The 144,179-nt window shown below is 35.1% G+C and overlaps 1 protein-coding gene across 1 annotated transcript; it reads right to left on the bottom strand.

Annotated features, from left to right (window-relative positions):
* Window positions 1–135,233: 135,233 nt before the first annotated feature.
* On the bottom strand, window positions 135,234–138,160 carry LOC149542184 (heat shock factor protein HSF24-like). The gene is made up of 3 exons (XM_089797207.1): window positions 137,417–138,160; window positions 136,396–137,290; window positions 135,234–136,223 (listed from the first exon to the last, which is right to left on the bottom strand). The coding sequence occupies exons 2-3, from the start codon at window positions 136,645–136,647 to the stop codon at window positions 135,507–135,509; spliced, it is 969 nt and encodes a 322-aa protein (XP_089653333.1). The 5' UTR covers window positions 136,648–137,290; window positions 137,417–138,160; the 3' UTR covers window positions 135,234–135,506.
* Window positions 138,161–144,179: the final 6,019 nt, after the last annotated feature.

Below are 144,179 nucleotides of genomic sequence, written 5' to 3'. Positions count from 1 at the left end.
AAAAGAGTATTGCTATCAAATACTAGAAGGAAGCTATCAGTACTACAGTTCATACCTTGAACTGAGTATAGCTAAAGAAAGACTCATTTAAAACCCCATATGAGTTATGGTATGGGTACAAACCCAATGTAGATTACCTAAAAGTATTTGGAAGAAAATGTTACATTTTGAAAGAATCTAGAAAAGGTAAATTTGATGTGAAGGGTGATGAAGGAATATTTTTGGGATATTCTTTTAAAAGTAAAGCATATAGATGTTTGAATTTTTCTACTCACAAAGTCGTAGAAAGGGCATATGTAAAAGTTGATGAGTTTGCAAAAAGAACTGAAGAAGAAAGCAAAAGAGAACCTAAAGACTACATGAGATTTGTTTTCATTGAACTTGATACAGTGCTAGGTACACCTATCAGTTAGAAATATTCTACTCCAGAGTCTTTGGTAACCAAGTTGTAGGAAGTTCAAATCGAGTCAATACCTACCAAGCTGCAAGGACTGAGTTTACAAACAGAAGCTAACGAATTAATAGCTACTGAACCTGAGCAACCAAAACTAGATGTTGAAACATAGAAGGATAAAAATACAATTCATTCAAAAGGCAAGGAGCCTGTGCTAGCCAAGTATGTAAGGAAGCATCATGCACCAGATTAGATCATTGGAAATAAATCTAAAAGAACAATGACAAAAAGTAAGTTGAAAGGCACTTGTTTACTTACTGATTTTGAACTTAGAAATGTCAAAGATGAATTAGAAAATGAAAGTTGGATTGAAGCTATGAATGAAGAGATAGATCAGATAGAGAAAAAAAAAAAATGGACTCTTGTACGTAGGCCTAAAGACAAAAATGTGATTGGAACTAAGTGGGTATTCAGAAACAAGTTAAATGGAGATGGTAAGGTGTCAAGAAACAAAGCTAGATTGTTATGCAAAGGATACTCTCAAGAAGAAGGTGTAGACTATGGAGAAACTTTTGCTCCTATTGCAAGATTGGAAGGTGTCAAAACCTTACTTTCATATGATGTATACAAGGGATTCAAAGTTTATCAGATGGATGTCAAGTCAAGATTTCTCAATGGTATACTAGATGAAGAGGTTTACATTGAATAGCCTGAAGGTTTTGTTGATCTAGATAGGAAGGACATGGTCTGTATGGTTTGAAACAAGCCCCTAGAGCATGGTATGAAAGATTGCATAACTATTTTATTCACATTGGTTTTCAAAGAACTAATGATAACAATATCTTGTACATCAAGGAAGGAGTAGATAATAAGATTGTTTTGGTAGAAATATTTGTATATGATACTTTATTCACAAGAAATGATGATCTTTGCAAAGAATTTTTAGAACAAATGAACAAGGAATTTGATATGTCAATGTTTGGTGAGATCAAATTCTTTGTTGGTCTTCAAATTCAATAGAATAAGAATGGCATCTACATCACTCAATCTAAATACATCAAGGAGATACTAAAAAAGTTTGGTATGGAAGATTGCAGACCAGTTGGGACTCCTATGTGTACTAGATTGAAACTTACTAAGGATGATGAATTAAAAGAAGTGGATCAGACATTGTATAGATCTATGATTGGAAAGTTGCAGTATGTAGTGCACACAAGACTAGGCATTGCTCTTGTAGTTGGTAATGTAGCAAGATTCTCAGCAAAACCAAAAGAAAATCACATGATGCAAATCAAAAGGATCATGAGATACTTGAAAGGAACTAAAGATTATGGATTATGGTATAAATTTGGAGGAAATATAGATTTAAAAGTGTTTACTAATGTAGATTGGGTAGGGAACATTGATGACAGAAAGAGTACAAGTGGAGGAGCTTTCTTTCTTGGAAAGAGGTTAGTTTCTTAGACAAGTAAAAAGAAAAATTGTACATAGCAATCCACAACAGAGGCAAAATGTGTTGTAGTAGTACTAAACTGTTCAAACATTGTTTGGTTTAAATAGTTATTGGAAGGTATGAAGCAAGAAATCAAAGAACCTATTGTTATGTTTTGTGACAATACAAGTGCAATTAATATATCCAAGAATCCAATGATGCATTTAAAAATCAAGTATATTGCTAAAAATCAAGAATATGTCCATACAAAGGAAAAAATTGCTGACATATTCACAAAACCTTTACCTAAGGATGCATTCTTGTATCTAAGAGGTTAGTTAGGGGTCATTCCCCTATCTAAAGCTCACTAAAATACAATTTTAGTGATGCATCAACAGGAACAGAATTGAAGATCTATCAATTGATGCAGCAAAGTAATGAAGAAATTGCATATGAATTAGTACTTGAGGTACATTGAATTTCACTTGAAGTTGTGTTGTATTTGGCATGTGTTGTCAAAGAGGGAGAGTTTACTATCATATCTTTTTGAAATTTGCAAGAAAAAGAGAGTTTATGTAAGAGGGAGAGATTTCTATGAAAGAGGGAGATTGTTGTATTTGAGGAGTTTTGTGGAATGAAATATAAGAGGTAGAAGCATTCTTTCAGAGAAGACCTGTTCTCAAATTTCATTCTACTATGACATGTTGTGTTGCCATCAATCCTAAAAAGGGAGATTGTTGGATACAACTGTTCAATTATGTGTTGTCTTTGATGTTACACAAATGTAATATTAGTTATCAGATAGAGTCTACCGAGCTTAGTTGGTTACCAAGACAAAAGATAGAGTCTATCAAGCTTAGAAGGTTAGCAAAGAAGGTTTACAGTGTCTATCAAGCATTCTCAAGCTTTACCTTGTGTAGATAGTTGTTACTGAGCTTTCAAGGTTAGCAAAGAAAATTCAATTGTTATGGAGCTCACTCGGTCATCAAAGGAAAATACTGCAAAAAATAGTTCTTACCAAGCTCTCATGGTCAACGAAGGAAATTCAATTCTTACCGAGTTCATTCAGTAGCCAAAAGATTTTGCAAATTTTTTAGTGTTAACCGAGTTGAGATGGTTAACTTAGGAAATTATTTTTTTGAGCAATATTTATCAAGAAGGGTTGGCCAATGAAGGATTTCTTTTTTTTGTGAAATAAAGTTTATTTGTTTAATGTAATATTTGTAGCCAACTAATGTATGGTTTATTGGTAAATGTGACTTTTGAATGAGCCAACTTGATAATCTAAATGTTATGTATAAGAGGTCAAGTTTTGAATTCTAAGTGTGTGATGGATTTGATGTGATATGAATGTGAAGGAGGATTGATTATTGTGAGAGAAAATTTTGAAGGATGATCAGAGATCTTTAATGAGCAACAAAACTATATTTGATCAAGGAGGATCTAATGGTGTAGAATAGAGATCTATAATTAGAAAATTTAGTTGCATCATATTTAGGTCAATTCATTGTTACTTTCTAACCATTGTAGCAGTGATTTCAAAATCTCTTAACAGAGTTGGTTTGACAGTCATTTTGTAAATCCTATAACAAGGTGACAGTTCAGTTCAATTGTTCTAAAGACATCTAGCAAGGCCACTCTTAACAGGGTGATTAAATCCTCTAGCAAGGTCACACCTAATAGTGTGTATTGTAACCTTTAATAGGGTTAGCTCCTAACAAGGTTCACTTCAGAAGAGTTAAAATTGGTAGCTAGTTACTTGGTGGTTTTTCCCATATTGGGTTTCCATGTTAAATTTGGTGTCTCTTGTGTTCATATTATTTACTTTTGCATGCATGCTAATAATTATGAATGCTTAAAGATCAGTAACAAGTTAATCTACCAAGTTACAAAATTTTTATGAAGTATTTACCGAGTGACAACAGTGACTAGTTATTTAAGACATCTAAGGGATCATGATTTATTTCTATAGTAATTGATTCACCCCCCCCTCAGTTACTTCATCTATAATTTTAGTAGTATGTCCTTTCTTACCACAATTATGACAAGTAGGTTTGGAGTTCTTACTTTTTTTGTTCCTTTCTTCTGCATTTTTGGATGATTCTCCTTTTTAGTGCTTGTGTAACCCAGTCTTGCTATATCATTCTTTGATCTAGGGGATCTCAATAATTGCTCAAATTATTTGATGGTTTCATTTGGCTTGTTGAAACTTTCAGCAAATTCCTTTTCCCTCTTTAGGTCACTCCACAATTGTTCATTCTACAACTTTAGTGTAGTTATCTCAATGTTCTTGACATTCAATTCATAGTTGGCATTCATCATTTGACTTAGAGTATTTAATTGCATGTTGAAAATTTTGGTTAGCTTTGATTATTTGTCTTCTAGTATATTGGCTAGAACCTTTTTGTCTTTATCAATCATGGCTTTGTCTTCCATGGCTTTCTTCTTTTGTTCAACCACTTCACATATCAATATAGCTTGTGATTTCTAATTTCCTTAGCTTAGACTCTATTCTTTTCCATTAGATTTGTAACTGTTGTATCAAATTCATTGGAGTCTCCATCCACAAATAGCTTAGTGTTGGGTAAAAGCAAAAACTTGTGTCACCCTTTTATAAAGGAAAAGGCTACCAAAAGTATAACTATTCATCTTCAATTACATAAAATAAATGAAATTTGTAGAAATGGATGAAGTTTAGGATTATAATTTTTAATAATTATTTGGAATAAGAATTGATATATTATCCTATTTTTTATAGACAATTTTTTGCTTGCTGGAAAATGCTAAAAATTAGGGGTCTAGTTCCCCCCACAAAACTCTATTAAAATTAAACTTATTTCCCTTCTATCTTAGATTATGTTATAGATAACATATATAGCTAGAACAATAAAAAATAAAAATTGGCTTTAGATCTCTATTTTATCTTTTATAACAATTCAAATTTCAACTCACTTAAAATTGATAGTTTTCATCTCCTACCATATTTTTCAAACCAAATCCATTCTAACCAAAAGAAAAATTATACATTCTTTAAGAGGACTCTCTCCTCTAGAACATCATGTTATTTTTAAAAAAAAATTAATATGATTTTTTTTTTCCCTTTCTCAAAATTAGCATCTTCTCGAGTGTTAAAATACATACTTGTAGAATTTTTTAATTACAATATACTATATCTAATTAAAACACTATAAACTCTATATGAGAATATTCTTTACTATTAGCTCTATAAAATGGTGCTTATATGTTATTAAAAATATATCATAAAAAATAGTAAAAGTTATTGAAACATCAATTTTTTGAAATAATTTTATTTTTTTAGCATTTGGATACAAACTAGTATAAAACATGCATTTAATAGACATTTACAATTGAAAAAGTGTGAGACCATATATAACTAAGCTAGAATAAATTTTTTTAGATCATATATTTGAATTTTTTTTTTAGATAGAAATACTCAAATTCAATCATTTTGATAAGTCAGCCTGAAAGGTGACACAACTTTGTACCTTTACTCAATATCTATCTCTTTGTATTGTGTGTCATTCTCCACAATTCCAATTTCTTTCCTTCTCTTCAAGGGTTTCTTTAGTTCTTCTCTTGCTTCATTCAGTTGATGTAGAATGAGATGTATTTCAATCTCCTAGTTTTCAATAATCTTTCCCAACTTGTAGACTTCCATCTCAAAAAATTTCCTCATAGCTACAAAGCTTCTCTTTTAGAGAACAAGGCTTTGATACCAATTGTTGGAAATACAATAGGAAAGGTAAACTTCGGAGGGGGAGCTGAACTAATAGTTTAAACTTGGACCCATAAAAATTTCACCACATATCTCATGCATTCAATGAGTAAGCTGAAATAACATGTAAAGCATATACATCTAGATCATGTAAACATGTAAGCATTCACAGACATAACACCAGATATGATTACCTAGAAACCCTCCAAGTGAGAAGGTAAAACTAGGGTGAAGATGACACCCACAAATCTTCACTATTGCAACAATAAAGTGTATCTAAGAAAGGTTAAAATGTTTTGATCATTAGACATGATCTACTGTCTCATAGGTCTACCCTATTAAAGGCTTATAAAGACTATTAGGTCTCACCTTGTTAGAGGATTTCACCTCCCCTCTCAGAAGTTTACCTTTCCTATTGTATTTCCAACATAGAGAACTTGAGAACATTCCATTAGAATGCCACCTTGATCAAAGGATTTACAAATGACTATTAGGTCAATCTTTATTAAAGGATTTCAACTAATATAATAGTTAGAAAGTAACAATAGGTTGATTTGAATAAATACATCTCACTTTGCAAATACATATCATAATTTAATTCAATAGTTGATTCATTGAACAACATCCATTATCATCTTCATCATTGATTCACTTGGAAAGCCTTCAAGAAATCACTCTTCACCTCAACATTTCATTGTTCAGCTTTTTGCTCAAGTTTGTTAATAGAAAGAATCAACAAATACTCCAACCTTGTAAGGTTAGCCCTTATGCCTCCTTAAATAGGTAGCTTGATCTTTTTCTTCTTAAAAACCACTATTGATCTTAGGTTTAGGCTAGATTCATCAAATAATTCCATCATTTTAGTTCCTCCTCCTTCTAGAAACTTCTCAAAACTTCTCTTTGAATCCATGCTTACAAATATTCAAACATGGTTTCTCTTGCATTAAATACAGATTCAACATGCATTACATATTACAAGAATTTAACTATGTTGGCCAAGAATCTCAATTCCTTCACAAAATAGTAGATGTTGACACTCAACCAAAACTATGTTCCTTGGCCTTGGTCATCACTAGATAACTCATTTAATACTAACTTTCTTGCTTAGCTTATACAAACTTCATTCAATCCTTTTACTAGTGCTCAGTACAAATTTTTTGATACACTATCTTTATTGGTGCTTGGTTGACACTATATTTTCTCAACTTCTACTATTCACTCAGTCAACACTAGCACAACTCATCTTTAGTATAAGTTCCTTAATCTTCTTCTTTGAAGCACATTTAAGCCTATGTATTTGTTCTTTATAGATCATCACTTCTAGGCTTCAACTCAACTATCTTCTCCACTTAGTGTTATGATTAAACAACACATAAAAAAGTTCTAATTGTAGTTTCTAACATAGTCACTCTCAATGTGACAATATAGGAGAAGGTTTGAACATGATGATGTTAGGATTAACCTCAAATAGAAATAATAATTACATGCAAATATAAATAATATCAAAAAATAATAGATCAAATAAAAGAGAACACAAGACACCAAGATTAAATGTGGTTCACCCAAACCTTGGGCTACATCCACCAAACAACAAGTCTAATATATTATGATCCAGTGATTACAACTTGATTACAATATGTAATCCCTTACATCTCAATACCACCACAAGAAGAAATTTTTGCATCACACCTTATAGAAAAGTCCATAACCCTAAGCCCTTTTATGCAATTATTTTCACCACTTTAGGTTTATAGTTAATTACAATATAGCGACCCAAAATTACTGATTAAATATTCATGATAAATAGGCCTCAAACCCTAAATAATTATGAAGTATGTATAGTACTTCCCTAATCAGTCACCACAAACTAATAGATGAGACATGTATCAGAGTTGTACGATGGAGTGTAGCTAAAGCTCACATAGTCACAAGTCTAGTTGTAGACATGTAGATGATCAAGATGGCCTATAAACATAGGCATCTATGGATAGGGAGTCATAGGTGTCTTGTGTTTATGCTCATTGTACATTTCAAAATTTAAATTACAATTTGAAAAAGCTAACTATTAGGGTTTTAATTCGTAATCACTAATCATAATTTATAAGGAAAATCTAAAAAAAAGGTGGCATGTGAGAGAAAGAGATATAGAAAGAAGAAGAGAAGAAAAATATTACTATAAAAGTTGTGTGAATGAGTGAATCCAAGAAAGGTAGTTAGTTGTGAATAAAGTGAAACAAGGAAGTAAATGTAGAGTGTGCTAGAGGAACAAAGGAAAAGTGTAGGGGAAGCAAGACTCAAGCCAAAATAGTAGAGGAAGATCAAACCATCTTTAAGGAGCTAAAGAAGAGATCTATTAGGCAAGGTGTGCAAGACACTCAGATCTATTACTATAGTTTTCTTTCTAGTTGTTGCATCTATTATAATCCTTTAACATGGTAGCTAGACTTATAATAAGTTATTCAAATTCTCTAACAAGATATTACTAAAAAAGAGATCTAAATCCTCTACTGAGGTAGTCTTAATAGACTAACTAAAACTCTAATAGGTTACCAATATTCATAACAAGATATGTTCTTAGATGGAACATATGTATGTTCTTAACTAAGAACCCTTTTACTTGAAAGGAAATGCTAGTGGGCAAATTATTCCTACTATGGGTTTCATCCTCACATCTAGGAATTCCATGTATAACTATTTGTGCTATTGACATATACTTTTGTGTGGGATATTGTATGGTTTTACTGCTTAGGTTTCATTATTTTTTTTAATAGTTAAGGAGATAGTAACTAATTGTGTGAAAAGGGTCATTAGACTAATCAGTAAAATCTTAAAAAGTAAAGGTTCTAATTTAATTCCCCTCTTAGTACTTGTTGGGACCAACAATTGATATAAGAGCATAGACCTTGATAGTGATGAGTTTAATGACCTAGGGGAAGATCAAATGACATCACTCAGGAGAAAACTAGAAGAAGATTTGAACACAGTTTAAGTGTTGAAAGATATTTTGAGATAATCCTTATCCAATCAAAAGAAGATGATGAAAAAGCTAGGAGAAAGTCAAGAACTAATAGAGAATATTGAGGAACAAAGTTTCTTTGAGAGAAGCTATATCAAAACTCATGGATGAAAATGACAAGCTAAAGAAAAGGAGCAAGGTCCTAAAAAAAGAACATGAACACTGTACAATAAGATTAAGAACAACTATGGATGATAAAGAAAGTGTCATCCAAGCCAAAGATTAAGTCCATGAAGAACTAAGACTAGCTTAGGAAGCTAGACAATGAGATGAAGATTTGGTAAAAGAAAAATAAATAGCTTTCATGATGCAAGAGCATAGGTATGTAGAGAAATAAAACAACATACTACAAGAGCATGATAATGAAAAGACTAAATATTTTAGGATCTAGAATGAAGAAGAAAAAAAAATAGAAGAGAAAATTAAATTTGACAATTGGTGGGTGAACCAGAAGTGGTGAAAGATGAGTGTTACAAATTTTCTAAGACAAGGAAAACAAATCAAATAAAGAAATGACATGGGACACTCAAGGAGGAGTAACTACCCCAAATGGTTTAGGATTCCAAGGAATCCATACATATGAGAGGAGAAACCTTGAAGACAACTAACTCAAAGACCACAAAGAACAAAGGGAAATATAAAAGAGGTATGTCACATAAAAAATCTACTTTTCTTTATTATGGAAAAATTGGAAATAAGTTAGATAAGTTCTTGCATAAACAAGTGGCAATAGGTAGAACCAATATAGACAAAAAACTATGTAGTAGTTGTTATCGATATGGACACAATGCACATGAATGTAGAGATCTTTTAAATAAAGTGAAAGGAGAGAAATAGTTTTGCTACTATGACATGTATGGTCACAATGAAAGGAACTCTGGATCAAACAATGGATCACATGAGTCATTCCCTTCGAAAAAAGGACAAGTTTGTTTCAACCATGGAAATGATAGGCACATCACATCATAATGCAAGTGGTGGATGAAATAACGAAGCCAAGAAAGACCATGAAACAACACAAGAAATGCATTATATAGATATCATATGGCATGTCATGTAGTCAAATACTCTTGGTTGATATCAAGAAAAAGGAAGGCCATTGATATCAATAAGATGAAAAATACAATAATGGCAGCAACGAAAAAGGGAAGGCCATTGATATCAAGAAATTCAACAAGGACTTCTCCAAGGTGTTGATCAAGAAACAATAAGAAAAAACTTGAATAAAAATTATAGAAGGAAAAAGTTCACTAGTAAGTGGTGAGTCCTCCCAATCAAGTTAAGAAAAAATAAGCTTAACATGCATCACACAAAAAAATTGAATCTTACACCAGTTCCCCATACAAACTAGTAGGTCATGACTAAGTTACTCAAAGGTAAGGGTTGTGTTATACCCAAAAAGTGGAAGATAAGTTTTCATCAAAATATGACTAGTGGATTGATCTTTAGGATGTATTTATTGCACAAAGGGAAGAGGTGGGTAAGAAACAAGGTTACTACTTGGAGTGCAACATCACATATTCTAATGAATCTATAAATAGGTTATATGCTACTAGTGAAAATTGCTATTTCAATATTAAGATAAATAGAGATCTTTCTTGTGAAACCCTAACTATCAATATGTCATTTTATAAAGCAAGTGTGTGCAAGAAGCTAACAATGACTTTGAAATCCTAGTTTTGTCTTAGTGTGAGAAATTGAGAGATAGAGTCAAGAATGAATAGTCTCAATGTCACAGTACAATGATCTATTTGTTGTTGAATTGGTGAATGGATAGGATGATGCAATTCCTATCTATGAGACAATATTGTTAGATGCTAATAGAAGGGACATGAACAAAGCCCTATCCTCACTTCCAAGTAGTATGCTCCTACTAGAAGATGCTAGTGAATATCTAAAGACAAATATAATAGAGATGGGTGATGAAATGATCAAAATCCTATATATGAAGATCTAATAAAAGGAAATAGGTGAAAAGTAAATCAAAGAGCTCAAACCAAAATTGTGACTCATGCCATAGATATCCCATTTTTATTCAAAGTAAAATGGGTGAGATTCCTACTTAGCCAAGTTCACAATGAGTACATGTGGTTGGATAAGCCATACAAAATCACAAAAGAAGTGATCAAAAGGGTAACACAATTTAGCATAACCAGAGAAAAGATAACCATCAGAGCACATACAATAATAGAGGTGGTTAGAGTAACAAGATGCCACATAGGTGGAAGAATTTGTACCATACAAGAAATTCAATTTGAAAAGGTACATTTTGGGGCAAGAGTAATAGCACATAAACTTTATCACTCAAGTCAATCTAACAAAATACCAATAAGATCAGTGTATGGAGTACCTCAAACAACATTAAAAAAAAAGAGAGGTAGATATTAGTGGCTAGCTGCATGGAAAAATGATGGGAAGCCCCAAGAAGGTTAAGAGAGATAGTGCAACTCACACTTTCAAGTTTGGAGATATTGGCATGCATCTTTTTCTATTTCAAGTTTGAGTATCTTGGATACAAGAAATTCTAGTCGATTCAAAGAATATTGTTACTGCATAGATAATGATCATACACAACTAGTCAGCAGACAAAGGCATATATAAATTTGAAGTCTACTTCAAGAAGTTTCAGGAAGACATGTAGAAAATGTTCAAGTTTTAAAACTACTAAGCAATAGAGGGCCTCAATACCAAAATGATAATACTTATGCAACCTAAGGACTAGCCATTTCCTATTTTCAAGTACACATTAACACCATTTTGATCCAACATTAACAAAACCAATAATAGTTTCCTTCTCTTTAGGCTATGCAAGACCAAGGTGGGTATACCTAAGGGATGACTCAATCTAACTATTGTTGTATGGACACTATCTTAGTTTCATTATGATTCTCATCCTCAATCCATAAAAAAATAGCTGATGGTGACATTTAAATAGAATACATCCCATATAACAGATTTGGTCATAAAGTCTTTTGTAGATCTACAAGTATTCTTTGCAACAGTGGCTAACTAAGGCTAGAATATTTCATTCAAAACTTGGCATTGGAGGCTCCTAAGGTTGTCCTTCATTTATTTTTGCTTTTGTAAGCAATAATTCCCCTTGCGATCCCACTACTCAATCTGCACTTCAGTGAGCTGCTCCTCTTCAATTCTCAAGGGGGTCTATGAGGGTGAGTATTCCTCAATATGAGGATCTTCTTCCCTTATTATATTTCTCCTCTTTAGAGAGGGTTCAAAAGGCCTCTCCTCTACAAAAGCACTAGTGGAGGCCATTATTTGTTTTCCTTTGTCTACAGAGGCCCCTTTATTCTAAATAAGAGTGTACCCTGACCTTTTCTAGATAGTTGATTGACCTGCCCCTATATTCGGAGTAAAACCCAATCTTCTCATTGCTTCCCTAGCCTTATCTGGGTAAAATTTAATAAAGAATTATTTCTTTTCATTCATTGCCTCTATTATTTCAGGAAAAGTATTAATAAGTTTTCTTATCTTATCTACATTTGTGACTGCATCATTTAAAGGACTATAATCTGGGTCAAAATAATCAATGAAATCCAAAATTTTAGAGAAGACTCTCCACTTTTCTTTCCTTGTCTCCTGCTCTTGCAAAGAGTACTCATTCCTTATTATATCTTCTAGAAAGTAAAATTCATGTTCAATTTGTCCAAGCTTAATTCTACACCTCGAGGCCATGTTGAAAAATCCCTCTGAATCACAAAAATGTAGGTGAGAAATAGCCATCTTGTAGGGATCCAAAATTTTGTGAAAAGAGTTCCAACCCCCTTTTGTGATTAAAAAATGATGGGCTATTGTGCAAGTGGGGAAAATTGACCCTGTTGATCTTTTTAGAAAAAACGTTTCCTCTACTCCTCCCAATTGCCACAAAAACTTAGGTACTCCTACCTTCAAAGGAACCTAGTAGGGTAATACATGAGGGCTCCCCCTAAAACCATAAATTTTGAAAATAGTAGAAACAGAATAAGGAATAAAATCTCCCCAATAATGTGAAACTTTCAAATTATGGGGGGTATCCATAGGCCTTATGAGATCCATCAGTGCTTTGGGGATTCTAGGATTGTCACTTAATAAGAGGCATCTCAACTTGGAAGCGAAATACCTATCAAACCTGACAAAACTAACATTCTCTACATCCCACATCATATCTGCACTCCACAAATAGACTAGCAATGCTTCCCCATTCTCCTCTCTATTTAATTTAATTTCTTTACCAAAATATGAAACTCCCTTAAACAAAAACATATGCATCAACAATGAGTAATGACCAAAGGTTTTTCGTATCTTGCTCTTGGAAATCCCAATTAACCCATTGTGAATTTCCTCAACCAAATAAGAAGAAAAATAAAAAAATGATGTCCACACCAAAAGATGAGATCTGAACAACCATATACATAAAATCCAGAGGCATAAATTCTTCTTCGTCTCTCCCAAAAACTCTACACAAGGTCCTATATATCTCTATAGCCTTGGAATTGAAATATGCCCTTTTGAAAGGTTCCCTAGAGGTTGTTGTTATCATTGGTAGAGTTCCAATTTTACCTATATGTGCCTTCAATGTACCTTGTCTAATGATGTCCTTTTTGAACATTTACTCCTTTTCTACTCCTTACAAATCAATGGGCACATAATAATTAGTGATAGGGCCTAATCCAAAAACTTCCCTAATCTCATCTGGGCTAACTATAATTAAGACCTAGCCATCAGTTCTTGTTACAACCCTAATGGCTTGGTCATAGTTTTTGGCCACAACTTCAAGAAGATCATAGTCCATGAACACACTAGGAACCACTAGTTTCCCTAGATCAAAGTTTCATATATTGGCATGTGGAGCAAAAAGGTTCCTCTTTGCAAATCATTTTCTAAACAATTCTAGACTAGTTTGAGTGGTACTGGAATCCCTGACCTAATTACCCTTTTCATATAATCCATCTGCTATCCTCAACCTAGGGTTTAATGTTGTAATCTTTTTGACTTGCATAGTTTCAGTGGTGGAATTGGGAAGTAGCTCAAGTAAATCATCATGGACATTCCAGTCCAAGTAATTCACCTAACTAGATAATCCCTTCTTTGGAGGCATTCTAAATTTTAATTTTCATAATTAAAATACTATAGAGACCATAGTGGAAACACTTACCTAACTCTTTCCTTATTTGTCTCTGTAACTCTGCAATGTCTTCGCAAACACTAGGAATTTGCTTACATGTTCTTGTTTAGCTTACAACTTTCTCAGTAATGGATTCTACTCAAAAAACTTTGCAATCTTTGTTTGTGTAGGATGGACCCCTAAAAATCTTCTGTATTATACTCTACTTTCCTTCACACATGAAACCTTCAAGATTCATAAATGCACAGAGTGGAAAACAATAGTGTGGCATCATTTTTCCTTTTGAATTTGTGTCATTGATTTATAAAAAATCCTACAATTCTAGGGATAAAAATGAAGCTGACTCATCTTTCCTCTTAATATGTTGGAAGTCAAACCAATTAAGCATGTCTACCTATATCTTTCCTTCACTGCTAGAGTTTTAGTCTAGACCCATTGAAGATTGGGGACATGTGTCATCAAGTCGCTACCTCACTATACATAACTCTCGAGCATATCACTATAGTGAAGTAGCAACTACCATTGATCTTGTATTGATCATGTGGAAGACATTTCAATACAATACTTAAGAGAAAATAGGTGGGGCACTTTTCTATACATAAACATCATTCAATTCTTCATGATGATTTAGTGACGGTCATAGATTTGAACTTGATCAGATGGCATGGAAACTACATGCACTTCTTTGTATGTGGTGGGTCCCATATTTGCTACATTGCATAGAGTAAAAATTGTGTGTCTTTCCATAGTGAGATAGCGATAGCCATAGATCCCATCTTGATCTAATGATCAGAATACCTCATGTGTTTTATAAATGGGCATGGATCTAGGATATTGATGATGTGATAAATCTTGCATCGCTGGCATAATGAAATCGTACTTTAATCCTAATCACCCTTTCACATTGCTTGAGGTCCCACCATGTGCCATTTCATAGCAACTTGCTATGTTGCTAACAGCAAGATGCCTAGATTTTGCAATAGCGAAGTAGTGAGCTTTGACATCTCAACAAAACTCAGTGCTATAAAATAAAGGCAAGTCAAGTCATCAACACCCTTATTAAATACTTCTAGTAATAATAGTTATTACTCATCATGCCACTTGGAAAATTTTATGTTCACCTAGAAATTTGATTTCTTCTACCCGCCTTCTACTAGGTTCCTACTTGTTCTGACAATACTGACAAAGGGAACGTGCCTAAAAACTTTGGATGCAACATCCTTCCTAACCACCATATCTCCATTTCATGACAACATTTTTTTTTTGTGGCATTTTCTACCTCACTATACATAAGAAGTGCACAACTCACCATGGCAAAGTAACAAACATCATAGATCTCACCAAGATCTAATGGGGAGAGATAATAGCTTGGGGGCGCGTAAATTTTTTATCAAAATAGAATATTTGTGAAAGTTCAAAAAGACTTCACACCCAAGCTTTCAAAAGGATTGAGGCATAGGGTTTGAAAATTTTTCAAAATGGCAAACAAAAATTTGGAAGACTAAACCAAAAGCTCTATTCACTAATGATGGACTCAATCTGATTTTCTCACTGAGGCAAGGGAGATTTCGTTATGCAAAAAATTAGACCAACAGTGGCTCTTCCTAGGGATGATAGAATACCTGTGTCTATGTAAGAAATCAAAATATTTGGGATAGAAAACAACAAAAATAATACACCAATGACAACTTCTTCACAAAACACAAGACAAAACATAGAAAAAAGGAAAAACCACTATACAGGGATATTCACATGGATTTACAATATATACATAATGTACAAGAACACAAGGAAACCTAAAACTAACATTCATGGAAAAATAGATACCTTAAGAAAAGTATCTCTTCAAGAACTATCCATGAACTGATAGTTCTAGAATATTGTCTGATAAATCCTTCATAATATAAGAATCTTCTTCCCAATGAACTTTCAATTAAACAGGGACCTAGTTAGATAGGATCAAAATTACCATGTTTTCCTTTATCCTCTATTCTGGCATTCCACATTAGGACTAAATCTCCATCTTGAAATTTTTTGCTTATTGTCCTTTTTTCATATAGTGCCTTGATTTGTAACTACAACTTTTGGTTTCGGAGTGATGCCTCCTTTCTTGTTTCTGCTAGCCCTACAAGCTCATCAAGCCTTTCTTGCATATCATTTGTAATATCCTCATCATATAACTGGATATAATTGTAGAGTCCCATTAAGTTATTCTAAGGCATCCTTGCCTAAATTCCATATACTAGATCAAAAGGAGCTACTCCAATGGCCTTCTTTACAGTCACTCTTTTAGCCCATATTGCAAGTTGCAACTTAGAGTCCCATGCCTTCTTGTTATCATCCAAGGTCCTCTTAATGACTTTTAACAAGATCTTACGTGTGGACTCAGCCTATCCATTTCCTTGTGGATGATATGGGGATGATGTTGATATTACATGTTTGACACTGAACTTTATAAATTTCTTAGATCTAAAACACATGGCATTATCTATCACAATTCTTTGAGGGCAACCAAATCTAGAAATAACATTACTAAGCAAGAAATTGTTAACAAATTTACTTCTTGCATTTCTTGTGGGGATAGCCTCTACCCATTTTGTAAAGTAGTCAGTAGCAACTAGAATCCAAGAATAGCCAATACTAGATTTAGGAGAAATCTCACCTATGAAATCCATACCCCATTGCTGAAATGGTGCCTGCACCTCAACTGGCTTTAAAGGAGTATTATCTAAATTTTTTAGTTTTCTAGAAAACCTTTGACAAGAATCACACTTCCTAACCATGATTTGAGCATCCTTGAAAAGGGATGGCCACTAGAATCTATCTCTCATTACCTTGTGTGCAGTGGTTTTAGCCATATAATGTCCCCCACACACTCCATTATTCATCTCATTTAGAATTTCTTGAGCTCTTTCTTGATCAACACATTTTAGTAGTTTCCCTTCAAAATTTCTCCACCACAAACTACCTTTCACAATTATGTACCTGATGGCTTGCAATTTTGCACTCCTTCTCTCATTTTTAGTTAAGTGAATTGGAACCTCTAAGTGTTGCAAATAGTGAATAACATTGGTATACCACTCACAATGATTCCTATCACATGAATCTGTTCTAAGGTCAATTCTCACCATATTAATCTAGTTAGCATCCAAATTAGATTGAGTCATGAGTTTGGCTAAACCTTGACCTCTTACCAACTTTGTTATCTATATCTGAATATTAAATTCCTAGATTCTATTGATCCACCTACACCTTCTGCCTGATACTTCTTGTTGAGAAAAAATATCCTTTATAGCAACACTATGCACAAATGCAATGACAATAGCACCTACCAAGTAGCATCGAAAAGCCTTTAAACCTTTCATTAGAGCATATGCTTTCTTTTCATTTATTTCATATTTCAACTCAACTGGCTGCAATGACTTGCTTAAAAATGCAATTGGTTGTTCATATGCCTCCTCATTCTTTTGCAACAAAACTATAGCTACAGTATAAAAAGAAGCAAAAGAAAATATGTGCATGGGCTTAGTGTAGTAAGGAGTTCTTAGCACTAGAGCATTTTTTATTGTAGTTTTAATATCCTGGAATGCTTGTGAAGGCTCACCATTCCAATCTATAATAGCTCCCTTCTTGAGCATCTTTGAAATAGGTCTACTGATTTTAGCAAAGTTAGTAACAAACCTTCTCAAAAAATTAACTTGTCCAAAGGAAGATTGAATTCCTTTTACATTCTTTGGTTTAAGGACCTTATCAATAGTTGCTACTCTCTTAGGATCTATCTTTACTCCATTCTTTGATACTATATGCCCCAATAACTTACATTCAATTACCTTGAATGCACATTTCCTAGGGTTTAATGACACTCCATATTCCAATGCTTTGATGAAAATCTTTTTCAAATTCCCACAATGGTCTTCAATCTTCTTGGAATAAGCTATGAGGTAATCTTGATACACCACCATAAACTTATTTATATATTCATGAAAAGCCACATCCATGGCTCTTTGGAATGTAGCACCGGCATTAATCAATCCAAAAGACATTCTTAAATATACATAAGTCCCCCAAGGAGTTGTAAATGTTGTCTTGAATTGTTCTACTTCTTTTACTAGGACCTGGTTATATCCCAAGAATCCATCCATCATTGACATAAGTTTAGACCTTGTTACTTGCTGTAGCATGGCTTCCATATTTGGCAATCCATAATTATCTTTCAAGGAAGCAATATTCAAATTTTTGAAATCTACATAGAGTCTAATATCTCCATTCCTTTTTCTAACAGGGACTAAGTTTGAAACCTAGGTGGAATGTCTAATAGGCTTGATTATTCCCCCATCCCTTAACTTCACTAATTCCTCTTGCATTTTAGGGGCCAGAGTAGGATTAACTAGTCTCTATTTTTGCCTAAAGGGTTTGACATTATCCTTCAAAGGTATGACATGTTGAAAAAGATCTTCTCTATAGGATTTCAAGTAGTCATATGACTAGGAAAAAACATGTCTATACTTTCTTAATAGGTCAATCAAAGGATTCCTAATTTTAGTTGACAAATTCTTACCAATATAGACCTTCTTTGGGGCCTCACTAGTACCCAGATATATCTCTTTTAACTCTTAATGTTTACAATCCTTAGTTCCATGTCTTACCCTATCCTGGTTATCAAACCTATTCTCCAAGATGACCAGACCTTTAGGTACTTTGTTAGTCTTCAACTGTATAAATTCTTGGCCAAAAATTGTTTCCTTCCCATCTATGGTCTCAACCAAATCACTGCAATCCATCTCCTGACCATGATACTTATCTTCATTTAGTGAGAAATTCACAATTTCTTTGTCATCTTCAAAGACTTGCCAATGTTCAACATTGTCAGGTATTGATGGCCTATTTTGACAATTTGTGATATCGTCGCAAATGATACATCCTAGGGTTTAATTGCTAAATTTTCTAATAATTCAATGATATTATTTTGAGTTCTATCCCTCAATGATATACCAAATGCTTCAAAGAATTCAATTTGATCCTACACAACATTTCTATATTGTTTCAGCCTTCTGTTCTTAAAAGCATATGTTCCCCTTACTTGTGAGATAATCAATTCTAAATCACCTACAACATGTAACTTCTTGATCCCATGATGGGTAGCCACTTTCAATCCTAATAGTAAGACTTCATACTCAGCTATATTGTTGGTGCATGAGAAGATTAAGGTAAAAGAGTCTCTAAAAGTGTTTTTCTCAAGAGAGACTAAAACTACCCCTGCCCTTGCATCTTCCTTAGAACTAGTCCCGTCAAAGAACATTGTCCATAAATTTGGTGAGTTCATACAACACTCAACTTCATGTTCAATTATAGTAGGAAAATTCTCAACTTCTTGGATAATCAATTCATCTCTGAATGCATTCACACCAGTATCTAAAAAGAAAGTAGCATCTTTGTCAATTTCTTCACCCAAGATGTGACTAACCCTTGGCTCTCTATCTACTTTTATAGCCTTATACCTATGTGAAAAGTTGCATAAGTTAAGTCACATTGCAGGCTACCTCCCATAGTAGCACTCCATTTTCTAGAAAACAATATTTCATAGTGTGGAGGTATATCAACTACAAGGACTAACATGGTCAACTCTACCTCAAGATATGTAGCTACTTTAAATGGAAAAGAATTTATAGTACCTATGACTGGGACTTCCCTAGCATCTATACCTCTTCATCTTCCCTACTTAGTGTCTACTTTCAACCCTAAGGCTTCCATTACTTTGAAAGGCATTATGGTGTTAGAGGCTCCTGAGTCTATCATGCGATTTTTTAGGGTCTTCCCTTTTATAATTAGACTGAGAAAGAATGGGTCAATATCTTCTATTTATGCTACTGATGAGTCATCTAAGAAAATTTGGGGAATTTGGGACATGATACCATTATCATCTATTACTAAGGGAGTCTATTGAATAACACTTTGTTCTACATTGTTATTGCTAGTTCCTATCTCCCAACCATGACAAGGCTTTATTCTTATGCTCTTCAATTCTAAAGAGTTCAGACAAAGGTACCTTAACAATGATTTGGGACAACATGGATATCATATCAATTGGCTCAGACATAGTAGGTTTAACAATAATATCTAGAGTAAGAGCATTTTGAGCAGCAGGGATTATAATTTTCTTGGAATTATTAGACCGTGATCTCTTCTCTTGCACAATTGCTTTTGATGTCTCATTGGCTTGGAATTTCACTTTCTTCTTAGGTTCCCACTTCTTAGTTTTAACATCTTTACCCTTGACTATCTTTGTATTAGTCTTCTTATCTTCATCTTTCATCTTATGTGTGATATCTTTTATGAATATAATAGAAGGCTTCCCAACTTCATTGTTAACTATTCTATTCCTCAAATTATAATTGTTGTGTACTTGGGAAATCATTTCTGCAGCGATCCTATAAACTTCTTCTTTGGAAGGCATTCTTAAACTTACATGACCTACTTTAGAAGATGTAACACATACTTGATCTTCATCATAGCCTTCATTATCTGAGAAAACTTGTTGATGATGTAATTGATAAGCAATTTTCTTATTCTCCAAATCACTTTCTATTTCTTCTAAATCAAAATCAACATAGTCACTACACATGCTTACCATGTTACAACTTAAATCATCATGACTCTTTTCTTCTTCATCCTCATTAGCTTGTAAACTATGATCAGAAACAAATGACTGAGCAACTGCACAATACTCTACGAAGTGGGGTGATTGACAAATAATACACCATGGCACATTATCATTCATATTTACTGAACTTCTTTGCAGAGGGTCTGGTGTACCCTTATCCTTTACATTTTGAGTTTGGTTAGGGATTGGCTTGCCATCTTTCCATTGGTTAGTATAAGGGTAATTCTACATTCTAGGTTGTTTATTGAACTTGCTATTATTCATAGGGGTTTTCTTAGCAATATTTGGCTTATTGAAACTAGTGGGATTCATCTTTTTAACAAATTCCAACACCTAGCCTATTGTAGGTTCTTCCGGCTTCTTTCCTATAGGAGTTTTATCAAACTCCCTTTTGTTGTTATTCTTGGGATTAAAAAGCTTTGGATCATCTCTCCTACCTAGTTTGCTAGATGCTTTTCTATTATTCTCAATATTTACTGCAACCTTGTATGCATCCCTTAAAGTTTTAGGATCCTTATCCCTCAATTGATTATCTATTTTTCTATCAAAAAAATAAAAATATGTTGTGAGACAAACATCCTCATTCAATCTCATAACTTGAAACAATTTGTACATACCTTTCTGGAATCGTACATTGAAATCAATGCAAACTCATTAGGATTCTTCTTGATATTGCTGAATTCATTTAACATGAATCCAAAATTAGTTTTGTCTCCATATTGTTCTTTGAATAACTTCTCCAAAACATTCCATGAGCTAATAGTATCATTAGGTAGCCTTTTGAACCAATCCCTTGCATCCTTAATTAGTGAATGTACAAACAACTTCATGACCACATCTTCATGTTCAACTTCATAGTCATTTAACATGTCTATGAAAATTCTCAAATGTTCTTCACTAGTGACAACATTATTTCCAAAAAACTTAGCCACTTTATCTCTTAAATCAAAAGATATGGGATGTGGAGCACCAAGAATACCTACAAATGATATTTGTCTATACTTTTCAATGTATATGGGTTTCTTTTGAAAACTAGGAGCATTTGAGGTGCTTGCTATATTTGCTTGGTTTATAAGAAAACTCTGGGATTGTTGAGGTTGGACAATAGGGCTTGAGTATAAGTGTTGGATTATGAAGCAAGAGTGAATTGAGATATTCCTTCAACTGAAATGACTAGCCCACAATGAGGTACGAAAATTGAAGTTGGGATGGATAAATTTGGCCATGAAGCTAATGCATGATTAGTCTTAATGAACTAAATTTTTCTCCTGGTTTCTATAGCTTGAGCTTCATTTTCCACCTTTTCAAGCTCTTTTGCAAGATCTTCTTTCTCCTTTCTAGCCTTCTCCAGATCTAAATCTAATTTGGACATGAAAGGTTTTAAGGATTTTCTAGGTTGAGCTTGAGGTTCATTTATCTAGACTCCTATAGCTTTACTCTTTCTTTTGTCTACAACTTTCACAATGGGTTCTATAGGATTTACTTATATAGGTTTATAGTCTTGGACTTGAGTAATAACTAGTTCTTGCTTTTGATTTAGGCATTGTTCTTGTTTTTGAACTTTAGCTTTCAAACTATCTATGTCTCCAAAAACATCAATATCGAGAGTCATAATTTTCTCTTCTAACTTTTTGTTTTTCTCTTTCAAGGCAACCATCCTTCTTAGTAAAGCATCTCTTTCTATTATGGCATCCAAGCTGGCTTGTTCCTTCTCTTTTTCAAGATTAATGTGCTTAGCTTCTTCCTCAACAACCCATTTCTTTAGAAATCCTATCTCTAATTGTACTTTTATAGGATCTACATAAGTAGCTTCTAAATCAACAGGGTCATCCAGATCTATAATATTTGGTTTAGAGTATGGGACTATTTTAGGATTATATGGATCCCCAAAAGAACTTTTGAGTCCTAACCTATGATTCATTTCAGCTATAAAATCTAGTCAAGGGGATATATTCCCTACTGGTGACATATCCTTATCTTGATATGCTCTTTCATCTAGTACTGGGGTAGTGAATATCCCTCCTAAGAGTCTTATGGTTTCTGATTCAAAGCTAAGTGAAGATGACTCTCTTCCTATCATTGGTTGATACTGGGAATTGACGGATACACTACCTCTGGGTTTCTAGGTGGGATTTGGATCTGTCCTTTTCTTATTTAGGTTCTTCCCACCACCTTTAGGCAAATTAGTATACATTGGTTCATTAGGATGAGCTCTTATGTAAGATCTTGTGTTTTTTCTTTTGTTAGCCATTTCACTAAATAAGCACTAGCTTCAAAACCTTGACTGAGTCACCACCCTTTTCTTGAGAAAATATACAAATACAATTATTTCTGACTTTAAGAAAAAACAACCACAAATGGAAATGGAAATATCTAACACAGAAGGACCAATTATTGATATTATAAGACTGAAACTCTTGCTTCTTAGATAAGACACCTGGAAAGGCTAGATATGTCAGTGTAGCTTTGTGGTAGTTTGGCTTTTCTTTGTTTTTAAATTCTTAAGGTTTGTCACTAAAAATCCCCTTATAACCATAGGCAAAAACTTGCATAGTCTGACACACGTACATAGTAGGACCAAAGAAACTACTGTATTTTTTAGAAATGTGCTGGACAACTCGCTAATAGAGTCACCATTTTGTTGGAGTTTTAAAACTACTAAGCAATAGAGGGCCTCAATACCATAATGATAATACTTATGCAACCTAAGGACTAGTCATTTCCTATTTTAAGTTACACATGCACACCATTTGGATCCAACATTAACAAAACCAAGAATGGATTCCTTCTCTTTAGGTTCTACAAGACCAAGGTGGGTATACCTAATGGATGACTTAATCTGACTATTGCTATATGGACACTATCTTAGTTTCATTCTGATTATCATCCTCAATCCATAAGCACACAATTGATGGTGACATTTAAATAGAATACATCCCATATAACAAATTTGTTCATAAAATCTTCTGTAGATCTGCAAGTATTCTTTGCAACAGTGGCTAACTAAGGATAGAGTATTTCATGCAAACAAGCATTGACCAACTTTGAAAATCTTTAGGAAATAAAAGTAAAATTGATTGTAAATTTTGAATTTGATACCCATTTATGATCTTCTTCTCTTCCAGCTAAATCATTTGACCAGTGCCTAATCCAATAGGGTTTAGAGTCTACTACAAATCTATAGATCTAATTTGTTGCATTACAAAAATTATTATTAGTAGTTCTTACTAGAATCCATCATTTAAAACATCATTCCTATTACTATAGCAACCTTATAAAATTCATCAAAGAATTTACTCAATTCATTGAATTAATAGTAGCGACGAAAAGATATACAACCTAAAGGATTGCATTCAATTGCACAATTTTTTTACTCATACAACATCAAGATAACTAAGTAACCAAAAGGAGACAAAATTCAAAAAGAATTGATATGAGGATAGCTCATAATTTGTATTAATTTTCTTTGAGAATTGTATACATTTTGTAGTAAACTTAGAATGACCATAGGAAGAAACACAAAGATCATTCTGTATTAATGTATTCCCATAAAATAATAGAGAAAATACATCATAAAGCTTGTTCAAATTACTTGGGCCGAAAAAAAACTAAGTATGACTAACAGCATTAGAAATTAGACCCTTATTCCAGCCTTGGGATCTCACTTAAATATGTGAGATGCAACAAGCTTTAGGCATGGAAAACTTGACACACATCTAGGAAAAAAAAATTCAATGTAATAAAAAGTTAACATAACAATGTGTACTTTAGGTAAGCCTATTTTGTTTATATCAAGATGAGTTACTAGCCTTTTTTATTTGCCACCATTATTTTGAGTCCTCTGAGTATGTTGCCATCAACCTAGCCAATAAAGAGTCTTGTGGAATTTCTATATCAACTTTTACCTTGGATTTTCACTATTTTCACCTTGGATAGACAATATTACTTTTATCCTTGATTGTTTCTATGTCACATCCACATCCTGGGCTTTTGTATCTATTACTAGAGCTAACTAGTCATTCTTGTCTTCTTCTTCCTATTGGCCTTGTGTAATGGTGTCAATTATTTGAACCTTGTCATCCTGCACCTCATTATTTTCAGTTTCAACTTCCTCAAACAGTTCATTAGGAGCTATCTCAGCCATCCATTTGTCAAACATTGTGTCACATGGCCAATCAAACTATAGAATGTCTTGTTGCCTCTTGATAATGTATTATGCCTCCCTATTAATATCAACAAATTCTTGTTTTAAAGAATCAAAGAATATTTGGGCTTTCACTATTTCTTCAGTTGTGGTAGCCAACCATGAATGCCCTATTTCATTTATAATTCTATTCATCCTTAAACAAAATATATCATCAAGTTCTTTTGCCCATTCATCTTTGTTTTTCAAATTATTTCTCTTATCTAGAGCATGAGGAAACAAACTAAATTTTTGGCTCTTGTACTTGTTCAAGTAGCCTACTATTATTCCTTGTAAATGAATCCTCCTATTGTTAAAATTAGAAAGATCAGAAACAATATCAAAGGTCTTCCCAATTTGATCATAAGAATTTTTTATGATAGAGTAACATAAAAATGTCATTTCTTTCTCCCTTCTCACACATTTGTTCACAATAGGCTTTAAAGCCTCATCACAACCTTTTAATTCCTCCTAGATACTAATCACCCTAGCCAACTAATCATAAACTAGTGGCCATTCAATTTTTTCCCCCAAATATGTTAGAGCTTTTCTTAATTTATCTTCATATTTTGCCTCCAACTCCATGTGTAGGGTCCACAGTTTACTCTTTTCTTGTTCAAAATCTTCAGCAGTGTAGTACTATGGACTTTGGGGTGTATCTAGTATTTCTATGAGGGGGGTGGATTTGAAGGGTTCAACTAGGGGGCAAGGGTATGTTTTTCTTGGTGCTATTGACCTCCCTATTTGCTTGTTTTCAAGCTTAATCCTCATTTTAACCTCTTTATTGTGGGCCTCTAGAATTGTTTCATATTTGCTCTGTAATTCAAACATGACCTATTCTTCCTTCTTAGCAAAGACCAAAACAAATTAGAATGAATCCACATTCCATTGTGCTATTTGTACATGAGAAGTCTCAGCCACCCTCCTCATAATGATGTTTCATGTTAGTCTAGATTCATCTGGCTGTGATGAAATAGTCCTAGACCCTCTCCTTAATGACCATATGACTAGAGTAGCTTGATCTTCATGAAATGAATTCCCTACAAAATCCTTTTTATTTGGGTCTTGTAACTCAAATTTATTAGAAATAGAATTAAAAATCAAAGCATCTACAATATCCCAATTAGGCAACAATAATATATTAGAAGCCTTTACCATTTGCCTCCCCTCTTTAGGGGTTATGTTCTAGAAATCTTGCATCATTTGTTCATTTATTTGATTATGTATAGAGGCTTCATCCTTTTTTGGATGTTCTGCTGTCAATTTTTGGCACCTTTCCTAAAAATTGCTCATTTTTTCCCTCCATGCAAATTAATGAAAGGCCCTAGATTTGACAAAACTGTCATCAGACAAAAATTGTCAAATAACTTGTTCTAAAATAGGATCCAATTCCCTTCCTCTGTAATTTACAATTGTTAATTCAAAACTTGGCAATGGAGGCTCCTGAGGTTCTCCTTCATTTATTTCTACTTGTGTAACCAAGACTTCCCCTGGTGATCCCAACTTCTCAATCTACACTTTAGTGAGCTGCTCCTCTTCAATTCTCAAGGGGGTCTGTGAGGGTGAGTATTTCTCAACATGAGGATCCTCTTCCCTTATTATCTTTCTCCTCTTTAAAGAGGGTTCTGAAGGCCTCTCCTCCACAACAGCACTAGTGGAGGCCATTACTTGTTTTCCTTTGTTTACGGAGGTCGCTTGATTTTGAATAAGAGTGTACCCTAGCCTTTTCTAGATAGTTGATTGACCTGCCCCTATATTGGGAGTAAAACCCAATCTTCTCATTACTTCCTTGGCCTTATTTGGGTAAAATCTAATAAAGAATTATTTCTTTTCATTCATTGCCTCTATTATTTCAGGAAAAGTATTAATAAGTTTTCTTATCTTATCTACATTTGTGAATGCATCATCCAAATGACTATAATTTGGGTCAAAATAATGAATGAAATCCAAAATTTTAGAGAAGACTCTCCACTTTTCTTTCCTTGTCTCCTGCTCTTTCAAAGAGTACTCATTCCTTATTATATCTTCTAGAAAGTAAAATTCATGTTCAATTTGTCCAAGCTTAATTCTATGCCTCGAGGCCATGTTGAAAAATCCCTCTGAATTACAAAAATGTGGATGAGAAATAGCCATCTTGTAGGGATCCAAAATTTTGTGCAAAGAGTTCCAACCCCCTTTTGTGATTACAAAATGATGGGCTATTGTGCAAGTGGGAAAAATTGACCCTGTTGATCTTTTTAGAAAAAATGTTTCCTCTACTCCTCCCAATTGCCACAAAAACTCAGCTACTCCTACCTTCAAAGACACCTAGTAGGGTAATACATGAGGGCTATCCATAAAACCATAAATTCTAAAAATAGTAGAAACAAAGGAAGGAATAAAATCTCCCCAATAATGTGAAACTTTCAAATTATTGGGGGTATCCATAGGCCTTATGAGACCCATCAGTGCTTTGGGGATTCTGGGATTGTCACTTAATAAGAGGCATCTCAACTTGGAAGTGAAATACCTATTAAACCTGACAAAAATAACATTCTCTTCATCCCACGTCATATCTACACTCCACAACTGGACTGGAAATGCTTCCCCATTCTCCTCTTTGTTTAATTTTATTTCTTTACCAAAATACAAAACTCCCTTAAACAAAAACATATGCATCAACAATGAGTAATGACCAAAGGTTTTTTCTATCTTGCTCTTAGAAATCCCAATTAACCCATTGTGAATTTCCTCAACCAAATAAGAAGAAAAATAAAAAATGATGTCCACACCAAAAGATGAGATCTGAACAACCATATACATAAAATCCACAAGAATAAATTCTTCTTCATCTCTCCCAAAAACTCTGCACAAGGTCCTATATATCTTTATAGCCCTAGAATTGAAATATGCCCTTTTGAAGGGTTCCTTGGAGGCTATTATTATCACTGGCAGAGTTCCAATTTTACCTATATGTACCTTCAATGCACCTTGTGTAATGATGTCCTCTTTGGACATGTACTCCTTTTCTAGTCCTTCTAAATCAGTAGGCACATGGTAATCAGTGATAGGCCCTAAGCTAAAAACTTCCCTAATCTCATCTGGGCTGACTGTAATTAAGAATTGGCCATCAGTTCTTCTTACAACCATAATGGCTTGGTCATAGTTTTTGGCCATAGCTTCAAGAAGATCATAGTCCATGAACACACTAGGAACCACCAGTTTCCCTAGATCAAAGTTCTAGATATTGGCATGTGGGGTAAAAAGGTTCCTCTCTGAAAAAAAATTTCTAAACAATTCTAGACCAATTTGAGTGGTCCTGGCATCCATGACCCAATTACCCTTGTTGTATAATCCATCTACTATCCTCAACCTAGGGTTTAATGTTGTAATGTTTTTGACTTGCATAGCTTCAGTGGTGGAATTGGGAAGCAGCTCAAGTAAATCATCCCGAACATTCTTGTCTAAGTAATTCACCTAATCAGAGAATCCCTTCTTTGGAGGCATTCTAATGTGTAATTTTTAGAATTAAGATACTACAGAGACTATAGTATAAACACTTACTTGACTCTTTGCTTATTTCTCTTTGTAACTCTACAATGTCTTCATTAACACTAGGAATTTTCTTCCATGTTCTTGTTCAACTCACAACTTTCTCAGTAATGGCTTCTACTCAAAAAAATTTGCAATCTTTGTTCATGTAGGACAGACCTAAGAAAATCTTCTGTATTATACTCTGCTTTCCTTCGCACGTGAAGCCCTCAAGATTCATAAATGCATAGAGTGGCAAACAACAGTGTGGCATCATCTTTCCTTTTGAATTTGCACTATTGTTTTATGAAAAATCCTATGATTTAGGGATAAAAATGAAGTAGACTCATCTTTCCTCTGAACACGCTGGAAGTCAAACCAATGAAGCATGTCCACCTATATCTTTCCCTCACTACTGTTGTTTTAGTCTGGACCCACTGAAGACTAGGGACACATGTCATCAAGTTACTACCTTGCTATACATAACTCTCAAGCATCTCACTGTAGCAAAGTACTGACTACCATTGATCTTGTATTGATTGTGTGCAAGAAATTTCAATACAACACTTAAGAGAAAATAGGTGGGGCCCCCATTTGCTACTTCGCTATACATAAACATCATGCAATTCTTCATCACAATGTAGCGACAACTGTAGATTTGAACTTGGTCAAATGGCATGGAAACTACATGTACTTCTTTGTATGTGGTGGGTCCCATATTCACTATGTCGCATAGAGTAAAAATTGTGTATCTTTCCATAGTGAGATAGCGACTACCGTAGATCACATTTTGATCTAACAATTAGAATACCTCATGTGTTTTATAAATGGGCATGGGTCTAGGATATTGATGATGTGACAAATCTTGCATCACTGGCATAACAAAACCATACTTTAATCCTAATCATCCTTCCATGTTTCTTGAGGTCCCACCATGTACCATTTCATGGTAACTTGCTATGTCGCTAATGGTGAGATGCCTAGATTTTATGATAGTGAAGTAGCAAGCTCTGGTGTCTCAGCAAAACTTAGTGCCATAAAATAAAGGCAATTCAAGTCATCAATGCCCTTATTAAATACTTTTGGCAATAAAATTTATTACTCATCATGCCACTTGGAAAAGTTTATGGTCACCTAGAAATTTGATTTATTCTACCTACCTTCTACTAGGTTCATACTTGTTTTGACAATACTGACAAAGGGCAAGTGACTAAAAACTTTAGATGCAACATACTTCCCAACCACTGTATCTCCATTTCATGGCACCATTTTTTTTTGGGGCATTTGCTACCTCGCTATACATAAGAAGTGTGCAACTCACCATGGAAAAGTAATGAATGTTGTAGATCTCACCAAGATCAGACAGGGAGAGATAACAACTTGGGGGCATGGGAATTTTTAATGAAAATAGAATATTCATAAAAGTTTGAAAAGACTTCATGCCTAAGCTTTCAAAAGGAATGAGGCACAGGGTTTGCAAATTTTTCAAAATCACAATCAAAAATCTTGAAGACTAAACCAGAAGCTCTATTCACCAATGATGGACTCAATCTAATTTTCTCGCCAAGGCAAGGGAGATTTCATTATGTGAAAAATCAGACCAATAGGAAAGAAGAATAATAATAATCAATCTGGTAAATGATCATAGGAATAGCAATTATTTCTTGGAAAATATAGATAACTTCTTTATACAAGTGATTTAACCAAGAGCTCATTGGTTAATTGAACTTCCCTATGAGACAAAGGAAGAATCTAATAGAAAAGTTATCACAAAACTACAAGAGAAAAATGTTGAGAAACACATACAAGGATTTGGAACAATAGATGATGTAAAGAAAAATCTCCCTGAGTAAGAAGTAGTAGAAGAAAGAGAAAGCATGCAAGACAAAAAAGGTCAAGATGAGGACATAAACCAAGAAGGAGAGGGAGAAATAATCAAGAAAAATGAACCAAAATAGGAAATGGGGGATACTCAGCTACCTTCAATGTAATTTCAAATTGATGTAAGAAAACAACAAGAAAAATATATAGATAATGAACAAAGACAAGAATTCCTACAATAAACTTAGATCCAAGACACACCAATAGTTGAGTGATGGGGAGTCCTAACTCTCAATATCTCTCTTTCTCTCCATAAGACCAATCACTAAAACTTGTATTTTACTATCAAATCAACTTGTAGAAATGTAAAGCATGAAACACAATAGATTCATCAACACACTTGACATGCTGATTTATGTGTAAACCCAATTTAGGAAAAATCACCAGTAACATGCTACCCCTTTTCACTGTTCTGAAGTGATGCCCTATGAAAAGCCACCCTATTAAAGCTTACAATACACACTGTTAAATGTGACCCGATTAAGGGATTTCAATCACCCTATTAGAAGTGAGCCTTGTTAGAGGACTTTAGGCCCCTAGTTAAAGGATTTAAAAATGACTCTTAGGTCAACCTTAATCCAAAAAATTTCCCCTAGACTGATACAATTGTTAGAGAGTAGTAGTAGAGCTTTTATATGATAAAACATACAACTTCTCTTGCAGATTACAGATCTCTATTTAGTCCTCAATTCTTGTTGGCCTTCATGCTTTGTAGCTCTCATAGCTTGTTCACCCTTCAAGCTTTCATCTCCTTAAGCCTTCTTACTTAACATGCCATTACAGACTCTTCTCTTGGGGTCACCTGATGAAGCAAAACCCTTAACTCCTCCTCCTTAGGTTCTCACACATTACAACTTTTTCTTCATGACTAGAGATTCCTATAAATAGGAAATTATGATATTTTCCTACTCATTTTCCATCATCTAATCTAGGGTTTTGGATGGATTACTTAGGATACAATGTATCTACCCCATATCTTGTCTTTTATAGAAAATTCTCCTAGAATCCATTTAAATTCACCTCAAAAATGGTTTACAACAAGTTTTGTGCCACCAACTCATTAATACTATCTTTCTCCTAGTTCACAAGTTTCAAGAAAACAAACTTGTCAGATTAGATTCGACGAATCTTTGATTTTTAACATAATGCAATAGCTTGGCATTATCAACCTTTTGATTCTCAACACCTACTACATTTCTTGACATCGATTGTAAAATCACTCAACATCAACTAAAGTTTACTGATGCTTGGCATCAACTAAACTTTACTTCGAATCAACTTTCTTGCTTGACATCCACTAAAATTTTCTTTCACTCAGCTTCAATTAACTTTTTTGCTCATCTTGCATTGACTTTTCTCGATACCTACTATCCACTTGGTCAAGTTTAGTAGACAAACTTTGTCTAACTTGTTCTTTTAAACTTGCTTAGTGTAGCTAACATTTTTAACCTCAAATAGATTATCAATACATCATGTCATCATTGTCTTAACTAATCCTTATACTTCATTACATAATCATAACTCAACCTTTCCTCTAGGTGCTTTTGTTACATCTTATTGATCAAATCCTCTTAATCATTCAACTAAGTGATAGTACTTGAATCTTATAAGTAGTTGTCTTACAAAAAAATGGAAAGTTTGACATCACTAACAAAATAATGATTAAGACACATAGTCTTTTTCAACAATCTCCCTCTTTCAAAAATCTCTCTTAATAATGATTTTTTCAATAAGATTTCTACAATCTCCCTCTTTGGCATTGATGGAAAATCAAACTGATCAACCAAGTCAATCAAATGATGAACATCTTGTTTAAGAAAATTGATTAGGTTAAAACAATAGGACAATACCAAAAAGAAAATTTGTATCAAAACTTCTCTCTCTATCAACAACTTTCATCTTCTGATTAGGTTACAAAACTCTTTCTTATAACTCCCTCTGAGTTGCTTCTTGTATCTCCCTCTTACTAGGTAGAAAAGTATTTCACCCTCTTTCTTACATCATTCATGTGCCCTCTTCTAATCAGCAACATCAGCAACTATATGATCTCCCTCTAAGATCAGTAGCAATCTCTAGCTTCTTTGACAACAATCTCTTGCACTTTCTCCTTCAACATTTATAAGGAATATCTCCCTTTGTGATCAAAATTTTGGCTCTTTGATCAATATCTCCTTTCTCTTATTACACTTTCTCTCTTTGATATACTTTCTCTCTATCTAATCAGTAGAACTCCCTTTTTGATGATGATCAATTTAATGTACTTCATCCCTCTTTGACAATAATGCCAAAGACACATAGCAAAAACTTATCATCTTAAAATATGCAGATATAAGATTTTGTAGTTTCTTTGATTTATCCCTCTATCAACTTGCTTGTGACTAATTTGAAGTTTTAGCTCTGTGATTACTTTAGGTAGCTCCTAAAGTAAGATCCTCTACATCAATTTGTATCATATGAACATTATCTTTTTTGATGTAGGACATTCTTCTTGTTACTTAGATAGCCTTTAATAGGGGTATCAGCCTTAGTTTACCTCTTAGATACTCATGAGCATCCTTGGATAATGGTTTTGTGAAGATAGCAATTTTTTCATTTGAGTTAACATATTCCATCTTCACCTCTTTATCTTGAACTAACTCTCTCAAGTGATGATACTTGATTGCAATGTGCTTTATCTTTGTTTGCATCATTGGATTCTTTGATATATTGATAACACTTGTATTATCACAATAAAGTATCAATGGTTTTGTGATTTATTCCTTCATTCTGTTGAGTAGTTGTTTGATCCATACAATGTTTTGTGCAGTTTACAAGAACATTAATGTATTCAACTGCAGTATTAGATTGTGCAATACAACTTTATTTCTTGCTAGTCCATGTAACTGATCTCTTGCCAAAGAAAAATGCCCCTCCTCTGGTGCTCTTTCTATCATCAGTGTTTCCAGCTCAATCAGCGTCAGTGTAGGCTCTTAATTCAAACTTTTCATTCTTCTTGTATTATAGACCAAACTCTTTTGTTCCTTTTAGATATCTTATTATTCTTTTTACAGCCATTAAATGGTTCTCCCTAAGATTAGTAGAGAATTTTGCAATTATCACTGTAGGTAATACAATATCAGGTCTACTATGCACTACATATTGCAATTTTCCAATCATAGACCTCTATAATGTTTGATTCACCTAAGTAGAATCATCATTCTTTGACAAGTTGTGTCCTATCACCATAGGTGTACTTATTGGTTTGGAATCTTCTAAACCAAAATTCTTCAATATTTCTTTAATATATTTTGACTGAGTGATGCATATACCATACTTCATCTAATATACTTGCAAACCCACAAAATATTTGATTTCTCCAAACATAGACATTTCAAATTCTTGCTTCATCTAATTTGCAAAATCCTTACATAAAGCATCTTATCCTCCAAATATGATATCATCAACAAATATTTCAGATAGCAAAATACCTTTTCCTTTCTTAGTCCTTTTGTACAAATTTTTGTTATCATCAATCCTTTCAAATCAAATCTTCATAAGCTAAGTATGAATTCTCTCATACCATGCTCTTGGCACTTGTTTCAAACCATACAGAGCTTTGTGTAGTCTACATACCATGTTCTTATTGTTATCATCAATAAAACCTTCTAGCTATTCTATGTAAACTTATTCCTCTAGTATGTCATTCAGAAATGTAGATTTAACATCCATCCTTTTTCTTGTGCATATCCCTTGAAAATTAATCTTGCTTTATTTCTTGTGACTTCACCATTTTCATCTAGCTTATTTCTGAATACTTACTTGGTGCCAATCACATTCTCATCTTCTGGTCTAGGAACTAGACTCCACATTTTGTTCTTCCCCATGTATTTAATCTCCTCTTCCATGTTGTGTACCAGTCCACATCTTCTAATACATCTTTCACTATTTTGGGTTCCTTCATGCTCAGCAAACATGATTCACTTCTCAATCTATTTCTTGTCATTGGCCTAGCATTTTTATCTCCAATGATTTGATCAAGAAGATGATGTCTTTTGAAATATTTAGACAATCTTGGTTGAGTACTTGTTTCTTCATTTTTTCTTTCAACTTCAAAATCACTGTGTATATATCTATTAGGCATCTTAGCATCTCCTTCATTTGTACTAATCTTAGAATTAGAACATGTACCCACTTCATTTTATAACTTGGCATCTGAATGCAACTTAGTTCTTGAATGTAACTCAACATTCATAGGATGTGACTTGGTAGTCACTAAAACTTGCTATTGGTTTGTAGCTTGATTTGCAACATCTTCCTCAGTAGGCATTCCTTCATAAAACCATACAAATGATTTTTATTCTTTGTGTTCTTTCATGGGTTCAGCCTCATGTACCTATTTAAATTCATTAAAATTCACATTTGCACTTTCCACAATTTTGTTGGTGTTAGTATTTAAACACTTATAAGCTTTGCTCCTTCTGGAGTATCTAAGGAGTATACCTTCTTCATTTTTTTCATCAAGCTTTCCATTACTAACATCTTTGAGAATGTAACACTCACATCCAAATACCTTAAAAGTATTTTACATTGGGTAGATATCCATACCATAGTTCAAAAGGTGTTGAATAAGTATCTTTATTGATTTGCACATGGTTCAAGGTATATATAGTAGTACTTATAGCTTCTCTCTATTATTTTAGAGTAACATTCTTCTACATCATGAGTGTTCTAGCATAGTCCATTCTAAACCTATTTCTCCTTTCAGCAATCCCATTTTTTAGAGGGGTCCTAGGGGAAGATTTTTATCTTTTGATTCCACTATCATGATAGAACATCTTAAACTCATTTGATGTGAATTATCCTCCTTTGTCTGATCTCAAGAATTTTAGACTTTTATCTATTTCTGTCTCAACTCTTGCCAAGTAACCCTTAAACATTTGAAAAGCATTAGATTTTTGTTTCACAAACATAATTGTCATCATCCTAGAATAATCATCAAAAACTAGCATTATGTACTTATCTCCCTTGTAGCTTTACACCTCAATCATTCCAAACAATTCCATATGAACAATATCTAGTATTTCTTTAGAGGTATAAGAAATACTCTTAAAGCTTGACTTTGTCATTTTGCCTAGCTAACATTGTTTGCACACTACATTATCAAGTTTCTTAAACTTAGGAAAACCTGTAACTTTCTTCATGTTATTGATACTAACCAAGTTATCAAAGTTGACATGACATAATATTTTGTGCCAAAGCCATACATTATCAAAATTTTCAACAAGACAAGTAGCATCCTCTATAACAAGATAGAATAGATTACTTCTAGTTTGATCACCTTTTCCAATCTCTTTCCCATTTGTGTCATATACCTTAGCAGTCTTATTTCCAGATTCAACCTTGCATCCCAAATTGTTCAATTTTGACACACTCAACAAGTTATAGTTTAGTCTTTCAACATAGTAAGCATTATCGCATGAAATTTTGTCTATAAGCTTGATAGAACCTTTTCCTTATATCAAACATGGTGCATCATTACCAAATCTTACACTATTTCCATCATAACAATTCAAGGTAATGAACTTACTTTTGTCTTGAGTCATGTGATGTGAGCATCCACTCAATGATCCATCTATCATTATTTGTTCACATAAGTCACAAGTGTACTTCTTGTAGCAATATGACCAACCTCATTACAATTAAAAAAAATGATGGGTAACTTACATTTGAACTTGCCTTTATCTCATGAAATCTTCTTACCAGTAGTTCTTTTAGTTGTTCAACATCCTCCTCATTTGTATCATTGTCACTAGATACATATTTTATCTTTCTCTTCTTCTTCTTCTTCTACTTCACTTTATCAGAGTCCTTCAATAAAAACTTAGCTTTAAAAGTAGATTCAAGAATCTCAGTTTTGTAATTATCAAATTTAGATAGCTCAAAAGAAGTGAGCCTACCTACCTGACCTTCAAGAGTTAGATCATTTCTTGAAATATATCTCGGTTCTTGAATTGCAAAAAGTATAATAGCATAAATAGGCAATAACGATCTCAAGACATTCCCTAACATAGTATCATCATCTATATGACCAGTATCTCCTCTTATTGCACTAACAAATTCTTTTATTCTAGCAACATATTGAGCAATATTTTCACCTCCTTCCATTCCCATATCATCAAACTTACCTCCGAGACTCAAATTTGGTTCTTTCCACATTTCTGTCTCCTCCATAAATGATGGGTAGGGAATCCCACATTTCCTTTGCATTGTCAAGACCTTTGATATCATCAAACTTGGCATATCATAAGGTAGAGGCAATCTCCAAAATCGTCTGGTTGTGTTCTTTCTTCTTCTTCATATCTTCAGCACTTAAGGCTCCAACTGGATCAACATGTTCCAATGAAATGGTAGATTGTGCATGATCTCTAAGTCCTCTAAGGTGTAGCTTCATCAAACTTTTCCATGCAGAAAAGTTATCTCTATTGAGCTTTGGTACTTCTCTTTTAGACATCTTGATCTTTGTGCTTCCAGTACCTTGAAACTAGTCCTCTTAAGCAGAAGGTTCTAATACTAATTGTTGGAATACTTTAGAATAAATGGGGGGGTTAATGAGTTTTCCAAGGTCCAAATGTATAAATAAAACTTTTCATAGCTTAGTGAACCCATAAAACATTCATACCCATGCATGCAACTTACTGGATTATGTAATCTCTAGAACTTGTATGTTACTATCAAATCAATTTGCAAAAATGTAAAGCATGAAACATAATAGATTCGTCAACACACTTGACACATTGATTTACATGGAAAACCAATTTGGGAAAAACCACCAATAACATGCTACCCCTTTTCACTCTTTTGAAGTGATGCCCTATGAAATGCCAACCCTATTAAAGGTTACAATACACACTATTAAATGTGACCCGATTAAGGGATTTCAATCACGTTATTAGAAGTGAGACTTGTTAGAGGACTTTAGGCCATTCACTTGGAATGTCACCCAATTAGAGTATTTAAAAATAACTATTAGGTCAACCTTAATCCAAAGGATTTACCCTAGATTGATACAATTGTTAGATAGTAACAGTAGAGATTTGATCTGATACAACTTAAAAATTCTCTTGTAAATTATAGATCTCTATTTAGTCCTCAATTCTACTTGGCCTTCATACTTTGTAGCTATGACAGCTTGTTTCACCCTTCAAGCATTCATCTCCTTAAGCTTTCTTTCTTAACATGTCATTATAGACTCTTCTCTTTTGTCACATGATGAAGCAAAACCCTTAACTCCTTCTCCTCCATAGGTTCTTGCACATTACAACTTTTGCTTCATGACTAAAAATTCCTATAAATAGGAAATTATGATATTTTCTTGCTCATTTTCAATCATCCAATTAGGGTTTTGAATGGATTAGGTAGGATACAATGTATCTACCCCATATCTTTTCTTTTCTAGAAACTTCTCCTAGAATCCATTTGAATTCACCACAAAAATGGTTTATATCAAGTTCTATGCCACCAGGTTGTCAACCTTATCTTTCTCTTGGTTCACAAGATTTAAGAAAACAAACTTGTTGGCTTAGATTTGGTGAATCTTTGATTTTTAACATAATGCAAAAGCTTGACATTATCAACCTTCTGATGCTCAGCATTAACTAAACTTTACTTGGCATCAACTGTCTTGCTTAGCATCTACTAAAATTTTCTTTCACTTGGCTCTAACTAACTTTTTCACTTGGCTTGTATTGACTTTTCTCGGTACCTACTATCCACTCGGTCAAGCTTGGCAAACAAACTTTGTGTAACTTTTTCTTCTAAAATTTATTAATTTAGCCAACATTTGTAACCTTAACTAGATTATCAATACATCATGTCATCACTATCTTAACTGATCCTTGTACTTTATTACATAATCATAACTCAACATTTTCCTCTAGGTGATTTTCTTACATCTTATTGATCAAATCCTCTTCATCAATCAACTAAGTGATAGTACTTGAATCTTATAAATAGTTGTCTTACCAACAAATGGTAGGTTTGACACCAATGACAAAACAATGATTGAAACACATAGTCTTTTTCAACAATCTTCCTATTTAAATAATCTATCTTAACAATGATCTTTTCAATCAGATTTCAACATTCTTAGTTTCCCAAGGTGTCCATACGTAAGTCTTTCACCAACTCCCTATTTTCTTGGCTTTTTAGTGCCTTTGAACTAGTCTAAGTTCTTGGCTTCATTTAGATGCTCTATTCAACATGAATACTTCTCTCCTTGTAGTTATTTACCAAGAACACATACCCTTTCTCACTACTACCATTTATTGGCACAAACCAATCATTCTTGCAAGCTTTCTTGCTACTATTCTATACAAACTCCTAGCCAAAATACCTCTACACTTGCCTAGGGCTTGATGGAAAAAGAGCTCCCCTACAAAAATAAAACCCAAAAAAACATATTTACACAATTTACAATGTCCCTTCCTTTATTCCAAGTGGTCATTGAATGTGAACCATGGGAATTCATGTAGGACTCATTTTTACATGACTGACATTGTTCAGGACAACAAACTAGTATAAACTAAAGAATTTGCAAAATACCAAAGAAAATCCCAAATTTTTTTAATTAACTCCACAATACCTAACTAAATAACATGAATCAACTTCACAATGCCTCACAGTAATCCATTCAATCCATTAAAGGCCTGGATGAAGGTGAAAACTACTCCATCAACAAAATTCAATGTCTTTTCTCAATGTCAACCATAAAATGTGACAACTAACTCCTAGATTTAGGGTTTTCCAACCTTAAGTATACCAACCCCTCATATTAAGACCCTAAGGTTAGGGTTAGGTCTCCTTTAGAGCTATTTCCTAGATTTTAGAAAAATGTTGTCATGACAACTTTGCAAAATTGCAAAGTTGTCATGAGCAACTTTACATCTTTTTGCAATTTTGCATCTCTAGTATCCTTTCATGCACAATTTGACCGAAAGAAACATCATATGGTCCTCAAAACACTTTTTTAAAAAAAGTATCATTAGCACTCCATTTTGGAGATTTGGTCAACCTTTGACCCATGTTGATCATGTTGACTTTTCTAGGATTTAGTATTAGGTTTATTAAAACAAACCCCAAACCAAACTTCTAAGAACACCTATCTATAAACACACCTCACACCTATCTTGGGACACTATCCATACTCCTTATTACCCTGGTGGTTGGCTAGAACCACCTACAAGCCAAAAATAAACTAGAATCTAAACAAGACTCTAGGGTGCTCCTACACCATTCTCCCCCTCCAACAAAATGCTAAGGAAATTATGATGTTAAGAACTCTAGACTAATGCCATGCTTCTTGAAGTCACTTTCTTCTATCTAGGTAACCTAAAACTCTAGTTGGTGTTTCCATTTCATAAGGTGCTCCATGTTTGTGTAGTGCATCTGGTGTTTGCAGTTTGTACCTTGTTTATTTTGATCTAAGAGATATTTGTTACTCATCTTTTGTTTACATTTGAGATGACCTGAGGGTCAAATGTTATACCTTGATTTCAATATTGTTGCCCATGAATGGTACACTATTATTTTGCTACATGGTCATACAATAATACATAAGTGTTAAAAAAAAGTAGTGCCTTATAGACTTTCTATTGTGAATATTAATCCTCTCAGTCTTCCTATCTCGAAAGTCCTTTAGTTGAATAGACTGGTGAACTTGAACATTAAACACCTTGTTTAGTGTTCAAGATTCAATACTCCCAGGGTACTCTAGTCTTTCTAAGAAAGTTAGTCATGTTCAGACACTAATTCTCATTGTGAATAACGAACCTAAAAATTGAAAACCCTTGTTGCATGTTCAAGTTCAAAGTTCCCAAGTATGCTTTCATTGCATGTCAAGTCATGAGAATACTTTCCAATATTTTATGACCTTGGACTTGAACATTGAATTGTTTCATAGTTCAATCATTCATGTTCACCCAGTCATAAATATGCATGCCCCCAATGTCAAATGACTTTTGACAGCTTGATAGTAGTATAAGTTGCTAAAACTATAGAAAAGATTTGCATTAATGAGGAGTAAAGGGAAATAATTAAAAGGTATGTGGTGGCATGTGTGGAACTTAAGGGAGTGGGTAATGAATTTAATTCCTATCTTATCAATAGTCTTTTCACCTTTATGTGTCATTTAAATCTAGGCTTCATGTTTTAAAAGAAACTTTCCTTGTTTTCATTCCCTACCTTTTTTCAATTCTGAGTAATCAGTTTGTCTTGTCTAGATGTACATGGCGATAGTTTGAGCTTTACTTTCTTGCACAAATCTGTGTACACTAACCTTGGTGAGTTCCTAGTCCTTCACTTTCAAGGTGTCTTTCCTTATGCATTTTTTTAAGGTTGTGCATTCATTCTTTATCTTTCTTTTCTATTCATTTCCTATCATGGCTACCCCCTTTCATGCAACACTCCTTGACAAGATTAGAGAGTCAGTGATAAGTAGCATCATCCCTAACATATAAAACACCTTCCTCACCAATGAAGATATGGATAGATTACTAGCTATTTTTTCTAATCCATTACCCAACTCTATATCTCAAAACATCATAGATAGTGGTCTATTGAAGGCATCTACATTCCTAGAGGCTTTTCCTTATCCTAAATTAGTCATATCTTGTAGGGATATAGATGATGCTACTGAGAAATGCATTTGTGCTTTCAATGACAAAATCTTGGTATATGTGAGAAAATTTTTTGTTATGGGCACCCTAAAAATTCCTCCATAGTAAGTGTATGAACATTGGACCATCAATTACTCCTATGCTCAATTTTCAAGGAATGTTCTAGAGTTGAGCCACAATATCGCTAAGAGTTGGCTCTTCAAGTCTGAAAGAGGGGGTTCCCATCTTGCAAAACCTTTGACTAGAAAGCATATGATTCCCAAAATTAAGGATGTTATTACATTGCTAAATAGGTTAAAAGGAAAACACAAATTCCTTCTATTTCGAGAACTGGATGTATTTCTTTCTTCAAACTATCCTAGGGGAAGATAAATACATTGATTGGGTAGACGTAATAGTGACTATGTTGTAGGAAGAACTTTCCCAATCCTCTAGAACTACTTGTTTTTACATGATCTCCTATTTTTTCTACATCCTAGCTTGTGCAAAAGAGTTGAAGGGTCTTCCTCACTTAGATTGGAACCCAAGTATGCCCATTTATGAATATTACCCACTCTTGTAAAATAACAAAACTGATGGATTCAAGATAGTCTAGGATACATTCTTAGCCAAGTTGGCATTTGAGTTACAAGGAAGAAAAAACATTAGATTGATAGATGAGGTTGCTTAGTTGATCAACATTTATGGTAGTTACTTCACCTAGTTTCCATGGCTCACATATACAGAATTGGAGGTTACAAAGCTAAACCATTAAGGCTTCCTCGATATTGCCTAGATTGTGTGGTGTTAATTAAGGTGTGTTGATAGTTAGGAGAAGCCAAAAAATGTTGTAAAGAAAGGAAAGGTTTAGTATATAACTTCCCCATTGAGCTTTGACATTACAAATGTAAAATTGTCTAAGATGCTCTCAAACACAAAATAGAGATCAAATCCCTAAACTTACTGATCTATTCTCCTAGGACAAATTTTGATAACCAAGAATTTCCCATGAAGTATTCTGAAATTGCTTCTTTTGATGCACACATACCCCATTTAGAGGGTTTTTGGGCCAATTTTTATACCCACTTTAAACTCAAAAAAAGCCTTGGTCAAGGTAAACCCTGTCGCAAATTAAGGACTTCAATGTTCCATTTGATGCTTCAGGGGTGACCGAGGATGATAAAGAAGAGGTAGTAGATCATGTCTATATTGAGAAAGTTGAGACCTATCCCTTACCATAAATTGATTGGTCAACACTAGAGGAAGATAATTTACACATGAAAACTTCACCCACCTTAACAAAAATAGAGAAATGGCTCAAGAAAAATGCATTAAAAAATAGTAGCTTGTAGTGTTCAAGGGATGGAAGCTTGTTCATGTTGATGTTTGATTGTTTCTAGTTCTAATAAAAATTTTAATTCAGCATCATGTTCAAGGTCCAATTCACCTCCTCATGTTTGTCAAGGGGACATGTTCTTATAGTTGAAAGAAGTAGGAACAGTCTAAGAAATCAAGTGTTCCTCATGATGAGCCCGCAACTATAAAGCTAGGTGTGGTAGGAGATCAAAAAAAAAAATGGGAATCTCTTAGGGGTAGAATGGACTAGGGCTATCAACAAATCATGGAAGATACAACTTCATCAAGTGCAATATCTCTCAATTCTACACCTACACTATAGACTCCTCCCTCTAAGGATAATCATCTAGTACTTAATTAGTTCAAGTTCTTTGTGAGAAAGAAGAGAAGTTTAGTTCCAACAACCCTCATAGTTAAATACTTGGTCAAAAAATGCCTTGGGAAGACCCCTAAAACCAAAAGGCCCAAGATAGAAACTATACAAAACATTGATGATGAAATAGGGTAGTGGGTAGTAGAGGTTATGAAGCCTACAACCAAGAAAACCATATAGGAAATACAACCTAAGGACTATGCAACAAAGAAAAAACATCCTTGGTCTTGCTTCAAAGGCTACTAACATGAAAATATAAAGTGCAAGGAATTCTTAGATCTCTCATTGAATATGGAAAGACTAGAAGGACAAGTAAGAATTAAAAGAATCCATGCAGAGGATGGCTGAGTACATACACAAGCTACAGAGCCCATGCAGAAGCATTGCCTAGTGCTATTATAGTTTTCGATGTGGAATTGCCTTTGAACAAAAGCTTCCTTGAATAGGTCAAGAGAGATCGCTCAATTTCCCAAGCATATAGTGAATGGCTGAGCACTATGCACACTCAAGCAACCCATTAATTTTCACATTTCACTAATACTAGTGGCAGAGAAGATAAGTTAGCTACAACCTTAGACTTAGAAATGAATGATTGGGAGTATGAGAAGATCAAATGGGTAGAGTACATCATTAATATAACTAAATTTCAAGAGTATTATAAATTTTTGAAGGAGAATCTAGAAGCTAAGGTGGATGTTGACATTCTTTTTATTTCCCTTGCCAACTTGGAATGGACAAACATAGTAACAAAGCATGCACTAGATGAATTTTCTAAGCTACTAAACGAGGTGGTCTACCTAAAAGAAATCTTGATGGCTGACATAAAATGCATTGATGTAAAAATCATGGGGAATGAAGATCATGTTGAAAAAATTCCTATGGAGGTAGAGGAAACTTTCTTTATGAGAATCAAGTTGTTGAAAGAAACAAATCGAGGTATCGGTACATGATCTAACCATAGTTGCCAAGGTGGATTCTATGAAGATTATTTACATAATCACCTAGAAGTTCAAGAAAAGAAGTTGGATCATATTGGTCAAATCATGAAGATGTGGAAACTCAAGCTAGAGCAGTTAGGCATTTTGCAACAGCAAGAACTTCTCAGCTTCCTTGTGGCTCATAGGGTATAGAAGGATAATGATGGTGTTGCTCTAGTGATCATGGATCATAGGCTAGGAGTGGCACAACTGGAGCTTGAGAAGAAGAAGAGATTCTTTCTCTTTGTTTTTATTTTTAGTTATTATGATTATGAACTCTGTTGGTATTTTGAAAGAAATGTTTCAACTCCCTGCATGGAGTTATTTTTTGTTGGAAATTGGAAACCTAGAAGTGGCTATATATGTAACATTTTAAGGTACTAAAAAGGGTCAGAACACCAAATATTTTTTTTGGTAGATGGTTCTTGGGTTAAGTAAGATAGCTAGCTACTTTTGTGTTTTATGAACATAAAGTTAATGATAATAGATATTGATCATTTGCATATTTCTATGGTGTCTATTGGATAATTGTGTGGTTATCTTTTTGGTTTATGAAGTTTGTGTGATGTCCATGCCATATAGATGCTATTTCATTGATTCTATTTTTGTTGTTTTTTCTTTTAGTTCATTCAGGTGAGGTTGATCAAATTTGAGATTCCAAATAGTGTGTCATATGACATATGTTTGATTAAAGTTATTCATATCTACAATTTTATTTTATGGTTATAAAAGGATGTTCATATCTTTCCTTAAGTTCTTTCTAGTTAAAAGAATGATGAGAGTGATTCATTTGTAGATGTAAGAATTTGGCTTAGGCCAAAATTCACCCAAGAACTAAAGAACTCAACACAAGCACACAATAGACCAAAATAGACAGAGTATGATTAGAATGATGATATTCATTCAATAACTGCTTGAGAGTACATTAGGAGTGTCTGAATATAAAGGCCTTAGGAGAGCTTCTAGAATGCATAGAAGTCAGCATCGTGATATGTCATACAACCAGGCACATGTCCACCAGATATGGGTTATCCTCCATTGAGCATGGGATTAAGTGTGATGATGTGAGGATAAGCCTACAATGGTGTAGCACACAAATCAGTGGTGTAGACAACATGTGCTAAATGAGGAGTGTGGATAACTGTGTTATCATCATGAAAACTTAGTAAATGATGCATACTCTTGTGTTGTAGACACCATGTGTATAATTAGAGTTGTGTAACTAAATGAGAGTACACAAGCTCCTTAGTGTCTCACCTAAAATAATAATAAAATAATAGAAAATAATTAAATAATGCATTAACCTAAGTAAAACTTAAGTAAGTGTAATAAGTAAATACTTATTTACACCAACACCCCCCCTTAAGTGCAACTTACGGGAATGCCCTTAAGCTTACAAAATCTAGGATGAAATGCAATATGGGTCCTGACTACTAGGCCATGTTAGGTACCCATGTACATAATGATATGAAATCTCTCATAAAGTGGGGAAAGAGGGAAAACCTCATGGGAAAAACCCTCCCCAAAAAAGAGAGATAAATAGGGATGCATGGATGGATGGAGTAATCAAGACCCCCCCATTATGACATACATCTAGTATATACATAAGAGAATGATGAGAAGAGGTAGAGAGACAAGATGGGCTCTCTTCCCCCCCCCCCCCCCCCCCCCAAAAGAAGAATGCCGAATAGCGACTGCTCTGATGAAGAAGCTGATCCAAGACTACAGAATGGTGTTCCTCCCCTTAGGAAGAAACAATGCCAAGGGTACAAATGAGATGATTTCGCTGTCTGTGGAAAGAATCTCATGGATAGGTGATGTCTCTAAAACCTGCTCAATTGGCAGAAGAACCTATCCCAAAGAACTGTTTGACTCTGTAACTGATGAAGAACCTTGCTGCAACTACTGATCATAAGTATCCATAATCACTTCAACCTGTGAGGATCAATCATGTAGAGAATGAACAAGAGAGTCAGATGGAACCCTCGTGACAACTAAAGAAGGTAATTCTGCATCAAGAATAAGAGGATAATCATCAATACTATCTCCCAAATCTATCACTAAACTTGTATTTGGAAGAATAGATATACCTTGTTGTTTTGGACCTATCACTGTGGTGATGTATGCATGTGGATTGAACTAATGAAGTGACCTCTTGCTATAACTGTGGATAGAACTCCACATGTATGAATCTATTGAAGCACTATCATTAAAATCACTTTTAGTATCCACACTGTATGATGTGCGAAGAGGAGTAGAGGACAAGCTGGGAGAACTTTCCTCAAAATGTACATCCTTCTCCACAAATATCTGATGTGTCTTAAGATCTAGAAGTTTGTATGCCTTCACACTATCTTCATAACCAATGAAGGTACAAGACTGAGATGATTGTGCCTTGCATCCCCTGGAAGATTCCTTTGCCCATGCAGGACAATTGAAGACTTTGAAGTGTGTCACAATAGGTTTTCTACCGCACCATGCCTCAAAAGGAGTTTTGTCATCTAAGGCTGCATGAGGAGAATGATTAAGAATGTGAGTGGCACTTGAGATTGCTTTGACTTCTAATGATGGATCGAGAGACTTGGCATGAATCATGCAACTTGCCATAGATTTGAGAGTCCTAATCCTTAGTGCTGCAACATCTTTCTTATGCAGACTAAATGCTGGCAGAGTCTGAAGATCAATTCCCTCATGTCTGCAAAAGTCCTTAAGTCTTCATTCACATCCATGTTTCCATTGTCCATTTAGATTACTTTGATGGCTTTCCTATATTTTTTTTCTACATGAGTCTTGAAGTCTAGAAACTTGTCCAACACTTCATTCTTACTATGAAGAAAATAGACCCAAGCGGAGCTTGAAAAGTCATCAACAAAAGTGAGTATGTAGCGATCCTGGCTGAATGCAAAAGGAACTGCTAATACCATGTGAACCATTTGTAGAACACCTATTGCTCTTGAAGACTTCCATTCCTGTAACACCCCCTCTGGATGCATATCCATTGAATTTTTTGAACACCTACCCTTAGAAAAGTTGATTTGAGGTAAGTTGCTAAAGATAGCAGTAGTCAAGATGACCAAAACACTCATGCCATAATTGCATGTTTGAATTGGATTGATATAACAAGGCCTTTGAAGGAGACTTGGGCACAAAATGAGAGAAAGAGTACAACCTCTTGTTATCATTCACTTTCCCCACTACAACCAAGGAATTGTCTTTAATTCTATGCACTTGAACTGAGTCTGGAAGGAACTCAACTCTATGTCCATCTCTGAGGTGAGTGATTTGGTAGATTGAGAGGAGATTTGAACTTAGGTTTGGAACATAGAGAAACTCTTGAAACTCTCCATTTTCCATCTCCACATTTCCTTTTCCTTCAACTTCCATTTTTCTATCATTCCCCATGAAGATGTGTGATACTTTGGACTACTTCATTGAAGAAAAATCCTCCTTTGAAGAACCCATGTGATATGAGGCACCTAAGTCAAATATCCATTCCTTTGAAGAGTTTGCATTTGCCATGAATGCTTGCCCTTTTCCCTTTGAATCTAAAGATGATCCTTTATTCTTATAAGCATTAGGCAATGGAACATTATGTTTCTTCATGATGTTGGTCAATTCATCAATCCTTTTGAGATAACACTCATGCTCTTTATGACCTAATTTCTTGCAATAAGCACACTTCTTCTTCTCCTTATTGTTGTCCCCTTTCTTGTTAAAATTTGAGGACTTTCCTTGTTGATTGGATTGTGGTGTTATCTTTTTTGCATCCTCAGATTTGTATTTCTTCCACTTCTTCTTACCCTTTCCTTTATTTGAAGACTATCCAGTTGAATGTTGAGAACCCTCATTGGCCACCAATACTTTGGACTGAGGTGATTTGAGAATCCCCATTAATTTCAACTTATTTTCTTCATCATCCAATAGTTTAGCATATTCATCAAATGTGACTTTCTTATAGGTAGACCCTAAGGTAGTCTTAGAGGTGTTAAAAGAAGATACAAATGTGGAATACGCTGATGGTAGCTTGTTATGTATGTGATAGATCAGTTTGTCATCTTTGATAGAACTCCCACAATCAGTAAGCTTCGTCCTTAATTCATTCACCTTGATGATAAAATCCTGGATGGAGTCATATGACTTAGGATCAAAGGAAACAGGCTCATCTTCAATTTTGAACACATCCTCTTCAAACACTTTACCATAAAGGCTTTCGAGGGTATCCCAAGCTTCCTTGGATGTAGTACATTTCTTAATTTGATACATAATATTATCATCTACCCCCAAACATATATCACCTAGGGCTTTTCTATCCATTGCTACCCAAGCTGAAATTTCACTTTCTAATGTCTTATCACCTGCTAGTTTAGGAAGAGTACCATCTACATATTGTGAAACTCCATTATGCATTAAGTGATACAACATTTTGATTGACCACAAAGCATAGTTATGAGGAGTTAATTTAGGAAACTTAAAGTTCCCCATAATGCATAAAATGAAAGAAAATTGTAGAAAAGAGAGAACACAACACCAAAAACACCCCCCCTTTTCACTAAATCAAGAAAACCCCCCTAAAATAGATGCTTTGGGTACTTTATCAGTAGTGCAATTACAATGGGCCACTTGCCAATTTTGGCCTTCATGGACTTTTGATTTTTCTTGTTACAACCTCTTAATGGAGTACAAATGTGAAACTTTACAAAGTGCTACAATTTTGAAACATTACAAAGCAAAGAAAGGCCCTATTGCTGAAAGTGAAAATTTTTCCACAAAACCCTACAATCTAATATCGAATCTAAAAATTAGACAAAAAAATGCACTTTCAAAAAAAACAAAACCTATTTTTGACTTCAAATGTGCCCATACGGAGCATTTGAAGTTGCAAAATGCAGGATTATCCAGGTATAGTCACCAAAAAATGCAAATTTTGAACAATCCTTGCACCAAAACTAGGAACTAGCTACACCACTAATTTTTATTTTTATTTCTACCTAATTTCAAAAAAAATTGCACCTGATTTGGAGTCCAAATGTGCGAGTTATGGCCTCTTGAAGTTAGACTACAAAAACCAAAATGAATCTGGAGAGGGGTTGCATTAGCAAATGACTTGGTTAAATTTGACGGTCATAAAAAAATTGTGATAGTTGTAATTTGGCCTATAATGATGTCTAGACGAGCATCAATTTTACGCTCAGAGGTAGGATGATGTCATTGAAAATAGTCCTCAAATGACATGGCAGTCGATGTGAAATCGTACTATACAGATCCATACGGAAGGTACAAAAAATACCACATAGCCAATGACATGTGTTGACTAGATCTACAAAAGATAATGTGGTAGGAGCTGATTGGATGTGGACTGTGCAATGACTCAGCAATTTGCTGACTAGGATGGGTGGGAGTTGCGCAATGTTAGGTCTCCACATGGGTGTAGGAGATTGGTGCCAACCACACAGGGAAGATGCTTATGCAGCGTCACCAAAATGTCAGAACGTATATTCACCATCAAAAATTTGATATACGATGCAAGTTTTATGGTTTGGGCGCTAGAATGCTAATGCATTTGTCCCACATGCATGGGTCTGAGGCTTTTCACGTATTATAAAAGACAGAGCACAAAACATATAAAACAAAGCCCACATTGGATTTTAGGGCCGTCGGTGGAAGGCAATACTTGTTGTAAAGGTGTTCAACCCACAAACTTTGAAAGGTGCTCAATGTTTAATAAATAACACCTGCAAATAAATAATAATACTCCACCAACAAAATCTATAGAGCCGAGCTGGGATGTCACTACTCAGTTCGTCAAAATTTTTTTCCTCTTGCCTATATGCCCAAATTTGAAAAATAATTTTGAAAAAAATATAGAGAAATAAAAATAATTCAAATCTGTAAAATTAATTAATTAGATCTGAAATTAACCATACCTACACTACAAATCAGGGCCTCTAGGTTTCAATTTGCAAAAAACTTTTCCCTCACGATCAACTTTCACCAAATATGGACAAATTTATAATTAATCTTCACTGAATCGATGCTCTGGACACAATGGTGAGGTCAAATCTAGCTTTAGACACTCCCAATTTCTGCAGATCCTCTAGATTCATGTCGAGGTGCTGAAGCATGAATAGTCTTGAATAGCTATGTGTAGATAATCTCCCCGAGCTCTGATATCATGTAAGAAGTTGGCTTAGGTCAAAATTCACCCAAGAACTAAAGAACTCAACACAAGCACATAGTAGACCAAAATAGATAGAGTATGATCAAAATGACGATATTCATTCAATAACTGCTTGAGAGTACATTAGGAGTGCCTAAATATAAAGGCCTTAGGAGAGCTTCTAGAATGCATAGAAGTCAGCATCATGATATGTCATACAACCAGACACATGTCCACTAGATATGGGTTATCCTCCATTGAGCACGAGATTAAGTGTGATGATGTGAGGATAAGCCTACAATAGTGTAGCATGCAAATCAGTGGTGTAGACAACATGTGCTAAATGAGGAGTGCGGATAACTGTGTTGTCATCATGACAACTCAGTGAATGGTGCATACTCCTGTGTTGTAGAAACCATGTGCATAATTAGAGTTTCATAACTCAATGAGAGTACACAAACTCCTTAGTTTCTCACCTAAAATAATAATAAAATAATGCAAAATAATTAAATAATGCATTAACCTAAGTAAAACTTAAGTAAGTGTAATAAGTAAATACTTATTTACACCAATAGTAGAAAGTTTTATATTGCAAATCATTTTAGAAGGAAGCTATGCCTTTGAAACACAAAGAATCTTGGCAATTATAAAGACTCAATTGTTGTGAAATTATGTTTTTCTTGCAAATAAAGCATAAGTAACTGGAGGGGGAAACCATTTTCTAACAATTTTTGGCAACTTTGTTAGGGTGTCATACACAATATCAATTTAAGATGGTGTTTCCTCATCAATAGATTATCCAAGTTCTCCAACTTGGTTTAGGATTTGATAATACTCAAGAAGACATTATCTCTGACTTGAACACCTTAGCCTAAAATAGTAGGAGTAGCAACAAAAAATACTTGCAAGTCAGTCAAGTCCTTAAAGATGAAGAAGAAAGAGTTGAACTAATTAGGGGAGTATCCATTGCATAAGAAGAAGTGGTCATTGGCAGGTTAGCTCAGCAAGCCCCAAGCCTTAATCCTTCTTTATAAGCCTAGTAGTTGATGTTTTATCTATTAGGCTAGTTGATGGAAAATATAGCTAGGGTGATAGAAACAAAGGCACCATAGACAAATTTTTTGAGTTTGTAATATCCCTAAATTTTGCCCCTGACCTACCCTCAAGAGGAAGAAAAATATTAAGTGTAAGAGTAGCCCTGCCTCTCCCACACAACCTCATCCCATTCCCACATCTTTGCATGCTTTAGTTTCATCTAGTATCCTCATCCCTTCATACTTTAATAGTCAATTGATCAATTTCCAGATACCAGTCATGGCTACCAATCCCTAGGGTACCCAAGTAGGACCTTTAGCCCTAGGAGAAAATATTGATCCATTACCTAAAGGAGCTCAAGAGGTTCTTCCTAAGTTTAATGGAGATGTGAAGAAATTCATTGATGAACATTTGACTACATTCCACACTACCTATGGGGTTATTACTATTAGTACTAAGAATGAGGCAGTCATGTTATTTGTCCAAACTTTGACAGAATGTGTGACAGACTAGTTTCATCAACTCCCTAATGGATCTATCACCAAGTAGGCTACAATGAGAACTACCTTTGAATCCAAGTTCAAAGTGGTTGATGATGAACACACTCTTCTATTACAACTCTCACAATTAAAGAAGGAAGTTCAAGAATCTATGTGGGATTTTATAGACAAATTCAACAAGATTCTTTACAAAATCCTTGTTGCAAAAGAGCCCAATGCAAAAAATTGAAAGGGTTTCTTCATGAATCCTATGCCTCCTAATATCAACTCCCACTTGAGAAGAGATAGAGTGGCAGACATTGACGCAACACAAATATTAGCAGTGGAGTTAGAAGATGAATTCTTAGTTGTAGGGAAGTGGAAACGAGAAATGAAACAACCTCAAAATCATACATCTACCTCTGGCTAAAATGACCCTTTAGTTCAAAAATTGTTATATGAAATTTTGGAAATGAAGATAAAGATACCTAGAATGACTTACAGTGATAGCCCCACAAATAATAACCAGCCAGGAATGCAAGCAAGGGAACCATATATATTTGTTGGAAATCATAGGCTAGCAATTGAAGGAGCTTCTTCAGAAAAGGAAAGCATGAGTATTTTTCATCTAATTGATGAATATGATGGATTCTCCTATCTAGAAATGTTGTGCTATAGAGAAATAGGAATGAACAAGAAATTCATAGAAGAAATCCCTGTTAGTGAGGAATTCCCTAGAGGACCTAGCAACTCTGGAAATTACTGCTTTGAATATGAAATTGATTCAGAATGAGGTGGTGATGTATATACTACTCTAGAGGAACCTTCCTACACAGTGCTCACCAAGAGTAATCATAATGAAAAAGATCTTGTCGCTTCATCTTCATCCATACCTATGAACAAATGGCACGATCAACCTAGAAAATGCAAAGGTGAATTCAAAATCCAAAAGAATCCAACACATGAAGAAAAGACACTAAAGGAAGCTATTACCAAGTCTGGTTTTGATATTGTTGAATTCTGTAAGTCCTCCCAAATCAAGGTTTCCCCTTTTGATTACTTGAGATCCAATCCTGATGAACTAAACAAATTAGTTGAATATGTTAAAAGTTTAGTTCAAATAGGCAAACTAGGAAATAATTCCAAGGCCAATGTTAATGTTGATATTGAACTTAAAATGGAAAAACATATGATCATGTTGAAACCTCTCAAATGTATGTTGATGCTAAGAAACCTTACCCATTCTATGTATCCTTATTTGTTCATGGACATAAACTGAGAAATTACATCATTGATTTGGGAGCCTTTGACAATATTATGCTAGCTATAGAAGCTAAAGCACTAGACCTACCCTTGACTAAAACATTTGGTAAATGATACACCATGCACTCTAAATAGGTTCTCCTCATAGGTTAGATAAAAGATGCCCAAGTAGCTTTGGCCAAGTTTCCTAACAAAAGACTTAAGTTTACTATACTAGTTTCCAATGTCCCTACTAGCTATGGAATGCTCATGAGTAGGACATTTTGTAAAGACTTAGGTGGAGAAGTAAACTTAGATTGGTCATAGGCCACTATCTTGACTGGAAATAAGAAAGTAGTACTCAAGCCCAAATGTAAAGTCAAATACACTATCTTGGCTTCTAAGGACCCTAGATCTCATATCTTATACACAAAGACTAATTTCACTAATTATTTCATTTCATTTGTAGAATTAGTAGGTCTAAGAGAAGCATCTAACAACGGTTTATGGACTTTAGAGTTTGATGGAAGTTGTGTTTCTATTGGCTCAGGTGTAGGGGTAGTTCTCATTTCATCCTTAGTGAAAATCATTCCTAAAGCTTTCAAAATGGAGTTTGAGAAAACCAACAATATGATGGAATATGAAGCTCTACTCCTAGGTTTGGAAGAAGCTAAAAGAAAAGGGATTAAGTTTTTAAGGGCGAAAGGAGATGTTGGTCAAACAAGTACAAAATATTTTCACTATGAAGAACCCTAGATTGAAGCAATACAAAAACAAAATCTAGGACAAGATCAAAGGTTTTGAGGATTTCTCCATAGAGGCCATGCCTAGAGAATTTAATAGTAGACCCAATTCATTAGCTAGGTCCACATCTTTAATGATTCCCTACCCAAATTTTGTATATGATACCTATACAATTGAATTGGTTCATCGACCGAGTGTGCGTGATAATGCAAACTCTTGGTAGATTTTTTATGACGATTCTCACATCAATGCTTTTCTCCAAGGAGCAAGACCTTTTAAATTTTGACAGTCCAAAGGACTTGACTCTAAAGATCCCAAACTCCATATGCAGCCTAAAGTTGAATATGAAAAAGGTATCATTCAATTGAAATATAATCACATCCCTAAAGGCCTAGTTACTTTAGAGTCACTTTTCAATTGAAAATATTGTTGCTTTAGTAAAAATATAGTTAAAATGGAAGAGGTTTCAGTTGAATGCAAGGTGAACATTGGTTCATAGGATAATCCTAAGTGGATCAATTTGGGAAAATGTTATAAAGAATTAGAGAAAGATAGGTTCTTGAAGTTGCTAAAGGAATTTTGAGATGTATTCACATGGTCCTATGAATATTTGAAAGACTTTAGTTAAGGGAAATTTAAACATGAGATCCCTTTAAAACCAAACACTATGCCTTTCCAACAAAAGCTCAGAACTTTTAACCCAAGGGTAGCTGACACAATTTTAGAGAAGTGGATAAGATGCTAAAGGTGTCCATAATTTACCCTATTCATCATTCAACATGGGTGGGAAGCATAGTTCTAGTAAAAAAGAAGAGTGGTGAGATTAGAATTTGTGTCAATTTCAGGGATTCAAATCAAGTGAACCAGAAAGTTAATTTATCCCTCCCTCATATGGATCATATCTTATAGATGGTAGTAGGCTTAGAAATGATGTCTATGCTTGAAATTTTTTCTAGGTATAACTACATTTGTGTATCTCCTGAAGACCAACACAAAGCCACTTTTACCATAGCATGGGAAACCTTCACATACAAAAAAATACATTTTAGTCTCATCAATGTAGGAGCTATGTTTTAAAGGGCAATGAATTCATCATTTAGGCACCTGCTAGACAAGATAATTGTCATCTACCTAGATGACATGATAGTTTTTTCCAAGAGAAAGAAAAAGCACTTGCATGATCTAAGGTTGGTTCTCTAGAGGTGCAAAGAACATGGTATCTCTTTGAATCCCAAAAAGTCTTTATTTTGCATTACCAAAGGAAAAATCTTAGGCCACTTAGTGTCAAGAGATGGAATTTAGATAGACCTAGAGTGAGTTAAAGATATTCAATAGTTTTCTCTCCCTTCTAACAAAAATGGCATTCATTCTTTTTTTGGCCAGATTAACTTCTTGAGGAGGTTCATCCTAGATTTTGTTGAAACAACACAACCCATGACCAATCTCCTCAATGAGAAATTGGTTTTCAAATGGAGTGAAAAGGCCATGAAATCATTTGATGAGGTCAAGATTACCATAGCTAAAGCACTCATCCGTGCTCACCCAGATTATAAGAAAGATTTTGTCATCCACTATTATGCCAGTGAACACACCATGTTTGTGGTCCTGCCATAAGAAGATGCATCAGGCTTCGAGATGCCCATATCCTTTATGAGTATGTCCTTAAAGAACCATGAACTAAGATATTTGTTGGTATAAAAGCAAGCCATCCTAGTCATAAAAGTGGTAAAACACTTCAAGTATTATATCTTACATTCACATTTGACTATGTTTGTTCTAAATTCAGCTACAAAGAGTATCCTTACCAATAGGAGGTGCCGGTTAATAATAGGGCAACTTGGGTATCAAAGGTTCAAGAATTTGATCTTAATATTAGACTTAAAAAACTAGTAAGGTCTATGTAAGTTGATGGCATTAAGAAAAGGAGACATCATAGAGGAAGACTCATGTGCATTATTGGTAGGTCTCAAGCACAATTGGTTCTCAGACATTGAGTATTTTCTCACTTATGGTGAATGTCCTGGTCATCTGACTAGTAAGGAAAAGAGAAACTTGATATTAAAGGCTACTAAATATACCATTTCTGATGATATACTATACAAGAAGGGTCTTGATGGCGTGTTCCTAATGTGTGTAGATAAGGATCAACAAGAGAAATTACTGAACTCTCTACACAATGAAGCTTGCAAAGGACACTTCTAATTCACTGTAACTACCTTTAAGATTTTAAGAAGTGGATTCTATTGGCCTAGAATGTTTATAGATGTGTACAAGTGGGTAGGAAAATGTGAGAAATGTAAATTGTTTTCCAGAAAACCCAAACTAGCAGCACCACCCTTGAGGCCTGTAGTCATCAAAGAACTAGTCAAGTAATAGGGTCTAGATTTTATTGGACCTCTTAACATAGTCTCAAGTGTAGGCCACACTCATATCTTAACTACCACATATTATTTCTCCAAGTGGGTCAAAGAAACACCCATCAAGAAGAATACCTCTAAAGTGGTGAGCAAGTTCTTAATGGAGAATACTCCAGTCAGATTTGGCATTTATGATAAAATGGTGATTGATAATGACCAATATTTTGTCCTCCAAAGAAATATAGTTATTTTTCTACAAAAATGGAATCTGCCTATTCCATTCCTCTGACTATTTTCCCTAGGGAAATGATCAATAAAAATCTTCCAATAAGAACCTAATTTCAATCATGAGAAAATTGGTGAATGACAATGTTGGCACAAAAGGTTATATGAAGCACTCTACGCTGATCTAACTACTCCTAAGAGAGAAATTGGGATGAAACCTTTTGAATTGGTGTATGGAATCAAAGAACAACTATCCTTACTACTAGAACTAGCCACATTCAAGCTATAGAAGGTAATTGAAGATGAATTTATCCAAAATTCACTAGAGAAGAGAATATACTACCTTACAAAGATTGAGGAAGAGAGGGAGAGAACAGTGGATGACATAACTATCCACCAAGCATGAGTTAAGAATTTTTTAAAGAGAAAATCTAGGCCTAGGAATTTTATGGATAATGACAAGTGTTTCTTTGGGACAAAAGAAAGGAGCCTAGAGATGTGCATGGAAAATTTGAATCCCTTTGGAAGGGGTTGCTCGAAAGAAACAAAGTTCTTGGATCAAGTTCCTTTAGGCTTAGGTACATGAATGGTACAGATCTACACTTGTCCTATAATAGGTAGGATGTGAAGTTGTTCTAGCTTTGAGAGAGCTCATCTCTTAGTTTTGTTGTGTGTCTTAGCTTAGTTTGTTATTTCTTGTTGATCTTGTGTAAAACCAGAGAAAGATGAATTCCTTTTTAGTCCTTTACAGTCTGAATCCCTAGTTAGATCCAATTGTTACCCATGAATGGTACACTATTATTTTTCTAAATGTTCATACAATAATACATGAATTTTTAAAAAATTCATTCCTTATATAATTTTTGTTGTCAACATTAATCCTCTTGGTCTTCTTGTCTCAAAAGTCCTTTAGTTGAACAAACCCTTGAACTTGAATACTAAACACCTTATTTGATGTTCAAGGTTTAATGTTCATTGGGTACTTTAATCTTTCTAAGAAAGTTAGACATGTTTGGACACTAATTGTCACCATGAAGAATGAACATGAACACTAAACAACCTTGTTCAATGTTCAAGTTCAAAGTTCCCAAGAACACTTTCATTGTAGGTCAAGTCATGAGAATAGTTTCCAATATTTCACAACCTTGAACTATTTCATAGTTCAATCGTTCATGTTCACTTGGTCATAAATATGCATGCCCCTGGTGTTACATGTCTTTTGACAATATTATAGTAGTATAAGTCACTAATTCTATGGAAAAGATCTACATTAATGAGGAGTTAAGGGAAATAATGAAAAGGTACGTGGTGGTGTGTAGAACTTGGGGGAGTGGGTAAATATTTTAATTCCTATCTTATCACCAATCTTGTCACCTGTATGTGTCATTTAAATCTAGGCTTTACATTTTGAAAGAAACTTGCCTTGTTTTCATTCCACACCTTTTCCACTTGAGTGATCATTTTTTCTTGTTTGGATGTATGTAGTGATAGTTTGAGATTTAATTCTTACAATCTATGTGCACTTAACCTAGTGAGTTCTTAGTCCTTCACTTTCAAGGTGTCTTTCCTTCTACATTTCCTTAATGTTATCCATTTTTTTTGTATCTTTATTTTCCATTTATTTTCTATCATGGCTACCCCCATTTTTCCAAAACTCCCTGACAAGATTAGAGAGTTAATAATAAGTAGCATCCTCCTTGACATGGAAGACACCGTCCTCACCAATGAAGATATGGACAAACTACTAGCTAGGTTTGCTAATCCATCACCTAGCTCCATATCTCAATAAGTCATAGATAGTGGTCTTTTGTAGGTATCTACATTCCCAAAGGCTTTCCCTTGTCTTAAATTAGTCCTCGCTTGTAGGGATAGATATGATGCTATCGAGAAATGCATTCGTGCTTTCAATGGAAAATTCTTGGTATATGTGAGAAAAATTATTGTTATGGGTGCCTTGAGAATTCCCCCATGGGAAGTGTATGAAGAATGGACCATAAATTCCTCCCATTCTCAATTTTCCATGAATGTCATAGAGTTAAGCAATAATATCACTAAGAGTTGGCTCTTCAATTTTGAAAGAGGGGGTTCCTATCTTGCAAAACCTTTGACTAGAGAGCATATGATTCCTGAAATTAAGGATATTATTACATTTCTAAATAGGGTAAAAGGAAAAGAAAATTCTTTCTATTGGAAGAACTAGATGTATTTCTTTGTTTAGACTATCCTAGGGGAAGATGAATACATTGATTGGATGAACATAATAGTGACTAGGTTATTGGAATAACTTTCCAGTCATCTAGAACTACTAGTTTTTACATGGTCTCCTATATTTTCTACATCCTACCTTGTGGAAAAGAGTGAAGGGGCCTTCCTTACTCAAATTGGAACCCAAGTATGTTCATTTATGAATATTACCCACTCTTGCAGAAGAACAAAAGCCTTGATGGATTCAAGACAATCCATGATACATTCTTAGCCATGTTGGTATTTGAGTTACAAGGAAGAGAAAACATTAGATTGACTGAAGAGGTCACTCAGTTGATCAAAATTTATGGTAGTTACTTCACCTAGTTTCCACTATTCACATATCTTAGAATTGGAGGTCATGAAGGTAAACTACTAAGGCTTCTTTGATATTGCCTAGATCATGCGGTGCTAATTGAGGTGTGTAGATAGTTGGAAGAAGTTGAAAAATTTTGTAAAGCAAGGAAAGGTTTAGGATATAACTCTATCATTGAGCTTGGACATTACAAATGCAAAACCATCCAAGATGCTCTCAAACTCACAACAATGATCAAATCCCCAAACATGCTAACCTACTCTCTTCGGCCAAATTTTGATAGCCAAGAATTTTCCATGAAGTATTCTAAAATTTCTTATTTTGATGCACATGTATCCCATTTAGAGGATTTTTGGGCCAAATACCAAAATGACTTTTAAGTTAGGAAAAAACTCTAATTGAGGTTAACTCTATTGAAAATTAAGGACTTCAATCTGCCATTTGATACTTTAGGGGTGAGTGAGGATGATGAAGAAGAGGTAGTAGATCCTATCTATATTGAGAAAGTTGAGGCCTATCCCTTACCAAAAATTGATTGGTCAATGCCAGAGGAAGATGATTTACACATGAGAACTTCACCCATCTTAGCATGAATAGAGCAATGAATCACAAGAAAAAGGCATTAAAAAATAGGAGCTTGTAGTGTTCAAGGGATGGAAGCTTCTTTAGGTTTTCCTTTGATTGTTTCTATTTCTAATAAAATTGTTACTTTAACCAATGCAATTAAGTCAAATCTTTGTGTTGAACTTGAACATCTTGTTTAGCATTTAATTCACCTCCCTATGTCCTTCAAGTAGATGTGTTCTTGTAGCCAAAAGAAGCAAGAATAGTCTAAGAAATTGAACATTCCTCATGACAAGCCTATAACTATAGATCTAGATGTGGCAGGAGATCAAGAAGAAATAAGGGAATCTCTTATCGAAAGAATGGAATAGGGTTGTCAACAAATCATGGAAGGCACCACTTCATCAGGTGTAATATCTCTTAATTCTAAACCTATGCTACATGCTCCTCCCTCTAAGGATAATCATTTGGTGCCTAATTGGTTTGAGTTGTCTATGAGAATGAAGAGAAGTTTAGTACCAACAACCCTCCCAGTTGAAGACTTGGTCAAAAATGCCTTGGGAAGACCCTTAAAACCAAAAGGCCCAACATAGAAAGTATACTAAACATTGATGATGAAACAGGGTAGTGGTTAGCAAAGGTTATGAAGCCTACAACTAGGAAAAACATATTGGAAATACAACTTGAGGACTATGCAATAGAAAAGACCATCCTCAGTCCTGCTTCAAGGGCTACTAAAATGAAAATTTGGAGTGTAGGGGATTCTTGGATCTCTCATCAAATATGGAAAGACCAAAAGGACATGAGCTATAGAGCCCTCATGCAGAAGCATTGATTAGTGTTATTATTGTTATTGATGTGGAATATCCTTTGAACAAAATCTTCCTTGAATAGGTCAAGAGAGATCACCCAATTCTCCAAGCATATAATGAATGACTACGCACTATGCACACTTAAGCAACCCATTTCGTTTCTCATTTCACTAATACTAGTGGGAGAGAAAATAAGTTAACTAGAGCCTTAAAGTTAGAAATGAAGGATTGGGAGTTTGGGAAGATCAAATGGGATGAGCACATCATTAATATCATTAGAGTTCAAGAGTACAATGTCGATAAGTTTGTGAAAGAGAATCCAAAAGCTAAGGTGGATGATGACTTCCTATTCATTTCCCATGCCAACTTGGAATGGAGAAACATAGTAATGGAGTAGGAACTGGATGAATATTTTGAGCTACTAAAGGAGGTGGGTTGTCTGAAAGAAATCTCAAAGGCTGACATAAAATGCATTGATGTCAAAATCATGGGAAATGGAGATCACTTTGACAAACTTCCTAAGGAGGTGGAGACAACCTTCTTTATAAGAATCAAGTTGTTGAAAGAAACAAGTGAGGTATCGGTACGTGATCTGACCAAAGTTTCCAGGGTGGATTCTATGATGATTATTTACATTGATCACCTAGAGGTTTAAGACAAGAAGTTGGATCATATTGGCTGAATCACGAAGATGTGGAAACTTAGGCTAGAATAGTTAGGCATTCCACAATAGCAAGAAATTTTTAGGTTCTTCATGGCTCATAGGGTATGGAAGGAAAATGATGGCAGTGGCTTTAATGACCATGGATCATAGGCTAGGAGTGATACAGCTAGAGCTTGAGAAGAAGAAGAGATGCTTGCTCTCTTTCTTTTTATTTTTAGTTATTATAATTATAAACTCTGCTAGTTTTTTTCAAGAAACATTTCAATTCCCTATGTGGAGTTATTTTGGTTGGAACTCAAAAAGCCGAAAGTGGCTATATATGTAATATTTTAAGCTACTAAAAAGGGGTCAACTCACTAGAGATTTTTTTTTTGGGTAGATGGTTTATGGGTTAAGTAAGATAGTTAGCTACTTTTGTGTTTTGTGAACATCAAGTTAATGCTAATAGATAATGACCATTTGGTTATTTCTATGGTGTCTATTTGATAATTGTGTGATTTTCTTATTGGTTTATGAAGTTGGTGTGAGGTTCATGCCATATAGATACTATTTCATTGATTCTATTGTTTTTGTTTTCTCTTTTAGTTCATTCTAGTGAGCTTAGTCAAATTTGAGATTCCAAATAGTGTGTCATATGGCATATGTTTGATTATAGTTATTCATATCTACAATGCTCTTTTATGGTTATAAAAGGATGCTCACATCTTTCCTTAAGTTCATTCTAGTTAAAATAATGACAATATTGATTCATTTTTAGAAAGCATTTATTGCAAATCATTTTAGAAGGAAGCTATGCATTTGAAACACAGAGAGTCTTGGCAATTATAAAGACTCAATTGTTGTGAAATTGTGTTTTTCTTGCAAATAAAGCATAAGTAATTGAGGGAAAAACCATTCACTAACAAGTATCATAGATGTTAGACTACTATGTTGTTCAATTTATCATATTTGCATGATGATGCCACTTTGAGATGACAATATGTTTTGTGATGATATTTGGTTATCTAGTATATGGACATATCTCTGATTATGTTATGTTTTTGATTTAATACTATGGTAATTTACTTCATTCTTTCTTTATTATGCTTTTGCAAATGTGAGTGATGTAAATGTATTTTTTTGATATAAGTAAATAAATGATTAAATTAGTTTATTTAATATATTTATTTCTTTGGCTATGTTATCATATGCAATTATACTTGATCATGTGTTTTAGTGTACATGATTTATATCCCTAGCAATGGCACATGGAGTTAGTGATTTAGTTGTTCATATTTTACCAATGTCATTCTTGTATGGTTGATGTATCTTGTTTTAATAATAAATTAAACCTTCCTATAATTTCATAAATCCAGACTCATTTTTCTTATGTGACTAGACCTATGAACATGTTTTTGTATTTAGAGGTTTGCATTATCATGAAGGTTGTTAAGGAAATTCTATGATTATTGGGTTTTTGGGCTTTATTTAATTGATTTTTAATTTCTTGTAGCTTTTCCATAGATAAATTCAAATTACTTGGAATAACTTGTTTTTGTTTAGGTTGATTTGAGGTCTAACTAGTTTAATTGGTTATTTACCCTAATCAATTATTCATGTGAAAAGTGAATAAGTATGGAAAGAGGAATTTAATTCCTCACTTCTCACTTTTGGAAATTGAGAATTTGAGAGATTTTTTCAAAATGCTTTTCTAGAGGATTACATTTCTATTCATTGTGAGAGTTGTAGGCGTGGGATCTTCATAAGGTTAGTCTCATTGGATCTAGCTTTGGAAGACCTTACTTTGTCGTGATTTCTAGTAGCTTTTTTGGGTTATTTATTTTATTATGTTGTTTTCCATTTTTGCCTCTTTAGCTGTCAGGTAGGGATCTTCCATTTTTGTGTTTTAGCTCTATTTCTAGTAGTCATTTTTTAGGAGGCTGACAAATAGTGTTCCCCTCCATTTCTAATTGTTGTTTCTTCCTAGTTGGTCAGGTAGGAATGTTTTTCCAATTTTCAAGATGAGGGTTTGGGGTTTCACACCATTATGCTGACCATTTTTGCGTATGGCATCCAAACCCAAATTTTATTGGATTTTTGTGGCTTTTATGCCCTAAGACCAAATGGGTTTTATTTTCAAAGTTTTTGAGTTTTGGGGTTTTTACCTCGATTTGTGTGCTACGTAGTTTTCTCACATTTTCATGGAATGTTTTTTTATTGTGGAATGGAATAATCTATAGTGTGTCAGTCAGATCATTGTTGCACTTTTATGTTTCATTGGTATTTGTGCTGCATCTTTCCTTCTAAGCTTTTTTTTTGGTTGAGTGCTATTTTTCATATGTTCTCATCCAACCCTTGTATTATGATATTTTTGATGCTAGTGCACCGCTCATGAGCACGTGAGCATGCATTTGTCCAATGACTTGTGAGTACCAATCTCTCATTTTTATTTTGGTGGAGTTATATTCATTTGGGATTGGGTTGGGAATCTACATGCCTATAGGCACTCATCATGTAATATGCATGGGTATGTAGGGTAAGGCAGTGGAGAGGTTTCTCTCATGACCCATGTGGTGTACCCAATGTGGTGTATGTGTAGAAGTTTATAATAAGTGATAACTTAATTAATTTATAGAAAATTAAATAAGATAAGAAATTTATGGTCAATCTCCCGAGGGTGGTGCCGAGGGGAATGGCTAGTTATTCTACAATAGATTAGCCTCCTAAGGGTGTTCCAAGGGGAATGATTGTTCATATGTTACAACTTGGGTGATTCCAAGTTACCAACTCTCCACTAGAGTCCCTACATAGTTAGCCATAAAGTGTTTGACCAGGACCTATTCTACTTGCATTGTCTCATGCTCTTGGTTTTAGTCATCTTTACTATTTTGTGTGAGTGTTAGCCATGGACATCTATTTTATGTGTGTTCATGGTTGGATCATTATCTCCATCAACACAATAGAAGTAGACCTATGGGTTCCACATGGTTGGGAGGTGTAGCTAACTTCACCACTCCTAGGGACCAGTGTACAAAGATGGTCTATTGTCCTAGTGTGATTACTGCTGGAGGTTTTCACTTGGTACTTCAAGTTTTAGAGTATTCTTTCTTGTGATTTATGCTTTTATTAGAATGATTGGTTATCATTTTTAGATTATGTTAGTTTATTTGATGCATTCCCTTATTATGATGTTTAGCATATGGTTAAATGATGTTAATTGTTTAGTTGCAGTATCTATTGCTTACTGCTTAGCATGTTAGATTTCCTTTCTCTCATGGTGCTATTATGGTTGGAAGGAACCACACACTTAGTTTTGTTTTTTTATCTCATTGCAATGTTGCTTTCAATTCATATCCTTCACTACTATGTTTAGATGGTTAGATGCAAATTCTATCTTTCAAATATTATATTCGATTGTCTATACCTCAATTGTGGATTTGATAATCCCTAGTGTGGAGGAACTGTCTTTCCTATCTTTTTATTCCTTATTTTCCTACTTTGATGTTCTGGTTCCTCATGTGAGATTTTACTTCCTCTTGTGAGGGTGTGGACTTTTCAGGTGGTTCTTTGCATTTCCTCACAAGGCTTAGTGCACTTTCTTGCTTGAACCTCTATACCAGTGTAGTGCATTTTGGCTACTAGTCTTGGCATTTCCTCACATGGTTTGGTGTACTTTCTCATGCAAAGAGGTACTTCCTTGTGTGAGACTGTTAGTTGTAAATTATCTCAAGAGAAAAATAGGGGTCATCTCCACTATTTTTTGGAGAACACAATTTGGACTTTTGAGTACCCTTTAGGAATGCTAGTGTTTCCTTGCTTTGACAAAATAGAGATTTTGTATTCTGATATCGACTTCATTTTTTTATTCTGCAATTTGTCATGTCAACTTAGTAGTGGCATTTGGAGATCCATTGGTGTTTGGATGTTTGGTTAGTCTTCCATTGCAATCCTTTTGATCATCATATATTGATTTTCATGTACATACCTAATTGTTGAAAAAATAATATCTTGGCTTCTATCGAATCCTTGTTCCAAGGATCTTTGGGCAAGGCAATATATCTAGTATCAGAGCCCATGTTGCAACATTGGGATTTCTATGTTATGTTAGTGTTTTTTGTATTGTATTGTTATCCCATGTTTGTTATTTTTATATCTCATTATGATTCATGCATTTGACTCTATGCTTGGGATGTATGATTTTGACCCTATCTTGTTGCTTCCATAGTGATACCTCTTACACTTAGGTCTAGTGGTCAAGGTGATAGTCAATGAGTTGTTCAAGTAGAACACCATGAGGAGGAACAACAAGATGGTAAGGGAGAACATGGTAACAATAATCAGGGTAGCATTGGGGAATTGATGTTGGTGCTACAAGAGATTCTTTCTTAGTTGGGGCCTTGTGTAGAGTAAAACCAACATGACAATGGTCTTGAAGAGGGATCTCATCATAGAGATTCCCATCAGTCAGAGCATAGAGAGGAGGAGTGAGAATGTAAATATTCTTGTACACCACCTAGTGATAGAGGGAACTGATGGAGGGGCTATGGTTGGAATGATAATGATGACTTCACCCTGATAGTTATGATGTGGGAACTTCAAATTTATAAGCCACCACTATTTGATGACCATGGGAAAGGGCTCAAGGCTAAGACCTAGTTACTGGATAACAAGCATTGCTTCTCCTTACTACCTTATTGAAGCAACATGAAGGTATGTTGTGCTATCACACAGTTGAGAGAACATGGTTCAATTTGGTGGGATATGGAGAGTGAGAAGCTCCATATTGATGTGGTGGATCTCACTTGGGAGATCTTCAAGGAGAGGTTCAGGGAGAAATTTATTTCTCCATAATATTGTGAGGCCCATATTGATGTGTTTCATGAGCTCAAGAAGGTGAATATGATGGTGGTGAAATATGATAAATATTTTCTTGGGTTGAGGCAGTATTTGAGATATTGACATGATGAAGCACTCCTCACCCAATAGTTTGTTAGAGACCTTAGAAACTCTAGCACTTTGTTAGTTTAGTTACCATAGGAGGAAAGGGATGAGACTAGGGCCATGGATAGAAGTCTCAGTAGAACCACCCTCCTCAGAGTAGTCGACAAAAATCTAGTAGGGGTAATGCACCATATTCTAGTACTACTCAAGGTGGTCATGGAATTACTTCCAGCTTTGTGGGAAACTAATTTTCTAGTGGCTAGCCTAAACATAAATAATTTGGTTGTCCTATTTTACCATCTTTAGGACCTAGTAGAGGTGCAACTATATTGGAGCCAACTATGGGAGATGTAGGAAGGAGCCATTGAGTCTTTGTGGTGGTTGAAAACCATTAAGCTAAGTATCAAGGTACTATTGTCAAGGCTATAGGTACATTGCATGGCATTTCATCTTCAATATTATTTGACTCTGGTGCTTTAGATTCTTTTATTTCACTATCTATTGTTCAATGATGTAGGGTAGTGGAAAGATGTCAATTTGATAGGTGGCAAGTTGAATGTTACAGGATCTAAAGTTGTTGTAGAATCCTTGGTCAGAGGTTGTGTTTTGAATTTGGTTACCTTCACCACCATAGTGGATCTTCATATCCTACCTCTAGTACCATATGACATTATGTTGGGCATGGGTTGATTAGCTACCCATCAGGAAAATATAGATTGCTTTTGTAAGTTGGTACAATGTGTTGATGACACAGGTGGGTAGGTGAAACTTTTTAGGGTCCAAAGACTAGTCTCACTTTAGATGATTTCAGCTAATCAAATGAAGTAGAGCATGTAGAAGGGTTGCCAGATGTTTGTTGTTTCTATTAGTGATCTTGAGGAAGTCAAGAACTATATGGTGACACTTGATGATCACCCACTCCTTCATGAGTATGTAGATGTGTTTCTTAATAAGATACCTAGTAATTCCACTAGAGCGTGATATTGGTTTTTAGATTGATCTCATACTAGGAGTAGAGCTAATTTTGTGAGCTCCTTACTGCATGACTAGTTAGGAGTTGAGTGAGTTCAGTTTGTAGTTGCAACAATTGTTGGCCAAGGGACATATTCATCCTAGTGTATCCCCTTAGGTTTCACTAGTCATCTTTTTGAAGAATAATATGGATAATTGCATTTATGCATTGACTACCAGTAGCTAAATAAGGTGACGATGAAGAACTGGTATCCTCTTCCAAGGATAGATGACTTGTTTTATTAGATGAAGGGAGTACGAGTCTTTTGAAAGATTTATTTTAAGTTGAGATACCATTAGCTTTGTATCTAAGAGGCTAACATTCATCAGACAACATTTTGTACACAATATGGGAATTTTGAGTTCATGGTTGTAACCTTTGGGTTAACCAATATGCCATCAGTGTTCATGAGTTTGATGAATGCCACATTTCACATGTACCTTGATCATTGTATCATTGTATTCTTGGATGACATATTGATCTATTCAAAGACTATTAAGGAACATGAGGTCCATTTACACCATGTGTTATAGTACTCATGAGATCATTAGTTGTATGGCAATTGGGTAAATGTGGATTCTTCTAGTCAATGGTAAAATATTCGGTACATATCATCAATATGGATGGTATTGTGGTGGATCTAGAGAAAATATGAGCTATCATGGATTGGCCGATACCCACTAATATCTCAAAGGTTTGTAGTTTCATGGGATAAGTAGGTTATTACCATAATTTAATGAAGGATTTCTTATGTGTGGCTCATCTCATCACTTCTCTTCAGTGGAAAGGGAAGAAGTTTGATTGTTTAGACTAGTGTAAGGCAATATTTGATGCTCTTAAGGAGTGTTTGACTAGTGTACCAATCCTTGCAGTGCCTAATCTTGTAGGTGATTTCATGGTTTGCACAAATTCTTTGTTGGAAGGTGTTGGTGCGATATTGATGTAGGATGTGTTGGGTGTTCATTTTGCACAAGGTCAATGACAAGAATACATTGCATAATTCCTCTCTTGAAAAGAAAATCTTTTTAAGGATCCACTCCAAGGTTCAGTATTTGTCTTGTGACATACCAAAATTCTCTCAGTAGAAGATAAATGTGAGTGTTCACAAGGAGGCCCTTGCTGGTATCTCAGAATCAAAGTAAATCTATTCACTGTCTCAAAATATCACACCAAAAGAGAAAAATATTTTTTGTATTTTTTATTTTTCAATGAATGCAACTCTAACAATGTAACTACTATGAGGTCCTATTCTAATAGGTGGTTAGTAAAGAAAATAATAAAACTAAAAGAAAATAACGTGAAAATTGAAATAACTTGAAATTTGAAATTCCTAAATAGACATAAGTTACAGAACACAACACGCTGCAATTTAAACCTTCGAAGAAATTAGTAGGAAACTAATGAAAATAGTAGGTGCTTCCTAAAATCCACTGATGCAATCATCGGTGAGAATCTTTAACAAATCAAATGATGTTTCACTCTTCATCAAATCGCAAGGCCATGGAAAGTGCGCTCATATGAGACAAAAAGCTATGTAGACACAATTGGGTGATCTCTTCTCAAGCTCATTACATCAGTGGAATTTGTGTATCTATAGAAAACACTAGGACTAAAAGATCACACAACTAGAAAAAACACAATAAACCTTTGGCTCAATCACAATCTCATGAATAAAATTCACAAAAATGTGACACATTCAGGCAAGAATCACTACACTCCAAATGCGAACACCAAAAGCATAAATTTATTGCATAATAACGATAGCCCTTGTTACATTTTACAATGGGGTATTTATAAGAAATTGTCTCCTCAATTTGTGTTGAGAGTGAGAGATATCTTCATGGAATAAAATACTTTTTAAAACATTAAAACAAACTAAATATATACAAACTAACAATCTAATTGGTGCTTAGAGAGACTCCATCCATATTTTATTCATTAATTGGATGCATGAGCCTTTTACATGTCAAAAATAATAAAAGAATGAGAGAGAAAGTAGGAGGAAGCCATAAATTGAAGTGGAAGTGCATGGAGGTGCCAAAAATAGAAGCTAGCCCTTCACTAGGCATGTGTCGGAGTTAACTTGCCATCAAAATGCGTTCCTGATGCATGGAAAGTGCTATTTTTGGAATAGGAAGTTAATTGTTAGTGCACCTCTGAATTGTGGATCTATGGACTTGTAGAGATGCATGAAAATGTAGATCTATGGAGCCATGGAGCTATGAATCTTGACTAGGTCAAAATCTCAAAATTTTACTGTGTCGAAATTGAAATTCTGGCATCTGGGTTTTGTTTATCTTCATCCCAAAACTATGTTTGGATGTTTGCCCTTGAATTTCTCTATCATCTTAGTAATCTTAGCCACATCTAGAAGATCTAAAGCCTCATACTTGTCCTTGACCTTCTATCTGTAGTTGTCCACCTCAATTCACGTCTCTACAAAATCTTTGAGTTTGGTGTCTGACTCTAACAGTGCTTCCTCTGTCTTGAAGGCTTGTCTGATGTCTTCATCATAAAATGCTTCCTCTAAAGTCTTCTTGAAATTCTCCACTACTACCTCAACTGGAAACAACTTCTCTCATTCTTCATCTTCAAAGATGTCCAAGCTTGCATCACTGTACAACTTTTCTGCTTCCAAAATTTTCTCTCAAGCTTGGTCCTTGAGCCTATGTATCTCATCATGAAATGTTTCCATTACTTTATTTCCATTGGAAATCTTCTCTATCCAATCATCTATCATGTCTAAATCTTCTCTGGTATATACAGCAATCAAAATGTGATACATTTTTCCCTTTTATGGCTTGTAGAGCTTGCAAATATTTACTCCATGCCTGTACCTCATCCATGATATTGAAGTCTTGCCTCAAAATTACCACGATCTTAACAAAATTCTCTTGTGTAGCATGCAACAACTTCAAACTTCCTATGATTATAGTGACACCTTTATCCTCGAGGCTGTCTCACCATTCCTGACAAGCTTTCAAAAATGGATTGAGCCATACACCTTCCCCTTCTCTAAGAATGGTATTCGAAGTCTCCTCGAGGTATTTAGGATCAAGAGGACCAATAACTTTGGCTAGATATCCCTTTATGATCTCAAATTGCCTACGAAGTGTTCTAATTTAAATCTCATCTTATTCTATGTGCCTGAGAACCTCTTTGACTCCCATAGTCATCATCTATCGAGATGTATCTTGCGTAGGCTTTCCCAACATAAGATCTTTCACTTCATAGTCCTCAAGACTAGCAGCTTCTACATTTGTACATTTAGGAGGGTGAGCCACTTGTACAAATAAGTCCTGGTTCCATATGGAAGTGACAAATGAAAATGGTGTTGCATCATGTAATGGAGACTCAAGCTTGTCAAGATCTCTGTAATATCATAAATATCATCCTTTGAAGCATGGAAATGATGCTTGGCACTTCTCATTATTTCTTTCCCAAACCATCTTGGGATATGTCTCTCTACAACCTTGGCTCTAGATGATGAAGGGATATGTTAAACTACCTCCTTCCCTTTATCACTCTTTCTTAGAGTGTCTTGCTATGAGGACTCTTCTTCTGTAGTCTCAATCTCTATAGATCCTATAGTTTTATCCTCAACTTCATGAGAAGGTTGTTGCGCATATTCTGCTATTTGTGCCTCTTTTGATGGCTCATCAATAACCCTTGGTTCTAGTTTCTCTTGTAATGATGGTTCCTTTTGAACATGTTCCTCTTTTGAACTCAGAGGTGGAGGAGTTATCAAACCCTTATCTACCATCATGACCTATGGTGGAGATGGAGGAGTGAAATGAGGACCTTGTGTCTCTAGTGGCATCTGCATCTAGTCTTGCTATTGAAGTTCACCTATAGGGGTGTCTCTAATCTTATCCCCAACTAACTCCATACCCATAGGCATGAAATAAAAATTTGGGATGGAGAGAACATCTTCACCTTTCTCCCTTTTCTCATTCACCCATCACTACACTGCATCTTTCGAAGAAGAGAGTTCTATAGGTTCCGCTTGGGTGGGTGGTGGGGTACTCATGGCACTCTTCCTTCTCTCCAATTCTGTGGCTTTTGACAACTGAGTTCTCCTTTATAGAGGCACTTGTTCCTCCTCCTTATTTGATTATGTTTCTTCCCCTAGAATGGTTTTAGGAACAGATGGAATAGGCACTAATCCCCTAGAATGTTTTTAGGAATAGATGGAATAGGCACTAATCTCTTATTGACTCTTTGCCTCTTGTTCATCCTAACCTTGATCCTCTTTTTTCTCTTTAGAGCTATAGGAGAAGAAAACTCTTCTTGCATAGGAGGAATAGAGGTCTTAGGAATTTCTCCCTCTTTTGGTTGTCTTAAAAAAATAGGATGCAACTAAAATTCAACCTAGATTTGGGTAGCTCCACCATCCTGGGGCTCTTGTGGACTTGGCTCTCGTTGCTAGGAATAGACTTGTTCCACAATATGCTCTATCTGAGTCCTCTAAGGAGATTCTCTCTTCCTCTTTCCCTTTCTCTATGAAGGGTGATAATATCCCATTGGGTGGTCAAGCTGGTAGACTATCTCTAGACTAATAGAAGATTGGAGCACAAAGATAGGAATTGTGACTTTCCTTCCCTTTCCCCTTTCTGGGCGAGCATGTACATGAAAGATTATAGTATCAGGAATCAGATCAAGTGGAAAGGATTTCTTAATCTAACTCTTTGTCATTTAAATGACATGTCTCGCTTGATGATTAATATCATCTCCTTCCTTTCTATCAAATTTTGCATTTAGAATGGGTCTCTCACCAACTTTATCTACATTGAATAGGGGATCTAGTAGTTCCTCAGAGTCCTATAGCCTTATCTCATCAGGGATGGTTAAATGGAGAGCCTTTTCTACTAGATACAAAGTCATCCTAGAATAGTCTCTAATACAGACATCTTAGTCATTTGTGGTGTTCATCCAATGATCCTCAATAGCATCCTCATGATAGAAATCTTTTCCTACCAAGTTTTCCACTTTGCCGACATTGTCAAAATATGGTCAAGGAGAGTTGTACTCTTCAAGAGGGTAGTTCACCCATTCCCACTCAAAAGTCAGGATATCCCATTTTCTCTTCACTTGATATGCTCCTACTACAAAAGGCCAATCCCAACAAGGTCTTCATTTTCTTTTGATCCTCTCATAAGCTGATTCAATCTGCCAAGATATTTCCATTAGGACCAACTTGTCACTTGGGTACCTTGGGAGTTTCTTTGGATTGATAGATGCACCACCTACTTGAATGAATGTAAATGTCCTAAACTAGATGAAATATGCTCCAAGAGCTATGATCTATGCCTTGGCTTCCTCAGACAATCTCTTCCCATATTCCCCCTCGATAAATCAAATGATGGCAAAGATGAAGGAATTGTTTACAATCCTATACTCTTTGCTCTGTGGTGAGAGCTTCTTCTTCACCAACTAAAAATAGACTATGTATGGCCAAGCATTGGGGTCCTGCATGCTATCTTTCTTGTACAACTCAGGATAGCTTGTTGCCCTTGCTACAAGAAGGTACACCACATAAGAAGTCATATAGAACTTGTTCTTATCCTTTACTATACTTATCTAATCACACAAGTTTTCACTAAGTGTGGTGGCCCAATCGAGTGGTATCTTTGCATGTCTGATGGTCTTAATGAAGTTGACCATGAATGGAGAAAGATGACCTATTGCAGGTAAGCCCATGACTTTGCTTAAGAGAATAATAGAATATTTGATGTCATCCTTCATGTATCCTCGAGTCATATCCACTTTTTTTATTGTCTTTCCCCGAGGTGGCTTCTCAATGAAGTACAAGGAATGTATGATGTCAATGGATTCTTAGTGATGATCTTTATACCATCTTTTAGTTTCTTCATAGGAAAGTTTGATGAACTAATTAGTTCTAGGCAGATGAAAAACTCTCTTAATGTTGTCAGGTCACAAATCTAAGACCATTTCTTTGGTGACGCTCTTAACTACCCTTTCATCAGGAACAAAATGCCAAGATAGGGTCATGATCAACTCAGCTAACTATACTAACACAAGATGTGATGCTGCATTCACTAATTTAGATCAGATCAATGTGGACACCAAGATTGACCTTTGTGTTGGATTGTTGCATACTATCAAGAATTATCCTAAGTCTATGTGTCCAAGGTCAGTGTCTTTGATTTGAGATTACTCATCATGTAATCTTGATTTTGGGGTCATCCTTTAAAATTTGTAAACAATTGGTTTTGCTACTAACCCAGATGTGGACGCCATCTGATTGTATTACCTGCACATCATTCAAAAAAGAGAAAACATGATCAACCACTAGATAGTGAAAAACAATGTAAGAGAAAAAAAAAATGTCCCCCTTGGGGACTTATTCATTTTGTAAAAAAAAAAATTGGATTTTAAAATTTTTAAAATTTTATTATTATTATTATTTTAAAAAAAATTGTTTATATTTTTTAAAGTCTTTTTTTTTTAAATAATAAAACAAAAAAGAAAAGAAACATAGCGTGCACCCGAGGTTGGTGCGGCTCACGCACCATGTTTCTTTTTTTTTTGTTTTATTTATTTATTTATTTTTTGTGATTTTCTCATTCTTTATTTTTATTTTTATTATTTTTTTTGTATTTTTTCAAATTTTGACACAACTTATAAACAATTTTTCTTCTTTTAACTCTCGAACCGAGAGTTTGGGAGTCAAAAAAAGTAGGGGGTTCCCATTCCTAACTAGGAATGTGGCGTGTGTTGTGGATACCACAATATGATGGTCAAGTGATTGTGTTCGAGTCTAGAAAACTCAAGGATCATGAGCTTAACTACCCCACTCATAATTTAGAACTTGTGGTCATGGTGCATGCTCTTGTTTGTTGGAGACACTTTCTTTTAGGACACAAGTTTGAGTTGCATAGTGATCATAGTAGCGTGCAGTATATCTTTACTCAGCCAAACCTAAATGCACGACAATGTCATTGGATGGAGATCTTGTGTGAATATAAATTGGATGTTCAATACATTAAAGAAAAGGAGAATGTCATCATCGATGCCTTGAATAGGAGGCAACATGTGATATTAGTGATGCCATTAGGAGTGGATTTGTGAGGCCATATCTTGGAGGCTTTTCCCAGTGACACTTGGTATGAAGAGGCGAGAGAAGAGATTGAGTCTGGTTGTACCCTTGAGGGAAGGTTTTTAGGTTATTTTCTTGAGTTTGATGGACTAATATGACACTTGGGGCATATCTATGTACTCGTGTCTGGTGATCTTCATACCTTGGTTTTGTTAGAGGCACATCATGCACTATATTTTGCACATCCCAATGTCAATAAGATGCATGATAATCTTAAATAGTTGTACTTTTGTACAAGGATGAGGCACAATTTTTTTGATTTTGTTGCTTGATGTCTTGAGTGCCAAAGAGTGAATGTATAGAATCAACATCCAGTAGGTCTTTTGTAGCCACATACCATTCTAGAGTAGAAATGGGATACAATATTGTTGCTATGATTTCAGTCCCCTACATTTTTCAAACTTCAAAGATAGGATTGAGTTAATGTGATGTCATTTTTGTGTCTAGAATTCCTTTGAGGGACTTCTCTTCTCATCTATTCCTTTGTGTACACCTAGGTGGGAATTCAAAAGAAAACTAATGCATTTGTTCATATTGGGTGATTAGGGAAGGGAGGATAAGTTTATGCATTTCCTAGATGAGAAGAAAGTTGTTTAGAAACCCTAATTCTATGATTAATTATTTACTTAAAGGCTTCATACATTTGAAGGGGTAGATCACATTACATTCAAAGTAGCTAGTGGCTAAGAGAATTTGGATTGAGGCTCAAGACCAAGGTACAAATCATAGGAACATCATAGAAATCAAATAAGATTAATTGAATGTAGGAGAAGTAGATAAAATCTCAGAAACCATGAAATAACCTAGTCAAAGTTTGTATGAGTCTCCTTGAAATCAAATCAATAGATCATATTTGATCCAACTATCTACATTTCTATGTTGACAAGTCAAATGGCTCAAAGATTAAGTCCAGATTATCAGATGAAGATCATATTGACATATGACATTATAAGTACTCAATGATGCATCTGCTCAGCTATCAAATCTCACAAATATATATGGTTGTTTTTATGTCACTTTATGAAGTTGCATGATTGATAACCATATCAACATAATGATAGATCAACATGTGTCCCTATGGGCCATTTCCTTTTACGGATATTATGGTTGTTAGAAAAAATGAAAAGTGTCTTTAATCAATTGGTTTTATACAAAAAAGAGCCAAATTCTTATGAATTTCTTTTCACCATTGATCTTTATATCATTATACAAAGTTCAAAAATTATTAATCTATGCAAAATAACAACAAAGTAACACATTTTTATCTAGGACCATCATATTCCATGAGATACAGTCAAAACCTAGTCACAAAGGTCCATGAAGAAAAGTAGTCCAATGTCAGTTTCTCTAGGAAATGAAAAAGTGCCACCTATCTGCCACAATGCAAAAAAATAGAAGATGGAACCACATTGCATAGTAGAAAAAACAACTAAGATATTTTACTCCTAGCTATCATATCTTAAAGATCAATGATCATCACATGTTCACTGGTGATTTAAAATAATCCAAAGTTAAGACAATGACAGAGTGAAAGGCATTGATCGCATGGTTGTAGGGTTAAAATATAGAGTAAAGATTCAAGTTGCAAAACTAAGAAAGGAAAACATGTAGTCAAATTTTAATTGGTTGCATGGTCTCTAGCAATTTAGAGAAACCTGAAGTTAATGTTGTGAAGCAGTGATTGCTCTAGTTGTATGATCATAAAGGTTTAAGCTGACTCTTGAATTTGACTTGTGAAGCCATGAAAAGTGATCTAGATAGTTAAGTGTGAGGTGATCACAAATTCACCTATAGTAAAATAGTTAAAATAATAAAAGTGGTGAAATTGCAAAAAATAACCTAAGAGCGATAATTTTATGCAACTTCTCCCTCCATATTTCCAGATACTAAGTCAAAATCAAGAGATTGTATGAAATAAAGGATTTAATTGATATCTACAACTAGGTTTTGTGTGGTCTTAATTCCATTTAGGATCAACATTTCCAATGTTTTGTTTATTGTCTCCTCCAGCTCAACTAACCATGAATAGTAAAGTAGTCTCTATGGGATTATAGGACATATGTATTTGAAGCTAATGATATCTTATTAGATTCTATTTTATGAAGGGTTATCAGTCATGGTGGATTCCATTTGATCTTTCATGTGCATCTCTACTCCCTCCCTAGATTGCATTTTAGTAGGAATAATCTATCTTTAGGTTAGAGTAGGAGTAGTATTAGAAGGGCTTTCAGGTAGCTTGTGATATCCATTCCACTGGGTGTTATAAGTTCCCCAAATCTATTTCTACCTGGGGTGTTTGTAGTTATGAGCATCCTAGTTTGTCCTCTTCTACTCTTAGGTTAAGGGCATACCCCATCCCAATGATCTATTAAAGACACAATTCATTGCATATCTTTCATATAAGGGAGTTGTACCTTATAATTCAAAGGGAAATGATATAACACATACACTAACCCATTTTTTGGTGATATCCTTTTGTTTCCTCACATTTTGGGCATCTAGAGTTAAGGTAAAGCTGAGTTAGCAAGAGGGACAAATTGTTAACCAATAGTTTTGACCACTCTTCTAGGGATCAAGATCTAAGCTTAGTGTTTGGTTTCATATTCTCAAAAAGATAAAGGTGTCTTTCCTAGGTTGAAGATTGCCAACTCTATATGAAGGACCCATTTTCTTTGGTCTAAGAAGGTCCAGTGTAACTCAATGACCATGCCAAATTCAAAGGATGCGAAAAGGCCAAGGCCTAATCCCACTCTTCAAGAACATAATGAGATTAATGACAAGTTGTTGTAGGAGCTTGTGCTTCTATATAAAGAAAGAATCTCCCATGTCATCCAAAAGAATATCAGCATCAAAGATGATCATGTTTCTACCTCCCTATGGAAATGTGTGTGCTCTAGATTATACAACCTAAAAGACATGAAAAGAGAGGAGCTAAGGTTGAAGCAAGCAAGGCTGAAGCTCATTCCTACTCTTGAGGAACTTCATGCCACAAATGACAAGGTGCTTCATGAGATTTTTGATCAATATAAAGAGAGCATCTCTTATGCAACCTGAGAAAACATCAACATAGAAGATGATCATATGTCAAAGATGTTTTGGAATCACATCTATGCCCATTTAGAAAGACTCAAAGACCTAGAAGAAAGTGAAAAAAGGAAGTTGAAAAAAGTATAGATAGTTGAACATAAAAAAACCCTTGGTAAGGTCACCTGACTCTATTGCCTATGGTTTCCAAATGTTTAAAGAGAAAAAAAAACCCTCTACATATACCAAACCAAGCCACAAGTTGGCCACTAGCAAGTTACATTACCCTTAAGCCACAAGTTAGCTTAGCAAGTTACATTAAATAAATCCTCTAGCTACAAGTTACATTTAATAATGCCACCTATTAAATGCCTTTTCCCTCTTTTCTCCATTTTTATTTATTTATTTAGTATTTTTCTTCTAATTTTCATCACTTTCTCTCTCCTCCAAAAATTTTATAAGAAAAAATTCTCTTTAAAAAAAGAAAACCAAAAAAAAATTATTTCTCACTTTATTTTTTGATTCAAGATGCTCTTGCATCAGACTCCCTAGGTAGAGAGAAAAGTGTGTACCACACTTTGACACCAAAAGAAATATCTACAACCATCTTCATCTTCACCAAAGGCTTCCACTCCAACAGAGGCAAGAAAAACAACATGCAAATCATCCACATTTGCATCACTTTATCAAACACCATAATCTCAACTATCCAATCGGCATGCTTATTCCTAGGAAAAAACTTAACATAATGCTTCATCAACAAACCCTCATCCATATTAGCAACTAGTGAATCCACACCAATAGCAAAAAAGTCCATAACAAAAGCAATATGTAGATCTCCATCAACACATGCCAAACTCTCAACACCAACAATCTCATTGCTCACAAAAAGATGCTCTGTAACATACAAGTCACCACCAATAGCAACCAGATCATTCACAATTGAGTGCTTTGCAATCTCCATATCAAACTCAACCAACTAATCATGAAAACCAATCTTCATCCCAACATCAACAAGGTTAGGAATATCCTTAGCAACAACCTCTATTTTCTCTACAAGTTCTATATCAAACTCTACAAGCTGATCAATAAAACCAACCTCTTCCATCTCAACCTTGCCATGTCATCTTCTCTCTCAAACAAGTCTCCTAACTAGCCAAACAACTCTCCTCTAGATTGGTAGACTCTAGCTCCAATAGCATAGAACTTCCTTCTTTTGTTTCTTAACTCTTTTAGAAAAAGCAACATCCACCTAAGCTATTGTCTCATTAATCCTCCTCTCCACTATATCACAAACATTTGCAATCATCCCAAGGTCCAATCCTCTTAGAGCCATATTCCAAGATCCTTGCAAACCCTTTGCAAAAAAATCACCAATAGATCAATCTTCCCAAAAAAGATCAACCTTTTGTCTTTGCAACCATAGATCCATCTGCATGTCCTCCCAAAGTCCTATGCAAACTGCTTAAAAGTTAATGATCTATATACATGCTTAGGAACAACCTTCACTCTGATACAACTTGACATAGTGAAAGGCAGGAGAATCCCCAAAGGAGATGTTCTAACCCCTAGCAAATAACCACATAGTAGAAAAACAATAACAATGCAAAATCTAAAGCCAAGTCACAATAATTTGTTCATAGATATAATTGATTACATGAAATGTACTAGGCTATAAAGCCTTCTTAGTTATGGACAAATAAAAAGGAAGTAATAATTTTGTAAGATCCAATCCAAAGCCTAGCTAGTCCAGATCCATACTCTGGTAGAAACCTGCAAGGAAGATCTCAACTTGTGCTCACAAGCCCACTAAGAAATCTCCTTGTTTTCCAAGCTGTAGCTACTAGCTCTTCTCAAACTTTATCCAAGATTCAAGTGTAAAATACCTCACATTGGGTGCTCTATCCACACACTGTGAAGATCTTCTCTCATTCAGCTACTTCATCTTCTATGCTCTCCTCCAAGCTGGATGATTAATCACAATCCTACTATAAACTACCTCACATTTGGCTCTCTGTTCACAAACTTCAAAAAAAAATTCTCTTCGGCTACTTTCCACACTCACTCCTCATCTAAATGAATGAATTAAAATGATGAGACAAAGACCTCTACTTATACCAAACAAAGCCACATGTTGGCCACTAGCAAGTTACATTACCCTCAAGCCACAAGTTGGCTTAGCAAGTTACATTAAATAAACCCTCTAGTCACAAGTTACATTTAATAATGCCACCTATTACATGTCTTTTCCCTCTTTTCTCCATTTTTATTTATTTATTTAATATTTTTCTTCTAATTTTTGTTACTTTCTCTCTCCTCCACAATTTTTTTTAATAATTTGTTTTCTTTAAAAGAAGCCAAAAACAAAATTATATCCCTCTTTATTTTTTGATGCAAGATGCTCCTGCATCAGTGTTTTTTTTAATAAGGGAAGCATGCAGTCTATTGTTGTATGTGTGTTTTTGCCAAGATTTTGTGAAACTAGGGATTGCTAGGTTCTTTCCTAGGCACTAACATGTCTAGTTCCTTAGTCAAAGCTAGTTGTTGCCATGATTACAGTTCCCATATTTTTTCTCTAGGGTTTTGAGTCAAGTCAAGTGTCAATGTCTTGAGTCTTAGTCTAGATTTCCCATAGGATGGACTTTCTTCTCATCATTCCTTTGTGCATATCCAATGCAGGAAATTATATAAGCAATGCACTAGTCAAATGGCTAGGTGATTAGGTTTTGGAGGGTTTTTTATGTGCTTCCCTGATGAGAAGAAGGTTTTGATATTCTACTAATTCATATATCTTTGTTCCTAATAATGTTGAAGACAAGGATTCATGCTGTGTAATAGTTTTTTTATAAAAGATATTGTATATGATCAAGATAGAATGTAGGAGAAGAAAATAAATCATTAGAAATAGTGAAAGAACCTAGTCAAAGATATTTATCTAAAGGAAGGAGACATTGAAAAGAGATCCTAGGAATATTCAAAGTAAATGATAGTGGAGAACATCAAAGACTAAAGCTAAAAGATGATATGTAGATCATGAGAACCAACTAGAAATAATATCATTTGAATTTGATGTAGAGTGAACATTGAAAGATGTAGAAATGACAAAGAACATGGTTAAAGGTGGCAAGAACTGAGTTAAAATTGAATATATGGTCCAAAACACATCTAAACATCCATGTCATTGAGTTGAATAGTCAAGTAACCTTGGAAATAAGACCTTTTCCATGATCATCAGATCTTAAAATATCTATTCTCATCACTATGTCACTTTCCAAAGTTGCACGAGGAATAATCATGGTGACATAGCAATGAGTTGACATCTATCTATGGGACCCAATTGAAGGTACGATCACTAGAAGAATTATCATTGAAGATCATACTTAAAATCAATGTGTATCATTATATCACTATGGAAAGTTACTCAACTGTTAATTATAGTCAGATAATGACTATTGGACATGTGAAATAGGGGACTTGCATTATAGAGTAAATGAGAAATAAAAGGTTTCATGAATCTGAGCCATCTAATCATGAAGATCAATGATGGAAATATAGTCACACATGCAAGAAAGAAGTTAAATATAACATTGCAAAGCTACAAAAATCATTGATCACATGGTGGTAGGTGGTTAAAAGTAATCCACAATTAAGTCAACAACTGAGCAAAGCAAATGAAACACATTTTTGTAAGAGGTTTAAAGTAACCTGCAATTAAAGATGAAAAGCTATGAGAACTAGTCATCGCATGATCATAGGCTAAAAGACATTCAAGAAGTGTTAAGCTATGACCTAGCAAAAAAGGTTAAATTCAATTGTGTCATCGCATTGAACAAAGACATCAAATCAATGAAGATATAACATAAAAAGGGTTTTCAATCTTAGTCATCAAATTTGAAGAGATCAACGATGCTTGAATTCTTTCCTTCCAGAGATGTGTGAAAGATATCCAAAGTGGGGAAATGAAAGTTTGACGTGTGTACACAAAAGGGACCCCAAGAGGAAAATGCAAAGGAAAAAGAAGAGGTTGTAATGATTTAATCTTGACCATTGATTTGAGATTGATGATTGAAATTCAAAATTGAAGTGGATATTAGAATATGAATTTTATGAACTTCGCACCAAAAAATGAAATATGAAGAGAATATTGATTTCTATAGGATTTCTGAGACTGTATGAAGCTAAACAGTCATCGTATATTTTCATAAGTATCATAGATTTAGAATCATTGATGCAAAAGATGCCATGTATTCCTGCTATACTACAAATAAGATATTTTCCATATTTTATTCTTATTTTCTTTTTGTTATGTGACTATTTCTCTACCATAAATGAGAAATGACAGAAAACTTTAAATGTAATTTCTTTTGATCATACAAAGGTTGGCAAACTTGATGGTCAATTGGTCTGTAATTCTATTTACCTTATTTAATTGTCATTCTTTGCGGCCCATGCATAGAGTAGTTTTGCATTAAGAGTTGAAAGACAATCATGTATGATTCTGTGAATAATTAGATGAATTCTATTTCACTTTTATGTTTGTAGTATAGTGATTCCATTTACTTTCTTCAAATATGGTTTTTTTTTTTCTCTTGTTAGTTTCATAACATGTTAGACAGTTTCATTGGGAAATGAAAGATAAATGTGTATGAATCTATTAGTTATTGGTTGGGTTCCATTTCATTCAAGTCTAATAGTGAAACAAATTCCATTTTCCCTCATGTGCATATCTCTCCATTCCTCTTCTACATCTAGATAGTTAATTTGCATTGAGAATAGAGGTAAGTGTTGGAATATTTTAGAATAACTAAGAGGGGTGGGGTTGAATCAATTATCCAAGGTCTAGATGTATAAATTAAAATTTTCACAGCTTATTGAACCCATAAAATATTCATACCCATGCATGCAACTTACTGGATTATGCAATCACTAAAACTCGTATGTTATTATCAAATCAACTTGCAGAAATGTAAAGCATGAAACACAACATATTCATCAACACACTTGACACACTGATTTATGTGGAAACCCAATTTGGGAAAAACCACTAGTAACATGCTACCCCTTTTCACTCTTTTAAAGTGATGCCCTGTGAAAGGCCAACCTTGTTAAAGGTTACAATACACACTGTTAAATGTGACCCAATTAAGAGATTTCAATCACCTTATTAGAAGTGAACCTTGTTAGAGGACTTTAGGCCATTCACTTGGAATGCCCCTTGGTTAAAGGATTTACAAATGACTAATAGGTCAACCTTAATCCAAAGATTTACCCTAGACTAATACAATTGTTAGAAAGTAACATTAGAGCTTTGATCTAATACTACTTACAACTTCTCTTGTAGATTATAGATCTCTATTTAGTCCTTAATTCTACTTGGCCTTCATACTTTGTAGCTCTGACAACTTGTTCACCCTTCAAGCATTCATCTTCTTAAGCCTACTTGCTTAACATTCCATTGCAAAATCTTCTCTTGGGTCACTTGATGAAGCAAAACCCTTAACTCCTCCTCCTTAGGTTCTCGCACATGTAAACTTTTTCTTCATGACTAGATATTCTTACAAATAGGAAATTAGGATATTTTCTTGCTCATTTTCTATTGTCCAACTTAAGTTTTTGGATAAATTAGGTAGGATACAATGTATGTACCCCATATCTTGTCTTTTATAGAAACTTCTCCTAGAATCCATTTGAATTGGTCTCAAAAATTATTTACATCAAGTTCTATGCCACTAGTTCATCAATGTTATCTTTCTCCTGGTTCATAAGTTTCAAGAAAGAAACCATGTTGGCTTAGATTCGATGAATCTTCAATTTTTAACATAATGTAGTAGCTCGACATTATCAACCTTTTGATGCTCGACAGATACTAAGTTTCTTGACATCAACTATAAAATCACTCAACATCAAATAAATTTTACTGATGCTTGGCATAAAGTAAAATTTACTCAGTATCAACTATCTTGCTCAACTTTGTGATTACTTTAGGAGACTCAAAAAGTAAGATCCTTTGCATCAATTTGTAATATGTGAATATCAACTTGTTTGATGCAAGGTACTCTTCTTGTTACTTAGATAACCTTTGATAGGTGTATCACCCCCAATTTAACTCTTAGATACTCATGAGCATCCTTAGGTAATGGTTTTGTGAAGATAATCGAAATTTGTTCCTTTGAGTTAAAATATTCCATCTTCACCTCTTTATCTTGAACCAACTCTATCAAGTAATGATACTTCATTGCAATGTGCTTTGTCTTTGTGTGCATCACTAGATTATTTGATATATTGATAGCACTTGTATTATCTCAATAAAGTATCATTGGTTTTGTGATTTCTTCCTTCATTCCTTTGAGTAGCTATTTGATCCATACAATGTTTGTGTAGTTTACAGTAGTAGCAACATATTCAGCTTCAACACTAGATTGTGAAATACAACTTTGCTTCTTGCTAGTCCATGTAACTAGTCTCTTGCCTAGGAAAAATGATACTCCACTTGTGCTCTTTCTGTCATCAATGTTTCCAACCCAATCAACATTAGTGTAGGCTCTTAGTTCAAACTTTTCATTCTTCTTGTAGTATAGACCAAACTCTTCTATTCCTTTTAGATATCTCATTATTCTTTTCATTGCCCCTAAATGATTCTTCCTAGGATTAGTAGAGAATATTGCAACTATCCCTATAGATAATGAAATATTAGGTATGATATGTACTATATATTGCAATTTTCCAATAATAGACCTATATAATGTTTGATTCACCTCAGTAGAATCATCATTCTTTGACAACTTGTGTCCTATCACCATAGGTGTACTTAATGGTTTAGAATCTGCTAATCCAAAAGTCTTCAATATTTCTTTAAGATACTTTAACTAAGTGATGTATATACCATACTTCATCTAATAAACTTGCAATCCCACAAAAAAAATTGATTTCTCTAAACAAAGACATTTCAATTTCTTGCTTTATCTAATTAGCAAAATCCTTACATAAAGCATCTTGTCCTCCAAATACGATATCATCAACAAATATTTTAGATAGCAAAATACCTTTGCCTTTCTCAATCTTTATGTATAGATTGTTGTGATCATCAGTCCTTTCAAATCCAATAGTCACAAGATAAGTATGAAGTCTCTCATACCATGCTCTTGGTGCTTGTTTCCAACCATATAGAGCTTTGTGTAGTCTACATACAATGTTCTTATTATTATCAACAACAAAATCTTCTGGTTGTTCTATGTAAACTTCTTCCTCTAGTATGCCATTTAGAAATGCAGATTTAACATCCATCTGATAAACTTTGAAACCTTTGTATGTAGCATAAGTAAGTGGAGATCTTACTCCTTCCAATCTAGCAACAAGAGAAAATGTCTCCTCATAGTCAATTCCTTCTTCTTGTGCATATCCCTTGCAAACTATTTTTTCTTTATTTCTTGTGACTTCACCATTTTCATCTATCTTATTTCTAAATACCCACTTGGTGCCAATCACATTTTTGTCTTCTTGTCTAGGAACTAGACTCCATGTTTTATTCTTCTCTATCTACTCAATATCTTCTTCCATGGCTTTGTACTAGTCCACATCTTCTAATGCATCTTTCACTATTTTGGGTTCCTTCATGCTCAAAAAACATGATTCACTTCTCAATCTATTTCTTGTCATTGGCCTAGCATTTTTATCTCCAATGATTTGTTTAGCAGGATGATGTCTTTTGACATATTTAGACAATCTTGGTTTAGTTCTTGTTTCTTCATTTTGTCTTTTAGCTTCAAAATCACTATGTATATCTCTTTCAGGTATCTCAGCATCTCCTTCATGTGTACTAATCTTAGAATCAAAATGTGCACCCACTTTATTCTATAACTCAGCATCTGAATGCATCTTAGTACCTAAATGTAACTTGGCGTTCACAAGATGTGACTCAACAATCACTAAAACTTGCTATTGATTTCCAGCTTGATTTATAACATCTTCTTCAGAAGGCATTCCTTCATGAAAATATGCAAATGTTTTGTATCCTTCTAGTTCTTTCATTGGTTCAGCCTCATGTACCTCTGTAAATTCATCAAAATTCACATTTGCATTTTCTACAATTTTGTTAGTGGTAGTATTTAAACACTTATAAGCTTTGCTTCTTTTGGAGTATCCTAAGAATATACCTTCTTCACTTTTTGGATCAAGCTTTCCATTTCTAACATATTTGAGAATGTAAAACTTACTTCCAAATATCTTAAATTATTTTACATTGGGTGGATAACCATACCATAGTTCAAAAGGCATTGAATGAGTACCTTTTTTTATTTGCATATGGTTCAAGGTATATACAACAGTACTTACAACTTCTATCTAGTATTTTAGAGCAACATTCTTCTCTATCATGAGTGTTCTAGCATAGTCCATTATAGACCTATTTCTCCTATTAGCTATTCCATTTTGTGGAGGGGTCTTAGGGGAAGATGTCTATCTTTTGTTTCCTCTATCATTGCAAAACATCTTAAACTCATTTGATGTGAATTCTTCTCCTCTATCAGATCTCAAGCATTTTAGAATTTTACCTATTTCTTTCTCAACTCTTTCCAAGTAACACTTGAACACTTGAACTATCATCATCCTAGAACAATCATCAACAGATAGCATTATATACTTATCTCTCTTGTAGCTTTGCACCTCAATTGGTCCACACAAGTCAGTTTGAACAATCTCTAGTATTTATTTAGAGGTATAAGCTTTACTCTTAAAGGTTGACTTTGTCATTTTGCCTAGCTGACATTGTTTCCACACTACATTATCAAGTTTCTTCAACTTAGGCAAACCTCTAACTTTCTTCATGTTACTGATACTAACCAAGTTATCAAAGTTAACATGACATAATCTCTTGTGCCAAAGCTATACATTATCAAATCTTACAACAAGACAAGTAGCATCCTCTATATCAAGATAAAAATAGATTACTTCTAGTTTGATCACCTTTTCCAATCTATTTTCCATTTGTGTCATATATCTTAGCAGTCTTGTTTCTAAATTCAACCTTGCATTCCAAATTGTTCAACTATGACACACTCAACAAGTTATAGTTTAGTCCTTCAACATAGTGAGAATTGTCACATGAAATTTTTTCTATGAGTTTGATAGAACCTTTTCTTTGGATCAAAAAAGTTGCATCATTACAAAATCTTACACTATTTCCATCATAATAATTCAAGGTAATGAACTTACTTTTGTCTCAAGTCATGTGATGTGAGCATCCACTATCAATGATCCATCTATCATTTTTGTTCACACAAGTCACAAGTGTAGTTGTCTCATCTTCATCATATTTGTTCTTCATTGCAACATACACCACTTCATCATCATGTTCATCAGAATTATCCCTGGTTTATTCTTCAATAATGTAGCATGACTTTTTGCCTTTGTCTTTGTAATCTTTATTTTCATCTTCTCTTCTAATCTTATACTTGTCACCTCCTCCATAGTTCTTCTTCTGTGTACATCTTGAAGCAATATGACTAACCTCATAGAAATTGAAACAAACGATGATTAGCTTACCTTTGAACTTTCTTTTACCTATATAAAATCTTCTTGCCAGTAGTGCTTCCAATTGTTCAACATCCTCCTCATCTATATCATTGTCACTGGATACATATTTTATCTTTCTCTTCTTCTTCTTCTTCTTCTACTTCACTCCATTAGAGTCCTTCAATAATATCTTAGCTTTGAAAGTAGGTTCAAGACTCTCGGGTTTGTAATTATCAAAGTTAGATAGCTCAAAAGTGGTGAGTCTACCTGCCAAATGTTCAAGGGTTAGATCATTTTCTAGAATACATCCCAGTTCTTGAATTGCAAAAACTCTAATAGCATAAATAGGAAATAATGATCTCAAGACTTTTCTTAACATAGTATCATCATCTATATGTCCAGTAGCTCCTCTTATTGCACTAAAAACTTCTTTTATTCTAGCAACATGTTGAGCAATATTCTCACCTTCCTCCATTCTCATATCGTCAAACTTGCCTTTGAGACTCTTAGATTTGGCTCTTTGAACATTTTTGTCTCCTCCATAGATGGTGGCTATGGTGTCCCACATTTTCTTTGCACTATCAAGATCTTTGATATCATCAAACTCAGTATAGCTTAGGGCAAAGGCAATCTCCAACATGGCCTAATTGTGTTCTTTCTTCTTCTTCATATCTTCAATAGTTAAGGCTTCAATTGGATCAACATGTTCCACTAAAATGGTAGATTGTGCATGATCTCTAAGTCCTCCAAGGTGTGGCTTTATCAAACTTTTCCATCTAGGAAAGTTATCTCTATTGAGCTTGGGTACTTCTCTTTTAGACATTTTGATCTTTGTGCTTCTAGTACCTTGAAACTAGTACTCTAAAGTAGAAGGATCTGATAGCAATTGTTGGAATACTTTAGAATAACAGAGAGGGGGGGGGGGGGATGGTGGTGAATTAATTATCCAAGGTCCAAATGTATAAATATTTTTTTCACTCATGCAACTTACTAGATTATACAATCAGTAAAACTTGTATGTTACTATCAAATCAACTTGTGAAAATGTAAAGTATGAAACACAATATATTCATCAACACACTTGACACATTTATTTATATAGAAACCCAATTTGGGAAATACCACCAGTAACATGCTACCCCTTTTCACTCCTTTGAAGTGATGCCCTGTGAAAGGCCAACCCTATTAAAGGTTACAATACATACTATTAAATGTGACCCAATTAAGGGATTTCAATCACCTTATTAGAAGTGAGCCTTGTTAGAGGACTTTAGGCCATTCACTTGGAATTCCACCTAGTTAAAGTATTTACAAATGACTATTAGGTCAACCTTAATCCAAAGGATTTACTTTAGATTGATACAATTGTTAGAGAGTAATAATAGAGCTTTGATTTGATACAACTTACAACATCTCTTGTAAATTACATATCTCTATTCGTCCTTAATTATGCTTGGCCCTCATACTTTGTAGGTCTAATAGCTTCTTCACCATTCAAGAATTCATCTTCTTAAGCCTTCTTGCTTAACATGTCATTGCAGACTCTTCTCTTTGGTCACTTGATGAAGCAAAACCCTTAACTCCTCCTCCTTAGGTTCTCACACATGACAACTTTTGCTTCATGACTAGACATTCCTATAAATAGGAAATTAGAATATTTTCCCACTCATTTTCCATCATCCAATTTAGAGTTTTGGATGGATTAGGTAGGATACAATGTATCTACCCCATATCTTTTCTTTCCTAGAAAATTCTCCTAGAATCCATTTGAATTCACCTAAAAAATAGTTTACATCAAGTTCTATGCCACCAACTCATCAACCTTATCTTTCTCCTAGTTCACATGTTTAAAGAAAAAAAATTGTTAGCTTAGATTCAAAGAATTTTTTATTTTTAACATAATGTAGCAGCTTGGCATTATCAACCTTTTGATGCTTGGTACATACTGCATTACTTGGCATCAACTAAAGTTTACTGATGCTCAACATCAACTAAACTTTACTTAGTATCAACTATCTTGCTCGACATCCACTAGAATTTTCTTTCACTTTGTTCCAACTGACTTTTCTGCTTGTCTTGCACTAACTTTGCTCGGCACCTACTATCCACTTGGTAAAGCTTGGCAAATAAAATTTTTGTAACTTGTTCTTCTAAACTTTCTTAGTGTAGCCAAAAAAATTAACCTTAAATAGATTATCAATATGTCATGTCATCACTATCTTAACTAATCCTTGTACTTCATTATATAATCATAACTCAATGTTTCCTCTAGGTGATTTTGTTACATCCTATTAATCAAATCCTCTTCATCAATCAACTAAGTGATAGTACTTGAATCTTATAAGTAGTTTTCTTACCAGCAAATGGCAGGTTTGACATCAGTGACAAAACAATAATTGAAACACATGGTCTTTTTCAACAATCTCTTTCTTTCAACAATCTCTCTTAACAATGATCTTTTCAATCAGATTTCAATAGTAAGAGTTAAAAATCTCAATATAATCTACTATAGTCATTCCATTGAGTGTGATAGGTTATTCAAAACCATCTTGCTCGAACTATTTATGCCTACAAACAATTTGGTTATCCTTTACTACTCTTAGGTTGAGAGCTTATAATGTCAAAACTTTTGTTCTCATAAAAATAGATTCATTTTATATCATTGAAAATCATAGGGAGTTGTACATAATAATTTAGAGGGAAATGATAGAATACATACATTGACCCATTTGTTGGTAAACATCCTTTTGTCTCTCCAAAACATTGGTATCAAAGAGTCAGGTTAAAAGATCTAATAGGAAGTTAAATTGTTAACCAACAAATATCTATTGACTTCATCACTAGGTTACCTATGTCATCACGATGACATGATTGTCTTATGATGATAGTGGACAAGTTGTCCAAGGTAGCACATTTTTCATTTATGAGAACATCCTACACAACTTCTTCTATAGCACATGTTTTCTTAGAGGATATTGTTCATTTGAATGGGATCCCTCATCAGATTATTTTAGATAGAGATCTAATGTATACTTTAGCACTGTGGATGTCTCTCCAGCATGCTTTGGGTGCACAACTCAATTTTAGTTCAGCTTAGCACTCAGAGATTGATGGTTAGATAGAGAGAGTGAACTAGATTCTAGAATATATACTTCACAATTATGTGATGGATATGCAGTAAAGTGGGAGGATTATTTATACCTTATTGACTTTGCATACAACAATGGGTATCATAGTTCTCTTGGCATGTCACCCATTTAGGCCTTGTATGGTAGACTGTGTCGTACCCATTTGAGTTGGGATCATTTAGAGGACCGAGTTCTTCTAGGTGTAGAGATGCTTTAAGATATAGAGCAACAAGTTTTTTTTTATTAGAGATCATTTGGTTAGTGCTCAGGATAGGTATAAGAAGTATGTAGATGCCCATAGGTTGGATTGTCACTTTTCTATTGGTGATAGGGTGTTTTTGAGAGTGCAATAGAGGAAGAGCCCTATCTATTATGGGAAAGGCTCTAAGTTGGCACCACATTTTTTTGGACCATTTGAGATGCTCTAGAGGATCAATACAATTGCTTATTGACTAGTATTTCCACCTAGCCTATTGCACATCCATGACATTTTCCATTATTTTGTTTTGAGATAGTATATTCCTGATGTGACCCATGTTCTTGATTGGGATGCCTTGTAGATGGAGGATGAGAAACTTTCTTTGCATCCCATACATATCCTTCAGCATCATAGACAAACTTTGAGAGGTCAAGACATAGAGTAGGTAAGGGTCCAGTGGGACCCAAGCTATTAGACCTCTTCTACTTGAGAAGATGCTACATGGTTGAGAGATTTGTACCCCTATCTTTTTGCAAGCTTCCAAGAGTAAGCTTATGCCTAGCGAGGGAAAATGTAGTGCCTCTTGTGTTTGTAGTCTATATAGTGTTTATTTTTATCTAAGAGATACTTGTTACTCATGTTTTGTTTACATTTGAGATGACCTAAGGGTCAAATTTTATACCTTGATTTCAATATCATAGATGTTAGACTACTATGTTGTTTAGTTTATCCTATTTGCATGATGATGCCATTTTGAGATGATAGTATGCTTTGTGATGATATCTAGTTATCCAGTATTTGGACATATCTTTGATTATGTTATGTGTTGGATTTAATGCTATGGTAATTTACTTCATTGTTGTTTTATTATGCTTATGCAAATGTGAGTAATGTATATGGATTATTTTGGTATAAGTAAATAAATGAATAAATTAGGCTATTTAATCCATTTATTGCTTCAACTATGTTATTATATGCAATTGAACTTGATCATGTGTTTTAGTGTGCTAGATTTATATGCTTAATAGTGGCACATGGAGTTAGTGATTCAACTGTTCATATTTTACCAATGTCATCCCTGTATGGTTGACATATATTATTTTAATGTTAAATCAAACCTTCTAGTGATTTGATAAATCTAGACTCATTTATATAATGTGAGTAGACATGTAAACATGCCTATGCATTTAGAGGTTCACATTATCGCAAACATTGTTAAGGAAATTATATGATTGTTGAGTTTTCAGGCTTTATTTAATTGATTTTTTATTTCTACTAGCTATGCCACAGATGAATTCCAATTACATGGAATAGCCTATTTTTATTTGGGTTGATTTAGGGTCTAACTAGTTTAACTAGTTATTTACCCTAATCAATTATTCACTTGAAAAGTGAACAAGTATGGAAAGTGGAATTTAATTCCTCACTTCTCACTTTGGAAATTGAGAATTTGAGAGCTTTTTCCAAAATCCTATTCTAGAGGATTACATTTCTATTTGTTGTGAGATCTACAAGCATGAGATCTTCACAAGGTCAATCTCATTGGATCCAACTCAGGGAGACCTTGTTTTGCCATTATTTTCAGCAGCTTCTATAGGTTATTTATTTTATTGTGTTATTTCCTATTTTTGCCCCTTTGGCTATAAGGTATGGCTCTTTCATTTTTTTGGTTCAGCTCCATTTCTAGTTATGTTTCTAGTAGTTTTTTGTTAGAAGGCTAAGAACTAGTATTCCCCTCAATTTTTGATTGTTGGTTCTGGTTGGTTGGTTAGGTATGAATATTTTTCTAGTTTTTAGGATGAAGGTTTGGGGTTTCATATCATTATGCTTGTCATTTTTGAATACAGTGTTCAAACCTAAATTTTATTGGATTTTTGTGGCTTTTATGCCCTAAGACCAAATGGGTTTTGTTTTCAAAGTTTTTGAGTTCTGAGGTTTTTACCTTGATTTACATGTCACCTAGTTTTCTCAAGTTTTCTTGCCATATTGGTTTTCATGGACTTGGATCATTCATAGGATGTTAGTCAGATCATTATTGCATGTTTATGTTTCATTGGGATACATGCAACATCCATCCTACCAAGCTTGTTTTTGGTTGAGTGTTATTTTTCTTGTGTTCTCATCCAACCCTTATTTTATGTTCTTCGTGATGGTGATGCACCACACACAAGCATGTGAGCATGCATTTATAGGGTGACTTGTGAGGCCCAATCTCCCATTTGTATTTCGATGGATTTATGTTCATTTGGGGTTGGGTTGGGAATATACATGCCTACGGGCACTCATCATGTGATGAGCATGGGTATGTAGAGTAAGGTAGTGGAGGGGATTCTCTCATAACTTGTGCATTTTCCCCGGCATGGTGTACATGTAGAAGTTTCTAATAAGTGATAACTTAATTAATTTATAGCAAATTAAATAAGATAAAAAAAAATTTATAGTCAGCCTCCTAAGGGTGGTACCAAGGGGAATGGTTAGTTATTCTACAATACATTAGCCTCTTGAGAGTGTACTGAGGGGAATGGTTATTCTTGTGTTATAGATTGGGTGGTTTTGAGTTACCAACTCTCTACTAGAGTCCCTACATATTTACCCATAGAGTGTCTGACCAGGACCTATTGTACTTGCATTGTCTCATGCTCTTGGTTTCACTCATCTTTACGGTTTGGTGTGAGTGTTAGCCATGGACATCTATTTTATGTGTGTTTGTGGTTGGATCATTATCTCTATCAGCACGATGAGAGTGGACCTATGGATTCCATGTGGTTGGGAGGCGTAGCTACCTTTACCACTACTAGGGACTAGTGCATAGAGATAGTCTATTGTCCTAGTGTGACCATTGTTGGATGTTTTCACTTGGTACTTTGGGTTCTAGAGTATTCTTTCTTGTGATTTATTATTTCATTGGAATGCTTGATTATCATGTTTAGATGATGTTAGTTTATTTGACACATTCCCTTATTATGATCTTTAGCATATGATTAGATGATGTTAATTATTTAGTAAGAATATCTTTCACTTACTAGTTAGCATGTTAGATTTCCTTGTTCTCATGATGCTACTAAGCTTGGGAGGAACCATGCCCTTATTTTTGTTGTTTCAACTCATTATAGTGTGCTTTTAGTTCATATCCTTCATTGCTATGTTTAGATGGTTAGATGTAGCTTCCATCTTTTATATATTATGTTTGAGTATATATGCCTTGATTGTGGATTTGGTACTCCCCAATGTGGAGGAACTATCTTTCCTAGCTTTTTATTCCTTGTTTTCCTAGTTTTTGTTTTGGTTTCTCATGCAAGATTTCACTTCCTCATTCAAGAGAGTGGAAGTTTCACATGGTTCTTTGCATTTCATCATGTAGCTTAGTGCACTTTCTCACACAAACCTCAACATCAATGTAGTGCATTTTGGTTGTTAGTCCTAGAATTTCCTTGTGCAAGATGGCATTTCCTTGTGTGTCTTGGTATACTTTCTTGAGTGAAGAGGTACTTCCTTGTGTGAGACTGTTAGTTGTAAATTCTCTCACATGAAAAAATGGGGCATCTCCACTATTTTTCCAAGAATGCAATTTGGAATTTTGAGTACCCTTTAGGAATGCTAGTGTTTCTTTACTTTGATAGATCAGAGATTTTGTGTTCTGATGTCATCTTCATTTTTCATTATTCAATTTGGTCGTATCAATTTAGTAGTGGCATTTAGAGATCCATTGGTGTTTGGATGTTTGGTTAGTCTTTTGTTGTGATCCTTTTGATCCTCCTATGTTGATTGTTGTGTACATCCCCACTTGTTGAAAAAAATATCTTGGCTTGTATTGAATCCTTGTTCCAATGATCTCTAGGTGGGGCATTACAATATGTCTTGTGCCTAGTCTTTTTTCTTCACTCTTTAATCCAAAATCTTGTCAACCTAGGGTTTTTTCTAATTAGGTATCTTGCGTTCTTCCACATCTTTAATCACCTCATTGATATACCGTTCCTCACCCATCTCTGGTCCTTTGTATTTGATTGAGTCCTTTTCATTGAAGATAGGAGAGATGGACATCTCCTTGGGTAATTCCACCTCATAGGAATTTAGACCATATTTAGATAACACTTTGCATGCTCCAATCCTTTTTATCTATAGCTTACTTGGTATGCATTGCTATAGTCTAGCCTTATTTAAGAATACCATCACCAAGTCACCTACCTCAAATTGCAGGACTCTTTTCCCTTCATCTCTCTTAGCTTTCAACTTTTGATTGGCCTCTATTAGGTTCTTCTTTACTTTCTCATGTACCTCTCTCATTGATTAAGAAAATTCATTAGCGTGACCATTGATCACTTCATATCCCTTCAATTCCCTAAGCTCAAGAACTCATATTGGATGTAATCCATAGACCACTTCAAATGGGCTCTTGTTAGTAGTTCTATTTGTACTATAATTATAGGAAAATTCTTCTTAAGGAATGATTTGTTCCCATCCTTTTCCATACTCCTTAGTCAAACATCTCAATAGGTTACCAGGTACACTATTAATTACCTCTATGTCCTCATTAGTTTGGGGATGATATGTAGAGCTATCAGACAAGTTGGTTCCTAACCTCCTCCAAAGGGTCTTCTAGAAGTGTCCCATAAACTCTACATCTTTGTTTGCAACTATTCTTAGTGGCAACCCACATACCCTTACTATCTCTTTGAAGAAAAGGTGGACAATGTGACTGAAATCATGTATTTTTTACATGGAATAAAGTGGCTCATCTTATTGAATCTATCCACTACCACAAACACACTATTCAAACCAATTGGTTTCCTAGGTAACCCTACTACAAATTTGATGATGATGCACTCCCAAGGCCTATTTAGAATGGACAATGGCTAGTAGAGACCTATATTTGATGATGTTCCCTTTCCCTTTTGAAACACTCCACACTAATCCACATATTTCCTTACATCTTTTTGCATCTTAGGCCAATAGGAGAGCTTCCCAACTAAGTACAGAGTCTTGTTCAACCTAAAGTGCCACTCATACTCCAATTATATTTTTCTTGAATGAGATTCTCCTTCATAGAACCTCTTGGAACACACAACTATTTTCCCTTAAATAGTAAACCATTTTTTAATGTGTAGTTAGCATATTTACAATGAAAATGATTATCAAATTCAATTCATACCTTGTGGATCTCTAAGAAGTCTGCATCTTTTTTATAGAGGTCTTTGATTTCCTCAACCCCAATGCTTTGCAATCATATTTATTGGATAGTGAGCAACCTCTTATTAATTCCATCTACATCCTTATTATTGGCTTCCTTCTTGTGCTTAATGGTGAAGGTGTAGGACTATAGTAATTCCATCCACTTGATATGTCTCAAACTTAGCTTATCTTGAGTGTTGATGTAACTTAGGGCTTGGTTATTAGTGTAAACCACAAAATCCTTAGAAAATAGTGAGTACCTCTACTTCTTAAGGGCTTGAACTAAAGAATATAGTTATAGATCATAAGATGAGTACCTAGGCTAGGCTTCATTCAACCTCTCACTAAAGAATAGCACTGGCCCACCTTCTTGGCTTAAGACTGCACCCACTGCAATGTTACTTGCATCACATTCTACTGTGAATGACTTATCAAAACTTGGCAACACTAGTATAGGTTTGGTAGCCACTTCCTTCTTTGATTTTTCAAAGCCTTCATTGGCTTCCTTGGTCCATAAAATTTTGTCTTGAGTCCTCCATTTATGGTGTCAAGGAATGGTGCACAAATTTCACTGAATTTTCTTATAAACTTCCTATAAAATTGAGTCAACCAATGAAAATTTTTGACTTCAGTCCCTATCTTATAAGTATTCTAACTTAAAATGGCTTCAAGCTTTCTCTTGTCCATCTTCAAGTTACCATGTGATACTAAAAATCCTAGGTAGACATTTTCATGTTTTATAAATCACTCTTTTCAAGGTTTATGGTGAGCTTCTCCTCTTGGAGTTTCTTCAACACAAGTTTTAGGTGCTTCATGTTTTCCTCCTTTGTTTTACCAATTATGAGGATATCATCTAAGTGGACTACCACAAATACTCCTATATAGTCTTTTATAACTTCATTCATCACCCTCATAAGGTACTAGGTTCATTTATAAGCCCGGATGGCATTACTAGCTACTCATATAACCCCTTTGTGGTCTTAAAGGATGACTTCCACTCATCACCCTCTTTCATTCTAATCTGGTAGTATCCAATTTTTAAATCAATCTTGGAGAAGTATTTAGCACTTTCTAAGGAATCCATTAAATCTTTTATTCTAGGAATAGGAAACATATATCTAATAGTTATCATATTTCTTGCCCTAGAATCAGTACACATTTTCCACTTACCTCCCTTCTTATGAGCGAACACCACTAGGAAAACACATGGGCTTATGCCCTTCCTAATCAAACCTTGGTTCAATAGCTCTTGAACTTTCCTTTCTATCTCCTTGTTCTATTCTAGTGTCATCTTGTATTCTACCTTGTTAGGAAATGATGCACTTGTCACAAAGTCTATCTAATGTCTGATTGCTCTCTTTGGTGGTAAAGTAGTTGGCATATCCTCACAAATAATTTTTTTGAACTGATCTAGCAATTACTTCACCTCCTTTAGAATGGGTGGTTTTTTAGATGACTCCTCCCTTGGTTTTTCCAATATAGCACATACAACTCCTTTCTTCATATCTTTTAGGAACTCCTTCCCACTCATTAAAAACATATTGGACTCTACCTTCTCTACTCTATCTTCATCTACTAAAGACTGAATCTTATAAGTTACTCCATTCTTCTCCAATGAGTACTTTTTGCCATGGTTTTCTAAGCAACAAATGGTATGCATCTATTGGTAGCACATCATAGAGTATTCTATCTTGATACTTGCTTATGGTGAACTCAACCCATACTTGCTTATTAACCAATATGTTTTTCCCCTTGTTCAACTAAGTGACTCTATAGGGACATTCATGAGGTATCTCAATAATATTCAAATTCTAGACTGCCTCCTCTAATATGACATTATCAGTAGATCCTAAATCAATTATGACCCTACACACTTTTCGTAATATCTTGCAATTGACTCTACAAAGTGCTCTCCTTTTATTGTGCTCATCCTTAGTAAGTTCTTTGATAAATATCCTCCTAAGCATCATATTTTCATCTTTCTTTGAATCCAATCTCACCTCTAAATGTTTAGAATAGTGTTCCTCTTACACATATGTTATCTTTTTCTCCCCTTGTCAAGATGATGGTTTATCAAGATACTTATAAGTAGGGTGACCCAATTTCCCACAATTGTAACACTTCATGGAAGAAAAGTGAGAACCCCTTCCAAATCCACCTAATCTTCCTCTTCCACTTATGGAAAAAATTCTTCCTCTAACATAACCACCCCTACTATTAGGTTCATGTGCTTGTTCAACAAGCTTGGAGTCTCCTTGGCCTCTATACTCATGGTTTCTCCCTCTAGAACCTCCTCTATGTTCACCTCTAGAATCTTTGCCTCCTCCTCTACCCCTAGTATTTTATTGTTTTTTCTTTTTCATTTTTTATTCTACTTTAATATCCATCCGACAACAACTATGGATGGTAGTATGTGTAAAGAGACTCAACTCTTCTTGTATATTCCATCTAAGGAAATTTAGATACCTGGTAACCTTAATTCTTTCAATTTATTGTAATCTAGACCTAAGGCTTAGTGTTTGAAACTCCTCAGTATAAGTAGCCACATCTAGGTCTCTCTGTCTAAGATTTTGTCTCTTCTTATGTAGTCAAATATCATAGTCCTCCGATAGGTAGTTTTCCTTAACTTTAGCCACCATAGTCTTCCAATTGACTATTGGATTCTTGCCTTCCTTCTCTCTTTCTTCTTTCAAAATCTTCCACCAAGTTAATGCTTGTCCTCTTAACCTTAATTTTTCTATCTTCACCTTTTGTGCCTCTATTATTTCATCACATTCAAAGTGATTCTCCATACCATCAATCCATTCCATTACTAACTTTGCATCCATTCTTCCAGTGAAAATAGGAATGCCTTCTAGTTCCTTGCCACTTAGTGCCTTTAAGGCCTTGAAGAAAGGTTCCTCAGCCTATGGAGGGTTTGGTTTTGGTTCTATTTCTTCTTCTACTTGACTCTTTCCCTTGTCTTTATCCCCTTCTAACTTCTCTTTCATCTTTCCTATAGTCTTTGCCACCTTATCTAATTTTTGCTTCATCTCTTGATCCACAATTTCCTCAAGAAGTATATTCTTTTCTTGTTGTTTTGACAAATCTCTTGCCAACACTGCATTGGTCACCATGGTGCTTTCTCCTATGGATTCTCTTCCCTGTAACATATACACTTCACTTCACAAGCCTTTCAATGGATTTGATACCACTTTGATGGGGAGTCCTAACTCTCTAGAGATCTCTTTCTCTCCCTAAGACCTATTATTTGGTCCTACGAGGGTCCTCCTCACTACCCTAATCAGAGATCACTTTTGGGATCCCTACCACCTTAGGACTCACCACAAACTTTAACCTCTCAAATATGCCTTAGATTCCAACTATACACTCATGGGCTCAATTAGCCATTTTAATTCCCAAATTGTTCTTGGAGCTAGGAATAGGTATCCTCTCCATTCCTTGTTTATTTTCAATCCATTTTGATCCATTCTGATGGATTATTTCTTAGGTTTTCCATCATGTTCTTACTTTGTTAGTTCTAGTCCTTGTAGCCTTTTTACCCCAATTAGGCCTCCCAAATTTAGTTTTCTTGGGATATCTCCAAACTTCTCCAAACCAAACCCCAATATGTTTAGGGATTCTTTCTCAGGACTTCCTAGGATCCAAGATTTCCTAGGTTTTAGTTCCCCAAAGTGTTCATACACATGTCACTTACCAAACCCCTATTTTCCTAGGTTTTTAGGGCATGTAAACCAGTCTAGGTTCTTAGATTCATTTAGATGCTCATTTAACTCCACTACTCCTCTCCTTGTAGCTTATCAAGGACACATGTCCTTTCTCACTCCTACCATTGATTGGCACAAACTAATCAATCTTGCAAGCTTTCTTGATACTGTTATATGAAAACTCCCCCCAAAAAACATATTTAAACTATTTACAAGGTCGTTTCCTTTATTCCAAGTTTCCATTGAATTTCAACCACAAGAATTCAGGTAGGACTCACTTTTACATGACTAGCACTATTCAGGACAACGAACCAATAGAAATAAAAGAATTTGTAAAATGATAAAGAAAAATTCCATTTTTAAAAAATTAACTCCAAAAGACCTAATTAAATAACATGAATCAACTTCTGAGTGCCTCACAGTAATCCATTCAATCCATTAAAGGTTTGGATGAAGCTAAAAACCACTCCATCAGCCAAATTTAGTGTCTTTTCCCAATGCCAACCATACAATCTGACAACAAACTCCTATATTTAGGTTTGTCCAACCTTAATTATACCAATCCCTCATGGTCAGACCCTAGGGTTAGGGATCCTTTAGAGCTACTCCCTAGATTTTAGGAAAATGTTGTCATGGCAACTTTGCAAAATTTCAAAGTTGTCATGAGCAACTTTACATCTTTTTGCAATTTTGCATCTCTACTGTCCTCTCATGCACAATTCAACCCAAACCACATCAAATGTATGATTGGTACTCCATTTTGGGCATTTGGTCAACCTTTGACCCATGACCATGTTGACTTTTCTAAGATTTAATATTAGGTTTATTGAAATAGACCACAAACCAAATTCTAAGAACACTTATGTACAAAAACACCTCACACCTCTCTTGGGACCCTATCCATAGTCCTTATTATCTTGGTGGTTAGCTAGAACCACCTACAAGCCAAAAATGGACTAGAATCTAAACAAGACTCTAGGGTGTTCCTGCACCATTGAGTCATCCTCAACACCATCCAAGGGACAGAGGAGTGTTAGGAAGCCTAAAAGGAATAAGAAATATTCTAAGAAATTAGAAAGGAAAAAAAGTAGTAGAGGGTAAGAGGAACCCAAGAGTAAGAGGAATATGATACATCTAAAGATAAAGGAGCATCATATGACTCCAATGCAACCAAAGTAGTAAAATGTTAGAACTCAAAGAACACGAGAATGAGATAAAAAAGTAGACCAAAGATATGAGAACAAAGGAGTTAAGAAAATATACCAATCTCACTAAAAGACACAATAAATTGAAAAAAATATTAAGAGATACGAGTGAGAGGCTACACTGGTTGATGCTTGTGACAATTTGAAAGGGCTTGAAACTAGAGAAAAATATGATGAGGATGTTGATTTGAACACTAAAATTGGAGATGCGATAAGAAAATATCATGATAAAGTAGGTGAGTTTCCAATGATAGAGGAATACAAGGTTCTAGTGAAATCACTTGATGTGGAAAATACACTTATCAAATAAAAGAAAAGGGAACTTACAACACTCAGGAATGAGATGTCATAAGATTTGAGGGAGATAACCCTAGTAATTAAAAAACAATGCATGTCACACACTCTAATGAGTGATCTTGAGAAGTCAAAGGAAAAGGCTCAACAAGAACTTGACACTGCAACACAAGCATTTGATTCACTATTTGGATCAACAGTTGAACACATAACTAAGATACATGACACAATGTACCTGTTACACTAACTACAAGTTAAAAAAGAGAACATGACTATTAAACTAATGAATCTTCAATGCTTCTTAACTTTGACCATTAGGCCCATCATTGTTGCATTCAAGGGAGCGTATGAGATAACTTGTTACTAGAAGAGAATGGTGATGCAATTTATAGGTATCTTGCAAAATTGTAAAGTACAATGTTAAATATTTGAAGGAGTCTTGGAAGACCCTTCTTAACTTAGCTATAGAAAAGTACAAAGACATATTTAAAAATCTATAATAAATATTACAAGACAAGGAATTCCATTACAGGGGGAGAAATCAATAGAAATCATACCTCCATCTTATCTTATGCCTTCCCATTTCTATTGATGACAAAAAGAGTTAGAATATCTAAGTGACAAAAAGGGAAAGAATAACCAAGTTACAAAAAGGGCGAGTTAGAAAAATAAACAAGGAGATGATTACATAGGGGGAGCACACAAAAATAAAGGAGACAAAGAATGAAAGAAGAAAATACAACAAAAGTTCTAGACAATAGACATGTGTCATAAATCGGTCATATTTCTGCCTATAAGCTTTGTTAACTTGTATATGATAAAATTTGTTTCCCTCAATTACAAAGGGGGAGATTGTTGCACTAAGTCACATTAATTGGGAAAATGATGAGTAATAAACTCAAAAAATGAGTTATAAGAATGTATTGTCATTGATTGGAAACCAATTAACATGAAGTTGCAAAATGTCGCAAGTACAACTACTGGTAGACTAGCTTACTGGTCAAGAAAACAAAATGAAGTAGAAGAAAGAAAAAAAAGAATGGATGTGATTCATCCATTATCAATGTGACAATATAGCCCAGAAGGTTTGAACACAACAAGACATGTAATATAATTGTGTGGTGGAATGTAGATTTACATGGTTGGGTTCAAGGAACTTAGAGCCTCTATCTAGAGGATCCTAATTTTGGTAAATCTTTGAAGCTTGTACAAAACATGTTGCACTGGATAGGATGAAGTGGTTAGATTTCATAATCTAGGATGGTATGCTTTTCAAAGAAAGTTAGTGGTAAATTTTAGAAAGTTTTCCAAGGGAGAATCTCATAAAGGACAAGCATAGTGGAGGATTGGCTAGACATTTTGGTAGAGATAAAACTATTTCTTTGGTTGCAAAGGATTATTACTGGCCATAGTTGCAACAAGATGTCAATAAGTTTGTTCAGAATTGTAGAGTATGTCAAATGTAAAAGAGAGGGAAGCATAATACTAGGTTATAACACCCATTACCTATACTAGAGAAGCCATGAGAGGATTTCAACATGGAGTTCATTTTGGTTTACCAAGGAATTGGTAAGGACGTGATCAATTTTTATGGTGGTTGATAAATTTTCAAAGATGACATATTCCATTCCCTGTAAGAAGACTAGTGGCATTCTTCATGTGGAAGAGTTATTTTTTCATAGAAGTGGTGAGACAACATGGTTTGACAAAGAGTATAATTTCAAATCGAGATACCAAGTTTTTTGGATATTTTTTATTTACATTATGGAAGAAGGTGCAGATAGATTTGAAGTTCATCTCATCACAACATCTATAGATTGATGGATGTATAGAGGTTGGTGAATCAAAGTTTGAAGAATCTATTGATATATTTGGGTTGAAAATAAGACAAAAGGATGGGATTTGATTTTACCATAGGAATAATTAGCATATAATAATTATGTCAATAGAATTTCTAGTAAATTACCATTCAAGATCTTGTATATGGAAGAAGTTCTGGAAATTCTTTTGAATCAAGGAAGTTGGACAAAGGAGAGATAAGTGGTGTTAAAGCTGAGGATTTTGCTGAGCATTTGAAAAACATCCATGAGGAGGCGAGAAAGCACATTACATGGATGAATGCATAGTACAAGGCTAAGGCATAAGATAAAATGAGGTATAAGGAATTTTAGATTGGGGATGAAGTCATGGTACATTTGAGGAAGGAATTTTTTCTAGTAGATACATATAAAAAGATGAAAATGAAGAAGTTTGGACCATGCAAGATACATATAAAAGACATAATTCTGAAAATGCCTATGAAGTAGAGTTTCCTACCAAACTAAATATTTGACCATTATTTAGCATTTTAGATTTTCCACAGTATCATGAAGGAGCAGATGGAGATGAAGTCACAAAAGTACAATGGAGTAATCCAATACCTACTTTAGCTACAGAGGAGATTGAAGAGATATTGGATAGTTGTGTTGGCAGAAGTACAAGGAACAAAACCTATAAAGAGTATCTAGTCAAATGGAAACAAAGACGAGTAGAAGATTCATTATGGCTAACAAGGGAGGCAGTTGACTACCTTGATTTTTCTTTGAACACCTATCACTTCTAAAAGTATCCTAGGTGTTTGATGTAGGAGCATCTTGGGTGTAAGATTAATCTCGCATCACCCAAAAATATCTCCTTTCTCTCTCTTGAATAAGGGTTGCCTTTGTGGAGAGTTGTTGTTTATGAAAGCTCTCTATTTAGTAAGTAGGTCATGTAGACACCTAAATCTGATTACATCAATAAGTAATTGTATTTAGTTTTCTCCTAGGACATTATTGATTAAATATTTACTATTTAATTAATTAATCATCATCCCCTGGTTAATTAATTTAATTAATTACCTATAGTCCAATTGATAAAATCAAATGATCACCCAAAATCAATTTATCAATTAAATCCCAGTTCCTCTATTAAATTGAATAAATCATCAAATCTATTCAATTTAATTCTATACTCTTATTTTATTGAATAAAACATTTAATAAAATATCTAAAATCCTAAAAGCATTCCTAAACCCTATCCTAACCCCTAATCCAACCCATTCACCCATACTAACCTCACTTAACCTCGTAACTAACCCATCCCATCAAAGCCAAATCACTCATCCCCTAACCCCTCTTCTAAGCTAATCCTAATCCCTCTTCTAATCATGTGCACAATCATAAACATGGGTTAAGACTTGCTAACCCAAGCCAAAGTCAACAAACTCAACCACACTCCTTACATCCCCATAAATGACCCTTACACATCTCTTACACTTCTCCCATCCTCTCTTACATCTCTTACATGACTCTTACATACTCAAGCACCCTCATCAAGCCTTTCACCAACCCATTTCCTATCCTCTCACATGCATTCTCCTTGTGACACTTGTCACCTCCTAATTGGTGCTAAACAAGCACAATCCTTGTGCTCCCTTTTGAATGCATCCTAACCCTCCCTCACCATCTCATCATCTTGACATCTTAACCCTCCATTCCTCCAACCCTTGGCCTATAAATTGAACCCTCTCCCTTCACTAAAATCATCCACCTTTCATGCAAAGTTATAATGTTATTTTAAGAGCTCAAAACTACCAAATTACCATTTTAATGTTGAAATCACTCTATGAATCCATTGTTTAAACCTTGCTTCATCCACTCCATCCCCCCATCTAAAGCTTGAGCATAACGTGTGAGCATACATATCTTAAATCAGGGAAAAATCCATTATATCATATGTTATACCATTAGGAGCCTACCATTCTTGGTTTTCTTCCTTTTGTGGTGATAACAATTAGTCCTATCTTAAGTGTTCTCTTATTTGGTATTGTTAAAGTTTTCCTTTGATAGTTACTATTCATCTTACACTACTAAACTAGATGATACATTTTGACATGCCTAGTGGGACCCCACATTTGGGTCAATCTAATCAGTTTTTGGGTTTTTTGTGTTAATGAACTAAAGTAACCTTGTTTGCTTGTGTATTTTTGTGATAAGTTTGCTGATTTTGTTGTAGGTATGCAATTCATCCTTTGAAAATTATGCTCTTGGCCATCTAATCATTTTTCATTTTTGAACACTTAAAAACCAACTTCTTTTGCAATCTCGCGACCTCGAGAACGCAATCTTGTGACCCCAGGAATGCAATCCCACGATCACAGGAACGTAGCTATTCACTGGCAGGAACATGAACCCGTGACTATGAGTTCGCAGTTCATCCCTAACTAGTTGTTTCCATGTGTTATAGAATAGTCCTGCATCTGTGCTAGTTCTTCTTCTGTAGGAATGCTTGAACTTCCTGCAAGATTGCCAACATTTGCCTGCAGGAACATAACCATTGACCAGTCAAACTTTTAAACCTATTACTATCATTGACCTCTCAACCTCGCCGAAGTATTTTGCCTATGGGTACACTTAGAAATCAACCTGCGGGATAGCTTTCTCATAGGATCGCTCTATTCTTTTTAACCTGTGGCCTAAATTTTCTCAGTTTTCACCAATTTTTGTCCCACATTCCCATGAAATTTTCTTGCATTCTCATGCCTGCGGGATTTCTGCCTTAACCCGCAAGTTTGCACTATTAGTAGATTTGCTTGAAATTCTAATAGTTTTCTATGTAGGTTTCTATGTTGACATTTTTTCTACACATTTTATCATCATAATCATGTTTTAAATGGCTTAAAATTGAACAAATCTTTCTTTTTGGCTTTCATGGAATGAATGATTAAAGATTAAAATTAACCATAGCGATGAACACTTCATTTTAAGGTGTTAAAGAATATTATATGCAAATACTTCAAATCTGGGGCTTAAAATAAACTTCATCAAATCTTGAATGCCCTAAAGGTTAAAATGCTCTTATTCCCTCCTCTTTGAAGCTTTGGTGCAAGATTTCCCTTTTGTTGACTCAATTTACTTTTGTTGATGATGTTGTGAAGTTGGAACGAATCTTGTATGTTAAACACGTGTTTTCAAAAATCATAGAATAGAGCATTAAAGTGTCCAAATAGTAATGAACCCCATGTCTTGCATGTTTTGAGATTGTGCATTTTCACACTTCTTAGACTTCTCTCTTTTCATGCAAAGTAAGACCTTTTAAATACGTGACACATGTACCGAAAGTTGTTAGCAAGATCATCTACAACAACTTAGGAGTGCTTCTAGTGAGTTCATCCACCTCTGTGAAGTGTGTCCCCTTTGGTGACAAGCTCAAACTGGTAAAAAGTATGGCCAATATATAAATGAGGGGAAAGGTAAACTTTCTCGCTCTATCTCTTAAGTTCGAGTGGCATGTTTCTGTGGGTAGTTTGAGGTGGGAAAACTTTCCCATGATTTCAGCATGTTCGAAATAGATTCTTAAGTGGATCACAGCTAGTAACAACCATTTAAGAGACTCCACAGACCCATTTACAACCCTCTTAGTCAAAAGTATCTTGCTTTTTTCCATGGTATGTTCATTCACAGAAGATTACTCACCATTGTGCTCCCTTGGTAGAGGCATAAGGCCACGTGGGTTTCATCTCCAAGGGTTGTACCTACAGAAGGGAAACTTCTATTTGCCATGCCTTAAAGATTCTCTGATGTGTATCCTTTGTCGATCGACTCTTGTATCAACTCACCTCTTTGATTAGAGGGAAATATTGCACTAGAATTAGGAGACACCAAGTTGTGGGCCGTTGAATAGCATATTGCAATAAAAAAAATTTACCTTAGGGATAAAGTGTGTGTTTGAACTATTTTATTTTGTGATCAAGACCTATGCAAAACATTTCTTGAACATACATGATTTAGTGGTTATTATCAAAATCCTTTTGCCAAAGAGATGAACTATTTGTATTTCTCAAAGTTACCTTATCCTTTGAGAAATTTTTTTCTCATTAAATCCCCATATTAGAAAAGAGAAGTTTTACCTTTTTCATCTCTTACAAACAGTTGTTAGCAAGTCCATTCGCAACAACTGCTTGTCTCATTGGTCCAATCTATCCATTTGTCTAAAAAGTTATACTTGTTCCCTCAAAACACAAAAATCACTAAGCAGATCCTAGTTACAAATCCTTTTTTGGTCCAAAATCTTGCTCTTTTTCAAAAAAACTTTGCCATCTACCCTACTTGACCAAAAATATCACAATTTATCTTTGAGAGACCTCACCTTCCCATATGAGAAATGGTCGTTAGCAAGCCCACTCACAACAACATCTTTTCATCTTGGTTTACCTTTACATATACTTGTTACCTAAAAAACCATATGCATACCCAACAAAGTCTAGTTACCAAACAAACCTTTTGCTCTAAAAATCCAAAAGTTGCTTTTTTCAAAAAACCTTTTTCTACCAACCTATTTGACCAAAAATGTCACATTTTACCCTTGCCTAGAAGATAGCTAGCCAAACTAATCTTGAAGTCCATAGCCTACTATTTCTCAATTGATTTATGTTCCAACCCAAGGTCTAAAAGGTATACTTAGCGTAGTCACTATCCCCAAAACCCCATAGTTGTGATCAAAATACTTTGGAAATATCTCATGTCAGGCCATCCTAAGACTAAGTTTTAAAAGGCCAAGCTTCCTCAAATGCAAGTTTATAAGGAAATCAAAGTAGAGCATAAGAAGCACACCCCTAACTTGTGGATTGCCAAATTGGATCAAATTGAGAAAGACAGAGCAGAGATAGAATTGCAAACAGAATGAGAATACAAAATTCAAAACCTAACCTTTCAATGTGGTGTTAATATGAGCCTTATCAACAACTCTACTGTTACTCATTCTGATTAGGTCCTTCCTTTTTCCACACACACTTGCACACTTATAGGTTTGGTCTCTCATCTAGGAATCACAATATCCCACACAAGCATTTGAAGTTAGACCATCTCCTCTCATCTTAGGTTGTTGAAAGAAGAATCCTCCACATGCATTGTTAAAATCTTAGCATTATTCCCTCACTCACTTAGAAACCTTTAGCAACATATATTTCATCATCCTAGGTATCCTTGAAACATAGCATTTGCTAGAAATAGGTTGTCATTTATGTCCCACATCACCTTGAGCTAAAGGTTAGGACCACACATTTCACATCACCATCACATTTCCACACATATTTTTAGAGAAAACACAAATTCCTACATTTAGCATCATATCATTTAGACCCCTCAAGTATCATATATCTAGCACCACCCCTCTTTGCATTATCATCCTTAGCAAAATCATCCTTTCATGCCACCCACCACATATTTTGATAGGAACACATGGAAAAAGAAGGACAAGGATCCCAATCATAGTAGTAACACATCCCGAGCTCAACCATACCCTATAGTTTCCATGATGTCATCAGACCCACCACTGCAAATTCTAGAAGAACCATGATCCTCCATAGATATTGAGGCATTCATGAACCAACCTGGTCACACTACCATTGTAAATGCCATCATAGATTGAAACAAGGAAACCATCATGGCAAATTTCTTAAGGGACAATGTTGGTGCCTTTGAGTTTGGGCGTCCACCCCCCATCGACATAATAGATCCTACTCACCCTTTGTTTGGATGGCAACCACCTTAGGTAGAACTAGCAGACCCAAATATACCCTCGACCTAGGTGCCTATTCCCATTCAACAAAACACCCATCCCACTCTCACTCAACCCTTAGTGCATACTACATCCCAACCAACCCTAAGTGTACCATCTACATCTGCTTCCACCACTCATTTTATCGCACCACCAAATCCTCCATTTTCATCCAACAACACTACCTTTTCACTTCCATCCCACATCACATCTAGTCTATTTACTACTCAAATATCACCACTAGGGTCCAATACTTCATCTTCCATCCCACCTAACATCACTATCAACCCCTTTGTAGCTAACCAAAGCTCTTCAGTTGCATTTCCTTTAGGACCTTGGAATGTTGCTATGATGCAGGGCCCTATCACTAGTATTCCCTCTGGCATAATAGACATGTCCACACCTTCGGTACTTTCATCGACCACTTCACATAGTTATTCACTACCACCCCTTACCAAATATTTCTCCATGCCACCTTTAGGATATAGCCAAATCACCCCGCCATTGCAATTCCCTATGTTGAATACTCTATTGTAGATTAATTACCTTGCACCTATTCATAATCAGTCATACTCTCAAGTAGGAGTACAACCCACATGTATTGGACCAAGGCATGGTGTAGGCAGTATCCACATTACCACTCTTTCAACTGCAGTCTTCACACCAGCAGCCTCATAGTTACCTCCACACCAAACAACTTCTTAGTAGATGCACTAGTATACCCAAAACACATTCCAACAACCCATGGCATCCACCTCACTAGTAATGCAAACTAGTTTTTGACAAACGTCGTATGGCCATCAGAGTTCTACATATCAAAATTTTGATTCTAGTACATATCCTACACTGGGGGCACCTAGATTGGGGGCACTCGCTTCCCCACCTATAAAATTCTCTTAAAGCTCTCAAGGATGGGACAGACACCAAAATTTCAAGTTTGAGAAGTATTGCCCATACCCTTTTGATAGGACTATCACGATGACACCATTTCCTAAACATTTTGAGATCCCCAAGTTTGACAAATTTAGTGGGAAAAGTGATCTAGTCACACATATTAAGGAATTCTATATGCATTGTCAGGAGATAGCTTATAATGATGTGTTCCTCATGTGGCTCTTTCCCAAGAGCCTAACATGACTAGCCTTGGAATGGTTCTATCGTATCCCTTAGGGCACTATCAAAACTTTTGCATAACTTTCTAAGGCATTTGTTGCTTAGTACACCCATCTCATTGAAACTTAACTGTCTATAGCAGATCTAGTCCACACTAAACAAAAAGGAGGAGAAAGTCTTGCAGAGTACTTGCAATGCTGGCAAATCCTCACAATGAGGATTTCTTCTACCATCCTTGAGCATCATCTTGTCAAGATGTTCATAAACAATGCACACCCTAGCCTCACTCATCATATGGTTATGAACTATTTGCAAATGTACAAGGAAATCAAAGAAAAAGGGACGGGCCTCGAGCAAGGCCTCATTAAGGATGGTGTCATTGTACAAAGAAAGCACCCAGGACTGAGGTTTAAACAATGAAAAAACCTGATATTGGAACAAAAGCAAGAATACAATGACAGATGGTGCCACTGACACTCGACAAGTTCATATTGTTGGGGCGGCTACCAATGTTCCCACCAAATTTTGTTAGCAAAAACCTTATCAACAGAAACCCACTGTGTATCACCAGCCACCCATGCAAACTCATTAGCAAGTACCCATGCATTATAATCAAACTAATGCTATCACACTTTCAGTAGGTAGTAAACCACATGTTCAAAGGCAACCACATGCATACACCCTATTGGGGGAACCTCTTGATGAAATTTTCAAAAAATTGGGCAAAGATAACCTTGTTTGGTATCCACAAATGCAACCCTTAGAGCCTAATTAGTCTAGAGCATCCTGGTACAAAGATAATGAATATTGCAAATTACATCATGTCAAAGGACACACTACCCTTAAATGTATGTAGCTTAAGGATTATGTACAAGACCTCATTGATAGGAAGGAGATCGCAGTGGAGGCACAACCCTCACCTAATGCACCTGCAAACCCTCCTATCAACAAACCTAACAATGCTCCAAGTAAACAAGGTGACAACTGAGATATGTCTCAAAATTATAACTCAGCATACTTAGACTATGGCAGCTTAATTGGTTGCATATCACAAGTTGAGCCATCCATCAATGTCATAAATATCAAGGGCCCAGACACCTAGTGTGTAGTTGCTACATGTCGAATGTGACTCAATATAGCTGGTCCACCTGTATCTACACAAATTAGACCACCATCAACATGACCACCTCCATCTCGAGCATCTCCATTAGAATCACCTTCATTAGGGCCGCAGTATAACATCTTGGAACACCTTGGAAACACGTCAGCCTAGATCTCCATCTTGGATCTTTTATGGACAAGCCCACTTTATCAAGAGATCCTTAACAGTACTCTACATGAGTCACGCATCCCCTCTGACATAAATGCCACTGAATTTTTCAAAATTGGTTGGCCATCTTTTGGCCTCATGTGCCTTATCCTTCAAAACCATAGATATCCCAGTAGTTGAACCTGATCACATCCTCCTACTTCGCATAGCTATCATGGTTTTTGACTTTATAGTTAAACGTGTCATGATAGATAATGGATCGGCTCTAAACCTATGTACTCTAAAGTTCATCAAACAAGTAGGATATACTAAAGCAGATATCATCAATGAAGTGATCACCATCGAGGCATATGACAATTTGGAGCACACTATTGAAGGAACCATCTTGCTCCCTATCAAAGTCAACCTAGCCACTCAAGAAACACTTTGCCACATAGTTTATCTTAACCTTCCACATAACATCCTCCTTGGTCACCCATGGATTCATGTCATGAAGACTGTTCCATCCACATATCATTAGTGCATCAAATTTTTGCATAATGGCACTGAGATAACCATCCATGCAGATCTTGAACCCTTTGCTTATTGTAATGTGGTTGAAGCTTCATACACCAATCATTGTCATGTGATCAAAGTTGGCACCACTACAACCAATTCCTCTGGCACCTACCATGATTCGGACACCATTTTAGCCTCCACTCTTTCCATCGTTAAGATCAACTACCAAGGTTTTGGTGAGTATAGTCTCATAGATGCTTTTGTTGTTGGTGCTCTACCACTTGATCCACATACTTAAGTATGCCTAACACATCAAGGGCCTATATCAGAAACCACCTCTCAACTCCACCAGTTGGGCCCTACCACATTTATCACCAAAGGTATCCTTGATGGAGTAGAAAATGCACTAGACATTAACACATGGCTATACAAAGAGCCACCTCCTAAAAGTGAAGCACTTCTTGATAACTTTAAATAGAAATATCCTTGGTCACATCACTTGGCCACAGAGCAATGGGATTATCAAGGAGGTGGTCTAGGTCACTAGGAATCAGGAATGAGATAGCCTATAGAGGTGCACTGAGGACAGAAAACCAAAGGCTTAGGCTATGGACTCCCCGCAACTAGGGGCACTACAACAAAAGGCCACACCTTTATGAACATCCAAAACACTCTTGTTGAGGTCAAAGACATCCCTGAGGAAGTTGAAAAGAAAGCTTACGATGATATTTTCCTTGAAAAAATAATCCTTGGAGCCTCTGTGCTCTACCAACTATCCTTGAATCTCATAGACCTCCCCCTCACTCACCCTGAACTCATAGATTGGGACCAACCAAGTGTTGTTCATGTTGACAAGTTCTCTATCGAGCATGCACTCCTTAAATTCATGGGGGAAAAAATGCCACATAAATGGCTACCACCACCATTGGCATATGTCTACAAGCTAGAACTGGCAAGTTACTTCAGTGAGGAGGAAATCTCTAGTCGCAAAAATGAAATTCAAAAAGAAACAAAAAAGCAGAAAGATCAAAGAAAAACATCCCATGGTGAAAACTCCTCTAGAGCTCCATTAGGCGACTCAAAAAATGAAAAAAAAATAAAGGATGTATCCGATGGTGAAAACCTCTCAAAGACACTTGAAGATGGAGATTTCATCCTCCCCCCACAAGAGCATCGACCTCCTATATCTTCAGTTTTGACAGAAGAAACTCGGCCTATAAATATTAGCTTGATAGAGTTACCACATATCACATACATCATAGCCTCTCTACCACCTAAACAAGTAGATCTTCTTATTGAATTTCTCTACAAAAATGTGGTCCATTTTGCATGGTCATATTAGAACATGTTGGGGTTGGACCCCAAACTAGTAGTACAACATTTGGCAGTGGATTCGAGGGCCAAGTCGGTCAAGCAGAAACTTTGAAAAATGCACCCCAAGGTGGCTTTATTAGTCAAAGCATAGCTAGAAAAGTTTCTAGAGGCAAAAATCATTCGACCAATCAATTATTTTGAATATATTTCTAACATGGTACATGTTACCAAGCCCTCTGGTGATATCAAGATTTGCACCGAATTCAGGGATTTTAATAAAGCTTGTTTGAAGAATGACTTTCCATTACCAAATATGGACATGACTGTGGATCTCACTGTAGGTCATGAACTCTTATCACTAATGGATGGTTTCTCTAGGTATAATCAGATTCATATTGCAAAAGAAGATTAGCATAAAATCGCATTCACTACACCTTGGGGCATATTCTGCTACACCATGATGCCATTTGGGTTAAAGAATGCTAGGGAAACCTATTAGCATGTGATGACAGCCATCTTCTATGACCTAATCCATAAGATATTTGAGGATTATGTGGATGATATTTTAGTCAAGTCTCTCAATGCTTTTGATCACTTATCTCACCTTGAGGAAGCATTCAATCGACTGGCAGAATATAGTCTAATGTTGAATTCAAAGAAGTGTGTCTTTGGTGTTACTTCACGAAAGCTCCTAGGCTTCATTGTGTCACAGTGTGGTATCAAGATTGATCCTAAAAAGTTCAAAGCCATCATGGATATGGCTCCTCCTAAGACACTCGGGCACCTTCGTTCTTTGCAAGGAAAACTCCAATCAGTCTGACAATTCATTTCTTAACTTGCTGATAAGTGTCAACCTTTCACTCACTTGCTTAAGAAAGATCAAAATTTCATATGGGACCCAGCTTGCTAGTGCAACTTTGATCTCATCAAGCAATACTTAGCTAATCCACCTATTTTGGTCCCTCCAGTTATAGGGTGCCTGCTCATATTGTACATCATAAATACTCCCACAGCATTAGGTGCTCTTCTAGCACAACTTGATGATGTACGAAAGAAAAGAGCTATTTATTACATCAGTCGAACATTAGTGGGTTATGAGCTCAACTACATGCCAATGGAGAAGGCATTCTTAGCAGTGTTATTTTCCACCTAGAAGCTACGTCATTACATGTTGAGTCATATTGTGCAACTAATATCAAAGATTGATCCATTGAAATATATGCTCTCTCACCCAGTACTCACTAGACACCTGGCAAAATGGGTTATGCTTCTCAGTGAGTTTGACATTCAATATATTGACAAAAAGGCCATCAAAGGCCAGGCTATTACAGATCACTTGGCTGATGCACCCTTAGTTGTAGATCACCTACTCATCATGGAATTTCTAGATGAACACCTCTGTTTAATAGAAGAAAAATCACTCTGGAAGCTATATTTTGATGGCTCCTATATCTCTCATGGCTCCAACATGGGCATACTCTTGGTTACACCTCAAGGCGATTATATTCCTAAATCTTTCAAGTTGCAATATCAATGTACCAATAACATTGTAGAGTATGAGGCCCTTGCTGTGGGACTCAAAATCACCATTGAATGGAATATCAAAGAGCTTCAGGTCTATGGTGATTCTCAGCTTATCATCAAACAAGTGTTGAATGAATATCAGACCAAGGATGACAAGCTACTACCTTACAAAGATCTAGTTGATCAATTAAAGGAGCATTTTACTTAGATCCAGTTCATACAGGTACCTAGACTCTAGAATAAGGTAGCTGATGCCATGTCTACTATTGGTTCTCTCTTGGAAATGTCGGATGAAGCTATGCAATATGAATTCTTGGTTAAGTAGTTGCATGAAACTGCATATGAGAATGATGAATCAACATGGGTATGTATCTTGGTTGGTCTTAAATCTCCATGGTACCACAAAATTCATGCTTACCTACTAAATGGTATCATATCTCCTCACCTCACATGAACCCAACAAAAAAACCTTATTCGTAGAGCTTCTTGTTACACTATCATCGCCCAAACCCTATATCATCATGGTTATCATGATACTCTCTCTTGATGTTTAGATCAAGATGAGGCTACGATAGCTCTCAAAGAGGTACACGCTAGACTTTTTGGTGCTCACATGAGCAGGATGGTGCTAGCAAAATAGATCCTTCAGGCTAGATACTATTGGCCTACTCTAGAACATGATGTATGTGAGTTTGTGAGACGATGCTTACCTTGTCAATAGCATGCTAATTTGATCCAAGCTCCAACACAGGACTTGCAACTCATTGCACCACCATGACCTTTTTCTTGCTGGGGGTTTGATCTCATTAGCCTTATTGCACCACTTTCTTCAGAAGGGCACAAGTGGATAATCACTGCCACTGATTATTTCAATAAGTGGGTTGAAGCAGTTCCCCTTATTACTACCATGGGAGTTTAGGTGTCCAAATTTATCCTATATCATATCATATGTTGCTTTGGCATCCTGGCCACCATTTTCACAGACTATGGGGGAAATTTTGAAAACCTAAATATGGAGGAATTGTGCACTTCCCTTCACATTCATCACCGCTTTTCTAGCCTGTATTTCCCACAAGGTAATGGTTAGGTAGAGGAAAATAAAAAAACCCTACTTAGAATCCTCAAAAAATTTGTCAATGACTCCGACCGTGATTGGCATTTGCAAATTAATCCCACCCTATGTGATCTAATTTCTAGGATCTAGGACTATTATAGAGAATGCTAACCAATTACATAGAGTTAATTTTAAAGCTTTAATAAAGAAAAATTAACATAATTGCAAATAAGAAAACATAGAATAAGATGATAGAAAGAGAGATAGAGACACAACACATTTGATTTTAGAGTTCATCTGAGAAGGACTACGTCTCTGGGTCTAGCTCCAATAGGGGGAACGATCTGATTAACTCCAATAAATCAATACAAGTGATTTGTGACAATTCCCTTCAACCACACACATCAAGATTCCTCTATGTGTACGAAAAATCACTAAGTCTCCAAATACACAAAATCTCTCTCACCATTTGCATCATTTCTCCCTTAATTTTCATGCCTTTAAAAGGCCCCTAACCCCTCTTTTTACACAAAATAATGTCTAATACTAGGGAAAAATATATTTAGACCCTTACAACAGTCTCTCCTTGGAATGAGACTCATTTCTATTTTATAAATTTGTCCTTATTTACTAACTTCCCTTATTTAGGCAAGGGGAAATTGGGCTTTGATACACTTTAAATAAAATCTACGCTAATAATATCACAAGCCACTCACGTGGCACAATGGCAATGAAGATTTTGAAAGGCGCATAATGGAGTGAGGTCGATGGTTCCAACCATCGCGCTGCTCTTTATACCAAACTAGGGTCGATTATTGTTTATCAACAATATTGCACTGTATATGATTGAAGGTAGTCGGTGCTGTAACGGGCACCAGCTCTGTTTTGATGCCTGGTGGTCAAGGGGTCAACTCCCACTATCCATTTGTCAATTTTTCAATGTTAAAACTAAATGAAGCCATGTATATATAATGCCAACAAAATCAAAGGTGCCACGTGGCTTCCTCACCATACACGTGGCACCTTAAATTTTTATTAATTAATGCCATGTTGGTGACACGTGTCACCTCCATAATCTGCCACATCACCATCATCAATTCTTTTGGTCAACCACCTTTGATCGTACATAAATTTTGCATACAGAGTCCAATTTTGATGAAACGAATGTTTCTAGAAAGATCTCAATGAGACCTTCAATTTGGCGCCAACTTTGACCAATTTTTGAGAGTTTGAAATTTCTCCTTTTTGATGACCTCTGCCCAAGGTTTGACCCAAATTTGACTGGCCATATCTCAAGCATATGAAATCCTTTTTTCCCCTTTCAAATTGCATTGGGTGCAAAATTTTGAAGACTTTAAAATGATGTTGATTGTTGGAGTTTCGGAGATACTTCAATTTTTGGTGAAAATATCCCCCGGATCAAGCCTCCCCACTAAGAAGCTTTCAGACAATCGAAAGTTTGATTACTCAAAAAATAGGTGAGGGTATTTTTCCCTCACTTTACCAATCTCCATCCATCTTGCTTTGCTTGGATGCATCCCCTTCAATCCCACTTAGAGGTATTCAACTAGTCCTCTTCGTGAAGTTCTAACATTCTTGTCAAGGATGACATCTTATGGCAATTCTGTCATGTACTCTGGTGAAAGATCAATAACTGATGGAACCTAAACACTAATGTCCTCATCCAAGATCATTGGAGGCTCATACAACTTCAGATTCTCAACATTGAAAACTGATTAAATTTGCATGTATGGAGGAAGATTAAGGTAGAAGGCATTAGTATCAATCTTTTCTAAGATTTCAAAAGGACCATACCTGATAGGCTTGAGCTTCCTTCCTTCACCTTGCATTCTTTCCTTACTAATATGTAACCAAACTCTATCACCAACTTGAAACTGATGATCAATGTGATGCTTATCATGGTGAGCCTTGTATTTTGCTTGGCTCTGCTCCAACTTTACTTCTACTACCTGATGAATTGCTTGGACCTTCTGGATGAACTTCAAAGCCCTCTCTGCATCATGGTGTCCATCAATGATATCATCCTTTCCAAAAGAAAAATCTATCAGTGTTTTTGGCAAATATCCAAAGCAAGTCTCAAAAGGAGACCTCTTTGTAGAAGAGTGTGTTGCATGGTTGTAAGCGTGTTGCACATAGTGAAGACTTTCATCCCACAACTTAGGATGCTTGCTGCAACAACCTCTAAGTAGATGCACAATTTTCTTGTTCACTACCTCTGTCTATCCGTCGATCTGTGGATGGAAGGTTGTACTCTTCTTCAGCTTGGTATCTATGAGTCCCCACAAAGATGACCAAAATTCCCCTAAGAATCAAGAATCTTGATCTAATACAATAGAAGTAGGTAACCCAAAATGAACCCATACATTTTGAAAGTACAAATGAGCAGTCAGTTCAGCAGTGACCTACTTTTTACAAGGCATTAAAATACACATTTTACTGAACCGATCAACTACTATATACAAATAATCATGACCCTTCCTAGACATAGGTAAACCCCCCACAAAGTCCATAGACACACTTTCCCATGGACGGGATGGTGCAGGTAATGGTGTTTACAAACCCAATTTCCTATTACTTGGCTTATTGGTTGAACACATTACACATCCTTTTATATACTTGGTGACAGTTTCCTACATACGAGGCCAGTAACAATATTTCTGCAATTGAGTTAATGTCTTACTTACCCCAAAATGCCCTGCAATCAAAGAGGTGTGTGCTTCATGGATTACATGTGCTTGTTCATCTTTAGGAATGCATAATTTGCCCAAGTGGTACAAAAAATTATCCTGCACATAGTAATCTTTCTCTTCCACATGTTTACCTTGGATTAAAGTTGCATGGATATCCTTAAAGTCCTCATCATTAGCATATTGTTCCTAAAAACTTTCATGAACCGTAGAACTATTCTGAAGGATTATCAAAGCGTTCTTAACAGGAGGCCTAGAGAGCATATCTTCTACTTTGTTATGGGAACCCTTTTTATACTTAATTACCAAATGAAACTGTTGTAGAAAACCCATCCACCTAAAGTCCCTACTTTGTTGCAACTTAGATTGTGAGTGCAAATATTGTAGCGGCTGGTGATCAGTGTGGATTATAGTCTCCTTTCCCATTAAGTAGTGCTTCCATTTTTTAACACTTTGAACTAAAGCATAAAGTTCCTTATCATAAGTAGGATAGTTACTTACTATTCCTGAAAAAGTCTCAGAGTGGTAGCAGACTGGTTTACCTCCTTGCATAAGTACAGCTCCCATGGCAAACCTGCTTGCATTTGTCTCAATCTCAAATGGTTGATGTAAATCTGGTAATGCCAGAACTGGTGTGGTGCTCAACTTTTTCCTTCAAAGTGTCAAAAGCCTTTTGTTGTGGACCTCCCCACTGAAAAGTTGCCTTGGTACTAGTCAATGCGTGCAATGGTGATGCAATATAAGAGAAGTTTGCAAAGAACTTTCTCTAGTATTGAACTACACCTAAAAAGCTCCTGACTTCTGTAGTTGTACTTGGCTTAGGCCATTTTACAATACATTTGACCTTTGTAGGGTCTACTTTCAATTGACCATTTCCTATGACATAGCCCAAGTACACTAAGGATGGCTTTGCAAATTTACATTTTGACATCTTTACATAGAGTTTTTCTTTTCTCAATACATCAAGTACTTTTTTTACATGAATTACATGATCATCCCAAGACTTACTAAATACAAGAATATCATCTAGATAGACAATGAAAAAATCATCAATAAAAGGATGAAAGACATCATTCATGACTCTCATGAATGTAGTTGGTGCATTACAAAGCCCAAATGGCATAACCAACCACTCATAAAGTCCTTGTTTTGTCTTAAAAGTAGTTTTCCAAATACCATTTTCTACTATTCTTATTTGATGATATCTTCTACATAAGTCTAGCTTAGTGAAATAAATTGCATGTTTCAACTGATCAAGTAAATCATCAATTCTGGGAAGAGGGTACCTATTCTTTACCATTATCTTGTTCAAAGCCCTGTAGTCAATGCACATTCTCCAAGTCCCATCTTTCTTTGGAACCAACACAATAGGAGAACCACAAGGAGAAGTACTAGGACAGATAACTCCTTTCTCCATGAGCTCTTTAACTTGCTTCTTGATTTCCTCATTCTGCAAGACTAATAAGCGGTACATGCTGATATTAGGAAGTGGCACTTCTGGCTGCAACTGAATTTCATGTTGTATCTCTCTTTTAGGAGGCAATCCTTTCGGTTCCTGAAACAAGTCATCGTAGGCAAAAACAACTTTGACCAATTCAGCTTTATATTTTGGATCACATCCCTTAAATGCCTCAAATTTTTCATCTTCTTTGGCTTTTACAAGAATTAACACAAAGTTCTTACTAGAGTTGACTAACCTTTTCATTTGACCAGCATTGACTAATGCCAGATTAGTCTTAACCTTATGTGCCCGTACAATGTATTCAATATTGTCTTTAAACAAATGATACTTATTTTCCCCCCTATAGAAGATAGCCTATTGATCATATAAATAGGGACTCCCAAGTACAAGACCACAAATATCTAGAGGGACTACATCAGCTTCTACCTCATCTACAAAGTTTGCAGTGATAGCAAATCTTAACTTACATTGCTTGGTTACCTGTAATTGCGCATCATTGAAAACCCATCCAAGAGGATATGGCTTTGGATGAGGTGTTGTAGTCAGATTAAGCTTCTTAACAATTTCCTCAGATATCAAGTTAACTTGAGAACCTATATCAAATAATGTATCAACCTTATTTTGCTTGATGACAACTCGAATGTGAAACAATTCATTCCTTTTCCTATCATTCTTTGGAGAAGAATCTTCACTTGTACTTGCACTTATGCTAGAAGAACTGGTAGCTGATGAAGGAGAAATACCTTTTCCTTTACCTTGGATCCTGGTAGCAATGATCTTTGTTTCATCTCTAGAGTCAGATCCAAGACCCTGTTGAGCTACAACAGTAGTCTTTTGTTTGCCTTTATTTCCACCAAATTGCTTCGGCCTCTTTTCAAGATGCAGCTTCCAGCACTTAGAATCATCATGCCCTTCTTTCTTGCAATGTGAGCATGTGGGTTTCTCACCCTCTTTCTTTACTGTAGCTATCTTTTTACCCTTCCCTTTGCCTTTGGACTTTTCCTCAGACTTAGATGACTTTTTGTCAGACTTATCAATGAAGGTACCCTTACCTCTTGACTCTAAATGTGTTTCCTGGACACATACTTCATCAAATTGCAAGGATTTAGGATGAGAATAGAGTGCCTTAGGTAAGAATGAAGACCACCTATATACTTGAGTAAAGTGTCCTAGGTATACAATGGGACATTTAACGAAATAGCCCTTTTATGAAACTCATGGGTGTACTCTTGGACAGTTTGACCTTTCCCTTGCCTAAAATGTTGCCAGCTCATCATTAACTGTTGCATATGGCCTAGTGGGTAGAATTATTTCTTTAAAGCACTAATAAATTTTGACCAAGACATATTTAACTTACCATATCATGAAGTTTCATGCTGGGTCCTACTCTCCCACCAAGTTAGAGCTACACTGCCTAACCGAAGAGCGGCTAACTGAATTCTATCAACACCATCTACAAGGTTTTGGACTCTACAGTAGACTTCTACTTGTTGAATCCAATCATCTAATTTCTCAACATTTAACTCCCCATAATATTTTGGCAAGTCAAATTTTACATCCAACTTTATTTGAGGCTTATGTCCACCTTTAAAATTATTAGAAGACTCAGAATTTGTAGAAGAGGGAGGAGATGGAGAAGAGGGAGAAGAAGGAGGAGATGGAGGCTCATGATCAAGATCACGATTAGCAACTTTCTTTTTCCCTTTGTCATCACGAGCTGCACGCCTTCACATCTTCTCTTCTCTTTCTCGTAACAAAACTTCTATCATTGTTTGCAAACTCTGGAGAGTCTTCTGGACATTTTGATCCTTTGAACCTTGTCCACCACCTTTATCTTCCATTTGGAATGGTGGATTAGCTCTTTGTTTTCCAATCTCAAGATTATATTCTTCAAGATCATCTTCGCCTTGATTCAACCTGGATCTTGTTAACAATCAAATCTGCAATACTAGTCCAACAAAGTTTTGATACCAAATTTGATTTGATTTCTAGGATCTAGGACTATTACAGAGAATGCTAACCAATTACATAAAGTTAATTTTAAAGCTTTAATAAAGAAAAATTAACATAATTGCAAATAAGAAAACATAGAATGAGATGATAGAAAGAGAGATAGAGACACAACACATTTGATTTCAGAGTTCGTCCGGGAAGTACTACATCTTTGGGTCTAGCTCCAATAGGGGGACCAATCTGATTAACTCCAATAAATCAATACAAGTGATTTGTTACAATTCCCTTCAAGCACACGTAGCAAGATTCTTCTATGTGCAGGAAAAATCACTAGGTCTCCAAATACACAAAATCTCTCTCACTATTTGCATCATTTCTCCCTTAATTTTCATGCCTTTAAAAGGCCCCTAACCCCTCTTTTTATACAAAACAATGTCTAATAATAGGGCAAAATATATTTAGACCCTTACAATAGTCTCTCCTTGGAATGTGACTCATTTCTATTTTATAAATTTGTCCTTATTTACTAACTACCCTTATTCAGGCAAGGGGAAATCGGGCTTTGATACACTTTAAATAAAATCTATGCTAATAATATCACAAGCCACTCACGTGGCACAATGGAAATGAAGATTTTGAAAGGCGCATAATGGAGGGAGGTCGATGGTTCCAACCACCGTGCTGCCCTTTACACCAAACTGGGGTCAGCTATAGTTTATCAATAACATTGCACTGTATATGATTGAAGGCATTCAGTTCTGTAATGACCATCGGCTTTGTTTTGATTCTCGGTGGTGAAGGGGTTGACTCCCGCTATCCATTTGTCAATTTGTCAATGTTAAACCTAAATGAAGCCACATATATATAATGCCAACAAAACTGAAGATGCTATGTGGCTTCCTCGCCATACGCATGGCACCTAAAATTTTTATTAATTAATGCCACATTGGTGACACGTGTCACCTCCATAATCTGCCACATCACTATCATCAATTCTTTTGGTCAACCACCTTTGACTACACATAACTTTTTTATACGGAGTCCAATTTTGACGAAACAAATGTTTCCAGAAAGCTCTCGATGAGACCTTCAATTTAGTGCCAACTTCGACCAATTTTTGAGAGTTTGAAATTTTTCCTTTTTGATGACCTTTGCCCAAGGTTTGACCCAACTTTGACTGGCCATATCTCGAGCATATGAACTCCTTTTTTTCCTGTTCGAATTGCATTGGGTGCAAAATATTGAAGACTTTAAAATGATGTTGATTGTTGGAGTTTTGGAGATACTTCAATTTTTGGTGAAAATATCCCCCGGATCACTATGGGCATACTACACTTCATTCTATACAACCACTGGCACAACCCCATACTCCTTGGTCTATGGTACTAAAGTAGTCCTACCTATTGAGGTTGAACTCCCATCTTTGCATCTCTCTATGAGGTCAGATATTTGATGAAGAGTATAGAGTGGCTCAACTTACTCAGCTTTATCTACTTGATGAGAAAAGGCAACAAGCCTATGACTACCTCATGGTCTATCAAAGTCATCTCAAGCACAATTTCAATAAAAAAGTCCATCCACATAGTTTTTAGGAAGGCGACATGGTCCTTAAAGAGAATATGAAGGTTCAAGTTGACAGAGAAAAGAAATGCAAGTTCAAGCCCACATGGCTTGGTCCCTATGTAGTCATGGCATCTTTTGGCTTAGGAGCCTATCAGCTATCTACCCTTGAAGGTGAAGTCTTGAATGATCCTACCAACATTATTCACCTCAAGAAATTCTACGCTTGAGGGAAAAATTTGCAAATAAAAAATAGGCAAAGAAAAAAGTAAGCGTCTAATGGTGAAAACTTGGCAATTCAAGCACCTTGGATAGGTCCCTAGTGAAAACTTAGCAAATAGGCACTAGGTGTACTATAGGTTTTTCATTATCTATCACTAACATGCACCCCCCCCATATCGCCACTCCGTATCACATCACTCATCTCCATGTCTTTCCAAGGTGTTCCTCGTAGTTTTGCTTTTTACCATGCTCCACAACATCATCCTCCAGCACTTTGCACTTTGCAACATCCCACCTCACTCCTATATTATAGCATCCCATGTATCATACCTGATGTATTCTACCATTGTAATCTACCACATGTATCTTATCGAGTGCTTTTCATCCTTGTACTTTACCATATCTAGCATATGTAGCCCATAGAATTTTGTGTCTCATACCCCTAAACTGATCATTGTATCATATGTACCCTAACCATGTAAATACAATAGTATCCCAACCCTTGTACATAAATCATGCTTTACATAAACCCCACATGTAAACAAACCCTTGTATCATAGCAATGCTATCTTCTCATCCTGAGCTTTCCCCCATCATGTACATACCTACTACCATGTCTTTTGGTCTAGAGTTCTCATGTCATTATATAGTCATGCTTGTACAATACTATCTAGATCTTGTTGCAACATCTTGTGTCCCTAGCCCATCAGTAGCTCATCGGTTGATCTCTTTAGAAAAAGGTTACTTTTTCACTTTGCAAAATCTTTGGTTTTTTTATACATTTTGATTGATTGCTTCCACGTATCTTTTGTTGTTTCCTCCTCAAGATTGCCATGATCATTTCATATCATGGAGAATTTTTACTAGGGCAACTTAGGGGCATGGTTTTGATCATAGTCTTTTTCTGCTTGAGAGTCAATTAGATATTATCCTTTCATATTTTAAAAATGTTTTCATTTCTCGATCAAACATGGTGCACTTGGGTAATATCATTTGTTTGTGGATCACCCAACATCATTCCTACACTAATCTCTTTAAGACTCATGTGTGATGTTGGGGCAACCCCTGTGTGCCTATTTGAGCTAGTCCTATGGAATTTTGGGGAAAAGGCCTTGACATTCTTAGTAACCTTGGCAGATCCCTAAAAATATTATATCAAATAAAGTGCTCACACTACATAGTGGTACTTACTCACAAAGTACCCTACACTCAAGCTTCCCCTACACGTCACATTTATTTTCCAAACCCTTGGTATCCTCCTTTTCATCACCTCTCTCCTTTGAACTCTCACTTTTTCCACCCTCAGAATCGTTGGATTCAAATCATTAACCATCAACTCTTGTTCATTCTCATCATGATGTGATCCCTATCATAAATCACTATCCTAGCCTAAATCATCACTATCCACCTAACTATGAGTTTTTTGGTCACTCATTTTTCAACATAATTCTCCTTAGAGTCAGCATCTCTTGCAATCACTTTTTACCTCATAGCTCACTATCATAAGTCTCGCATTAGTTATCCTATTCTACCATCATCATTTATCTCGTATCTCCTAGACTCTATTGTGTTATATTATTATAGTTTTTTTATCCTGTTATCATATCTCATAAAATCATAGCATTTTCTCTTTGATGTTCCTCTCATGTGCTTATCATAAGTTGCAGATATATCTTTTTAGTTTGTGACTATTTTTAGCATATCATAAAATCTCCTGACCTCTTCTTTTGTTTGTTTAAATTTTGGCATCATAGTTCATCATTAGTTTGTATAATGCATTCCATATAGCTCATCCCTAGATTGCCATTTTTTTTAATTCATCAATAGATTGTAAATTATTTATTTAAAAAAAGAACGAAAGAGAGCAATAGCATTTATCATCCCTAGTTTGTCACTTTTTTAAAGCATTATGAGTTCATCATTTACATTGTAAATGAATTTTTTGCATTGTCAATTCATCATTAGATTAGGATACATCATTTTTATTTATCAATTCATCCTTAGATTCTCATTCATTATTAGCATTTCACATCCATTATTTAACTAGATTTCATTTGTTGTAAGTTCATCATTTCACTAGCATTTCACGTCCATCATTTCATTCAATTTCATTTGGTGTAAGTTCATCACTTCATCAGCATATGACGTGTATCATTTAAATATGAATTCATTTGTAAACTCATCATCTCATAAGGGTTCATTTTAACATTTGTTATTTCATCTTTTTTAATACCATTGAGTTCATTTTTCATATCATAAATATTTTGTTTATCATTTAATTGCTGAGTCATTTCTTTTACCATTTATCGTTTAGTCTATATTTGTCATCATAACAACAGCATATCATATCATATATCATAAAGTAAAGCCTATCAACAAAAAGAACATCAACATGTATCGCATCACATATCATAAAGTAAATCCTATCACCAAAGATCACATCAAAACATCTCACATCATATCTATCATAAAAAGAATCACATCATTTGGAATCACATCATAAATATCTCGCATCAATCTAAAATATCATAAATTAAATCACATCAATATATATCACATCACATCTACAAAATCATAGCTAGAATCAATGCATCATATCCTCATCATCATAACAAAATCACATAAAAAACATATCACATCATACATCCAAATTGTAGCACATATCACATCTTGCATAAAAAAATGTCAGCACAATCATAAATCTCAACACATATCCCATCCTACATCACAAATTGTCAGTAATATTATCAAAACATCACATCCTGCATATCAAAGCATAGCAACAATACACATGACATCAACAATCCATAACACATCTCTCACCAGAATCATTAGGTCTATATCAATGAAAGAATGAAAGAATAATAGTCCATCAATGTCCCAATATATAATGTTTGTATCATACACACGGGTCTATGCTTGCACAAAACATACCGGTATCTCAAAATCGTCAATTTGTACAAAATACTCAATATCCCAAAATGACCAGCTCATCGATAGTCAATCCATCATCTCTACATCATCAATCTCCTCCTTTGTCTCTCCCACAGCCCCTAGTGTTGTTGGTGGTGGAGGTGGTGGCCTCATCAATCCTCCCCCTATCCTGAAGCTCTCTCTCTCATCCCTCCTCCCCCTCCTCAGGCTCAATCCTCCCCTCTAATTGTGACCTGTGTGTTGGGACTCGCCTATACTCACCCCCCCAACACTCCATCCACTATCCCCTCCTCCTTGCATCCCTGTGTGTGTACCTACTATACCTGACTAAGTCAGTCACCTGTAGTGCTCAATTTGAGATGCTAGGACTATTGCATGGTACCTCCCTTGATAAAAACTAGCCCTCTCCCTCAGCTCCTCTACCTTCGCCTGTAGTCTCCTCAACTCATCCAGACACCCTCCCACTGCCATCTGCACCTGTAGGGTCGCCACCTCCACCACCAGCCTGTCTCTCCTCTACTAGAGAGCATCTATCCTCACATGTGTAGCCTACCTCTCTAGCGTCGCCACATCCAACCTCCCTTTCACCCATCCTACCTTTATCTGCAACCTCCTTACCTCAAGACTTGGCCTGTTCGCCTACCCCTATGCTATGTCTCGCTCTTGTCTAAACTGATCTTGCTCTATATTGAGTTGATCTTCCTCCTATTGTGTATCCCAAAGCAGCTAATTAATGGCCTTGTGTGCCTACTGTAGCGAGGCATAGCAGGCTACTAGTCCATTGTCTCCTCCCCTGGTAGATGATCCCCCTCCATCCCCCCAGTTGGCCCCTATAGCCCCTACTCTACATCTCCCCCCACTGTCCTTTGCGGCCCCTGCTCCTCTACCCCCTACTCTCCTCCTCTCTTTAGCAACTCCTACCTTTCCTCCAATCTCCTCTCCAATTGAGCTCCCCTCTCTTGCCCCCCAACCCTCCTCCTCTAACAAGCAGGCTCCTCCTCTTGAGAAATAACTGCTACTCGTTGCCACAACCCTCTGGCAACATACTACCCTATCAAGATGCTCGAGCTAGCTTTCCCACCACCACCACCACCCTCGTACCATGTGCTCTCCCCGTTGGCCTCAAACACACCCATGTGTCATGGTACTCCCAGGTGGAGCCCACATCCACCAACCCACCAAACCAATCCCACTATTTTGGCTCCAACTCTAGCCATGCTCTCAATAAATTGTCTCACTGTAGGGTTGGCTTGTACATAGATACTGGCTCACGTGTGACACGCTGATACTAATGTGGATCCCCTAAAGCCACCTAATGCCACCTGAACTACCAAAGTACCCTATCCGACCTGTACTACTCTACTATGTAGGCCCATCGGCTAAACATAAAACATGGAGATATCATGTATGGAAGCTGCTCTCCATCCTCCACCCACGGTCCTAGGCCCATGTATAGTCTCCACACCACTATCACTATCTCATCAATGTGGACTCTCCAATAGTCCATTGAATTTGTGTGGTGGTATGTTAGTGGCTCGGCCCAATTGTATGCCACTAGCTCCTCTACCCACCTCTCTCTGTGCCCCAGTGGCTTGAGCACAACAATATGCTCCCAAGCCCACACCTGTAGCAATGTTGAGAAACCAATGCTCCTCCCCTACCACTTGCCACCCTGGTACACTATCTAATGCAAGTTCTGATACAACTCAGCCAACATCAAGGACCCCCATGCACCTGGGAGCCCTGCATCCACAATCCGCATAACCACTAGGATTAGTGCCAGACTAACTCCTGTCCCACCTATATCTGGGTCAATATACCCAAAAATGAGTCTTAGCACATAGAAGTAAATTTTCCTCTTCAGTGCCGCAGGATCCAGATGCTCATCCAAGGCAAACTATCCTTGCCAGATCCTAAACTTGACTCCAGGTCCCATCAGTCCCTGCACAGTCGCCTCTACTATCACCTCTCTTGTCACGACCATTGGCATTCCCCCATACCAGTAGTCTAAAAATGCAGTACACATCCTCTAAGGTCACCGTCATCTCCCCAATCGGTAGATCAATGGTCCCTGTCTCACTGTGTCATCGCTTGCACATGGCTATGACCATCACCATGTACGTGCGGGTATGGGGCAACCTTGCAAGGTATTCAAGTCTGATTGCCTCGATCCTCACCTAGTCTACAGGTGTTAGCATCTCTCCTGTGTGCAACACTATCACTCGCCGCTCTCATGATACGAAGGCATCCAAGGACCACTACACACCACACAATTAATCTCGATGTCAGTTTTCTATGTTAGATTATAATCCTCAACCCCTCAGTTTACCCACCCCAGCTTTTTTCTACATTTTTTCGCACCTCCTTGCATTCCCGCAAAAAAGTGTTCTCATGAAGCTAGACCCTCGCATTTATATTCCCATGGGATCACAACGTTGACCTTTCCTTATTCTACCTGTTTGACAAGCGGTTCCATAGCCACATTCCCACAACTACAAAATTGCATTCTCGCCCATGTATCCCCTCGCGAGATTGCACCTTTGACTCAGTTGCCCTAATAGTATGACTTGCATTCTCATGAACGTGTTCTTGCACACACAAAATCTAGCATTCTTGTGGCTCTATCTTCTGACAAGATCACACCTTTGACTTGTCCAATAACTTGACTTTTTGATCACATCCTCGCCCATGCATTCCCACGCTAGCTAAAACCAGCAATCCCATAGACCCTTGATCCTGCGGGATCGCATTTTGCCATTTTCCCACCCTAGTCAACCCAACCCTATCCTCACTTTGAGCCCTCTAATGGTGGGATAATGTCCTCGCATACTCAATCGCATTCCTTGTTGCAAAAAAATGATCCCACTAGTTTACCCCCGATCCTGCATAAAATCCCTTCTTAGGACCATGATCCCATGACAACTCAATAAAACTATGAAGAAACTATTCAGTTAAGCTATTTTTGTAGTATTGCGATCCTGCCAATCCCACATGTGTTCCTGTTAGACCCATGTCAATGGGATCGCATTTCCACTTTCGCAGGAATGCAATAAAAAATGTACAACATAAAATCACAAAGAGGTTTAAGACCCTACCAATTGATTTGGTGTCCCCCGTACTCATACTTGTCACACTATATCTGCTTGGTGATCTAGTCGTCCAATACTCGCCATCGTAATATCCACTGCAGAGCTCATGAAAGCAATATATCCTCCTCAATTTGAATGCAAATGACCCCTTCTAGCTCCCTTCTTGCCACTTATAGCCCCCACCCCCCTAGGTGCCCTAGCTGCCCCTGTAGGTCATCCAACACTATAGTTTTTCTCCACCCTCACTTTTTTTCCCTCTTTTTATCTTTTTAACCTTTTTTCCCTCTTCCATGCCTTCCAGGCCCCAGCCAACTTACTGTAATTTTTCAAGAAGCTATCGTGATGCTTTTTCTTTCCCCGTTGCCTTCTTGAGGGGGCATCACGTAGTCCATTCTCTCTTTCTACTCGAGATTTGGCCAACCATGTTGCTTCAAAAAGTCTTCTTCACATTATTTATGTTTGAACTCCTTTGAAATAGTGTTGTTTCAACACTATGTCAAAGAGGAACAAAATGTAGACACCTAAATCTGATTACATTAATAAGTAATAGTATTTAGTTTTTTCCTAGGAAATTATTGATTAAATATTTACTATTTAATTAATTAATCGTCATCTCCCAGTTAGTTAATGTATTTAATTAGCTATAGTCCAATTGATAAAATCAAACGATCACCCAAAATCAATTTATCAATTAAATCTCAATTCCTCTATTAAATTGAATAAATCATCAAATCTATTCAATTTAATTCCATATTCTCATTTTATTGAATAAAACATTTAATAAAATATCTAAAATTCTAAAATCCTTCCTAAACCCTATCCTAACCCCTAATCCAACCCATTCACCCATACTAACCTCACTTAACGTCCTAACTAACCCATCCCATCAAAGCCAAATCACTCATCCCCTAACCCATCTTCTAAGCTAATCCTGAACCCTCTTCTAATCATGTGCACAATCATAAACATGGGTTAAGACTCACTAACCCAAGCCAAAGTCAACAAACTCAACCACACTCCTTACATCCTCATAAATGACCCTTACACATCTCTTACACCTCTCCTATCCTCTCTTACATGACTCTTATATACTCAACCACCCTCATCAAGCCTTTCACCAACCCATTTCCTATCCTCTCACATGAATTCTCCTTGTGACATTTGTCACCTCCCCATTGGAGCTAAACAAACACAATCCTTGTGCTCTCTTTTGAGTGCATCCTACCCCTCCCTCACCATCTCATCATCTTGGCATCTTAACCCTCCATTCCTCCAACCCTTGGCCTATAAATTGAACCCTCTTGCTTTACTAAAATCATCCACCTTCCATGCAAAGTTATAATGCTATTTTGAGAGCTCAAAACTACCAAAATACCATTATAATGTTGAAAACACTCCATGAATCCATTGTTGAAACCTTGCTTCATCCACTCCATCCCTCCATCTAAAGCTTGAGCATAACTTGTGAGCATACATATCTTAAATCAAGGACAAATCCATTATATCATATGTTATACCATTAGGAGCCTACCATTCTTGGTTTGCTTCCTTTTGTGGTGATAACAATCAGTCCTATCTTAAGTATTTGCTTATTCGGTATTGTTAATGCTTTTCTTTAATAGTTAGTATTCATCTTACACTACTAAACTAGGTGATACAGGTCATAGGAGCACATAATTTTCTAATTTTAGAGGTGGAGGTTCATCTTGGATATATTAACCTATCGATTGAGGTTCATTGTTATATCATGGGTATTCATGAAGTTATTATAGATTTTTAGTGTAAAATTTTGGTACAAAAACTTCTAGCTCAAATTTGAAGGCCTTGGAGGCTCTAGATGAGCTTCAAATCTCAATCGACTAGAAAACTATTGTGATAAGTGCTGATAATAGGAGCTAAGGATTCTAGAATGGGGTCATAATAGCCAATCAACTCAATGGTTTGTAAGTTATGGTCTTCGAAAGTTGGGCTACCTGAAAAATACCAAAATAACATTTGTAATTATTTTGGACCAACTCTGTATGTAGTTCTAGGGTTGTTTGGTCTCAAGAGTTAGGGTGAAATGTTTAGAACCCTCCTAGATAGTGGAAAATTGTGTATAGAAGGAAGGCCCGTAGGTTGTCTAGGATAGTTCTAGGTGATAGTTTGCAACTCTATCTTACAAATTATTATAAGGAAGGCACTTATGTGGGTTTGCATATTGTATTTCAGAATTCTATAATTCCACATTTATGGAGATAATAAGAAGCCTATATTTTATTCTCGCAAATTGTTGTTGTTTATGTATTTCTATTATGTGTTTGTGATATTAAAGGGAGCTCCCTTCATCAGGTCAACAGTCCTAAGATTTGATAGTTACTTAATGATCCATGAGTTTGAAATTTCAAATTTTGTATCATGTATGCATATATAAGCTATTATCTTATACAACTCAAAAAAATAACAAGAAATTAGTATTGGTATATCTAGCTATTATTGTCTATTAGTGTCAAACACTTAGTCATTTACTAGGTAGAGTCAAATGGTCATCACTGTGACTGAGCTACTCTATATAGGCGAAGTCATGCATATAAACTTGTATATACTAAGCTCTATAGGAGCCAAGCAAGCATGTGGTCAGCAAGTATTTTCTATACAAACTAAGTTCAACAGGTCTACTAAGTAGTTCAAGCATGTAAGTGCCAAGTTACATAACTATTAGATTGTGGTGACTAATCAAGAAAGTACTGCATATACTCAAAAAAAAAATTGGGCCCTATTTTATCGAGCCCTATTTTGTCAGGATTTTGGGCCGACATGTAATTATTAATTATAACCCTAAAGTGGTCAAAATACTTGTATAAAAGGACTTAGGGTTAGGGATTGTTTCATAAGGGTGTGATGCAAAATTGGTTCTTGTAGTGGTATTGAGCTATAAGGGATTATGGATTGTAATCAAGTTGTAATCGCTGTATCATAAAAATATTGGACTTACTATTTGGTGGATGTAGCCCAGGGATTGGGTGAACCACGTTAAATCTTGGTGCCTTGTGTTTTTTTTTGTGTGATCTATTATTTTCTATTATTGATTATATTTGTATGTAATTATTATTTATGTTCGTGGTTTAATCCTAACAAGTGGTATTAGAGTGAGGTTGTCTTTCAGTTATCCTCTACAGGAAAGTCTCACAGTTAAGTGGGAGTTTCACAGTTGAGTAGGAGCAATGGCAGATGAGGGTAAGCTAAGGGTTGATAGGATTAATGGGTAGAACTTCTAGTTATAGAAGATGCAAATGGAAGACTATCTTTATCAGAAGGATTTATGGAAGCTAGTAGAAGGCAAAGCCAAGAATTAGGGATCTATGTCAAATGATGAATGAGATCTTCTGGACAGAAAGGCACTTGGAAGAATTCAATTATGCCTAGCACCATTAGTGGCATTTAATATTACAAAAGTGAAGACAACAATAGAGTTGATGAAAACTCTAGCGACACTGTATGAAAAGCCCTCTGCTTCAAACAAGGTATTTCTCATGAAGCATTTATTTAATATGAAAATGGCAGAAGGTGGATCTGTTGCAGATCATTTAAATGAGTTTAATACTATTACTAGTCAGTTATCTTCTATAGGTATCAATTTTGATGAAGAAATTAGGGCTCTCTTGATTTTGTGTTCTTTGCTTGAAAGTTGGAATGGCTTGCTAATGGCTGTGAGTAATTCTATTCCTAGATCTAGAACCCTAAAATGTGAAGATGTGATCGATGTTGTTTTGAGTGAGGAAACTAGTAGGAAAACCTTAGGTGGATCTACATCAAGAAGTGCTTTAAATGCACAAAGCAAGGGCAGAATGACTGAGAGAGGAAGCAATTTTAGAAATCGTGGAAAATCAAGAGGAAAGTCAAAGAGGAGGAAGTCTCAATCGAGAGGACCGAACGGCTGCTGGTACTATGGGAAACTAGGTCATAAAAAGAAAGATTGCTAGAATCAAAAGAAAAATGAAGGAGATAAATCATATGGAGACAAGGCAAATGTGGTAAGTAAAAAATCTAAAGAGGATGTTTGGCTTCTGTCTTTAGAAAGTGTTGATGATTCATGGGTTTTAGATTCTGGTGCTTCATTTCATGCTACACCTCATAGAGGTTATTTTATTGATTATGTCCAAGGGCATTTTGGGCTTGTTTATTTGGGGGATAATGAACCCTGTCAGATTGTTGGAAAGGGAAAAAATAAGATTAAGTTACAGAATGGGAATCATTGGCTACAACATGAGGTAAGACATGTTCCAAAGTTGAGTAAGAATTTAATTTCAGTAGGGCAGCTCGGTGATGAGGGTTCTGTAGTTACTTTTAATGATAAAAATTAGAAGGTTTCAAAAGTTTCCCTTGTAGTAGAAAAAGGTGTGAAAGTAGGCACCTTACGTCTTTGTATAGGTCATATTGTTCCTTCTACTTTAATTGTGTTAGAGAAAAATGAATGTTCAGGAACAATTGCTACAGTTGAGCAGGGAGAAAAAATAGTTGCTGTAGATTCTAATACAGCACTGTGGCACAATAGACTTGGGCACATGAGTGAGAAAGGTATGAAAGTACTTCATTCAAAGAAAGTTCTACCAAGTCTGAAATGTGTTAATATGGATTTCTGTGAAAGATGTGTGTATGGAAAACAAAAGAGAGTGAGTTTTGTGAAGACTGGGAAGGAAAACAATAAGGAGAAATTAGAGCTTGTGCATATAGATGTATGGGGACCAGCTCAGGTATCTTTCCTTAGAGACTCTCATTATTATGTTACATTTATTGATGACACAACTAGGAAAGTATGGGTTTATTTCCTTAGATAGAAATCTGATGTATTTCAAACTTTTAAGAAATGAAAATGCTTGGTTGAAAATGAGACTGGTAAGAAATTAAAATGTCTTAGATCTAATAATGGTGGTGAGTATTGTAGTCATGGATTTGAATATTATTGCTCCACTAATGGTTTTCATAGACAAAAAACTATTCCAAGGACTCCATAGGAAAATGGAGTGGCTAAACGCATGAACAGGACTATAATGGATCATGCAAGAAGTATGAGGTTGCATGTTGGGTTTCTCTTACACATGTGGGTGGAGGCTATCAATACTACTGTATATTTGATTAATAGAGGTCCCTCTACTCCTTTGGGAAGTGGTATTCCATAGGAGGCATCGACTAGTAAGAAGGTGAGTTATTCTTTTCTCAAGACCTTTGGTTGTGAAGCATTTGCTCACATAGATTTTGAAAATAGAATCAAACTGGAAGATAAGTCAAAGAAATGTGTATTTGTTGGATATGGCATTAATGAGTTTGGTTATAGGCTTTGGGATTTTGAAAATCAAAAAATTGTGAGAAGCAGGGATGTCATATTCAATAAGAAAGTGTTGTACAAAGATCTGTTGCAGCAACATGAGAAGAAAGAAGATGATTATGTAGTGTTGGATCAGTCTCCAAGTGGGAGATTGTTGTTTAGTGTAGAGCTTGATCAGTCCCCAAGTGGGAGATTATTAGATTGTGGTGACTGACTAGGAAAGTACTATACATACTTCAAAAAAAAAAATTGGGCCCTATTTTATCGTGCCCTATTTTGTCAAGATTTTGGGCCGACATGTAATTATTAATTATTACCCTAAAGCGGTTAAAATACTTGTATAAAAAGACTTAAGGTTAGGGATTGTTTCATAAGGGTGTGATGCAAAATTGGTTCTTGCGGCAGTATTGAGTTGTAAGGGATTACAAATTGTAATTAGGTTGCAATCATTGGATCATAAAAATATAAGACTTTTTGTTTGGTGGATGTAGCCCAGGGATTGGGTGAACCACATTAAATCTTGGTGCCTTGTGTTCTTTTCTGTGTGATCTATTATTTTTTGTTATTGGTTATATTTGCATGTAATTATTATTTCTATCCATGGTTTAATCCTAACAATAACAAGTGTCGAGCACAGTACAAACCAAGCATAAACAACATGCTGAGTATCAGAGACAATAAGTGCCAAGCAAGAAACAAACTTTATGGTAAATCATTTTCAAGCCGACATGGAAGGAATATTTAATATTTACATAGAGGTTGTTACAAAGATTTTTATTCATTTTATTACGTGAATCACATATCCCTATGTTTTGTGATCAATGACTCGGATAAGAGGCAAAATATGGAAGCATCTAGAAAACTCTTTACAAAACTCTTTAAATAGAGAAGATTTTAACCTAGATTAGTATGATGGAGAGATATGTGAATGACATAGAGGAGCTACAGTGTGACACAATATGAAGAGAGGAGTAATATTTGAATGGTGCAGTGAAGGATCAAGATCAGATCATAAGTCAAGTAGAAATGTTATGTTACCTCTTAGCAGAACAAGTGACCTAATTAGTGTAGTGAAAGGGAAGAAAAGATTTATTAGATAAGAAGAGGCAATCAATTTGCAAAGAGGGGACTCGAAATCATCTTACAGAGAGAACCAAGAGTAAGGTAGTAAATCAGTTATAGTCAACTTGAATCAGGGTAAGTCTCTTAACATAGTGGTCTTAATAGATCTTTGTAAATCTCCTTAGAACAGAGTCCTTACTTTATTGTAAGTGTTAAATCCCCTAATAAGGAAAGATCTAATAGTGTCAAAAGCTTTTAACAAGGTAGACCCCTCATAGGGTAGATCATGTATTATGATCAAACATTGTAATCCTAATAGGTTAACTTTGTTACTGTAGTAGTGAAGATTTGTGGGTGTCACCCCCACCCCAGCTTTACCTTCACCTTGGAGGGTTTCTGGGTAACCAAATATTGTGTTATGTGTTTATTTTCATGCATGTGATAGATTAGATCTACATGTTACATCAAGTTTATTTTTACAAGTTTTACATGCATAAAACAATTGGTGAATGTGTGAATGAATTGGTGAAAAGTTAAAGAGTGTTTAAGATTTTGATTCACCCCCTTTCAGTACTTTGTTATCTTGATTATACATCAATCAATAAAAAATTAGATCAAATATAAAAAAATAAAAAATAATTTCTCATATATATATATATAATCAATTCTCATATTGTCAACTTTTGACATCATTGACTATTAAAAGTTTGACATCTATTATTAAATTGACTATTAAAATTCACCATAAATGTACAACTCAACCTTCAACCTAAGAATCTTATTAATGGTCGAACCCATTATTCTAGTTCATATTTATATCATCTAGTCAAGGATTTTCTATCAAGATTAAAAATATCAGCCTACAAGACAAAACTATGACGTTATCATATAACCACGCCAACTCAAGTCTAGGTGTTATAAGTCTATGCCACTTTTTTCAATTCCTATCACAAGATGATAACGATGAAAATCTACACCACATGAAATATTCAAAGCAAACTATATAAAAACCCTCCCAACTTCATTTCAATACATTATTTTTTTAAATTAAATTATATTACTTTATGAAAGACATAGTCTAGACTACACCAAAGAATTGATGAAACAAAATTACACTTAAAACAAGGACAAAAATGCGCAAGAAAACTACACAAATTTTTAAATATAAATTAATTACAACAACAAAAATAAAACCTAATAAGCAACGATTGTCCTATCCAATTAAATAGTCATGGTGGTGAGAGGGGTCCAGAGATACATTAATAGGTTGTGCATATAGACACTGCAAATTAAAAAGAGTCCAACAATTTTATGTTGGACGGAAGATTCTGGTGAACATCCTTGTCATGGTGTTAAAGTACGAAGGTTCTTCTCACCTTTAGAAATGATGGTTTTTTCCAAACCGCACTTTACATTTTGTAAAATGAAGCATAAATACATTGCGTGTCAAACAACAGCTTCTTAGTCGGTTGTAGACTCTTCCTTTGGCGAAAAAGAAAATCCAATCCGGGGAGAATTGTTGTGTATTTTAGTGCCTTTCAATGGCGGGCCATGCGACGAAGAAGAAGCGCCCGCATCCGGATTGGACCGTTTCAAAGCCACTCCAAACAGCATTGGACTTCTCGATTGTTCGACGCCATTTTCATGGCTTCCGCAACACAGATCCAGCCTGAGATTCGGCGCAGGCGTCTTTTGATCTTGATCCATTAGATTTGTTGTATTTGCGGCCGATTTAATGGACGATGTTGATGCGTTTGCCGAAAAAATCTCATCTTTGGCAAAGAAGAAATCTTTAACTTTACAGGGGCCTAGGTTTCCGAATTTTGACAGGCACGTGAGAAGATCGTTGCATTGCTGTCTCATTTTTGCGAGCTCGGAGAAGAGATTCAGGTTGTCTTTCTTCAGCTTCTCGTTCTCGTCATGCAAGCTGCTTGATTTGTTGCTATGAGAGGAGGGGGATGAGACTGGGGAGGAAGCGGAAGAACAGGCTTGTTCCTCTCCAGAATTCTGTAGAGAAATTGATACTTTGCTGTCGACTGCTGTCACAGCTGGCGGAACGGCAGTGGAATGCTGTTGCGTGCTTTTTCTTCGGTGAATTTCGCACAGCAGATTCCTTTCTCCCCTTCGAAAGCATTCATTTGCGAATTCCCACTTGTCTGGCACGATCTTGCGAAATCCCTGTCGTGAATGCAACCTAGGTTAATATGCTTGACAATTACAATCGTTCCTGTTTGAAATTGACGAAAGCAAAGAGGTTTTTCGGAAATCCTCTTGTGAAATTGAGCTTTTGTTAAAATTTTATGAGATCAGTAAATTTCAGAAAATACTTTTTGTGAATTTGAGTACTCACGTATGTGTTAAGCTGCCGCACGAAGCTTGAAAAGTTGTTGTGCTTGAAAAATTTTGGCAGCAAATCTCTTGCGAATTCCGCAGGTTTCCAGACAATAAAAGTGTTTCCCTCGCTGTTCCATGAAATAATATCGTTCGTGCTTGAATCTTCGACAAGTTGATAAGTTTTGGACAGAAAAGGCGCCGGTAACGTCCTCTGCTGCTCCATCGTCATCGAGTAACTTTCATTGCCTTGTTCAATCTTCCGCGCCATTGATTTAATCACCAGGACCTAAATATTTCTATGCATCATCGTTGCCGACAAAATCTATGATCAATAAACCTGAAAAGTCTTTGCTGCAGGCTCCAAAACTCTGATCAATAAACTTTAAAAGTCTTTGCTCCAAGCTCCAATTCTATGATCAATAAACCTGGAAAGTCTTTGCTCCAAGCTCCAAATCTCTGATACATAAATCTGAAAGATCTTTACTCCGAGCTTCAAATATCTGATAAATAGACCAGAAAAGTCTTTGCTCCAGGCTCCAAATCTCTGGTAAATTAACCGGAAAAGTCTATGCTTAACTCTCTATTGTAAATTTGACGAGTTGAGAAAGCTTCTGGCCGATGATACGACTTATAAAGCCTATCGATTCTTCTCACCTTTACCAAGAATTTCACCTCTTTCAGGAGGAAAAATGCTGAGCACTAGGCCGATCACAAGCTCCTGCAAACCTCTTCGCACGGCACGGGGAATACTTTTCAAATGCTTGTCATTTCCCTGCAAAGCCGAACACAAGCCTAGAAAACCTAAGATGTCCCCGCAAATAACCTTTGACTTAAACAAAACAAATTCCTCAGCACTAAATTTCCTAAAGTATTAGCCAAAACGCCGCTTCCAGTTCCGCAAACTTCAAGATCTGGCAGCAAAACAAATCACAGATTCAAAACCTCTCCAAATTTAGAATCAAAATTCTTTCTTCTTCTCAAAAGATTAGTTTTTCTTTAACCGATCAAGAAAAAGGCCGAAAGCTACAAATACTTACTTATACTTCTTAGATAAGAATTCTCCACCGGCACTACCGAATTCTGAAACGATTTGCATCCCGCGTGAAAGACAAAGACGCACGAAAAGAAAAATCGAGAACCTGTTTCCACGCATCAAATAATGGCCAGGCAGGTTCTGGAAGGTTTTGGAAGAATGTTGCCAAGTCACGAAAGTTAAAAAGATGAATTACCGGAAAGAAAAAGCATATCCAGACACGTCCTTACGCACAGTTTGAGAATTAGGCAGACGGAAAACAGATTCTTTCTTCTCAAAGCTCGCAAAGATTCTAGAAGCTTTTTTCGTCGTTTTCGGTGGCCTAAGAACAGCTCCGATTGGTTTACGTGTCCTGCGGCCGACATGGCCCCGCAATTTGGCCTTTCTCTAACTTTTTAAAAAATTAACCAAGTCCTCTCTTTTTTGTCCGCAATTTGCACGCCTCTTGATTTGTCGAATCGATTATTTCACACACAGATCTTTCTAAATTCGTTTCTTCGAGTTTCTTCTGATCTTCGTCCCCTGTGCGCCATTTTTTTTTTTCAGAAGAATCTGTCACGGGTACATCTGCAAACTAATTTTAGTCAAGCATTTGGTATCATCCACGAAATCTTTTACTAGTGCTCAACAGCTTTATCCTGTTCAACCAAACTTTTGCCAAAAAATAATCCGTAGTCGAAAAAGACCATTCTCACCTACCACTGAGAAGAAAATTTAATAGTTTTGGTCAAATATTGATGCCACCGGTTTTGAATTTGACGGTCGATCTGGCCTTTCAAAGGATTCCGTTTCTTTATTTCTTATTCGCCTCTAGTGGAAATAAATTCTAAGAGAATCACTAGTGACAATATATTTGATTTTAAAACTATTCTCTAATGTCAATTTTAAATTAAATTGACCAATCAAGATATAAATTCAAATGTTTATATCATTTTTCTATTTTAAATGATTTTATAAATGTTATTTTCCATTGATTCAATTGAACAATACTAAGTTTAGCAAAAATTCAATTTCCCCCAACAAAAAATATAGATATTATTAATAAATAAAACTAACACAATTCTTAAAAATCCTCCAAAAATCATAATGTATATAAAGGGGTATATTTAAACTTATTTTTCACATTACAAACTTTTCCCACTTAGAATTTGACTTAACAATCACATTTAAAAAAATAATAATTGATTTTCTATATATTCCCTTTAAAAAATAGATTCATAAGCCCTTTTTTATTGTATACATTTATATGGAAATAAACCTTACTTTTTAAATAAAAAAATTTAAAAATATAATATTTATAATTAAATTATATTTTAATCTTTTATAATTATGCCAGAGGCGTTCTATACAATGGTAGTAGAAATGCCCATGGGAATATGCCAAGAGTCCTTGTTAATAAAAAAGAAAAAGGAGCAGTTACAAACTTTTAATTTTAAATATTAAATTATAAAATAAAAAGCATTCCCGAAATAATGGTTGGCCAAAATAAAAGGAAGCCAAATGGAGGCCAAAATAATAGGGCTGACAAAATAGGGCCCGAAAATATAGTCCCAAAAATGGGGCTTGAAAAAATAGGACCTAAAAAATAGGGCCAAAAAAATAGGACCAACTAAAATTATTTCATTTAAATTTTAAATATGAGATATTTTCTTTCTATTAAATATATTTTTGTATACACATTCATGCTATTTTTTTTGTGGGGAGTGGGAGAATTCGAAATAAATTTAGGGCCCGTTTGGTAGTGGGAATTAGACTGGAATAGGCATTTGTATATTCCTAAAATTTTGAATCCTCTGTTTGGGTGCACCAAATTAGAATTGAGAATAGGAATATATATTCTCATTTTAGCCCCAAAATGAGCATTTGCTATTCCACCTAAATAGGTGTTATTGAAACAATTCCCATTTTCACTTTCACAAATTTGGTGAAGTTTTCAAATTTGGAAGGAATGCGATATCATTTTGTCCGCCATGGCCAAATACGATACGGTTTCTTTTCCTTTTTCATTGTGGATGCTGCTCCTATTTTCAATTGTGATGTCCACGCTTTATTTTCATTTTCAGTTGAATTAGCACAGAGGATTGAAGGTCGACACAGGGTATTGTTTACAGATTATCAAAAATGACAAAAGAGCCAAGAACGGAACGGATGAAGTGTGCCATTTCTATATTGACAACTGATTGCAGACGATGGACATTGATTTGCTAAGATGTTGTGAACCCACTTACTATAGGAGACATTTCGATTTGAAGAAGGTAGAGCTAGTTTCTCAATGCACATATGAACTTGTAGAAAGCGCTAATTCTTGTGAGCCCTTGCCTGATCTAAGACAACGATTTGAGTCTTGGCGCAGGCAATTGCATATTTATGAGATTGGAGGGTGCTAAAAAATTTATAGCACATCTAGCCCTAAATTCTTCGTCTTAATACATTATCACTACAACGATATCACTTTTCATTGGGAAGCAATGTGATCAGTTCTCCAACAGTGACTGGTCAATGCCATTTAGAATGATGAGATCTCTGTTTGGATAGGGTGTTTGGTGCTTAGCTGTGGAGGTCACGACAATGCAAATGTGGATGACAGACTGTGAAATGATTTGTTAATGCTCTATTTTTAAGAACAGTCAGAAAATTCAAATTTCAATTTCAACTTATATTCCACTTTTAGTTTTATCGAACTAAACAAGTTTGAAATAACAAATCAAGCGTAACAAATACTAGTTTAACAAATGCATAATAATAAATTCTAATACTTAAATCATATTCCAACAGCCAAACGGGGCCTTGTAGAATTTCAAGAGACATCCATTGGGGGAAATGAGGAGCCTCTCATAAGTTATAAAACAAATGTTCCTCATTTCATTTTCATTTTTTATTTTTGCAGGGAGGAAGAGGTGGAGACCATTGGAGTAGATTGGAAGTTTTAAAGAGTAGATTGAAGTTGTGAAGTAATTTTTTTTGTAGGTGAGATTTTTTTATTTTTATTTTATTTTTTAATAAATTTTTAAAATTTAGTTTTACATTTAGATTTAGATTTAGTTATGTACTTAAATTTAGATGTAGGTTTAATTTCAATTTTTTATATAATATTCTACTTTGATTTAGATTTGAGTTTCAATTAGTTTCACTTTAGATTTAGAATTGTATTCAAAATTGTTTAGATTTGCATGTAATTTAACCTTGCATGTTTGATATTTATATATTTGATAAAATATTTCATTTGCATTTTTTTAATGCGCATGTTTCAATTTAGCTTTAGATTTGCATATTTCATATTATTTTTCGGTTTGCATATTTCAAAATGATTTTGGTTTGCATGTTTTAGATTTATACGTTTAATAATAGTTTTATATTTGCATGTTTTGGAATTCTATTCTATTCAAAATTATTTAGGCTTGCATTTAATATTTTAGTCTTGCATGTTTGATTTAAATTTAAATTTGCATTCAAAATCTATTTGATTTATATATTTTATAATACTTTTCATTTGCATGTTTCAAATCATTTTTAGATTTGCATGTTTCATATTAGTTTTAGATTCACATATCTCAAAATAATTTTAGTTTGCATGGTTTAGATTTGAATGTTTCATAATAGTTTTGCATTTGCATCTTTCAAAGTATTTATATTTTCACGTTTCATAATTAAAGTTTATCATTAATGTGGATGACAATGCCACGATATCAATAAAATTTATATTTTTATTAAATTTAATGATTTATTCAAAGTAGATGAATCATATATTTTGTATGTATCTTATCATTATTAAATTATAAAATAAAAAAGCATTCCCAAAATAATAATTGGCCAAAATAATATGAAGGCAAAAGGATGCCAAAATAACAGGGCCCAAAAAATGGGCAAAAACTTAGGACTTGTTAAATAATGCCAAAAATATAGGACATGAAAAAATAGGACCAAAAAAGTAGAACTCAAAAAAATAGGGCTGAAATAATTTCATTAAAATTTTAAATATAAAATATTTTCTTTTTGTTAAATATATTTTTGTATGCACATTCATGCTTATTTTTGTGGGGAATGGGGGAATTTGAAACAAATTCGTGGTATGTCAAAAGACATCTATTGGGCGATATAAGGAGTGTCTCATAAGTTATAAAACAAATGCTCCTAATTTGATTTTCATTTTGTGTTTTTACAGGGAGGAAGAGGTGGAGATTATTGGAGTAGATTGGAGTTTTTGAAGAGGTGGAGATTAATGGAGTAGATTGGAGTTTTTGAATAGGAGTAGATTAAAATTTTGGAGTAATTTTTTTTCATGTGAGATTTCTATTTTTGTTTTTCATTAGTAATTTAGTTTTGTATTTAGATTTAGATTTAGTTATGTATTTAGATTTAAATGTAGATTTAGTTAAAAAATTAATTATAATATTCTTCTTTGATTTAGTTTTCAATTTCAATAAGTTTCATCCCAGATTTAGAATCGCATTCAAAAAAATTTAGATTTGCATGTAATAGTTTAACCTTGTATATTTGATTTAGATTTAGATTTTGAATTGATTTAAAATCTATTTGATTTATATATTTGATAATACATTTTGTTTACACATTTTTAATGTGTATGTTTCAATTTAGTTTTAGATTTGTATATTTCAAAATGCTTTTGGTTTGCATATTTTATTAATATTTGTGTTTGTAATGTTTTAAAAAGTGGAAGGCAATGCCACCATATTTCAAACATTACAATCTAACTATTTCATTGGAAATAGTTTTGACTTTTATTTATGTTATTTTGAACGTTATTCATTTGAAATAACTTATGTTAATTATTAATATTATTTTTATTTTTATTATTTATATATGTTGATGTTTGTTAATAAGTTTGTAGGTTACTATTTGAGTTATGGATGCCTTAAACAAAGAATCAAACATTATTGATACTAGCTTGACCACTTCAATGACCTCAAATGATTTTTTTAAGACCAAGTTTGATAAATGCCTACAAATAATTAAATAATTGTGTACGACTATAATTAAAGTTGTGGATAAAACAATATTGCCAATTGACTATGTTGAGGAAATAGAAGTGATGCAGATGAAAGATGCATAAAAAATCTCGAATGACACATGTGCAAAAGTGGATGGGTTTCCCTCAATGATGAAAGAAGTCTTTTGCAATCATTGTTCAAATAAAGGTTGCAAAAGAATCCTAATCATTGAAGAATGTGACATGTATATAAACCATTACAAAGATTTTTTTTGCACATAGTTTATTCTTGTCTCTAGTTTAGAATTTTACTTCTAATTAGTTGTATTGGAACCTTTTTATCACCATTATTCTATGTAACTTTCATGAAGAAAAGAACAAGAAAAAATAAATTTATAAGTGGGAATATATATATATATATATATATATATATATATATATATATATATATATAGAGAGAGAGAGAGAGAGAGAGAGAGAGAGAGAGAGAGAGAGAGAGCATTATAAAAAAGTTAATAACATGTGTCACAATAGTACTAGCCCACATGAAACTTTAACTTGACAGTTACCCTAACACTAAGCTAAAGTGTAATAATAGCACTAACATCAGCTGTAATATGATAACCCAAAAATAACCTTAACTGCAATAATAACACAAAATCTAACTCTAACTTTAACTTGAACTCTAACTCTAACTCTAACTCTAATTATAACCCTAATCCTAATTCTAATTCTAACTATAATTGTAATCGTAATCGTAACCCTAACTCTAACTCTAATTCTTCCCATTCTCATAACCCTAACAATTTATAACCCTAATTCTAGCCCTAACCCTAACCCTTACTATAATTCTAACTCTAACTCTAACTCTAACTCTTTTATAAAGGAAAGTGATATCAAAATTTAAATTCTTCAACTTTAACGACATAAAAGTGGCATTTGTATTTATAATTTGAAGATGATGTAAACTAATGAAATGTGTAAAATTGGATGAAGTTTATATCTGTAATTTTTTTTTAAAATTACAATAAAATTTTTATTTATTTTTGAATTTTAAAAGTTTCTTTTTAATTTTTTTTAAATGAGGAAAATATAGAGTTTTGCTCATATATAATTCTTAAAGTTATTGCATGCTTATATAAGAGCAAATATTATTACATTGGGAAAGAATGCAAGTTCAATCTCATCCTCTTATAGTGAACTGACATTCAATCAAAAGAGTTATAAAGGAAAGTGATATCAGAATTTAAACTCTTCAACTTTAACAACATAAAAGTGGCATTTGTGTTAGAATTTGAAAATGATGTAAATTAATGAAATGTGTAAAATTGGATGACGTTTATGTCTATAATTTTTTTTAAAAAATTGGGTGAAAATTTTATTTATTTTTGAATTTTTAAAGTCTATTTTTAAATTTTTAAAAAATGATGAAAATATAGAGTTTTTTTTCTTGTCAAACAAATATATGCAAATGATTATATTTTGGTCTGATTATGGAATATGTTAGAGTTGACATGTATACCTAGTGCACAAAAAAAGAAAAATTGAAATTTGGCTAATATTTTTCAAGTTATAATTAGTCGAAGTCAAAGTTATCGAAAATTGACAATTTTTTTCTCCCATCAAACTTTTTCCATCAAATATATATATATATATATATATATATATATATATTAAACCAAATTACATATTCTTAAATAAGACTCTCTCCTCTAGTGCAGAATTAAAAATAATAATTTTTAAACATGATTTACCATTTGTTTTCTATTTTTGAATAGACATCTTCCTAAATCTTAAAATACTTACCTGTAATATTTTC

The sequence above is a fragment of the Cupressus sempervirens genome, chromosome 8, assembly GCF_028749045.1.
Source record: "Cupressus sempervirens isolate cs-2001-9-10 chromosome 8, ASM2874904v1, whole genome shotgun sequence".
In the NCBI taxonomy this organism is placed as follows: domain Eukaryota; kingdom Viridiplantae; phylum Streptophyta; class Pinopsida; order Cupressales; family Cupressaceae; genus Cupressus; species Cupressus sempervirens.
This window is presented reverse-complemented; position numbering and strand designations above follow the sequence as displayed.

Excerpts from the sequence above, each read along its gene's own strand:
- LOC149542184 (XM_089797207.1), bottom strand. The coding sequence starts at position 136,647 with ATGGCGCGGAAGATTGAACAAGGCAATGAAAGTTACTCGATGACGATG. Across the intron at positions 136,224-136,395 it reads TGCGGCAGCTTAACACATAC|GGATTTCGCAAGATCGTGCC; the intron begins GTGAGTACTCAA and ends CATTCACGACAG.